At 36.1% G+C, this 127,721-nt stretch overlaps 5 protein-coding genes, 2 long non-coding RNA genes, 1 other non-coding gene and 2 pseudogenes across 8 annotated transcripts; 5 read left to right on the plus strand and 5 right to left on the minus strand.

Annotated features, from left to right (window-relative positions):
• Nucleotides 1–2,559: 2,559 nt before the first annotated feature.
• LOC142514334 (amino acid permease 3-like) lies at nucleotides 2,560–4,079 on the minus strand (annotated as a pseudogene).
• Nucleotides 4,080–22,384: 18,305 nt separating this feature from the next.
• Nucleotides 22,385–25,947, plus strand: LOC142553786 (delta-aminolevulinic acid dehydratase, chloroplastic-like; annotated as a pseudogene).
• A 68-nt stretch (nucleotides 25,948–26,015) lies between these two features.
• On the minus strand, nucleotides 26,016–27,294 carry LOC142553795 (photosystem II 22 kDa protein, chloroplastic-like). The gene is made up of 4 exons (XM_075664304.1): nucleotides 27,047–27,294; nucleotides 26,799–26,918; nucleotides 26,455–26,695; nucleotides 26,016–26,355 (listed from the first exon to the last, which is right to left on the minus strand). Exons 1-4 carry the CDS (start codon nucleotides 27,230–27,232, stop codon nucleotides 26,111–26,113), a joined length of 792 nt encoding a protein of 263 aa, XP_075520419.1. The 5' UTR covers nucleotides 27,233–27,294; the 3' UTR covers nucleotides 26,016–26,110.
• Nucleotides 27,295–28,322: 1,028 nt separating this feature from the next.
• LOC142553803 (filament-like plant protein) lies at nucleotides 28,323–32,823 on the plus strand. The gene is given in 8 exon segments (XM_075664313.1): nucleotides 28,323–28,586; nucleotides 29,060–29,211; nucleotides 29,870–30,062; nucleotides 30,760–30,868; nucleotides 30,870–32,028; nucleotides 32,030–32,194; nucleotides 32,309–32,621; nucleotides 32,624–32,823. Coding segments are annotated over 7 exon segments (2,178 nt in total). The 5' UTR covers nucleotides 28,323–28,586; nucleotides 29,060–29,100; the 3' UTR covers nucleotides 32,752–32,823.
• A 957-nt stretch (nucleotides 32,824–33,780) lies between these two features.
• Nucleotides 33,781–34,060, plus strand: LOC142553821 (uncharacterized). The gene is made up of 3 exons (XR_012822011.1): nucleotides 33,781–33,837; nucleotides 33,917–33,967; nucleotides 34,037–34,060. It is a non-coding gene; the product is annotated as an uncharacterized LOC142553821 (long non-coding RNA).
• Nucleotides 34,061–34,356: 296 nt separating this feature from the next.
• Nucleotides 34,357–34,732, plus strand: LOC142553814 (uncharacterized). The gene is made up of 2 exons (XR_012822008.1): nucleotides 34,357–34,415; nucleotides 34,488–34,732. It is a non-coding gene; the product is annotated as an uncharacterized LOC142553814 (long non-coding RNA).
• A 1,179-nt stretch (nucleotides 34,733–35,911) lies between these two features.
• On the plus strand, nucleotides 35,912–42,081 carry LOC142553835 (NAD kinase 2, chloroplastic-like). Its single transcript, XM_075664347.1, is given in 10 exon segments — nucleotides 35,912–36,251; nucleotides 36,606–38,310; nucleotides 38,313–38,522; nucleotides 39,349–39,470; nucleotides 39,608–39,749; nucleotides 39,839–40,063; nucleotides 40,301–40,345; nucleotides 40,347–40,376; nucleotides 40,881–40,982; nucleotides 41,539–42,081. Coding segments are annotated over 10 exon segments (3,072 nt in total). The 5' UTR covers nucleotides 35,912–35,964; the 3' UTR covers nucleotides 41,743–42,081.
• A 195-nt stretch (nucleotides 42,082–42,276) lies between these two features.
• Nucleotides 42,277–53,875, minus strand: LOC142553828 (ubinuclein-1-like). The gene is given in 14 exon segments (XM_075664334.1): nucleotides 42,277–42,818; nucleotides 42,820–42,894; nucleotides 43,396–43,497; nucleotides 44,196–44,243; nucleotides 44,351–44,485; nucleotides 44,688–44,813; nucleotides 45,491–45,577; nucleotides 45,718–45,827; nucleotides 45,935–46,034; nucleotides 46,604–46,920; nucleotides 46,991–47,184; nucleotides 52,659–52,735; nucleotides 52,848–52,946; nucleotides 53,312–53,875. Coding segments are annotated over 14 exon segments (2,229 nt in total). The 5' UTR covers nucleotides 53,675–53,875; the 3' UTR covers nucleotides 42,277–42,422.
• A 1,788-nt stretch (nucleotides 53,876–55,663) lies between these two features.
• On the minus strand, nucleotides 55,664–66,330 carry LOC142514350 (protein EMBRYO SAC DEVELOPMENT ARREST 30-like). The gene is given in 15 exon segments (XM_075619761.1): nucleotides 55,664–55,901; nucleotides 55,904–56,136; nucleotides 56,252–56,547; nucleotides 56,550–56,807; nucleotides 57,473–57,598; nucleotides 57,962–58,052; nucleotides 59,339–59,451; nucleotides 59,938–60,181; nucleotides 60,274–60,362; nucleotides 60,441–60,511; nucleotides 60,917–61,004; nucleotides 61,070–61,286; nucleotides 61,558–61,566; nucleotides 64,302–64,366; nucleotides 65,905–66,330. Coding segments are annotated over 15 exon segments (2,508 nt in total). The 3' UTR covers nucleotides 55,664–55,719.
• A 15,099-nt stretch (nucleotides 66,331–81,429) lies between these two features.
• On the minus strand, nucleotides 81,430–81,535 carry LOC142521240 (small nucleolar RNA R71). The gene has a single exon (XR_012814108.1). It is a non-coding gene; the product is annotated as a small nucleolar RNA R71 (small nucleolar RNA).
• Between the last annotated feature and the right edge of the window lie 46,186 nt (nucleotides 81,536–127,721).

Raw genomic sequence — 127,721 nt, forward strand, 5'->3', positions numbered from 1 at the left:
AGAATATATTTATAGGAATAAATAACTTTAGGAAACCAAGTATCCATTCCCTCTAGTGCACAAACAGCAATACTAAAAGGGCCAAAATATATTTAGATAAGAAAAAGGGACCCATCCCTCTTATCCACCAAACGAATCGAGAAAATCGAGCTTGAATAAAATGAAAAAGGGGGACACCTTTATTTTGCTTTCATTTTAAAGGTCTCCCATTGTCAAAAATACTTTAGAGAGCATATTTATATTGATTTGTCATTGCATGTAAAATGTGTTAGAGTAGATGTCCTGCAAGCCAACTGTTGGCTAGGGATTTTATTGACTCAGTTGTAAAGAATAATCTTTATTTTAATATAATTCATTATTTTATGTTTTGTTATCTCTTTATCTGTATACCCATGTTATCAAAATGAATCGTAATTCGATGTTGAAACTCGTTTGTAAACACTGTATAATCTAAATTCATTCCTAGTCGATTCAGCCGCCTAAAACATGGATAAAGGTCGCTTGAGCTTGAGACTAGCATCTGTGATGTTGTGTACTGCGTTTCTTGGTAAGGGCATAGAGATGTCCAAACATGCAGATGGGTAGTCATATGATGATTATACCGAACAACCCTCCCTCGGACTTTCCAAGTGGTTATCATTCATCGAGAGGATAAGTCTGTGGTTATGATTGTACACCATTAGTCCTTACGACCCGGGACAACACTGAGGCTCTATATGCGAGGGTTGTGCTTTGACTCGTTTACCGGCTCCAGGAGAGTCATCAGGTGGCGAGGTTGGGTACAATTACGACACATATAGGAGCCAGTGCATTGTAGTCGGGAATTCACCGCTCACTTACGGGTGTGAATATCCTATGTGACCTAATGTAATAATAGTGCATGGAATCTCTGGCCAGAGTATAACATGTACGTTTGAGAAGGAGTTCTCAAATAGTACACGCGATGCCACTATTATAGTTATCACATAGTTATCGAATTAATATGCAACCCTCGATGAACCAATGGTTGCTTATTCGATCGGGATATATGAGATGAAGGGACCGTACTGTACGTTAATCATAATTGACTGGTTCTTGCAGGCACTATCAGTGATACCTAGGGGATCATGGGGCGATGCTACTAGACGCTCTTACCATGATCCGATGGGTGCAATCAGAAATGAGTTCTGACATTCTTGATCAAGGTGTTGATGAAAAGAATGGGGCTAACTGGGGTAAGCCCGAATAAAGGATTATGTCCTGAATCACAAAGAGTTGTGAACCCACGGCTAGCTGTATCCCTGAACCATTGAGGGTCACACAAGAACTGGATTATTTGTTCCCGTTGAGATAATAAATTCAAGAAGTTGAATTTAAATTATGATGTAGTAAATTCAAAGAGTTGAATTTATGATAATTAAATTTTGAGAAAATAAATTCAAGGAATTGAATTTTATGATATAGTAAATTCAAGAAGTTGAATTTATGAAATTTGGAGAAAATAAATTCAAGGAGTTGAATTTGTAAAGTTTAAGAATTTAATTTATTAAACTCAAAAGTTGAGTTTATTAAATATTAAATTAAATATAGTGGGAAGTATGTTTAATAGGCTTGTAGGAGTACAAGTCCAACATACTAAATAATTAAAGTTCTTAATGGACTTTGATTAATTAATTAAACCAGTTGGACTAGTCCAATTAATTAATCAAGCACATTAATGTTAATTATGATTATTAGGTCATGGAATTTTAAATAAATAAAAATTCTTGACCTAAAATCACAGCCTCCACAAAATTGAGTTGTGCCAATTTCGAGAATCACCAATTTTGGAAATGCAATAAGAATCTTTCATTAACTTAATTAATCCAATTAATTAAGTAAAGGAATGATTATTATGGAAAAGGATTGATTAATTCTTAAAATTGATTGCATGTATTCGGTGGATTCTTTTCTTTTGAAGATTTGAGAAATAAGGCATCCGATAATTTTTCCTTGCTTTTTGGACAATAACTTTCGGCTCCTCCATAATTCTTCTTTGTGCTCTCAAAAATTGTGTTCTATCTCAAATACAAAATCTTCTACACTTCCTAGTGCGAGTTAGAAGAGGAACATATATTCCGGTCGTGGACCTGATTAGTAGATCGAAGACCGTTCGTAGGGGATTCACAAAGAGCTATCTCCGCTAACCTCGGAATAGTTGGAGCCCAGTGATTTATTATTCACCAAAGGTATAAGAATTTCTAACGCCCTATGAATGTTTATGTATTTGTTAAAACCATACGAGTGTCCAAAATTATTTTGAATTTCAAAATAAAATAAAAAAATTTAAACTTCCGCTGCGTTTTTGGGCACGTAGAAAACCGAGATCCAACCAAATGTACATAATTTAATATGCCCAGCAACCCTGTGAACGAATTGGTAGGCCTCTAAATAAGATAATGCAACAGTCCATGTGCTCTGCTTCTGCAACTTTGGAGTAATTACTTTTGTCTTGTAATATTGAATGCACGGTAGCCAATATTGTGTTTCTCTTTTCTTGAAATATATATTTGGGATCCTTCAAAACTCCCCAACGATTCTTGAAAATTCTTGAATCTTGTTGTTTAAAGTCAATAGACGGTACATACATGATACATGGCCACCTTTTACACGAACAAACTTATGAACACAAACTAAAATCAAGAGTTAAATGAACGCAAGCGCAGTTGTCAACTCCAGCAAGAGAACTTGCAGCAGCTACGATATTAGATACAACCAAACAAGCAACACTTAGAATATAAAAGCCAATCCATCTTGAACTCCATTTGGGAATCCTCTTTTGCACGATATATGTACATTTCCACTGGGAAGTAAGCCGTTAGTAGCCAGAATCCCAACAATGTCCGTAGCCATGGCAATGACAGTAGTGAAGACCACGACCTCCAAACAAGCCTAATGAGATTGAGCTTGTAAGGCTAGTATCCTGGGATTGGGATTTCTTTGGTGACGAATTCGCTTTCAGAAAACCATGCGCCATACGTTCTTTGGGCAAATGCAAAACGGGGTTGACAGAAAACTTGATATGCTCCCACAGGATGGATGATATTGCGGCATTCGCTATATCAATATGCCGAGAAGGATTGAAATAACCAAAACCCGGTGAGTAGGACGTTTCCCGGGGTTTGATCTCCGAATGCTGCATAGCCGAAACAGGCACATGACATGTAGAAAACTGTTGTTACTATTATACTTAGAGAAGATTCGGATGGTGGAGATTTGATTGTATCCTATCAATTGAAAACAAATAGACCAGAACAAATTTTAGTTCAACAGAGTATAAAAATAAGATGGAAACAACTTTCTCAAGAGTTCGAAATCCTCCAGATTTTTGTTGCTCGAGTTACTTCTCCAAGGGCGGTGCCACCGGTAACTTCGGTCAGACTTCCCTTGATTTTTCGGTTTTCTGTAACCAAAAATTTCATTTCAAATGTCCAAAGCAACATATTTGATCGATGAGAGGCTGTGCCTGTCACCATGCACCCTCAAAATAACTCAAATTTCATGCAGTGTCTGTCTCCAAAATAATGTAAGTCGCTCCATCGATTAAATTATGAAGTTTGCAGATGAATTCCCTTACCTGCAAGGTTTGAGATGCCTAGAACCAGAACAATGGTGGGATACGTGAAGGACATAGCAGCCGCAACAATAGAAAGCCGCAATATTTGATCGAAGTTTCCAAAGCACCAAATGCATTCATGAAAGGATTGCTTGAAATTATGCAGGGGCTATCCTTTCCTTCTGTGTTGAAGCAATAAGACCTCTTAATCGCCCTGTTACAGTAGAGTTCATCAAATTTCCAATCACACCGGATGCATTTCAAGCTACGCCAACACGGCAGGACCGACTCAAATGGGATCCTCTCCCACAAACAAAACAATCGAATTTTTTTTGTAATATTTTGAATAACATTTAAATCGTTGGTCTACCGGTTTACAGTTCCTAACGACAAACCAAAACTCCAAGAATTTTTTTTTACATTTTCAATCTTTAAACATGCAGCATCGTCGCATAAAATTGAATAAATATAGAGCACGCAGTACCCGTTCTTTCGAGTCGACCATCCTCGTCGAGAGAGCGAATCTCTATTGTCACGGGCCATTTCAACTCAAGATCCAATCCAATGCAGAAATGAAAATGACAGAGTTGTAGGTCAGTGAGATTCAAAAAGTTAGGCCACTACTCAGCTATTTGCATGCATCGCCAAAAATCCAAATTGATTTCAATAATTTTTCCCTGAACAAATTTAAACTTCCACGCAAGTCAAATTACACTCCGCCATGAAAAGGGACAATCGAAAAAAATAGTAGGCAATGTGATATATTAACGCTTCCGAAAAAAATGTATGAACTTGTGAAAAATTAGGAAGATATATGATTAAAAATTCAATTTTCCCATTTTAATATTTTGGGTTTTCTCCCATCATTATTGATTAGAGTAGGTCTATTGTAAGACGAGTCGGTCAAGTACATATTTAGAGTGAAAATTAATAATTTTTGCTTATAAAATAATACATTTCATATGTGGGGGCCTTTTTTCAACCTTAAATCTCCTATAATTGCCCACGTCTGTTGGAGAACTCGACATTTAATTAATTTCTTACCAATGCCATTTTATTGTTCATACATTTGTTCCAAGTCATGGCTAGATATTCCCGTCTTGCATGCCTTCAATCCACTTAGCAATATCTATTGCATATATTATTAGCATGCATCATTCATAAAGGAATAATTAATAAATAAGATATATATAACGATTTAATAAGAATATATTGATTTATTGTTTCAAAATTGTTTAAATTTTGCTACGTTCGATATTAAATTAACTTACCATCGCCTTAAAACATATGGACTTTTCGTATACAGCTAGCACTATTTGATAACGATAATCATGATGATATATATATGGTTACGAACGTTGATTATATAAATATATATTTGCTTTGGCCAAATCTTATTGCATGAAATTCAGACAACCGGCTTGTGCATAAATTTTAATTAATTAATTAGGTAATTAATTAATACGGCACCTGTAGATATTTATTTGCATATGTATTATATATACCGCCAACCACAATTTAAATTAATTAAAAAGGGAAAAAGTTGCAAATTTATTGTTAATATAAATATCTCAAACGATTTATATATATATAACATTTCTAATACTGATTAAATAGTGTTTATCATCAACGTTCGACTAATCTCGGAAATTACAAATACGATGGAATAAACTTGATTCGCGAAGAAAAAAAGCACACGGCTAGCCTACATTACAATTTTTGAAAAACTAATTTGGTCCAACACCGTTTACCAAACCAGCATCTGACCAAACTTTTTCAAAAGCACGCACTAAACTTGAATATACCAAAAAAGTTTTGTACTCACCCAACCACTTTAATTTATGAAACAAACCACCGAATCTTTCGTTCCCACTGATGAGCACACGAGCTATTTTTCGTCCATCAACAACTTTGTACTTCAAACCCATTATTTCGTTCATAAAACTCATCACGCCCTTATGACGGTCTGTTTAACAGGAAAATATTAAAATACGAAATAAAATTAACTAAAAATAATTAATAGAAACATATATACGTACTTGATCCGTAAAAAGTCATCCCGATGTGTAATCTCTTTATTCGAGCTAATATCTTTGGACTGAGGTTATTCACCCCATACCCAAAAATCAAAAATTTCCCTTGAATTTGAAGATTTTCTAGACCATGAAGTATTTGATCTAGAACTAAGGATACCTCCTCGTCTGTTTGAGGTGGACATGTCACCATGTCCCAGAAAATTGAAATTTTATGAGAACCCATGTAGAAAAGAAGGAAAGGAATCTGAGTATTATTTCGGGTGAAGAGATAATGAACAGTGGAAGAAGATTAGGGGTGGGGGAAGATAATTCATGCACGGTAATTTTAAATTTCCTGTAAACTTGTTTTTCGAGCTTCTGAGATTTCACGCCTCTCGAAGAGGCGTGTTCAGAAAATGATAAATGCAGGTCGAGAAGCGTGTTCAGAAAATGATAAATGTGCATTTGCTTTTGGACTGGCTTTTGGACTTCCACTACTGTAAGTGTTAGTCTCGGCGAAAATTTTGAGATTCACGCCTCTTAATTAGAGAGGCTACAAATGAGCCTAGGTATTTTTTTTAAATTTTATTTTTTTGCAGATTTAAAGTTCACAATCAGATCTCTCTTCTTTGTAAAATCAATGTATCAAGCCTACTAAATTACTTTTTTTAAAAAAAATCATCTTAGTCATGACTTGCTTAATTTTTTTTTTGAAAAAAATATTCAATTCATATCATGCCAATGAAATAAAAGTGACATGAAAATAATTTTTTTTATTAAAATTTAAAATCATATCACTAAATAGGCGTGAAATGAATCGATTTTTTTTTAAAAAAAAATATTAAATGTAAGTCACGACTTATTATTGCTATATTTTATTAAAAAAAAAAAACTTGAGATCTCGGGGAGTCTAATTAATCAAGAAATGTACACATATATATTAAAAGCTTAAAAAAATACAATATTAATAATTTTGAACGTATTTTTATATTATATATTTTTAATAGAATAAATAAAATTGAAACTGATGTATTATGTGTACTAAATTGGTTTAATTTTTTTTAAAAAAAGAAGGCAATGCAAAGTCACACTGACTTGATAGGCGTGACATGCATAACTTCAAATTCATTATAATATCATATATTTTTCTCTGTAAATTGAATACTTCATTTCCTCATTCATTCATCCCTTTCATGTTTTTTATCGGTAAGTTCTCATAAATGTTTGAATTTATTTTTTCACTTCTTGCAAATTTTTATTAATTTGTTTTATTATTATTTTTTTCTGGTAAATTTTTGTTCCAACATATATTAAGGTATATATACTAATATTAATTATTTATGCCAAATATTAAATTTATAAATAAAATTATTATTTATGTTAGACTAATTTTGTTGCTTTATTTAATTATTATGTAATTTTTTTAGCTATTATTAATTTTTGTAAAAAATTTCAAAATCATTTATTATGATAAATTTTCATTATCATTATTATTTTTTAAAAAAATGTTTAAAAAATTTATGTTATATAATATTTTTTTCAGTTATTATTATTATTTTATAATAATTATATAATTGTATATTTCGATAATAATAATTTTAAATTATTTTTTATGTATATTTTTGTTTCACATTTAATATAAAAAATTATTTTTAAAATAAAAAATACAAATCACGTTGTTTTTTGTTTAAAAATAAAATATCACGTTTTATAATTTGATTTTTCAAAATTTTGAAAAAAATACACTATCCCATTTAATAATGAGATACAATAAAAGTTTTTAACGGTTTATAATATTAATTGTGATAATTTGGTGTTGAAATGAAAATCTATCATGCTAAGTGAGTTGACTATAAAACAACAATTATGCTTAAAAAACACATTTCTTAATTGTATCTTATAAGTTAATATTAATACAAATTTAATTTAATCGTAATACTAAGTTTTTTTATGTACTACATATGTAAAACAACAATTATGATTAAAAATAAAAAAAATGTATTTCTTATTTGTATCTTATAAGTTAATAATAATACAAATAATAATAAAATAATCATTTTGATAACAATAAGTTTAGATACAATATATGTAAAATAAAATAATAATAAAATAAATTGATCATAATATATTGAAACGTAATTAACCATATTAATTTAAAAAGTAATATGTAGTATAATGATTAAATAATAATTTATATTCAAAAAAAAATTTACATAATTTAAATTAATATTTACCTCGAAGTTTAAAATCAAAATTTTATCTATAAAAATAATCACAAATAAATAATTTATCAATTACAATCAAAATACAAAATTTAATTTGGAATATAAGTACCTTGTATGTTGAAGTATAAACTGATATTGAGTAGCTCCTACAATTAAATATATTCAACATTTAATGAAAATATATCACTTCAATCGGCCGAAACAATTGGAGAATACTTCAAAAATTTTCAGACCAACGAAAAACGATGATATCAAATGTTCTCTATACGTTCACCAATTATATAAGCAAATTTTCAATATTCGGTCAAAAACATGCCATTTAATAGGGCGTGTTAATTGATTTGAACTGTGATGCATCCCATCACTATGTCACCACAAATTACTTCGAGCTACTCGTGACATCTCATCACTCTACCGCCACAATTCTAATTAATAATAATTAAAAAAAAATCAAGTCACACCATCGTGATTTGTGGCTACTCGCGACATCTCATCACTCTGACACCACAATTCTAATTATTAATAATAATAAAAAAACACCATCTTAAATTCACGTCACGCCATCTTGGATGGCAGGACTTTTGTAGATGGCGTCGTGACTCTAATTTCTAAAAAAATTCACGCCAGTTGGCGTGATACGATATATTATTTATTTATTTATTTTTATTTAATTTTTTTTTCTTTCACGGTAAACAATGTAAAAGCCCAATTTTTAGAAAGCAAATCACGCCATATAATTTGGCGTGACTTGATAATTTTTTTTTTAAACAAGAAAGTCACGTCAATTGAATAGGCCCAAAGGCTGTATTTCTTTATTGATAATTGGATGGCAGTCATGTGCTCTATCTGCTTTGGAAGCATCCGCATATTTTGCTTATATAATACGAAGAGTTGTGTTTTATGTTTTTTCTTATTGTTCAAATTACATGGGATACTCCGATTGCCCAAAAATATAGTATTTTCTAAGATCCCCTTATATTATATCTAACACTTAAAAAGTAAACTCCTAAATATGTTGACTTCTCAATTTACGATCACAAATCAACGACAATTCCTCAAGTAGTTTGTAATGCCCGAGATTTGATTATTGTAATCTGGAATTGATTAATTAACGAAATTGCGATTATGAAGGTTATAGAGCTCAAGTGACGAAGCCGGGCGTTGGTACATTTTTCACCAAGATGTTGGACCGAACATCTGACGCCCGAGCGGTAGAATATGACCGCCCGAGCGCCAGTGCATCATAAATTGAGATTTGGGGCCGAAGGTTCGGCGCGCGAGCGGTAGTTTTTGACCGCCCGAGCGCCAGGAGATGTTCAGTTGAACATCTGGACAGAACATGCCGCGCCCGAGCGGTAAATTACGACCGCCCGAGCACCGACAGAAATGTTTGAAAATGAGCCACATATCTTTTAGCATGCAATTTGATAGATATAAGCTTCTTTCCTTCATAATTCGATAGCAAGAATCGAGAAATTCCTCAGAAAAATCCTTACACCTTCTTGTTTAGAAATTTGAAGTTTACGAAAAATTCGCCCGTCTGAATTTCAATCTGACTTCAGTACCGTGTTTCTATCGACAAGAGCTTTAACTGGACGTAAGTTTTACTACGTTTTGATATGATTTCAAAATATGATATTACAAGAATTGGATGTAATTCATATATGGTGTTCTAGACATAGTAAACATCGTAGAATCGAAACCGGACTGAAGAATAAATACTGTATGGAATTATTATGATTTACGGAAGGAATTGATTGAGATGGGATATCAGATTTGTATCGTTACTGATTTTGAATTGAGACTTGGCTATTATTATATGTTCTGGATATACTGATCAGTATATAATTGAAGTCAGATCAAAGAACAGACTATTTATATAATTGTGATGATTTTCTGAAGTGATACGATCGAGATTATACAGATTTGAGATTATAATCAGTTAGTATGAAGATTATGAATTGTATTGATATCGAGTATGAGTTGTGGTATGATATCTGTGACATTGAGATTGACGGAGTTATCGAGATTGTATTGTTATACCGTTAGAACATCACTAGATTGGTATTGATCAGATTCAGTAGGGATTGAGATTGTATCATTATGACATTGGCATTGATCAGATTATGTCTTGATTTGAATATTGATCAGAACAGGTCTTGAATTGAGCTATATATTGACATGGTCTATCCGATATTGTCATTTCAGATTTGGATATGGACAGAGTTGATTTCGAGACTTCGTATTCGTCAGACCGAGAAGAGAAATGTATAAATTGATGTTGATGCGGGATTGCACAACTCGAGTCTGATTCGACTAGAGTTTCCCAAAAAAATCACATACTTTATTCTATTGCATTGATATTTGTAATTGATGTGATTATATCTTGGATTATTGATTTGTGTATTGAGTCATAGGCTGATGCGTCTAGTTGTAGACGATTGATTTCGTGACAGAGGTGCATGTTAGTTACCGAGTCATCACGGGCCCATTGCACATTGTCACAGAGGTTTGGCTGATTCGCCAGGGCCGATATGCCCAGTCTGTGGCTGATTCGCCAAGACACTAGATGTTTGGCAATATCGGAGTGGATAGAATTGGTGTTTCTTCTATTACTGATGTTCGATATGGAAAGAGCCAAAGTCCGCGAATAAGAACATACCACCACCTCGATCGAGAGTGTAGGTGGGTGTATGTTCTTATCCTGATCGGGATCCCTAGATTAGGATGAGTCGAGTCAGAGTCTTAAAATCACGGAGTGTGATTCAGAGTTTGTATTGAGTCATGTTTCTGATTTGATGCATAATCAGAGTATGCTTTACAGTTGATATTGATTCATGTTTCTGACTTTGAATACATGTTAGAAATATCTATTTCATACTTTTATAACTGTTTATATGAAATGCATGTATACATGATTTATACTGAGAATGTAATTCTCACCGGAGTTATCCGGCTGTTGTCTTGTTTGCATGTGTGCTTGACAACAGGTGGGACATGATCAGGGTCAGAAGAGGATGAGAGATCGAGATTAGAGTGGTGATTCCGGACTTTGATGTAGATAGGTTTCAGCATTGAATTGTAGTGGTTGAACCTTAGTTTTAGTTTAAATATTTGCTGTACTAGACTTGTACCTTAGATCTGGATACTGATCTTGTATATGAAATATGATTTATTTCATTGTTGCGCACTTATGTAATTTAGGAAAAAAAATTTATGACCCTATTTACTTGATTGGTATATTGATCCTAATCTCGATTAAGAAGATGATTAGCGTCCGGGTTCCCACATAGTTGGAGGTGGAAATTACAAGATGATTGAATTTGGGGCTCATTAATTTTATTCATATTCATTTCTCTTAAAAGGGTTATTCCAACGTATACACGACATGAAATCCAGTATGATTATAGAAATAGAATACGCGTCGTCCGTCCCAAATACATAGATTGTATTTCCTTTCTGATATATAGTTCGGTTTCTAAATTTAGCAGTACTTCTTATTTTTTTGTACTAATAAACTCCTATTTGGAAATATGTGTGACAATTTCTTGAATGGATTAAATAAAAATAAAATAATTTTTTTCCATTTATATTATTAAAACTAAACAAACCTATACTAGTTGAGACAAACGAGTAAGTAACTTATTTTATATAATCCTATTTCAAATCTCAAACTTGATCATTCGTGATTGAAAGAAGATAGAAATTTATGTGGGGTTCTGTAATGTACCATATATATATGCATTGTCCGAAATTTACTGCAGCAATTAATTAGAGAACGACCTACATAAAGTTTTACGTGTTTATAAACAAATAAATAAATAAAACAGCAACAATTTAACCAACATTTTTATGTTTCTTTCAATGTGTATTCATATATATACACGTCAACAACTAGAGTACTCAAGGATTTTAAAAAGGACTGAAAAGGGCATTATATTACAAAATTTTAGCCTAAAATCCATACATGTTAAACGTCCTGCCCTTTTTATTGCTTTAAAAGTATTAGAATTTTTTTTTTATAAACACTCAATTTCCGACCATGCACCTTTACCACAAGAAAATATTTTTATAAAATATTTTACCCTTTAAAATAAAATACCAACCAACTAGCATTTTAAAAATCAAATGCAATGGCCATAAAATGAAATCGTCACCTGTTTTACCAAACCTAAAAGAAATAAGTTTGAAAAGTATAGCCCATACTAAACCTCTCAAAAATCTCTCAAAAAACATAAATAAATAGTCTTAAAATCTTTAACGTAAATCATGAGTCATAGATCATAATGCGGAAAAAGTAGAAGCGTTGGTCCTCGGGTCATGTGCACCTTCAGTCCAGTTGGATCAACCATCAAGACCTCCATTAGCATTATCATGATAACCTGCATCCATCACACCTAGTGAGTCTAAAGACTCAACACACCATAATCTTTATAACGAGTAATACGTAATACAGTCAACATATAACGGTGAAAAATACTTTTACTTAAAATATCGTTTTCATGAAGATGCATAAATTTAAACATAACATTTTTATAAATATTTTCATGATGCATAAACTTTAAATAACAATATCTTCATAATGATGCATCAACTTTAAACATAAACATTTTCATGACATGCACATAAAATCTTGATCGTTTTCCTTATAATGACATAAAACGTTTTAACTTGATCATAATCATTTTCCTTTTCTTTTGTTGAATTCAGATCGTTAATTGTGACTTTCCTGATCATGCTCATGAGGGTCGATGGATCCATCTACATAAAACCACAGTATTGGGCGGCGAGGGACACCGACAACACTCTCACCGGTCAACCGGGCCCTGGCCTATCATGATTCGAATAGAAAGACGATCGTCGGGGCTCCCTCTGGGCCTTTTCCCATAAATGGGCTCCCTCTGGGGCCTTTTCCCCTCACGATATTCTCATTCTTCCGTTACCACAAAACCGTTACCACTTTAACCGTTACCACATATTCGCAATGATGGAAACACGATCGGATCATATCAGGTCCAATCTCAGGTACCTCAGAAATATCATCCCAATAAAGAGGAGATCTGCACTTCTTGCCATACAACGCTTCAAATGGAGCCATCTCTATACTCGGGCTCCCACTGAGACCATAACCCTCACGACGTCGCCAACACTAACGAATTAGTCACAATAACTTCACATCCTTCAACATTTTTCATTTGCATCACTTAGAAAAATCATGAACAATATTTACATTTTCCATTTTTGAAACCAAACATGCAACATGTATTTTAAATGTCTTCTTAAATCATAAAAACTCCTCCCCAGCCCTCTTGACTCGAGTCCTAGCGTGGCTAGGACTCTTCCCTGACCCCTCACGACTCTAGTCCAACCCTGGATGCAACCGGGCCAAGCTATGCACCATACATCATGAAACCCGATCACCTATGACTCAATCGTTCGAATTCGGTTCCAGCGTAATCGGTTCGTGTTTGCAGCGTGTGTGTGTTCTTAGGACTCTTGAAATCGTGTAAAAACAATCCTTGATCCTACCCTAATCATGGCAGCCCCTTTTTACATGAAAATAACAACTTTTGGATCACAAATCATGCCTTAAAATTTCATGTTCATGCAAAAAACGAAAATCTTTAAAAACGTCACTTGTTTTCATACAAAATGCGATTAAATAAATAATATGGTGCGATAGATGAGTGAAGAAAAGAATATGGCGTGTCTTTGCGTATAATACGCTCGAATGATCGTTGACGACGAAGAACGGAGGGACGACTATGGCTTGCTCTTGTTAATCCTTCGAAAATCCCTTCCTATTAGCTAGTGTGTGTTGTCGTGTGTGTGTGGGTGTGGGGAGGGAATTTTCAGATAAAACTTTAGGTGGCCGTGACTTGAGTTGCAAGGTAGAATAGGGTTTGATTTAATTAGCAATTTAAATACGAATTTATTTACTAAGTAGGCTTTAGGCCTATTAAGCCATAAAATTTAAGCCCATTAGTTAAATTAGGATTTAAATAAAATAATAACAAAGTTTTTCTTTTAATAGATATGTGAATTTATTAGCCGGGTTGCCAAAAAGCTCGTATTTTAGTTGAAAAACCAACACCGATAAAATTTACGTCCCGGCGTATAAATTTACCTCGAAACCCTTTATTTTCAAAAATACTAAAAAGCAACAACCCAATTTTAAATAATTAAAAACAATTATTTATTAAAAACATTTTCTATTTTCCAGCCCTCGGTCTCCGTTCCTCGATCGCAACTCGAATAACTTTTAAAAATATATTTTAATGCAACAATGAAGAAAAATATATTTTAAACATGTCAAAATGCACAACATAATTAATTCATGCAATTAAAACAATTAACTAAAATACAAAGGAATTTAGTAATTGCATGCACGTGGTTTGAGTGGACCTTAAAATTTTCGGGGCGTTACACATATGCTACACTGAAACTTTGAAGGACAAATTAAAGGGAAGGACAAATTAAAGGGTGAAAACTAATGTTTTTTTAATTATCAAACGTGAATTTGAACAATTTTGTTATATGTGAAGTTATATATATATATATATATATATATATATATATTATATCTCTCCTTTTTAGAGACCCAAAAAAAAAAAAATTAAAAAGGCGATCTACGAACATTGTGCCTCAAATTATGCTAATCCTTTTTACCTTTGACTGATAATGACTAGGTAGAATTAATATAGACACATTTATCAGCGAAATACGTATAATTCTTAATAAGTTTCCAAATTAAATTTAAGAATATATTAGTGTCAGATTAGTTCTGATATTAGATTATTACATTGTCTTAAGAGAATTAAAGTGATCAAGCTAGCTGTATATAACTTTTCCTAGCTCCTATATTCGATTCAAATTGAAAAGGAAGAAAGAAACTACAGTACCCCTCCAAAACAAGAACTTAAATTCATATCACATATACTTGTATAATCTAGGTTAATCTTAAAAGTAAAGAATGAAAATTAGAACATTCAAAAGGATTGAGTTTTCTCACCTCTCTGGCTTTGAAGCAGTACTACTTGACAATGTTGGTGTTTCATATTCCTTCTCTTCAATATCGAGTAACCCCAGATACTCCAGAGCCTTATCTCCAGATTCCACGAATGTCACTGCAACATCGATATATTATATATTACAGCTAGCTGATTCATATAAAATCCAATATCCATGCTTAATCGTAATCAGACAAACGTGTGTGTGCGTGTGTGTGTGTGTGCGCCTATATACCTTGGTAGAAGATACAGTGAGGAGCCTCTCCAAAAGCTTTCTATCTATCCGACTGTCATCAACAGCCAATACATGAAAACGATGCTCGATTTCTTGTTCATTTTTGAACTGAGCTTCTGAATTCTCCATTTGACGGTTTTTTCTTCTTTTTCGTTGTAATGATTAAGGTTAATTTCATGGAAGCCGCGGCAGCCCATATATACGATCAGCAGGTATGTAATGTATGTATATTTGAGAGGATGGATGGAGTATAGAAGCATGCGGATTTAAATGGAGGAAGCTAGCAAGCTGTGTTTGTGTAGTACTAAATATGAAGGAAACATCATCATGTTAACCTATGTGGATCGAGTTTATTACTCATACGTCACTTCAACCACAAAATATAATTCCAATTATTTTTCCTTTTATTTTGTTTTCCAGCTATTCATCTCATTTTCGAATTATGAAACTAAAAAGGGTTAATTGCATCATCGCTCCTGCTAAAAATTCTAAAAGGAATAAAAACAGATATTAATAGACTGACACATTTTTCATTTTCAATTTCACCACTTATTCTCCCTGGTAAGAGATTTCATGCCTGATTTTTGTAAAACATATGATCTAAAATTTTATTAACTTTACATATTATATTTTTTTTGCAGGGGTTCTGATGCAATTAGCACTCATTTTTATGATTTAAATTTAACACGACATACATACATATTACTTATTTATGATATAGGATCCGAAGTGGTTCAGAAGATAATTTTTTCTACAATTGTGCAAATATTTCAAACAATTCCTTTTTTTTTTTTTTTTACATTGTCGATGTTTATATGAACTATCTTGAACATGTATATATAGGGAAAATATTAATTTTTGGTCATGTATGGTTTTTTACGATTTCGCTTTTTTATTTTTTTAAATTTAAGTTTTAATAATGCTTATTTCAAATTTTGGAGTTTATAATATTTTTCCAACTACTTTTGTCACCATATCAGCATCAAATGGAAAAAAAAATTTAAAAAAAGATAACATGCTAAAACTTAAGTTTGAGGTTATAGTGGATTACATTAATAAAGATGTAAATATCCGATGCCAAAATTATAATTTTTTCATATATATATAACATTTTATAATATACAAAAAAAAAAGGTTTGGTGTTAAAAAGAAAAAGAAAAGAAAGAATTCATCGCGAGTGATCTTTTCACACTAGATTCTCTTCAGACATTCAAAATCATGATTCATCACCATCCCACTTTTGTGGGCCCACATCTTTCCTAATGTCTTTTAAATTTTACTCGTGACCTTAATCGATTAATTATAATCAACGTTCGTACAGCCAAATGTGTGTTAGGACTTAGGATTGATATTTTAAGCCCTCACTGCGTGCATCTACGTGAGCACATGAAAGAACTTTCATTTTCTAGATACGATGAAATTATATATAATATGTCGATATCATTTCAGCGGTACTCTCGTGAGTGTTCATGAAATCAATTATATAAATATATACATACATACATATATATATATGTATATATGTATATCTTGGGATTTACATTTAATATATGAAATTTTAAATTTGCATAAATGAGTAATGAGCGCAATTTTATAGGAAGGTTGGTTTTAATTTAATTAGTATCAAAACAAATATGTCAAATATTTGATATTTTATAGACACAAAATATATTTCGTTAGGTTAATGTTTGGTTGTTTTTGTTAGTTTACGACCTAATATCGATCCAATTACATATTTTATGTATTAAATCATATATACATACATATTATACATATATATATGTATATTATATATATATATATATATATATATATATATATATCTCTGTGTGTGTATATTATATATATTATATTATATATTATATATAATTGGGTCAACATCTTATTATCAACATTAAACGATATCAGCAAATAAACTATCTATATGTATACCAATGGATGTATAATAAATTGCATTTAACCAAAATAATTTTGGAAAATTGTCAATTTGAACGCGTAAGTTGTCAATTTTTCTATTTTTTTTAATAACTTGTCGAGGTTGAATTTTAGTCATATAATTTTGTTATTTATTGAAAATGCTAACATGGTCCCGATTTTCAAAACTTTAAAATATTTTGCCACACTAAATTCAAATCGCAACTCCAATAAAAAATATAAAAAAGCAATCATACATTGACAACAAGTTGGAATCAAGATTCTATGGTTGATTAAGTAAAAATCTATGTACCATAATCTTGTTGCCCCATTTAATTAATTTGATTACCTTCACACTTTACATACTATCCATTTGTATTAACATTTCTTATACTGATTAAATAGCGATTATCATCAACATTCGATTAAATCTCGGAAATTATAAATACAATAAAATCAGATTTTTTATTATTATCATGAACAGATAATTTCGTTGTGTATAATTATATTCGCAAAAGGAGAATTAAATGATACTGCCTATGCTATGATAATGCATCACATGAATTTGAACCGATGGGTGGACGCATTCAATTTGATTTGTACCGAAATAGTGAGACATCAATTAGTTGACAATATATTTGAGATATTGTCAATCCATCATGTCCACTTCAGTTCTCACTGATGAAATGTCACTCATATATTGTATAATAAAGCATAACCGATAGATGAATATCATTTCATTGGTGGACACGGTGGGTAAACAATGAACCAAAAATCTCTGTATATTAAAAAAGAGAATATTCATATTTAAAATATTATTTTAAAAATAAAAATAATAAGAAGAAGCCAAGAAACTGAACATATTATTTTTTTACCCGTGAGATGGCTTGTTAGCGTACGAAGAGGAGACATAGCGTGATAGAGGATTTGGATACGGAAGTTGAGAATCAAGACTTGAAAAGTTTGATATAGACAAGAAATAAATAAAGGTACATGTTCAGGGACCCACAGGTAATATTGGAAAATCTATGTGGGGCCTTTTCATAATACACAAATCTTTGGCAATAATAAAGTTCCAACGAACAAGCACCGATTGGTTTGGCAGTATCAGCTACAAAGCTCGATTTTTCTTTGATATGATTGACGCAACAGAAGTTTAAACTTTTCATAGTTTTGACAATCCACATATTCTAGTCATATCGGTACCGACATTTTAAGTATTTAAACTTGAAAGTCTCGTGAGTTCGAATGTTGAGAGAACGAAATTAAACGTTTTCAATGGGCAAGATATTCTATGAGTGATGTTGTATGAGTATGAGCTACGGTTCATGCTGGATCAACCTACGACACATAATCATAATTGTACATGGGTATGTGTTGAGGCTCAAGTTAGGTCAGCATAGGCCCATGTTCGTACAAAATTTGTCCTTATTCGGCCTTAACCTAATTAACTACATATTTTCATCAACTCTTTGATCAAGAATATCAAAACTCAAGTCTAATTACACCAATCAGATAATGGTAAAAGCGTTTAGTAGCATCGCCTCATAATCTCCTAGATACCACAGATAGTGTCTGCAAAAACTAGTAGGGCATAGTTAGCATACAATATGGTCCTTTCAACATATATATCCATGTTAAATTTGCAATCATTGGTATGTCAATAGTTGCAAATGAATTTGATAACGATGTGATGTACCTTTGAGTAATTATAGTTGTATCTGTGTGAAATAAAGAAAGCACATTTCTAAAATGAACATGTCTTACTAATCAGATCGCATATGATGTCAACACTCGTAGGTGAGAGGTGAATCTCCGACTACAATGTATCATATCCTATGTATGTCGAAACTACACCCAACCTCATCACCTAGCGACCCTCATGGAGTCGGCAAACTAATCAAAGTGCAGTGCTAGTATTTATAGAGACTTCATGTTGCGCTGATCAAAGAACAAATGATGTACCACTGTAACTACAGACTAATTAACTTATGAAGTGATAACCACTTGAAAATTTCGATGAAAGATTGTTTAGTACCTCATCCAATGAACCTTTACCAATAAAATATGATTTTACTTCACAAATTATAGTCTCGAGTTCGAATAACTTCTATCCTTGTTATAGGAGGCTGAATCAACTAAGAATGAATTTAGAATGTACAATATACTTTTTAATGAATTTTTGATTTACACTGATACTTAGACCTATTGTATTATAATATATTCAATTACTTTATCTATGCAATTTGCATTAATATACAGATAAACATAAAAGTCAATAAAACTTAAACCACAAGTTGGTTCGTTGACACCTACTCTAACAGTCTAATAGACGAGCTCACCTCAATGATAAATATAAATATGAACATGAACGGTGAACTATCATATCAAAATTTATATATATTCAAATTTGAATGATATCAATGTGTTAAAATGGAGATATATTAAAATTTTATTATGGCCTTTTTCATAATTGAATTGTGATACCTCACCTGCCAAATTTATGGAGAACAGAGCTATTTAATTTACTCAAAACCCCATATAAACACGCATACAAAAACTAGTTTTGAGATTTCACGCCTCTCGAAGAGGCGTTGTTAGAAAATTTTAAATGCAAGTCACGCTGGCAGCTGAGGTTTTGGAGTTTTCACCGTTGAGTGTATTATTAATCATAATCAAGCGTAACTTGCTTTTGGATCTTTCACTTTAGTGTATTAATTACAATCCACCATTGAGTGTATTAATGGTGACCATTGAGTGTATTCATCGTGACTTACTTTTGGACTTTTCCACTGTAGTGTATTAATTATAATCCACTGTTGAGTGTACTAGTTATAACGTATTTCTTAATAGACAAAACTTGTGTGAGACGGTGTCACAGATCGTATTTTGTGAGACGGATCTCTATTTGGATTATCCATGAAAACGTATTACTTTTTAAGCTAAAATACTATTTTTTATTGTGAATATAGGTAGGGTTGACCCGTCTCACATAAGACATACTCTTCTTAATATTGTAATACTAAATTTTTTTATGCACAACATATGTAAAACAACAATTATGATTAAAAATAAAACACGTAATTCTTATTTATATCTTATAACTTAATAATAATACAAATAATAATAAAATAATTATTTTTATAACAATAAGTTTAGATACAATGTATGTAAAAAAAAAAATAATAAAATAAATTAATCATAATATATTGAAACATAATTAACCATATTAATTTAAAATCTCAGCTGTCAAATTTACGGAGAATAGAACTATTTACAAACCTTAGCTGGCAAATTTATTGAGAACAGAGCTATTTAATTTACTCAGAACCCTGTATAAACATGCATACAGAAAGTATTTTCACATAAATTTGACTTTCTTTGAAAGTAATATTGTTTTCTTGGCCACCTATATAATTTAGAAATTTGCATGCTTGAGCTACGGGTCCCTTGCGACTTGCGAGGGGTATGCACACCCGATCCTCAATATATGAGCTCGAACCTAATTTGCATAAGAAAAGCAAGTAGTTCAAGCTCAATTCATGGCTAACTCAAATCCAAACATGAGTAATGAGATATTCAACTTTCATAAATATAACTATATCCTAAACGTAACAATATCATGTGATATATATATATATATATATTAGGCTAACAAATCTTATTCAATCTTTGATTTTATTGTAATCTTCTCTTTTTAAGATAGTTAGCTAAATTAGATTATTCACAGTATATTCTTGTAATCATTTCAATTAGGATAGCCACCTATTTTAGATTTCTATTGGTGTATATATTGTTGTATCCTTCCACTAATGAAATAAAAGAATATACAATTTCTTTCACAATATATATATATATATATATATGTGTGTGTGTGTGTGTGTGTTGTAATAAGAGAATCTGTAGTCTTTTTGTAAGTGTGTATCGAATAAATTATCGGATCCACGTCAACCAAGGAAATCATGCTAGACAAGTCTTGTTTGACATACTCACCTAAGAATGTATTGATAGATAATATAAGAGTGAGTCTCATGTGAGACCGTCTCACGGGTCATAATCCGTGAGACGGGTCAACCCTACCCATATTCACAATAAAAAGTAATACTTTTAGCATAAAAAGTAATACTTTTTCATGGGTAACCAAATAAGAGATCCGTCTCACAAATACGATCCGTGAGACCGTCTCACACAAGTTTTTGCCATAATATAACATGTGATCAATAAGTCACAAGTATACTTATTTAACAAACTTCGATACCCGTCGTGACATATCACGTCATATTTATTTGACTTCAAACCGAAAAGTTCAGATCTTGCTCACAGAACCCTGATTGTCGTCCTTCTCTAGACAATTGTGTGGAGGCTAATGGAAGAATTCAATCAAATGGTTTGACTGCCTATCGAAAATCAAATCCCAGCCTTTTTTTTATTTAAAAGAAATCAACTATTTAATGGCTTTATTTGGTATTTTTTGATATGTGTATTTATCTTTAAAAAAATTGAGTTTCGTGTTTGTAATATTTAATATTGGTTTTGCCTACAAGGAAGCATGATCAATAAAAGGAATCATTTTTTTCATAGCATTCCTTCTATTTTCTCATTTATATATGAATAACTATTTTGAGTACATGCATGAAACATAATACTACGCATTAATATTAGAAATAAATTTTTAAAAAATGTTAATTAAACTGCTGCAAAATATAGGTTGTTTGTAAATAAAGTAAAAATAATTCCCATTTCGCAAAATGGGATTTTTTTTTTCAATTTACGGCAACAAACTTGTCCACGAGTTCTCTCCAACATTCCACAACTGAACTGTAGTCGTGATACTCCTTCAAAAATAGACTCCATAATTTCACGACTTTAACCATTACGCATATACGCTTGAAAAGAACCGGAGGTAATTCCAAGCCACCGAAGCCGCCATGCTTGTCAGGATAATTTCACCTGGTAACATTACAAGAACTAAAATCCAATTGGATTTCTCTAGTGCTTCTTGGATAAGATTTCCAACGAGTTCTGCAGGTGGGGGTTTTTTTTTTCCATTTTATAATTTTTTTTTTCTGGGTTTCATTTTATCTCAGATCATCTCAAAGACTTGATCTTTTTTCTCCACCGGTAAATCTCTGATCTCCAAGTGAAATTGCTGAATCCTACAGAGGAATGGCTAGAAATTTGACATTATTTTTTTGTCCCAACTGATAATAATGTGTCCGATGCTATCTTTTATCGGATTTCCCGAATCCTTCACAAACTCTGTCATTTTGTTCCAAGGTTTCAGTGTTGCTCCTCTATGTTAGAACCCAAAATTTCCTCTGTTTATACTTAGTTTTTGGTAGAGACATAACCCGCGTTTTTTGCTTCTTTTTCTTGCATACGTTGCATAGGTGCTTTGTGCTCATCCGGTTATGGCTTCAACAATGCTCAAGTCAGCGAATTGTAGCGCTATTGGAGCTGTGAAGCTTGATTACCTGGATCTTGAGCCATTAAAATTGTCTTCGAATGTTCTGTGTGTGAGACCTGGTTCGATAAAAAATGTGCCCCGGAAGCTAGGCAATAGCGGCATGTGATAAAAGGGACAGTGTTCCCATCAAGATCGGAATGAGTGATCAGGAGTGCGAGGCTGCTGTCGTTGCAGGGAATATTCCAGTAGCACCTCCGATTCCACCAAAACCCGCTGCACCAGCTGGCACCCCGGTCGTGCCCTCACTTGTAGGTTCACATTTATGTTCATGGTCTTTGCAGTCGCTTAAATGATGGTTTGCCGATCCGAACATATGATTACAAATATCATCTTAGTGTTTGCTTGCCTTGGTTATTAACTCCTCGAACAGAATGCATTTTTCCCCGCTTTAGGTTCAAACATGCACATTTAATTATGATCTAATACATTACGAGTTTAATCTAGAAATAATTGTGCATTTTGTTTGATACTGAATAATTTGCCTATGAGTTGCTTGGAACTTATTATTTTTTAAATATGACAAATCTTGAGATCTAGTCATTTAGTTTGTGGTTCAGTAGTGAATTTGGTGGTATCTATATCAACAATTTAGCCATTCTATTCTTCATTTTCTAATTATTATGATCTCTCTGTGCCATCATGATGTTTGTCCAGCGACTTCATCGGAACCGGAGGTCCCCAGCACTGAGGGCTGCATTCCAAGAAACGAGTTTAAGTCCCGCAAATCTGGTTTATCCTCTTTTCATTCATCAGGGTATGTTTTGGCTGATGTACAATTTGAAAAAATGAAAAAAGAACTTTTGATTCCACTTTGTCATTTTCATATTTCATAGATGCTCTTGATATGTCCTTATTCTTACAAGATATGCAGGTGAGGAAGACACTCCAATCGGAGCAATGCCAGGATGTTATAGGCTTGGATGGCGACATGGACTTGTTGAAGAGGTAAACAACCATTATTTTGCTATTTAATTTCTGTGCATAATTTAAGGCTTAAAATAGCTAGGCTCTGATTAAGGTCATAATTTACAGGTAGCTAAGGCACAAGATGTCGGTGTTAACAGCATCATGCTCTTTCCAAAAGTTCCAGATGCTTTGAAGGTTCTTATTTGAAGTTTTGTCATATTGTGAATGTAGCTAAATTATAGTGGTTTATTTGATTTGATTGGATTCTACTGTAGTCCTCTTCAGGCGATGAAGCTTACAATGAAAATGGGCTAGTTCCACGGACAATACGGCTGCTCAAAGACAAGTATCCTGATCTTGTATGCTATTCTTCTCAATGGAGTCATATATGTGTTTCTAATTATGGTCTTTTTAAGTTAATTGAATCTTGATTCTTGTGTGTGATAATTTTGAGATGTATATTTGTAGGTTATCTACACTGATGTTGCTTTAGATCCATATTCTTCCGATGGGCATGATGGCATCGTTAGAGAAGATGGTAAGACATACTTATGTCACTTTGGTGCAACTAGAATAGGTGTTTCAGGAAAACAATTAAGAACCCAGATTACAAGTAGTATCAAAGATTGATTGATCATCAGAGACTTGAATATGATACTAATAACAGTTTTATGAATGTTACATTCTGTGTTGGCTATCATATTGATTACGGACAAGTAACATAATTTGAGCATTTGAACAAGATAGAATGTCTTGAGTTACTTTTGAATTACTGCCATATATTGCAGGAGTTATTATGAATGACGAAACTGTGCGTCAGCTGTGTAAGCAGGCAGTTGCCTAGGTAATTTCAATTAAATTTTGAATTCTTTTTCGATATGTTTCTGAGTGATATATATGCTCTTTCTCTCGATTTTGTTATTGTTTTTGCTAAGTTTATAAACTTATCACCCGGTGAACTTCCATAAGTAGGCCAGGGCTGGAGCGGATGTGGTGAGTCCCAGTGATATGATGGAAGGACGTGTTGGGGCGATTCGAGCGGCTCTTGATGCTGAAGGATTTCAGCATGTTTCCATTATGTCCTACACTGCCAAGTAATTACTCATTTAATCTACCTTCAGTCGTATTTATTGCTGGCCAACAACAAGTGCCACTATTGTTCCTTGTGGCTACTACCTATAGCCTTTGATGCAATTATTATATCTATTATGCGTACTTCTGCAGTTTTAACTTTCTTACATGACTTTTTGGAGGTGCTAAATCACATAAAATACCTTAAGTATTCGTTCCTCCTAGCGTTTTTTGAGTTGATCCCAATTCTACAATGTTGACTCATTTTCCAGATATGCAAGTTCATTTTACGGTCCTTTCAGAGAGGCTTTGGATTCGAATCCACGTTTTGGAGACAAGAAAACGTATGTATCTTCTCATCAAACTTAATTTTTAAATCTTGATTGCGCTTTTTCGTTTTGGAATTCACTAGCAATAACCTTACTTGCTTTTTACATGAATGCAAAAATAGCTATCAGATGAATCCTGCTAATTATAGAGAAGCAATGGTCGAAGCCGAGGAGGATGAAGCTGAAGGAGCTGACATTCTTCTGGTTAGTATGGCTTTGTCTTTAATTTCTTTGAGAGTTTGCCTTTGTCTAAATTGATGAGCCCGTTTTAAATTTTACTTGATTGCAGGTGAAGCCGGGTCAACCATACTTGGACATAATAAGGCTTTTAAGAAATTACTTTTCTTTGCCAGTCGCTGCATATCAGGTAATGGTTAAAAATGTTTTGAGTTCGCTAAAATTGGGGAAATGTATTTTGGCTGAAAAGTGGTGCCTTCGAGATGTTAGATGGCAAGTTAAAAAGGAAAAGAGAGGGAAAAAAGTATCATGATGACATATTATTGTGAGGCATGCATGTTTTGGCAAGGAGAAATTGGTTAAATAACCTCGTTAAATGACCTCCTCAAATGTATTTGAAATATACTTGAAGAGGTCATTTTCTTAAAAAAAGAGTTGACCGAGGTTAAAAATAAAATACCCCGTTTTTGGCAACATATTCCAAATCACAAGGAGTTCTTTTATATAGGCGAAGTTTGAATGGCACATGAAACTCAAATGAATTTCACCAATGTTTTGCTTCTAGTTGAGCATAAAATGAGATGAAAGGGTAATGGGGTGCTCCCAATTTGTGATGTTCGAGTAAAATGAGTGACTTAGTTACCTTTTTTTGTACATAGGTTTCTGGTGAATACTCGATGATCAAGGCTGGAGGGATTCTTAAAATGATTGATGAGGAGAAAGTGATGATGGAATCTCTGTTATGTCTTCGTCGAGCTGGAGCAGATATCATTCTCACCTATTTTGCTCTCCAAGCAGCTAAATGCCTGTGCGCGGAGAAGAGGTGACGTCTCGATACGGGCTGTGTGGTCATCTGACACAGAAACAATCGAATGCAATGCTCAAGTTATTCAAACGCTGCGTGGTCTATCAGGCTGAACTGAATTTAGTAGTATGCTTTTTATTCGATATCTAATGGTTGTTTTGGCAAATTAACTTTCATCAAACGGTTCGCGAAGAAATCGTATTGGTCTATGAATTATATCACTGCAAAACAGATACTTAGCAAAGAGTAGAAAAATAAAGATAGATCGACTTAGAAGTGAATCGGGGTTCTGATCACGGAACTTCATTAAAATAAAAATAAAGTACACAGGACATTCATCCAGTTATGAATTTTGCCTAAGCAGTAACGATGACAATGACATTCAATCATCTCCATCGTCAGTAAGAAATTTGCCAGTGCCAGGATTTATGGCTGCGAAGAAGAAGAAGGCCACGTTGAAGAGAATAAGGGGTTCGATCTCGGTGATGGGAACTCCGGTTTCGATGTTCAACTGAGCCAAAGCCCCTTTTCCAGTGACGATCTCTCCGATTATTGAGAATGCAATACCAAGTTGTGCCAGTCTCCCAACGAAAAGCTCGTTGGCTTTCGTGAAGCCGAATAAAGGACCTACACATAATTTCAAAACGTATACTCACTATTCAATACCAAAAGAGAGAACTGATTTTAAAACAATTTCGAGAGAGCGGTGAAATGATGGTTAGATACCTCCTCCACCAAGACCCAATGCAGACCTGAAGCCTTTCCCAGGAGCAATAACGGCCCTGTCAAGTCCGGCAGGTTCGTCGACAAATCGGCCGCGGTCGCCTAATGCTCCGATGGCTCCTAGCAAGTTGAACAGTATGAAAAATAGAAGAAGAGGCTCAGCTTCGTAGATTGGAATCCCTGTTTCCAAATTCAATTGTGCTAAGATTCCCTTTCCTGTAATAGCTTCTCCCAGAAGTGAAGCCTGCAAATTGAATCGCGTGACATTTGACACAAGTCAAAAATGCCACAATCTAGTAACCGACAGAGATCCAACAAATGAAGATGTGATTGTCAAGTAAACTCACAGCAAAGCCAATCATGGCAACACGACCAACAAATAGCTCATTTTGCTTGGTGAAACCAATTCCTCCAGAAGTTCCAAAGATCCCATCTTCCACCTTAACCTTATCTTTCACAGCTGAGGTCTGTGATGATCAAAAAACAAACCAATACATCAATTATAGCCCACAAGAAATTAATAAAATTGGAGACACCTGCAGTCTTTGCCCTTGAACATATACACTTTATGATCAATGCAATAAATACTACTAACCTTCTTGACAGGATCAGCCTTGGTTTTGGCCTTGAAAAGGGCAAGGATTCCAGCTGTTGAAAATGGAGGAGAACCAGCCTTCGGAGGCAACAAGAAATGAGAAAAGGGTTTTGGTTTCAGTCTTTTGATCAATGCCTCCCCGCCACTAATTGCATTAGCAGTAAGCAGCATTGTTTGAGCAGCCATTGTACTTTCTTCTTACTAAATGATGAGTGAGTGAGTGAGCGAGTGTGAAGTGTATAATATATATGAAAAGTTAGTAGAGTTACTTGAAAATACTGTGAGAGGAGGAGGTTTGTGTGTCACACAAATTGCAAGTGATGTGGATAGAGTCTTAGAATTGTGATGGTGGAGGAGCATCCACGTTCTTCTCGCTGATCTGTGTTTGAGGAAGAAATCAAAAGAGAAGATTGATTATGCTTTCTAGAGTGTTCGTTTACAAACTTTCTGAAAAGGATCCATCAAAGTTTGTCTTCTTTGTTGCATTTAATCACATTGCGTGTCCTCAGTATGTATATTCCATGAAAAAATTCAAGAAAATAAAATTATTTCATTATTTTACCTTTGAAGTTGATTAGCTAAAGCATACCATTATTGCGTATTTACACAATTTACTATATATATTTTCATTTTTTTTACAAATCTTTATACTGTTTCACTTTACTACACGGAATTTCAACTTTTAGATGAGATATATTAGCAGTTATGCACACAGACGTGTATTTAAATAAATAAATATCATGTATTGTATTGTGTATTTTTTTTTTTTTAAATAAAGGTCCGAGTATGTATTTTTTTTCATTGTGGTTAAATCAGTTAGTATATCTATTTTAATATTATAGAATGAATAAATAAATAATAAAAAATATCGACAGGTTTATAATTTATATATTAATGCAGACCCTACAATTTGATTTTATTTTTCCTTTAAAATTGAGAATATTAAATTTGGGTCAAGAATATGAAACAAAACCCAATAAATGCAAACATATGAGCGGAAACCACGCGAACAGATACCAAAAACATTGGGGACTGGAAAATGGAAACAGAGGAGAGGAGCGTACCTCTCCATTTTCCAACACTTGGGCGGGGATAGGACCGCTTAATTTCGAAATAAATTTGGCAAACGACTGATTAAACAAATGCCCAAAGATCGACAAATGTAAATATACAATTAAAAAAACCACTGAAATATGTTCATTCTTAGCTTTGAAAACATCGTGGACACTCACCATCACATGCTCTGGACTCTGCTTCTCTTGAAAAAGAATTAACTTTTACGTGCTTAAATCCCCCAAAAAAAATTCATTTTCTTCGATGGCAGAAATTAATGTGGGTTACTTTAAAAAGTTATTGCAGATAGCCACTAATGCACATATTCAAATTTTATCAAGAAACTCGAAAGCCCAGAACATAAATTTCAAATATGCACCTGTATAAGCTTCCCTGAGTAAAGAGAGTGAGGATTTTTGCAGATTATTTAAGATGGGTCGCTTCAAGATTGGATCATGAGTTGTTATCTCTTGATCTTTTGCCACAGGTGATGTTTATGTAGCTAGTGACCCCCTCTCTTAAAGCTTGGTCTTTGTCTGGTCATTTTATTGTTGATTTACTTCAAGTAGAACTGATTTGGCTATCAAGAATGACGTGATGTTTGAAGTTTGTAATGTTTAGCTGCTGTTTCATTTTTAGTTTGATTCTCTGCTATTTTTCCTGATTTTCTTGAATCTTCCCACTCTAGTAATTTCAACGAGGGCCACTTTATTATAACGGAGTGAGGAAGCTTACGATATTACAATACGACAAGACTTGATATTTTTCATTCAGACAAATGCAAATAAATTATTTACGAGTGTCTCATGCAATTAGTTCTATTTCTACGAATTGGAAGAGAATATCTTTTTCGGTTATAAGTGCGTGCGTCCGTGTGTGATCATCTAAAATTTTCTTTACCTCCTTTTTCTTTCCTGTTTCTATTATTATTATTATTTATCTCAAAACGGTGTTTTGCAGATAAACACTTCATTAGATTGTGAGCTTGTTTGACATTTGGAATGGAAAAGAGGAAGTGGTTGTGGAAGAGGAAATCCTCTGAGAGAAGTCCCAGTGAAAGTGAAAGCTCTGGATCAATTTCATCGTATTCTGACAGACACTCCGATGAACAGGTAAATCCAACAGGACATTTGCCTCCTCAAATTTAAAAAAAAATTTGAAATTTTATGCATAATTTTCAAAGGATATAAGCTTTTTCCCAAAAATTCATTTAGTCATCCCATATTCTAAACTTTTGTGCTTCCTCATGTTTATGTTGTGCTATCTTTTGCGCTGTCGATGAAGTGTCACTATTGAATATCTCCGCTTGGTTCATGGGATTATTAATCAACCCTGTTACGCATTTGAAACCTCAAATTTTTTATTCTTAATTGTTGTATTATGTGTTCTTGAAAGTTGTAGACATGCTGTAATATTAAAAAAGTTGTATACATGCATAAAATTCCTTTAATCTCAGTAATCCTGATCTTTTAATCTGAATCATTAACCTTGACATTGAAGCTTTGTTGTTGAAAACCTTTGATGAAGTAGTCCAATTAAGGTAAGGCAACCATACATGGTTGGTTTCTGCAGTCAATTGATTTGTGGACTGGGTGTCCTTCATTGTACTAATTTTTTTTGCTAATGCTAACATAACGATTCAAGTATTTTAAATCATGCAGCTGTCCATCCAAACTGCACATTTTGACAGTGGTCACATAAGAAATCATACGGGACATCAGGGGAATTATTGCTTTCTAGCAAACTTTGATTTGTTTCATTTTTTAGCAGGATGCATTGAGAGAATCTCCAAATAATTGCACGCAATCATCAGAAGTCACGTCTAGTTTGACAATCATTGATGATGAAGTGAAAGAACATTTGAGGAGTTTGACAGAAAAGTTATCAGCTGCTCTAGTGAATGTCGGTGCCAAAGAAGATCTAGTTAAGCAGCATGCAAAAGTCGCTGAAGAGGCTGTTGCTGGTAAGTCTTGCATTTAGTAACACAAATTGTTAATCTTCCTCCTGTCTGTGTATTGATTTTTCAGTATGTAGGTCTTGGATTAGAGCCACAATGGATGCATATGATGGAAACAAGAAAAATATGCTGGATGACTGACCTCCACCCCTCCTTCATATCTTCTATATTACTTTGTCAAATTTTATTGACTGTAATTTTCACAACGTATGAATCGCTGATAAGATGTTTGTAATGTATTTTATAAGTGTGGATGTGGAGAACTTCAATGCCCGCTGCCCTTCTTTTCTCCTACTCTTCAACAGAAAATGTTAGGAAAAACAGAAAACAACCTCCCTAGAGAAACAGCATTGTGTTATTCGGTAAATTTGAATACCTTGCGACTCGTAAGGAACAATATATGTCAACCTTACGGGGGAGTGAGAAAAGCTGTCGCCCATCCACTGAACCAAAATAAAAAAGGTCAAGTTTCATATTTATGTTTTCTAAATAATATTAGTTCCGTTCTCCTTAAATACAGTAGTAAGTGACCCCTTAACTGACATTCAAATAACCATGTCGAACAATATATGAACATTGCTGGCAACATAAGAAAATGGAAGTGAACTAGAAGTGGCCAGTTTTTCTGGCACAGAATTTTCTTCTTTTTACGTTATTAAATATGACGAATCCACTGTTTTTGAATGCTTATTTCACCTGTTAGGCTGGGAAAAGGCAGAAAATGAGGTGGCTGTATTAAAACAACAGCTTGAGGTTGCACTGCAGCAGAACTTGAAATTGGAAGTGAGAGTCAGCCATCTTGATGGTGCCCTGACAAGCAAGAGATGAGCAGGAGAAAAAAATCTCTGATGCCATGGTTGAGAAAACTGGCGAGTGGGAGTTGACAAAGGCTGAACTTGATAAGCGAATCCTTGAGCTCCAGGAACAAGTAGAAGCTGCCAGAGCTGAGATTTCTACTTCTATTCTTGAGATGATGCAGAAAGAAAACTCATCCCTCAAGCAAGAGCTTGAGGCTCGATGCAAGGATTTGGAAATTATATTGATGGAAAGGGATTTCAGCACCCAAGCAGCTGAAACTGCCAGCAAGCAGCAGCTGGAGAGCATAAAAAAGATTGCCAAGCTCGAGGCCGAGTGCCGGAAAATTAAAGCTGCAGCCAGAAAATCATTTCTGGCCAACAACCAGAAGCCTGTCCCGGCTTCTTCTTCTTATGTTGAATCTGAGACAGATAGCCATTCAGATGGTGGGAAGATAATGATCACATTAGACCTTGATGACTACAACAGGAAGAGAAATCGGCATAAGGCAAGTGGGTCGGACTCATGGTCATCTGTCTTAGTATCCGAGCTTGATAATTTCAAGAATGAAAAGCCCGAGTCTAAAACTCTAGCAACCTGCAGTGTTGAAATTGATGTGATGGATGATTTTCTGGAGATGGAACGTCTTGCAGCATTAGGTGACACCAAGGTTAGCACACTATCTGCTGAAACTGTAGCTGCTAATAGAGAATCCATCTCTGTGGATAATCCTCCTAAAGCCGAACTTGAAAGATCAATTAAACTTGTAACTGAGATGGAAAAGAAGTTAGAAAAGATTGGAGCAGAGAAATTAAAACTAGAGAGAGCTTTAGATGATAGTCATGTGGCTCTCAATGCATCGAAAGGAATGCTGGTGGAGTCCAAGATCCGGTTGGAGGAGCTGCAGAAGGAGTTGGCAGCGGTGACTGGAGCGAAAGAATCACTTGAATATCAGCTCGTAACTATGGAAGCTGAAGCAAGAACCATGTCTTCTTGTGTTGTTTCTTTAAAGGCAGAAAATGAAAAAGAAAGATCCGTAGCAGCAGAGTTCAAGGTCAAGTGCCAAGAATTGAAGACGGAACTTCAGCACGCTGAAACCGAGGTCCGGTTGGAAGAGCTGCAGAAGGAGTTGGCAGCAGTGAATGAAGCTAAAGAATCCCTTGAATATCAGCTCGTTAAGTATGGAAGTTGAAGCAAGAACCATGTCTTCTTGCGTTGATTCATTAAAGGTAGAAAATGAAAAAGAAAGATCCATAGCAGCAGAATTCAAGGTCAAGTGTCAAGAATTGGAGATGGAACTTCAGCAGACAACAACTTCTAATGGTGAACTAAAGCTCAAAAAGGTCAGTCATTATTTCCACCTAGATTTAATTATTCTAGTTCTTTCTTTTGATTTCAAGTTTGTAGAAGATACATATACATACATATATATGAAATAGCATACCTTTTTGGTGCAGGAGGATTTAGTTGTAGCTGCTGATAAGCTTGCAGAATGTCAGAAAACAATTGCATCCCTTGGAAAACAGCTTCAATCTCTAGCAACATTTGAAAATTTCTTGATAGACACTTCCAACATGCCAGGGCTCTCCTCAGAAGCACTGCTTTCAGGTAATGGAGAGGTATATTGGTCACCATATAATGATGTGAACGTGCCAACAGATGGTTCGTATCCATCAAGAATATCAATGGGGAGTTGTAGTCGCCCTGAAAATGGGAAAAATGAGGAATCACCGCCATTCTCGTCTTCATCAACATTAGCCAACATACGACATCATCTGCCAAGAATTGCAAAGGATTTGGGAAGTTTTTCTTGCGAAGCAAGAACGATATCGAAATCAACCATCTTCAACACTCGCCAATGAGATTTTTTATACATTTAGTTAAAGAAATGGAATTCTAAGATATTTAAATGTGTTAGAGTTGATAATTTATTAGGATGATAGCATCTGAATATAGGTTCGTTCCATACTAAGTCCTCATCGAATATCTTGTAAGAATTTAAAATATTTAACGACAATTATAAAAACAAAACAAACGATGTTTGGATGTTTTGTTTGCTTGAGAGATGTCTATAGGTGATATTTGAGGTTTGTGAGTTATTTTAGAGGACGAAACTCGGAAGTGTTTTGTATTTTTTTTATACATATAAAAAGTTTATAAGTTGTCGAAAAGAGCTGTTTGACCATGTTTTCAACATCTTATTCTAATATTATTTAAGGGCCAAAATATCCCTACTAATTTTATAATATCTGAAATTATTATTCTAATTCCATTTTTTTAAGCTTTCCAGATGAATCCAAGAAAATAAACTATAACTTTTACGTTCTCTAATTATTAATATTTTAATAGTAAATTATTATTTTCCTTTCCCCTTGATAGTTTTCTATTTTTTTATCGTTATTATTATACTTTATTTATTACTATTTTCCATCGTCCCACAAAATGTCTCCCCTGTATTATGTATTATCCAGAAAATTCACAACACATTTTCTCGGGATAATACCAATTTTCGTCCTTTTCGTTAACTGCTTTTCCCATTTCAGTTCCTCATGATTTTTGACGCGTAAATAATCCTTCATGTTTTCAAAATATTCCCGAATTGGTCCCTACCGTTTACCTGATGTTAAGATTAACGTTGACTCTTTTACCTTTTACTCCCAAACTCTACAAGAACCCTAACCCGCAAATTAGACGTATGAAGGAAAGGGAAAGGCGAACTCGAAGAAAGGGAAGGGCGAACTCGAAGAAACACCACCGATTTCTTTTTTGAAATTACAGTTTGGTATATTTGCTAAAGTGGAAGTCGGTAATGACTAAAAGAAGTATAATGTCTCTTGAATTCACTCCGAAACATTGCATTTTCAAGCTCCAAATTATTATGTTGCTTTACAAATAACTATTTTAGGTTTTTATAAGGTTTTTTTTATTTGCTGATTCATACGAGGAGCGCTTTCGAAATGGTCTCGAGCCCGAAAACATTGACAAGGTTCATGATGGTGACATGATTTGGAGCCACTACATGCTTGTGTCCTTTATAACTTTTTTTTCCCCTAAATCTTTGGTAGGAATTTTTGAGGCTGTGGTTCAGAGATCATTGCAACCCTTATGAAGATGAGGTAAATTACTCGATATATAAGAATGCTTATATCTTTCTGTGTTGAATCTAACTCTGAGGACGTTCTTAGGTCTTGCCCGAAGCACCCAAAGAGAAGGTTCGGTCGACCCTACCCCTGCTGGCACTGCCTGCAGGGATCGATCCAACGGCTCGGATTTTTTCGAGCCAATATTTTTTTTTTTTTTACAGGGAGGTGGGCCCGGATCACTCATGTGGAGTGATCCGGGCCGTTCATTGCCCGTGCAGGCACTGCCTGCACGGGTAGGTTGAAACAAACCCCCGAAGAGCTTGTTTCTGAATTGGCTTGGCGGTACTGTATTATAATGTCTATGTTTTGTCGAGCTTTGTTTTATACAACTCAAAATGAAAATGGCGCTTTTGATGACTACGGGTATATCCTCTTGTACGAGACTATAACAAAATCAAAATTCGAGATTCCCACCTCACAGGTAAGTGGAAATGTATGGTATCAATGCAACTTATTAAATACTTCTTAATGTAAAATTTTGGGTTCTGTGCAGGAATCCATACATGATCGAATATCTGCAAACGTTTCACGGGCACTTTTGTCTGCGCCGTAGAACAACAAGTGTGTGTTGTGGAATTACACTTGACGCATTCACGACTCCATCCGCGGTAAACTATATACATCATGGGCATATCTTTATCGAAAGTTAAATTTGGCTATTACAGAATACTACGTTATTGTGCATGATTCGTGGTTTTCCTTACTGTTTAAACTTTCAATAGTTCACGCACCTCCATACTTGATAACTTCATAGCATATATATATACATTAAGAAATATGAGACGCCAAAGATTTGAACGAAAATCTTCTGCAACAAATGCTCTTATGTGTCACAAAAGCTATTAAAATCCAGAAATGTGCAATGACATTCGTTCTATAAGCTGTTAATCTAAGATAATATGATGATGATACATTGCATTTTCAAGCTCCAAATTATTATGTTGCTTTACAAATAACTATTTTAGGTTTTTATAAGGTTTTTTTTATTTGCAATATTATATTAAAAGTTTTTTTTGAGTATTTATAACTATTGATTGAAGTTGTTTGATGATTTTTTAATTATTATTTTATGTGCAATATGATTAATAAATAATAATTAAATTGAATTTATAAATACAAATAATAGAGAAGAATTATTAATTTCTAAACTTCTTTGGGTTATTTATGTTTATATGATTTCTAAGGGTAGCTTAGTAAAATTTTAAAATTCTAAATTCGAATCCTTTTTTTCTACAAACAAGAAATGAATTTGTAAATATCATTTTTAAATTTTAAACCAAACACCAAATGGAATTTCAAATACTTGAATTTCCAAATCCAATTCCAAATCCCACGAAATCCTCTCAAATCTTGGTTGTCAAGCACACTGTTACTAATGTTTTAATTTTCAATATCATTACTTAATTTAATTTTTTTAAATAATATTATTATTCATAATTTCTCATATATTTTTATTTAAATATAGATATTGAAATAGTATCACTGAAAAATATATTAATATATTTATATGTGTAATTAAAGTAATATTTTACATTAAAAGATAAGAGTACTTATATTTATTATTTCATTAAATATAAATTTAATCGAAAAAATGTAAATATACAATGACATAAGTATGAACTATATAAGTATTTTTTTTTGTTATTCGTTAAATTAAATAAATAAATATTATAAATAAAAATAATTATTTGAATAAAAAATTATCTTACTCACTTACTGCTTTCATAAACAAATGATCACGTGAGTGACACGTGATATGAGTCACCGTTAATCTTAACGTCAGGTAAACGGTAGGGACCAATTCGTGAATATTTTGAAAACATGAAGGATTATTTACGCAGTCAAAAATCATGAGGGACTGAAATGAGAAAAAACGGTTAACGAAAAGGACGAAAACGAGTATTATCCCCGTTTTCTCACTGAAGTAATTGTTTTTAAATTTAGATCGTGATTATGCGAAGTCCCTTTATATGATTAAAAATATTAGAACATATTTGTTTCTTGATGGTGGCATGGCGTTTGCAGCTTCATTTATATCTTGTTTTAATAGTAGTTATAACTGCTTTTGCCGTTTCAATATGAGCCGCGCAGTTGGGTGGCGACCTTTTGGTTGCGGTTGTGCAAAGATTTCCGGACCCGGATTCGGGGTTTTGTTGCAGAAAACGAAGAAGGCTTGGTTGGACCGGCGTCGTATTAATCTTGTAGTTCGCTCTCAACTCTCCAGTTCCTTGTCTCTGAACATTGGTTTATCTTTTTAGTCTATTATTGATGGCAAAGTATAAAAAAACAATCTTTATATATATATGGGTGATGATTTTGGAATTTTGAGTTCGTAACTTGGATTTTGAGTTGAAAAATCTTCGTTGGCTTACAATGATTGGCTATATCATTTTGCAATCTAAATTTCATTAATGAATATTATTGTAATATATCACCACATCCTTCATCCTTGGTCGGCCTGTTGGGTCAGCATCTAAGTTTAGTTTAATTATGTTGATGTGGACTTCAAAAAATAGATGTTGAATTTGAATATCTGTTCTAAGGTGAAGCAGGATGATTTTATTATTCTGTACAATAATTGATTTATCCTTCTTACCAATTTGATGAAGAGTGTTGGTCCCCGTGATCGTGATTCTACACATCTGCCATGGGTTGGACCGCTCCCTGGAGATATTGCAGAAGTTGAGGCTTATTGCCGGATCTTTAGAGCTGCAGAAAGGTTTCATAATGCTTTAATGGATGCCTTATACAATCCACTGACTGGGGAATGCAGTGTTTCATATGACATGCCATTGGAGGATAAACCATTGTTGGAAGATAAAATTGTTTCGGTTCTTGGTTGCATGGTATGTCTCCTAAATAAAGGAAGGGAGGATGTTCTCTTGGGGCGTTCATCGATAATCAATTCATTTCGGGATGTGGATAAAGGTGTAATGGACGATAGCCTTCCTCCACTCGCTAATTTTCGGTCTGAGATGAAAAGTTATTGTGAGAGTTTGCATGTTGCCCTTGAAAATTATTTGACACCTGGTGATAGTCGGGGTTTAAATGTTTGGAGAAAACTACAAAGGCTGAAAAGTGTGTGTTACGATGTTGGATTTCCCCGAGAGGATGATCAACCTTGCCAGACATTGCTTGCGAATTGGGGACCCGTTTATTTGTCCACCTTGAAAGCAGAAATGCAACCAGAAAACTTTGAGGTTGCGTTTTGGAAGGGTAGCCAGGTGACGGAGGAAAGTTTAAAGTGGCTTCTAGATAATGGATTCAGAAAAATCATAGATCTTAGGGCAGAGATTGTGAAGGATAGTTTCTATGAAACAGTTTTGGAGGAAGCTATTTCCTCTGGGAAGCTTGAACTGGTTAAACTTCCAGTTGAAGTTGGTACTATACCTTCGCTGGAGCAAATTGTGCAGTTTGCTTTATTAGTTTCAGATTCAGGCAAAAAGCCCATACATGTCCATAGTAAGGAAGGGAGACGGAGGACGTCGTCTATGATTTCTAGATGGAGGCAGTACATGGATCGAATTACCTCTTATAATCAACAAGTCATTAGTACCGACGTTCCATTCCAAGATACTCGAGGTGTTGAAGATTCCAAGGTCTCATTGAGCTATGAAGAAGGTGAATCTTCTGATGAGGGAACAGGGTCATTTCCCGAAAAATCTGGGGAATATTTTTTCCCCTTGGAAGTATTGAATGGTAGAGACCCTCGTGCCTCAGAAAATAAATTAAAGAGAAATAAACGAGCCCATGATACCCCACCAAATAATCAGGACACATTAATACAAACTTTTAATGGTGAAACAGAATCATTGGTAAACTTCTGTGTGAGCCCGCTAGAGTCTCAATTACCTCCACATGATATATTCTCCAAAACAGAGATGTCCAAATTTTTCAGGAATTGTAAAATTTCACCTGGAATGTACTTTACTTATGAAAGGAAAAGATTGGATATGCTTTCTGCATTAAGATATAAATACAATGGGTCATTCTCAAAGACAGAAGCAAACTCTAGAACCAGTCTCAGTGAAGAAAACACTGTGAATGGGTCACTTGGAAGCATGACATCTTTGAACCAATTGATTGTACCTTTTAGTAATGGTTCATATAATGATGTCAGCATCTTCACCTCGGCACCTCCTCGTGATGGAGCCAACAGGGATAAAGTGCATAGCTTGAGTAAAGATTATGATTCTAGAACCCCTAGAACGGAACTAAATAAGTGTGTAAGCACTATGGTAAATACTGGAGAGCGTAGGGTTGAAAGTTACCTCTATTCAGATGATGACAACTTGGATATGCTTGAAGGAAATATGCGTGTGTCGTGAGATTGCAGTCAAGAAAGAAAGCAGAGATGTTTTTGGTCCGAACAGATGGATTTTCTTGCACGAGAGAGAAAGTAACAGAATCTTCATTAGCATTCACTCATCCTAGCACACAGCAGCAAATGCTTTTGTGGAAATCTACTCCAAAGACTGTATTATTATTAAAGAAACTTGGCCAAGAACTCATGGAAGAAGCTAAAGAGGTAGCTAATCTTTTTGGCACAGAAGCTTTGCGATCAGCACACGATCTTTTCTATTGATAAATATATAGCATGTGTTACATTCCATGAACAGGAGAAACATGCTCTTACTTTGACCTTTAATGGCCTCTAAAAGAACAAACTTAAGACTCTGATTCTAATTAAGAATGTTAAATAATTCTTCTACTTTAGAGAAAAATGACAGACTTGCATGTATATTGGAAAAAGGATCACATGTATGCACGATGATTATTTTAACTATGAGTTAGTGATGTGCAAATTAGAAGGAATGGGTTTAGAAAGTTACCAAGTTGCACCTCGAATAATGACCATATTTACATATAAAGAAAAGATCTGGTTATAAGCATCTGAATTTGATTGTGTTTTATCGGCTGGATTGTACAAAACTGGCGTACTATGGTTTTTTGTGGAGACATCATTGTATATTTTCATACACATCTTATTCTGATTCCATTTACCTTAGTTCTGTATTTAAAACATCTGGTAATATCTAGTTTTGTGTAAGCTTTTTCAATTTCATATAATGCAAAAGAACAAAATTTTTGTTTGAACCAAATATAATATTGTCAAAAAAGATTCAACCCATTTTTTATACAAAAAGCTAGAAAGATCTCATGTACTTTGATACAAGCCTTGTAAATGATCTTGTTTATATTGTTTTATTTCTCAGGGGTTTTGCAATTTTTATGGCTTACTTTCTTGAATATTAATGCTGCAACTTTTCATGTTCTCTTACTACGAAAGTCATTAATTTATCCATTTCCTTAGGTTTTCAAATTTACTTTGTATTCACGTGTTTTTACTCCAGGCTGCCTCTTTCTTGTATCACCAAGAGAAGATGAATGTTCTTGTTGAACCTGAAGTTCACGACGTTTTTGCCAGGATACCAGGTTTTGGCTTCGTTCAGACTTTTTACAGTCAAGATACGAGGTGCGCAAACTTTGGTCCATTTCTTTAATTCTGGTTCGCTCCTTTTTTCATTTAAAAATATTGTTGTCTGAAGAACATTATTCATTTTACTAGAGATGTGTAATGATTTTCTCCATTGTTCATATTGGCTACTGCAGTGACCTTCATGACAGGGTAGATTTAGTAGCTTGCTTGGGAGGCGATGGGGTCATACTACATGCATCGAACTTATTTAGAGGTCCTGTTCCTCCAGTTGTTTCATTTAATCTTGGATCCCTTGGGTTTCTAACTTCCCATACTGTATGTCCCTTTCCTCAACCTTCAATGATATGGTGCTAAACTACTTGCACAACCTTTTCTTTGACTGTTTTTGTAATTTGTATCCACAGTTTGATGATTTTAAGAATGATTTGAGACAAGTTATCCATGGGAACAACACAGTTGATGGGGTTTACATAACTCTTAGATTGCGGCTGCACTGTGAAATATTTCGAAATGGGAAAGCAATGCCCGGAAAGGTATTTGATGTCCTCAATGAAGTTGTGGTTGATCGTGGGTCTAATCCATACCTCTCAAAAATCGAGTGTTATGAACACGACCACCTCATAACTAAGGTAAAGTGGTTAGTAATTCCTAAGGTTTTGGTCCTGTTCACTGTTATACTATGCTATCTTTCTGCTGAGGTTGATACTGTTGTGATCGATAAATGTAAAGTTGGTGCATTAGGTCTTTAAGCAGTATCACTGCTATAGATATTATTTATTTAATAAAAAAGTACATTAACGAATTGTAAGACTTTGATTCATAGGAGGTACTTTTCAGCCTGACAGACTTCATCATTTCCTGGACAGGTACAAGGTGATGGAGTTATAGTGGCCACCCCTAATGGAAGTACCAGCTTATTCCACAGCTGCAGGAGGTTCCATGGTAAGTTTCCATGGGCATGATGCAATGATTGAGAGCTTCATGTGTGGCCGCTCGAACATCGAAGCAAACTATTTTGTATGGATAATTAAGTTACAATAGAAGATGGATCCTCCCACTTGCTTCACTTCAAGCATAAACTCAAATTTTAGAATATTGCTTGTGATTCTTAAATTTTGGTGAAAGAAAGTAAAAACTCTCAAGTATGAAGTTCCTCTGAGAATTTCACAGGACTAGGAAAATTACTAGTGTTACAAATCTATGGTTGTTAATTAGATTTTTATGATATAATATTGATGTTTAAGGAAATTCCTCTCTGACTGTGCTCTTTAAGAATGGAATCATATAAAATCAAGTGGTATTGAGAAAATTGGATATGAATTCCAATTTTTTGTTATATTTCCTTGATTGAAATTATCGAGGGAGTTAAATAGTGGTCTTAGTGCAGTTGATCTTGTGTCATGTATGAGGACAAATATTTGTAACGGTGACTATCCCTTCATGCAGGTACATCCAAATGTTCCGTGCATGCTTTTTACACCAATTTGCCCACATTCTCTCTCATTCAGACCCGTCATCCTTCCAGATTCTGCTCGTCTAGAGTTGAAGGTATCTGTTTCTTCAATTACCAGACATTCCTTAGTTTATGTTATTCATGTGTTCTACTACGGATTCTATATCATTTTCAGCAGTACGTTCATAGTTACCCAAGTTTTGGTCCAGCACACCATCTTGATTTTGTAGCACCAAAAGTCTAATGCATAAACATCATTTGCAACATGATTTGTCGAGTTTGTTTTCCCTACTTCACATTATGGTAAAGCGCATATCTAAAACTGGTCTGGTAATTGCTGCCTCGATATCATCTTTCTAAGAAGTGACAAGTGAAATGGAGGAGAGACTGGGAAAATCCCATATGATATGACCCAACGTCTTTACAAGTCACACTGCATGTTAAGGCAAAGTTTCGTGTTCCTCTCCAGGACTTCAGGGTCTCCTAGAAATGGGTTGATTTCGAACTCTGTTTGAACTTAATGGTTTGGAAGACCTGGATATTCAATGTTTCTATCAACAATTATCTAGAAATAATCTGCTCATTGATGTCTGGATGAGGCGTCTCATGTTATGATTCAATAATTATCATTTCTGTCTTTCACTGGTGCAGATTCCGGAGGATGCACGAAGCAATGCTTGGGTATCGATTGATGGGAAGAGAAGGCAACAACTATCAAGGGGAGATTCGGTTAGAATATCTATGAGCCAACATCCACTTCCTACCGTAAATAAGTCTGACCAAACAGGCGATTGGTTTCGAAGCTTAATTCGTTGCTTGAACTGGAACGAACGACTGGACCAAAAAGCCCTTTAAACAACATACGACACAATACACTCTACATTTCTTTACAGATCATAGTTGAAAAGGTTATAGATTGCTCTTCAGAAAGAGCATTATGATTATCATTATTTTTTTAATAGTTTGCCCGCGATGATTGACGTGGCTTAATAGAAACCTCAAGGTCTAGCCTGAACTTGCTAACCAGGAGTTAACCCAAAGCCCTGGGATCCATACTGAACTTGAAACCTTGGCTCTTATATACTTCCCGCTTTAGACATACTGTTCCAAAATAGTTGTCTGTCTCGCGTATCGGTTAATTGTGTATATTTTTATTTTTTTTATTAAAACTGGTTTTCAGCACCCTCAGTTTCTGGAATGCTTTCCAAACACAAACTCGGGATAATATAGCAGTCGGCCACATTTCCATTTTCATATAAAAAGTATCCCGCATGCTGGAAAAAACTAATGTTACTCCGCGCTATATATAGATGCAAGCATAACTAATACTGAGCCATAAAAACCTATTGCAATGGCAAAAAAAAAAAATTCATACAGATAAACCTGAAATGCCGCCGTAAAAACTTGCATTAGTGATTAATCACCAAAAATTATCATTCAAGAAACAGCACAGTACTAACAAAATGAAATCTAAGGTAGGGAAGACCAGCCTCCGGACTAACTCGGAACGCAGTATTCTATTTCAGTCAACCATGTCAATTCGGCTGCTCCAACTTTGAAGGTGCTAGTTGGAGGTTTGATTTAGTGACTGGGGCGGTCATTGGCTTGTGGTGTTTGTGCCTTTCCCCCGCCTGTGGAGGCACCTTCTCAGGGAGGAGCTCACATTCGACCACCTCTGAGTCGGGCTTTCTTTTTACTTTCTTTTTTGGTAATATATCAGTTGGCCCAGAATCAACAGAATTTCTGCTGGAGTTGCCCTTCGCTTTTTCTTGCCTTGCTTTGTTCACACCCTGTATGTTTCCAGAGGAAACTGGTGCACATGTAGCAGGCTGAGCTACAGCAGCATTAAGGTTTGACTTGCTTGTCGAAGTTGCAGAATGGTCACGAGAATCTATTGACATTTTTTCTTGAAGATGGGATATCTGAGTCATGATTGGTACCTTCTCCTCGAGTGACATCTTCTATTTTTGGTGTCAAGACCGTCGTCTTCTTGCTTTTCTCTTGATCCTAAGCAACAATGAAAGAAAGCGCAAGAAAGGTGAGGCAAAAGAAAATAAAACAAGTAATGACACTCCAGTAAAAAGTGATATGATGAAAAGAAATATGGGACTCTGGACTCTGAAGGCATTATGACATTTTAAACATCTATTAGTCACACCTTCAAGCACCACAAGCACATTACACTTGCATAAGATTATAAAATTCACAATGCAATATCTAGAAATGCCATGCATTGGAAACAAGGAACAGATTCAATCCCCTGGATATTACTTGTATTCAAAATATGAGATAGGTTTTCCTAGGTGCCAAATATTTAAGTAGAACTGTTTTCATGAGCTGCACTCATATTTTGCACAAGCTCAAAAGTGACGTGAGATGTTACAAGTATAGTTGACAATGCATTTAAGATAAACATGCAAAGAAACAACATGCACTGCAGCCACGTACAAAATAAGTAACAACTGCAAAGGCCATTCCTCATTATCTGACACCATATAAAATGCATACCTTTCTCCGGTGGTTCAGTGCCCTCCTCCTATCTTTTGCTCTAGATATTGCACGTTTAACTCCCTCGGTATTCATGACTCCACTAGGCCACAATGTTGCAAGCTACAGTACATATATAAATATTTGTTTTACTAACTTGGCATTTATGTTGGGAGATGAATGGTATTCTGATCAGCCAAGAAAACAAGTAACTCAACAAATAAATGGAAGAGAGCTAAAAGGATCACTTACAGGACCCAAAAGTAACTCAAAGAAAAAATGATAAGAGAGTGGAAGTTATCCATGTCAACTCTATCCAAGAGCTCTCACGAGCATAAAACAAAGCAAATTTTTATCATATAATGCATAAACTATCTACCTCACGCAAGGACCGTCATCTCATCTAAAAATAGATCCTCTACTAATTTCAAATAAAATAGTGTGAGAAGCAAAAGAATGAATTCAATGAAAAGGAAATATCAGTATCAATCAATACTCTCTTCTCTCTCCCTCTGGAACGGAGAAAAAAAACGAGAGAGTGGGTAGAACTTCCACGTCATGTTGGCATCCTCATATGCGAACCAAGCATACTCACACTCTAATTCTCACATGTAAGAAATTAGTACACCAAAGGAACAAATATGAAATTGCAGAGAACAGATCTACAATCATCTGGGGTACATTAATGGAGATCGTTTCCCGCATCACATAAAAATATTGTTCCAACATAAGGTCTTCAGCATAAATTCTAACACTAAATAGTTTGACTAGTTAAAACTAAGCTGATATAGTGAACAGCTAGATCAATAATGTCCTGTTACCTCTTCGTACAGCCTTCTGACTGGTGTACCTGATTCTTCTTCCAGTCTCTGAAATGAGGAAAAAATGGAAAACTAGTCACCCCACTCAAAACTCCATTGGATAGGGAAAACACACTTCAGTGGAAGTGTGGAACAAGGGAAATCAGATGCATTACCTCAGCATAAAGGTCATAAAGGTCACAAATCTTATTTTCCAATGCATTGTCCATGCTGTATTTCCGTTTCAAGGTTTCTCTATCTCCCCGACCAGTTTCCTGAAAATCATCTAAAGATGCATTTTGTTGCTCAACCTGTAATATAAGTCAAATACCAAGTTTAGAACTAAAAACATTCACCCACAAATTTCAGCACAAGCCTCACTGATGCTTGGAAGGTAAGAAAAATATGCAATGCATATCCAAAAGAAGTCATTTTGAAAGATAAAAATCAGTGGTACGATGATCAGTCTGAAAAGTTCAACACCAATTTGATCTCAACATAGTAAAAACATACTTTAGATTTCATATGCATAATCCGCAGCTTAACCATATCTGCAACTTCTTGTTTTATCTTCTGCAATTGATCATCCTTCTCTTGCTTCACTGACAATCCCATATTAGCCATAACTTTAAGATTTCTCTACCATAAAGACACAATTTCTCGATCAGCTATTAGCGACATATGTTACGTTCACATCATACAAACACGTTGCATAAGTAACCAAATGCCGAGACTAAAAAGATTGTCAACCTTTTAAATTAAAGCAAAACATAAGGTTCCATACGAATCTGCCATACTAAATCAAACTTTCAGAATAACTCATGAAGCTATTATAGAACCGCATTCATTTCCTCGAGTAGTCAATCAAATTTGACAATAGCTGCTCACTACTCTGGACGTTTACATTGATTTATAGGCATTTAAAAAATGATAAAAATCATTCATTTGTCTGAGGCATGAATCGAGCTAATACAATCAAATGCAATAAATTAGTTTTTAGGGAGTTTTGCCAACAAAAAATGATAATTGTCACTCATTTATGTAAAGTTATGGGTTGGGTTGATACTTTCTAGTGAGATTTTGCATGGAGATCTGCAAATGGTCACATTATTTTAAGATACTCGGTAAATACACTTTTTACACAAAAATCTCAAAAACATAACAAAATCAGCGTGGCTTTTGCTCTGATGGATTTTGCATAAAAGCGCTAGTGAGAAACCAGGAGACAAATGGAGTGAGTTATAAGCAGAAAAAAGAAAACACAGGTAAAAAATGTAATATTACAGGTGATTTCTCAATCCAAAATAGAAAAATACTTTTAGCGTCCGAAGTTGCATCAAGTGGCCGACAATGCTCATCAGTCTATTAATCACATCCTTTGGTATTTTTCCATAGTTGACCTGCTGTAGCCCAGATACAAAATACAAATTTTAAATTTATCCGGAGCAAAGATTAAAGAAAAAACATAATTGTAGGACCAAATATGACTAAATAACTAATAAAACAAAGATGAAATTAAATTCTTTAATTGCTCTCTAAATACCGTCAATCGAGCAACTTTAGCCAGCTTTTGCTTTATTTCCGGCGGCAGTCTCCGTTTGATAGTTTGTGATGAATTATCAGGATCTTGAACTTCTCTAGATGGTGGTCTAGCTGTTGTTTCATCAATGAGAACAGAATGAGATGCATGTTTAGAGCACAAGCTGTATGATAAGGAAGAGAAACCATAAAGTAGAGTGAAAACTTTATTAGTCATATACATTCTGCAACTATCTTCTCTAACTCTTTAATTGCCTTGTCAAGCATTGTACTCTTTGGTCTAACAGAAGAGCCTTCCTTTCTCTGCATGAGGGGAGCCTTCTGTACACAATATAAAAGGATAATTAATAACAATAAGAATTAATAGACATGTTGATTGTAAAAAAAGGGAGAAAAGATGGAATCATCAGAGATTAGGATAAATTTGAAACAAAGAATTAAATATTTTTGCCAGCTCAGTACAAGCAGTCAAGCACTGAGAGGAGGTGCACAATGGAAAATCAGAAATTTAAAGCAAATTTTAACATCAGTTACAATACCGTGGAACTTGTAAAAAATGGGTCAATTAACAGCGCCAACCCTTTAAATATTAGTACTATGGCAGATTCGTATGGAATCCCACATTTTCAATATAGAATGGTAATTTACTTAACTCTACAAAGCCACAAGATTTTATCTACAAGCATTTCAAATGCTATCTCATACTCTAAATCTTATCCATATGACAAAAATTGGAAGAAAAAGTAAGACAAAACTACAAGGTCATGGATGAATCCTAAAAGCATTATGGTCGTAAAATATTTCAGACAACTGGTTAGGGCCCAACTATGTTGGAAATTACATGATACATTTCAAGGATAACCAACTGTCGAAAATGTAAACATGCTCACATAGGGTTGCAAGGAATCCTTGCTTGCAGGAACATTCAGGTCAAATCTTTCAGCAAGTGCGGCTTTCTCTTTTTGTTGCATAGACTGATCTGACTCATCAGCATTAGTTAATGGTTTTCCGGATTGAGATTTGTTCTCACATGAACTTTTATCGATTGGCCTCCGAATTGCGGTGTCTTGAAGTTCACTACCCTCTTTCTGTTTGTTATTATAACTCTTTAATGGGAGAACTCCAGTTCTCTGCTGGTCAGCATCCTTGTCTGGACCCATGGGATCACCATTCGACATTCCTGAAGGATCCAAAGTATTTTTGGAACCTGCAATTTAGCCCTTCAATGAGACCTCAGGAACATTTTCTGGAGAAACCAGATATCATATATTATTTACCTTGTGCATTTGGTACAGCCACTCTATTTGACTGACTAACTAATTTTTTTTCACTTGACGATGCTTTTCTACCTTTGTCCCCTAACTTCACATGCTTACTTGGATTATGTCCATCATCAAGTCCACCTTGACCTTTATCTAAATCTTTGCGTCTTCTCTTTTTTGGCTGCTGGGTTGCTGGTATAGAAGGTTCTCTGAAATTGAAAATAAAGGTATATTAGCGTGCCACCAGTACCTTGCAAGCAATTGATCGGAAAAATAGGATAACAATGTATTGCCCCAGCACAGAAAAACTCACAAAGGAAAATTGCAAATAGGTTAAATTGGAGTGAATTGAATGCAATGGCTTATTCAACATAATACTGTAAGAAAATATGACACATATTAAAAGAGACGTGTCGTGTAGGAATTGGCGACCGCCAAGAAGCCTACCATTTCTGACGAACAGCACATGCACCCTCAAATTTTTGAAAAATTGAGACGTGCACGTATCTCCTCTTTGACAATTAAGCTCCCACAATAAACTCATTGATGATATGAGTTTGCCTATAAATACCGAAGGCATTGAGGTCCCTATATATACAATATCATACAGAATAATACACCATCTATAGAGAGATTGGAGTTTTTAGAAGACTTCAATTGGAGGAAATCAGAATACTTAAAGATGATTCAATGGCTGGAGGTAACGCTCGATTTAGATTCCGCATATATTTGTTTATCATGTTTATATACGTGCAGAAACATGATTTTTAGAAAGAAAATATCTAACATTTTGTATCAGAGCCGTGATACCTCTGCCTTGAAAATTTGTTTTCTGAAAATCCGATATCGTAAGATTTTGAAAAATTTCTTTCTGAAATTTACGTAAGAAGCTTGAAGATCGGATAAAATAACTTACCTGAGAATTTTGTTGGCGGCTGCGTTTTAAGTTCTACTTTTGAAGATGATAATTGTTTTCTAAATATTTTTTTTGATACGAGATGATCAAAAATTTTTGAGAGCAATTCTTTCGAAAAGAAAAATTGCAGAAGACAAAGAAATGAAATGCATGGAATTCATTCTGATTCAATCAATATGCATAACGTATACACATTTAATATATGGAGCCCACTAATTAAATGAATAACGTGTACATGGAGTTTTCACATGCAATTTGCGGTTGAATTCTCTTGGAGATAAACAAATGTCAAATAATGTGGGTCCCAAAACATTATTGTGGGTCTAGCACATTAAATAAAATTAATTATTTATTTTATTATTATTTTTAAAATAATAAGGCATAATTAATTAATTAATTAATGTGTAATTAAGTTATATGTATAATTCGGTATACATATAGCATTTGGTCAAATAATTTGTACACATTAAAATAATTCCAACTTCGACATAATTTCTAATACAAATTTAGAAATTATTTTTGCATGTTAGGTATAATGTAAATATTATGGATAAGTGTTTGATATGTACATGCAAATTTAATATTATGTTTGCATTTATTCTTGAAATTTAAAATGCAAATAATATTGAAAAATAATTTTGGTAAATCAATATTCACATTATGTTCATATTAAATTATATTAAGTTGTTAATAATTTGAAATAAACATATCAAGTAAGATGTGAATATAATATTATAAAATATTTCAGATGTTCACAAATGAACAAATAATCCTCACTTTATCATTACTCTGATAAAAGAGAAAAACTGATGAGGAGCCCACATTTTTACGTAAATGTGATCCTCACTTTATCACTACTCTGATTGAAGAGAAAAACTGATGGGGAACGTAGTTGTTCATATTAAGTAAAATTGTGAATATAAAGTTATTTAATGAAGAATTTTGGCTTATAAGATTCACATAAATGTTGATAATTAAGTTGAATAATAAAGGTGACATGAGAAAACATGATCTGGGGGAGTTCTTCATAGATCGGTTTTAAACTGCCTTGACTAGCCACTGGTCTCCCTAAAGAATGTTGCTCTGACTAGGAGTTAGGTATTTAAAGGGCCTAAGCACTACCTATCTTTCCTGGGAGCACTCTTGGAAAGTGTTGATTGTGCTACTAAATATTATTATATAAAGATTTAAGTAAAGCCAAAATTTTTGTCTAGTGATCAGTATAATTTTAAATAATTATGGTTTAGCCACAACACCCTTAATTATGAGAATTTATACATTAAGTCAGATTTGGATCACATTAAGGGCATTTATTAAGTATAAAAATTAAAAAAAAACAAATAAATAAAATTGTCCAGTGATCCGTATAATTTTAAATAATTAAGGTTTAGCCACAGCACCCTTAATTATGAGAAAGTATGCTTTAAGTCGATTAAGGATCACATAAAGGACATTTATATAGTGATTCGTATAATTTTAAATAATTAAGGTTTAGCCACAACACCCTTAATTATGAGAAATTATACATTAAGTCGGTTAAGGATCACATAAAGACATTTATAAAATCAAAATTTATGTCTAGTGAACCGTCTAATTTTAAATAATTAAGGTTTGGCCACGACACCCTTAATTATGCAAAATTATACATTAAGTGGGCTGAGGATCACATGAAAGACATTTATTAAGAGCATAAATATTTAAAAAATTTGTGATTTAATGTCTTAGTGATTCGTATAATTTTAATTTATTAAAGAATATCTATAGCATCTTTAATTGAATTAAAATTATACATTAAAATCACATTTAGTTATAACAGACATAAATTACATAAAATTATTCATCATTTTGATAATACTTTGAGATGAATAATTATGAAGAATAAATTTTTTATGCATAAAGAATTTAATATCCTAGTGAATAGTGATTCGTATGATTTTAATTAATTGAAGAGTAGCCACAACATCTTTGATTGAATTAAAATTATACATAAATTATGAGGATCACATTTGGTTATAAAGGATATAAATTGTAATTAATTATATTTGAACATTGAAATTTATCCCACAAGAAATTTCGTCATGTTAAATATAATTAATTAGGATACAATATTGAATTATTTTCTTAATTTATTCACATGGATTAAGAATTGAATATAATTCAATAGTTATATCATTAAGTTGTATGAATCTAATTGAATTAAAAATTCAGTCCACAGACAATTTTTATGTTAGTGATTCATATGTAGATCATGATTTGCATGGGTAAAACATGACATATGGTTTATTGCTTCATTTAATAACATTAGCATGTATTCATTAATTTTGCAGCATAGTGCTATTACTCTGATATTAATTTATTGAGAATGACTTGGTTAGTGGGAGCGATCAAATTAAGAATATTGATCATTATGATGCTCATTCATCCACACAAGTTATATGTATTGATTGCTATTCACAACATCCTCCATTTAAAAGGTGTATTGTGAAAACAATCATATAAATTCCATAGAAAGTTGGTTCAATTGTCATTCATTTTTAAGATGAGTCTTCAAAACAAATAAAGTCTCATTAGGCAATATCGAACAACATAAAGAATTCTTCTCTAGTGATGATGGATATTTAATATTTCAAGATTAAGAAAACGATATGGATTGAAACATGTCTCACATTAGTGGTATTTCAGGTTTTACAATGTTATCTCATCATTAAGTTTTGTTGAGAATATTGTGGGCCATTATGAATACCAGAAGGTTAGTGGGAGCCATAGTTGTGAAAAGCGCTCGCCTCGCTCGCTTAAGCGCGAAGCGAGGCGAGGCGACCTGTCTGCGCTTCGGATTGTCCAGAAGCGCAGCAGGTGGACCAAGCGCACGCTTCAGTGCGCTTGGCCTGAGAAATTTTAAGCGATGCTATTGTGCTTCAGCCCAATTCTGTTTTTTAAATTTTTTCCAAGTCAAAATTTAGCCCAAGTCCAGCTCCAAAGATAAGCCCAGCCCATTTATATGAAAATCCCTATCCTTAGTTACGTTGTCTGCCTCTGCTGAAGTCCCCTGTTGCATTTGTGCGTGAGTCTTCTCTGCCTCTACCTTGCCGCCGCCGCCGCTCCACCGCCACCGCCACCGCCGCCCCTTCTCATTTGCTACAGTTGGTAAACAACTAAAGGTCTAAACCCTAATTTTAGGAATTTTTGTTTAAAATTACAAATTGTGTTTTTTATTTTTAATAATATAATAGGTGATTTGTTTTTATATTTCAGTATTTAAACATTTTCAAAGACTCTTTATTTTATTTTGATTTTTTTGATAATATTTTGTTTATTGCGCTTTTTTCCGTAAAGCGTGCGCTTCGCTTTGCGCTTGAAGCCCCAAGACACTTGAGCGCTTTTTTGCGCCTCGCGCTTTTGACAACTATGGTGGGAGCTTAATTATTATCAGAGTAATATAAGTATTTGACCACTAAAAAGCTGCAAAATGTTTTGAGATACCTTTATGGTATTAAAGTTTTACATGCTTATGTGAGACGAATTGACAATTTGGAAAGTGATCTGCTATTTCTACTGTCGAGTCAAGATTCGTCATTGAAGCACTATTGTGTGGTGTATTTTAAGGAAGTTTCATTATGAGCTTAGAATTATGAATTCTATGTCTAAGCCATTAAGATTATATTACTGCAATTCAGTTATGGTCTTTGTGACTAAAGCGGTGGTCGAATTAAGTATATCGACATAATGTATTTTAAACCGTTGGATAACGTTAATAAAGTGGTCATTGAACACGTTAGCACTGAATTGATGATCTTTTAACCTAAAGGCATGCAAATTTCAGATGTTAAAGGATCATATGGTAAATACTGATGAATTTGATTCCATAATAAATTTATGTTATATACATTTGGTTTTGATAATGAAACGCATTCAGTTATGATATTTCTAATATTCAGTTATGTACATATTCAGTTATCTTGAGAAAAATATCAATAAAGTTGGACCTCGAATAAACATTGTTTATTCATTAAGTTATACAGATTTGAGAGACATAATGCATTGTAATACATGGAAGATAATATTCGTTTTAAGATGACCTATCGCCATGATTCATGTATTTTGTTTTCTCCTATGGTAAATGAGATATATGTGTCAAGTGGGGGAATGTAAGAAAATATGACACATATTAAAAGAGGCGTGTCGTGTAGGTATTGGCGACGACCAAGAGAAGCCTACCATTTCTGACGAACAGCACATGCAGCCTCAAATTTTTGAAAAATTGAGACGAGCATGTATCTCCTCTTTGACAATTAAGCTCCCACAATAAACTCATTGATGGTATGAGTTTGCCTATAAATACCTAAGGCATTGAGGTCCCTATATATACAATCTCATACAGAATAATACACCATCTATAGAGAAATTGGAGTGTTTAGAAGACTTCAATTGGAGGAAATCAGAATACTTAAAGATGATTCAATGACTGGAGTTAACGCTCGATTTAGATTCCGCATATTTGTTTATCATGTTTATATACGTGCAGAAACATGATTTTGAAAAAAATCTCTAACAAATACTTCCTTAGTTTCTAACCCAAATTCCAAGAAGTCCAAAAAGGGGGTAACTTCTCACCATGTCTTAACGAGAACAATGTTAACATGAATATTTGGTTACAGGAAACACATTGCATAAATCTTCCCATATGTGTGTTTCACATTCGGAAATGAGTGGAACGCTGCATCATAAATATTGTTTAATATTAATAAAAGAACATCAAAAATAACTCACATGCGCTCCAGCTTCCCACGATTAACAAAAAATCCATCATGTTTTATCGCGGAGTTATCGACCTGGAAATAGTCGTCCTGCATAGAAGTAATACTCATTTATTATCTAACCATGCAAAAGCTGCAAATCAAGACAGCCAACAAACACTGCACGTTTAGAGAACATAGAAAAATAAAAAGTAGCACCCACCAACTCGGCATCATCTATGAACGAGTCATCTGTATCATACTCATCATCATCAGGCACATCATCTAGGACAACATCCTCCTCGTCGCTACTTCCATTACCCTTTAAATTCCACAAAGAGAAAGCACGTAGAATCAAAAATCACCACATTTACAAGAGAGATGACAATTAATGATAAGCTATTTAAATTTAGTAAGTAACAACCATAGGAAGAATTATGGGGAGCCTATTCAAATGCAACGCTATCCATAAGCCTGACATTCTGAGGAACATATTCAAATGTTTAACCAAAAAATTCATGATAAAACTTAAGAAACGATCTAATTCTGTGAGATTAACATTAAAAAATTCAATTTAAATCCAAAACACAAAGTAACATAAAATAAAACACAAGCCGACGCGACAACTAGCACTAAAGAGGATTCAATGAAATTAATCAGCATTAATATAACCGAACTACAACATACCGCATACATGCGCTCAATTCTCTCTATCACATTGTTCAAACGGTTGGAGCCAGCCTGCGCTTGCGAATCTTTGGCTTCATTCTCAGCGACCGTACGCTTCGAAGAAGAAGCCTCTGAAGACGGCGGCAATGGTGCCTGTGAAGTGGGCTGCTGGGCCTCCGAAGACGGGCCCACGATTGACAGGTCCGTCCCATTGGGCTGATTGGAAGTAGCCTCTTTAAGGAGTTTTTTCCACGAAACTATCGTGGTTTCACCCGGCCTCAATTCCACCCGGAAACGGAGGCGGCCTCCGGCGGATTCGAATGAGGATGCGGGTTTGGACCTGGAACCCGATTCGGATCCGGCCCTACCGCCTTCCACCATTGAAATTAGGTTTTGTATGTTGTATGCGGAGGCTATAACGGGTATCTCTATCAGTGAACTAAAGAATTTCGTTTCACGAATTGGGAATTTGGAAGAACCCTAGAGTGGAGCTGATCCTTGAGGGGAGGGAAGGGAAAAAAGGGAACTTTGCTTTATTTTTGCGCTTCCCAGTAACGGTTGTACCTATTATTGTTACGAGGAACAGTTGGGGGACTGATATGGATATTTATATTTCTTTTATATATATATATATATATTGGAATTCATATTTTACACAAAAATTGCTTATAACTTCGATTTCCTCGTTACTTTCGTTGTATTACAATGTACAAAAGTCCAATTTTTTAGATATGCATTTTATTTATTGTAAGGAGATTAGTTTCACTTAACGTTTGCATTTGAATTGGGAGGACATTATTTTTTATTTAAATCCAACTTATTTTTTTGAATAAAACAAGGCATTATATTACTAAACCACCAAATCACACTTTACAAAGGTCTAAGAAATAAAGAACAATTTTTTTTAATTAATTTATACATTCTCCTTTCCACAATCCAAAAGAAGCAAGAATACGTGGTGTTTTGTTTTGCATATATTCTGTAATGTCTTATCGAAAGATATGGATGTCGCAAAAAAATTTATTGAATAAAAGCTACTAGTAAACTTTATTGGAGTCAAAGATTAAAATTGATTTATAGAATGAACAACATTGTTCGTATCTGTCTCGACAATGATTATACGTCACTGTTGCAAATCTGCGAGAACGAAACCTGCTCTAACAGTCATTAACTCGGCCACAAAAACCTTTAGGAACACTGCACTTGAGCGAACAAAATCATACCTATTTCATCATGGCGATGACTCTCATTCCATAGAAGTTTGAGACTCCAATGATCGCTGCATCAACGTTGATTTTAACAAAACCCGGTGGTGGAGCACACCAGCAAATCACTGGAGGAGGAGTTACAAAACCTGGCATGGCAAGCCATGAACTGTAATCAAAGAATACTTGCATGAGTCACCACATCTGCAGTTTGAACAAAATGACCTTCAAAAAACATTTGGTCTCTTGCCAACCAAATGCTCCAAGCAATCTTAGCAAAACGGCAGAAACATTCAAATTATTATTGTTAAATTTTTGAAATCCTAATATTTGAATACGATGTCATTGACATTTGATTTTTATGCTTGTTTGCTGTGTTATTATTAGCTGAATTCTAATGTGAGTATAATACAAATTGGTTTTAGTTTTCGTGAGTTCAACAATGGCATCAAATATTTAGATTGTCAGATATTTTAAAACATTTTTTCCTGAGTATTTCCTTCAATTCTAGATATAAGATTTTAAAAACTCGATTTGCAGTGAAGGTAGGTCGAGATTATCATTATATTTTTATCGGCAAATCAAAATCGTATTTGCTTAAACGAATACTATAGATATATTAGACATATACCTAGTTGCGACACAATCAACAAGTAACAAGTTTCTCGTACAACTGCATCTCCTTTGAATAGTTCATAACAACATGCAATTTGATTCTCAAATAAAGCCTATCAAGATTTGTGGATGTATTCTCCAACATCTTTGTGTTCCCAACCGAGCACACACTTTCATTATTCGAGAAATAATCGGATTACAATTTAAACTTCGTAAAATAAAATATGAAATGAGGTAACAGCCGATGCGATGTTCTTAATCCGCAGGTTTGGGTAATAGCGAGTTCTGAAACTAAATTAAAATTAAAGAATCATCGAAATGAATACATCTGCATTCCATGCTCAACTCGTTAGAACAGCTAAAAAAAATTGGGAAATTTTGATACAGCTTGAATTTTCTGTGGAAAAAAGGGGAAACGAGAAATATTTATCTTTCTATACGTTGAGATACCATTAACGAACCCTACAAAAATTGCAATGCGCCTGTAGAAAATATATGCATGCTGCTGCCCTCATGAGCTAAAAATCCCGAGAAAAAGTATTCATCTGGCAAGCTTGTGCTGGAAATCCATGGCTATGTATCAGGTGTATGTATCTATACACAATCCTAATCGTCAGGATCCATTTCCTCGTCCTGCTCCGATGTGAGGACAGTGACAGGTTGGCTATTTTGATCCGATTCCAGAGGTCCTAAATCCATGTCATCTTCTGGCATTTCAGACTCATCAGCACTGTCATCTTGTGATTCAATGCTGTTTAGACCTTGTTCCAATCCTTTGGGGCACTCGTCTGGAGATTACTGCCCTTTCTTGAATGAACAATCTCAGTATTCTTGAGAGTTGCACATGAGCATTCAGGGATGGGGTGAGAAAGGAAAGACGTTGGTCTTGATAGAAGAAACTCCCGCATGATGCCATCTTCTGCTGTGCTTTTGTTTAGGTGTTCTCTGATGGAGAGTGTCCAATTGAATCGGGGATGGTAAAGATTATCTCGAGTACTATTGATCAGTTCAGTGAGATACTTCCTGGGTAAATAAACAGAAATACGGAAAACGAAATTAGAGAGGGGAAAGAAAAAATTGTGTAAACTATTAGTGTGCAAGACTGCAAGTATAGCCTCTTGAAAACTTTACGGTTTACCTGTCAGGTCTGTACGTTCTACTTGAAGCCATCTTATACAGGCGGTGTCCCATTATCAAGCCAGAAAAATCTGGCCATCCACTGCCATCATTGTCAAAACCGGGAAAGAATGCATCAGCTTCCACGGAAACAATATAATCAACAGCATCCCACAGTAAACGATGTGCTTGGTTTCTTAAATCGTTTGATGAAGGCTCAGGCTCAGAATTCTTCTCAGCAATCCAACCATACCAGCCTTCTTTTTCGTGTCGATAAATAGATCGGTCAGGAGGCGGAGGAAGAGGCCTAGGACGAGGGGGCCAGCATTGTCCCATTCTTTTTTTAATTGTTTTGCACTCTGTGCTGGAGGAAATTCAAAAGAATCCAGAGGAACTGGGGTTTCTGGGCCAATGATTTTGGCCAATTCTTGTTTACTGCACAAAGAAGTACGATCCACTAAGTTGGTGTACAGGGCACGCAAAGGAATCAGAACTCTTTGACCACCAAACGTTTCAGAACCTGCCAAATATATTCTAGTTCTCGGAGGGTAACCCAAAGCTCGAAGGACAAGTCCAACCTACATTATCATAAACAAAACCCAAGCTTTCACCTCAAATCTAATAACCACGTATTTTTGGTACGATAAAACACAAAAAGCAATGGTATCAAATTTGATCGGTGAAGCAAATGGAAAGACCAAACTGACTAGAAACTGGTGGGACTATAAAGAACAAAAGTCACCATAAGTATTAGGAATTACGACCCTAAAAGGCTGTCATACCCCAACTCCAGACTAAAATTTTATATTGCAGAATAGAGTAACAAGATGACAAGAGTCCATGATTAACTACACACGCATAAAAACTAAAGATGAAGGTAACTAACTGCAGTTCCTAGAAAAACTTGAATGGAGTAAGCAAAAGTGCACACCCTAAAGGTTGCAAATTTTTTTCTATATAAGAAAAAATATTTTATTAATAATTTAATAAGCGTTAATTCAAAAGGTTGCAAATGATGCAAAACAAACGTTTTTCTTCGTATACATTAAAATCATAGCGAACACAGAATAGGTATAGGTCAATAAATATTTGGTCGACTCGAATTGAGTCCTATTATTCTGGAGATCACCTGCAAAATCATCAATCTTAAGTTTCCAAATAGTTCGGGTATTACCATTTTTACTCTGAACCAGAAAAGGAAATAATTTCAAAAATAAATGATTGGCACTTTGAACGCTGGTACCTCTTCAGGCATTAATGGGCATGAACCATTTGCTTTTAGGCTGTGTGAATCCACACTTTCTTCTTTTATTAAGCCTTGTTTGATCATCTGTTTTCGCCGGAATTGTATGAGTTCTGTGTGTACGTCCTATATAAAAATTTAGCATAGGTGGTTAGGGCAAAGTTACAAAATAGACTCGAATAGTACCGTTCACTCCTATGACTAAGTAATTACAAATAGCATTAAAAGAAGATCTAGAGGCATGCATAGCAGATGGGAAGTGTAAGACAATACAATAGATGACTCCCATTATTACAACATTAATCACCAGATAAAGTAAAACTGTTTCGTTTGCAAAAATAAATAATAGGCTCAGCAAAAAAAATTGGGTCAAAGACGTCAAATTCAGAACAACTTTTTATCTTTTGTAATCTAGAAATCAGAAATTAAGAATATAGCTGATGAAAACTGGAGATGGATGACAAAAACATGATTAAGACGAAAAGAGACCTGGAAAAGTTCAGCACAACCATGATACGCTAGGATATCCCTCCTCAAACCAGGATAATAAGCGAGATATGGTTGACCCGACCCTCGTAACCTATGGAAGAAAGAAAAACATTGTAAGATCATAGCCTTATCAAAATATCATTCTTAAAAGCATACGTCAAACATTTGCATGAAAACCATCAAAAATTGAACCCGAATTCCAATCTGAAAAATGGATGGAATTATGCTGAAATCAGCAAGTATAATAACACTCTCTACGACAGTAATTAATCCTAATTCATCATAATAAATACCTTATTTCACCAGCACCAAGTAATTTAACATGCAAGGTACACTAAGCACACCATTTCACATGGAGCCGTAAGCGCATGGCGAGGTTTGTGGTTACTGACATAAGCCACACCATGCATGATTTTCTAGAATGTGTATATATAAATTAATTTTACTACAATCATTTGCAAACTGCAAACACCTAGGAACTTGAAATTGAGTCCAAATTTAGACTTGCTAAAGTTGGTTGAAAAAAAACAAAATCACAGAGGAAGCATCTGTGAACAGAGAGGGGATGACCGCCGCGGGACTTGTGTTGCCATGATGGGAAAAAAAGAAGTAAGAAAACTGTTGAGCAATTGATTTGCAGTGAGAAGCAAAAGAAAGAAAAAAGATTGTGCTATGCGTTAATCGATTAAGAGTTGGGGGTTGTGGGTCATTGGCTTGGTTTATGAGGATGACCATGGTTTATTTTTTCAAGCAGAAACAACCATTTTGGGCTTCTATTTTCCTCACTGGGCCTTTTGTATGACTTAAGCCCATCAACAACACCTCCAGCAATTCCAGCCTACTTCGAAATGACTGCTAGTCTTCGATTTGAAAAATTACTAAGAAAAATTTTTCCAAATCCTTCTAATTAAAGATAACTTTTCTCACAGCCTCAATGAGCTTCCACATGTCGGCTCCTGCTATTTTCATGAGAGATTAATTGTGGTCTCACTGCTTTTGCGAGACAAGTAAAACAATGAAGAGTCAGTTTCCAAAATTTTGTTAGGCGCCGAACACGGAATTATCCAGTTTGATGCATTCTGCATAATTTGTTATAACTTATAAATTTATCGAAGTTCTAACTAGGGTGTGAAATCAAGTGATGTAACTCTCCATTCAGTATTAGTAGAATACATCCATATACAGTATTTCAACAGTTTTGTAATGTGTGTACCAACATTCTGCGCATTGTAGTTCATTAAATAAAACAAATGGAAACAGATTCCCTTAGTTTCTCGTAACTAATAAACCTTGATTTAATAAAAACAGACCTTTGCCACCATAAATCATGATCACAAAGTGAGGAAAAAAACCATGGAAAGCAATCACACAACTCACCTCTGCACAATCTGGTTCCCAACTTCAACAATTTCTTCACGGAAATGAAGTGCGTGATATGCAACTCGACATCTTAGCCTTTGATACTCAACCAAGCTTGAGGGAAGGATTAACTAGGAAGAAACAGAGAGAGAGAAAATTCCTATTGTAATCAGAGAGAAGGCAAGGTCATAGTGAATCATCAAAGAACAGGAAACCACCATTATCACCTCTACGAAATGCTGATGGTATCATTAACAGCATAACAATGATTGTACTGCCCTGGATATAAATGACAATTTTTTTAGGTATTTATTGTCACCGTCTCTTAATATAATGACCCAAAGTAGATAACATACTGTTTCTGGTTACATCAAACTGACCCTTTATCTAGGGTACTGAAGATAGCATCAGTTTTCCATAATTGTGCATCAAATAAATTTTGTAGTTACACTCTTTAGTCTTTTTATTAGCTCAGATTTAGCGAGTAGCTAAAATCTCAAGTCCAATAGCCAACATTCATTGGAAGAGCTTTAAAGTCTTGTCGATCTGTATATCAGTACCTACGAACGTGATCAAGGTCTCTAAAACCATATTTATCTATTAGAGAGGATGTGTACCTGTAGGCATCCTCCATCAGTTAGTATCAATCCAATGACCTTAGCACTCTTTAATTTTGGTAAAACATCCTGCAGATAATAATTGGGAGAAGACAACCTTTTGGGTTTAAAAATTGGATATTGCTTGCGCCTCCTGGTCTCCATCAAGTCATGAGGTAGGTTTCTTGCAATAATCACATCATTTGCTAGGACTGATATGAATTGTTCCTCATTGTAAAGATATGAAAAACTCCTGAACTTGGAACTGCCACCAATATATTTAATGCCACTTAGAATTCATACAAGCAAAATGTAGTGTTTTTATTCATCCACCTTCATTTCAAACTTAGTAAAAACCTGATTCCTTTTGATTGAGTACTTCCCGGAATCTCCGGGATGACAAGAGTAGCATTTAAAAGCCTGGAAATTGCGACCAGATCACAGATCTAGCAAATTACCAGCCCATTAAGAACTTCACATTGAAAAAGAGAGGAAGATTTTTTAGAAGAGAATGCGGAGATTACTGAGGCTTTAATCTTCTCAAAGTCACCGTGAACTTTAGCATATATGAAACCATTGTTCTGCTCATGTGGAACTGAAACAGGGAAGAAATCAGTTTCCACTAAGTGTCAGAGTAGGGTGGGATTAAGGCAAGTTTTAGAGGGGTCTAATTAAATCAACAAAGTGAAACAAATCCCCCCGGTACTTTCATTCTTTTAAAAGGTAATAAATTTTCATTATGAGCTCACATCAGTAGATGTAAACAATGCACCTTCGGATGAACAGTCATCGTGTGCAACATTATATCCACAAACAGTGATTTCAAGCCCAAAAAATTTGAAAATTAAACAAATTATCAAAATGGGAAAAAATGGATTACATTGAGAAACAAACGCAGAGAGAACATGGTTGTCCGTTAGTGGTGACATATTGGATATCAGGCTCTGAAATACTGTGAGAGAAGTGGCAATTCCCAATAGAAACATGTACGGGAGATTACCAGGATATGGCATACTTCTCGTATTTGCATAAGGCTGCAAGGCCTTCATAGCTTTCACCTTACCCCACAGCTTCCTATATCCAGCACCCTTGAGAAGCATCCAACAAAATTATCCACAATCTGAATCGGTAGCAAGCCAATTCATAAATTTACCTTTCTTCCAGGTTTTTCGGGGTAATTCAAATCCTCGGTAAAGGCCGCAATGGAGCTATACAGCAACATACTGGCGCTGGACTTGGCAAGAAATAAGTGCGCCAACAAGGACATAAATGATAATACTAGTCCACCCAGGGCCGCCCATTTTATTTTGGATTTCATTATAACCCTTAAAGGCAGCCAAATTTGATCTTTGCTTCCAGCTTCCGCTACCCTACAAATTCGTATTCAGGGGGAAAATTTATATAAACCATAAACCCACGGCATAAATGTTAAACCGAAGCTCCAAAGGTAATACGACTATTCAATTCACTCAACTCCTTCAACAATCGCACACACAAAACAGCCATTCCGCTAGTATCATCAGTTAGAATCGATTTTGAAGACAAATATAGTCGAAATAGTAACAGACAAATTCATAAAGCTTGAACCAACAGAAAAATGTAAACAAACTGCAGTAACAGGAAAGTGAGATTGTTACTGACAGAATGGATCAAACAACACCATGAGACTGGAACCTCCCCAACAAATTATCCACTGTGGCGCAAATTACTGGCGCTGGGTTCATCACCAGATCATGGATCGGATAATTGACTCGGCAATCGACGCACCTACGGATCGACTAGCGTGAGGTATTGAATATAAAAGCAAATTGGGTTTATCCGAAATCACGAACCCTTTTCTGTGTAAAATCAACTCTTTTGTTGGATCGATGCCAAAAAAATTCCCTCCCCCACAATTCTTTGTTATCACTTATTATAAAGTATCTTTGATTCATTTAAATCTATCACTATTTATTAAGAATCTTGATAATATAACTAAAGTAGTTTTTTATATGAATTTAGTTGTAATACGGTATCACGAATCTTTATCTGTGAGCAGGTCAACCACACTGATATTTACAATAAAAAAGTGATACTCTTAGTATAAAAAGGTTTTCATTGATGATCTAAATAAGAGATTCCGTGAGACCGTCTCACATAATTTTTGCCATGAATTTATTATTTCAAATCGTCTCTTTGTCTTTTTTTCTTTTTAAAAAACTAAAGTTTAGTCGTTCTTTAATTTTTACATTTAACATTTGATTTTATTTAAATATAATTATAAAAAAGACTATTGCATGTTTATGTACTAGTTTTTGCTATCCACGTAATACTGTTCACACCCAACCTTTTTATTGATATTTTTTTTAAAAAAAATATTCTGAATTTTTCTTTTTTCTTTTTTTCTTTTCTTTAAATTTGCTTTTCGTCCATATTCGAACCGCCATGTTATTGGGTTCTTCAGAGGCAATGATATTTATTACATAATGATTTTCTCGTGAAAAAAACAGTAGGTCCATGGAGTCATACGTGTTCTGATGTTACTGATGATGATTTATTTTCGAAGTTTTCTTTACGAAAAAAACAAAATCGGAAATTAATGTAGTGGATTGATTACGTTAAGAAAATTGATTGATATTTTCCAAATGTTCACAATGTTTGAAATCTTGATGATTATTCTAGATACAGTAGTAAGTGCAAAAGAAGCATCTAAAAGTTAAAGCTCGTCAAAACCTTTTATCCGATCAACTATGTCACAAGAAAATATTGAATATATTGACTATATTATCAATTGAGAAATAAATTACTGAAAAATTTGATTAGTATTTTTAGCTTTAAATTTGCAAGACGTTTTGTAATGATTATTTTGTTCATGTTTGATCTTAATACTCAATTATAATAGAAATATTTGGATTATTGTGCATGGTTTAGTTTTTATATTGTTTTTAGTATATTGATTTAATTCAAAAAAATTATTATGAGTTTAAAAGAATATGATTTTTTTTTTAGACAAGTTTAAAAGAATATGAATATGCACGGTGATTTAGAGATTTTTTTTAAAGTTAGACGGGAGCCCAAATATTGTTAGAATCTCTGTCTTAAACGAAATACTAGAACTATGTTTTGTGGTATATAAACTAATCAGTTACAGTGCTCATAATCTGACATTCCAGCTTTCGGATTTTGATCTTACATAAGGAAGATTAAGATTCACACTTACAGATGTATACCATGTGCTACTGATCTTTTTTCTTCACATTGATGTATACATGGTGGTGTACTGATTACTGATATTTGTATCTCCTGGGGATGCTCAGCGTATCTGTAGTATTAACTTTTTACATATTTTAATGAATTTTTCAATAAAAAAAAAGAATTTTGTCCAATAGAAACCCAAAGTTCTTTCCGATTTTGGAAATTGTTTTCAGGAAGCCATGTGTACCAAGATCACTCTCAGCACGAATAGTCAATCCCAAAGTGATGGACAAACTAAGAATAAAAATACAGGCTCTTGAAGATATTCTTAGGGCATGTGTCATAGACTTCAGAGGAAATTGAAGTAAACACCCCTCTTTTGATTGAATCTGCCGATAACAATAATTATCGTAGAAGTATTGAAATAAGAGAGAAATCTATCATGGTACCTGAAGTGTTCAAGTAACTATTGATAAATTATCTATTATCAAGGAAAAACTGAAGAAATCTCAAGATCGACAGAAGAGCTGGGCCGATTTAAAACGAAGACCGTTGGAGTTTGAAATCGGTGAGAAAGCTTATGTTAAAGTTTCCCCTATTAAAGGAGTTATTATTCGATTCAGCAAATATAGAAAGCTAAATACAAGGTATGTCGGACCCTTCGAAATACTGAGAAAAGTGGGAAACCTAGCCTATCGTTGGCTTTACCACCAGGCATGTCGAGGATTCACAACGTCTTCCACGTCTCATGGCTAAGGAAGTATGTCCCAGATCCAAGTCACATTCTTGAAGTTGCACTGCTACTAATCGAAAGAAATCTGAACGAGGAGCTGAAGTATTAAGAAGTCCCTATTCGAATAGTGGACACCAAAGACCAAATAATTCGGTGACGAACTATTCCATATGTCAAAGTATAATGGTCCAATCACACCAAAAAAGAAGCTACTTGGAAGTTGGAAGAAAAGATGCGAGAACAATATCCTCATCTCTTTGAAGATCGGGCATAGCCAAGTTTCGAGGACGAAACTCCTCATAAGGTGGGAAGGATGTGAGGACCCAAGAATTAGCTACACAAAGTCATGAATTAAAACTCATTCAAGCCATGAATTCAAAGAGGAATTTGAAGGGACATAACAACATTTTAATGGTGTTTAAAGCCATAAGGAGGCCATAAACATGGTGGTAATGGTATTGAATGGTAGCCTCTTCACCTCTTCTCCATAAACATGGTGGTAATGGCATTGAATGGTAGCCTCTTCACCTCCCCTCCATGAACCTATAAATACCCCCAAGAGCTAAAGGAAACCACACCAAAACAACATCAAAAGTTTCTTTTCAAAAGTTGTAATTTTCGAGTACAAAAATTCTGCCCAATTTTAGAAGGTTTTTCTCATTGTTTTACACGCCCAAATCCAATCTCCACCGTTCAGAATAAACCTACTTGTGTTTGGAGAAACATATCCAAATTTCAAATTGATCCAACGGTTCAATTAGGCGCAAACATTTTTGCAAAGTGACTGGTCGGTGTCAAACTACAACTTGTTCATTCCAAGATTTTGGAATAATCTTTCAAGTAAGTTGGCTTTTGCTATGTATTTTTTTGTAACTTAAAATTTGTATAAGTATGATATGCTTGTATGTGTGTCAAATCATTTTCGAAAAATGCTATATTATGTATTATAAAAATCTCAATCGATGTACGATATGTTCTTCTGGTCTCGACGTTCTTTGAATCTGCTGAGTCCCCTCATAATTATGATAAGTATTGTTTGATGAATCTGATTTTGTAATACACTGTTATGATTCGAGTTGAATATGGAAAGATGACTGTAAATTCTGTTATGGCCCCCATCAGTGGGTATAAAACTGTGTTATGGCCCCCATTAGTGGTATAAAACTGTGTTTTGGCCTCACCCCTTAGAGGACTAACATATGGGGGACAATTTGACCATGGAGGACAAGATGAATAACAGTGTTCCGTTTGTTCTGATCTGATCTGTTCTGATAAGTTATGTTTCGCCCTTCGAGTCTGATTCGATTAATGTTTGATATGATAAGTTTTAAAAGTCTGTTAAAAGATGTTTTAAAATTATCTTTATATGTATTTGTGGTAATCGATCGACCCCCACTTGCTGAGTGTTTCTCAAAGCACTCGCCCCTTACATCTCTCCCCAGATAAGAATGAAGAACAATTGAACGAGGAGGAACATGAGACGTTATGGGGCTGGTGATCGCACCAAAAGATCTAGACTCAAGACTTTGTATTTATTTCGCTTCCGCAATTCTGATGTAATTTTCGTTTTGTTGTCATTGTAAAGACAATATTTAATTATGAAAAAGACTGGTGTTTGGCTATTTGCTGCGAGGCTTAATTGTTTTCTTGTAAATTGATAAACAATGTCGGATGTCACCGACTCCTCGGTCTCGGGGCATGACAGTTTTCAACTTCACTTTTATATTGAAAAAATTTGTCAATAGCTTCATCCTTACTTTTGAGGAGATACACATAACAAAATTTGTGCTATCGTCAACAAAAGTAATGAAGTATTTATTTCCACAACGAGTTTGTATACCTTTTAAATCAAATATATCACAGTGAATTATATCAAGTGGTTCGATATTTCTTTCAATTGTTCGAAAAGATGATCTCGTTAGTTTTGCCTCAACACAAGTTTCACATTTTTGTTGTTTATCAATTTGGAATGCAAGAATGCTTTTCATATTAATTAGTCTACGAATTATATCGTAACTAACGTGTCCAAGTCTATCATGCCATAAACAAGAAGACTCAAGCAAATAAGCAAAAATACTAACTTTATTCATCACAGGCTTAATAGCCATTACATTGAGTTTGAATAAACCATTACAAACATACCATTTGCCAACAAACATTCCACTTTTCGACAAAACCACCTTATCTGACTCGAAGACAATACGGAAGCCATGCTTGTTAAGAAGCGACTCGGACACCAAGTTTTTACGGATGTTCGGTACATACATCACATTGTTCAAAGTCAGTTCTTTTCCAGATGTCATCTTTAGGACAACTTTTCCTTGACCTTTGATTTCAGAAGTGGCGGAATTTCCCATGAATAGTTTTTCCCCATTCTCATATTCTTCAAGAGTTGCAAACATCTCTTTGTCCGAGCAAACAAGACGAGTGGCACCAGTGTCAATCCACCACTCTTTTGGGTTAGAACCCACCAGATTAACTTCTGATATTACAGCACAAAGATTCATGTTCGAAACCTCTTAAGATATGTTCTCTACCACATTTACCTCTCGGTTTCTCTTTGGCTTCTTACATTCAGATGCCTTGTGACCCATACCATCACAGTTGTAGCATTTTCCAGAGAATTTCTTCTTTGAAACGCATCCTTTGGTCTGAGGTTCAAATTTTTGTTGGAGGGAGAGAAGTTTCTCTTTTTCGAGCCTTGACCATGCTCGACAACATTTGCCTTAGCGTCAACAGGAGAAAACAGTCGTCTTTCTGAACTCTTGTTGTCTTCCTCGATGCGAAGTCGAACAATGAGCTCTTCAACATTCAACTCCTTTCGCTTGTGCTTTAAGTAATTTTTGAAATCCTTCCAAGCTGGTGGTAGCTTCTCAACAATAGCAGCCACTTGGAATGATTCACTCAAAGTCATCCCCTAACCATGAATCTCGTGATGAATCACTTGGAGTTCTTGAACTTGGCTGATAACCGGCTTCCAGAAAGCGGTCAACAAGAAACTTCTTGGCCCCGGCATCTTCGGTTTTGTACTTTCTTTCAAGGTATTCCCAAAGCTCTTTAGCCGATTTCTTTTCGCAAAACACTTTGTAGAGCGAATCGGCCAATCCGTTTAGCACATAGTTTCGGCATAAGAAATCAGAATGATTCCATGCCTCCACAGCACTAACAGATTCAACATCTCTCTCACCCTCGTTGAGTTTAGGAGCATCTTCAGACATGAATCTGGCCAGGTTCAACATCGTCAAGTAAAACATCATCTTATGCTGCCACCTTTTGAAGTCCATACCAGTGAACTTTTCAAGCTTTTCACCATGACTGGCTGGGACAACAACCGCAGCAGCACGTGGGAAAACATGAGGGACAACTTGAGCCACAGCAGAGATAACATAACCAGTTTCCCTTTGCACGCTGGTTTCAGTAACTATATCTGAAACAAACCACGTAATGAGTAATCTGTTTTAAGTTTGTTGCACAATATATCGAATGGTACAGTACAGATAGGTTTTTATCAATAAAACCAGCGAGCAATATAGTGAAGAGAAAACAGTAGAGAAACAATATAAATGAAGTAAACCAAACCGAAGCCTGTACAAAGTACAGTATCCTTAAAACAGATTCGTCCCCTCCTGTATGTGCTTCGAGGATCGTCTTGGACGTCTGTTTCCCAGGACACAACGGAACAACTAGCAATGACTTAGCACGAGACAGTACTACGGCGAACTGAAAAACGTACATTTACTTTATCACCGAGATTTAACGGAGGCCAAATGAAAAGCTAACAATATGACATGCAAAAGAATACTTGAAAGAGAAAAGGTTTTCATGTACATGAAATGAGGAAATGAACACACTATTTATAAGCCCCAAAATGCACACCAAGAGTCATGGAAGATTAATTAACTCAATTAATATTCTCATTAACTCAAGAATATGAAGAGCCAAAACTCTTCAACTAACTCAAGAATGTGGAAAGTCAAATGACACTTCCATAATAATGAGCCACAACTAACTCAAGAATGTAGAGAGTCAGAAGACACTCTCACATTCATGAGACATAATATTTATTCAAACTCTAAATTTGATTAAAATTTCCAACAAAAAGAAACAAACAAGTCGAGGAAAAAGTTAAAAAGATACGTAAGGAGGATTTATAACATAAAGATAAAATTGTTCTTGAAAACACTCTAATATTTGAAGGTCTGCAAGGAAAAGATCAAAAGAAACTTATCATGGTCAAATTATGCCCATTTTTTAGGAAAAATAATAATATCTCATATTTAAAATTGAACTTCAGTTCGAAAGGTCAAGAAACCCGATATACTATATCAGGCTTTCATAGACAGTCATGAACATATATTCGGCATAAGGTGCAGAAATATCTTACTAACTTCCATTAGATATTGTTATACAATGGTATGATATTGTCCATTTCGATCTTAGGCTATTATGGATATGTTTTTTGTTTTTTTTACCCAAAAGATCTCATATCAATAGAGATATCATTTCATCTTATTAACTCATGGTCTTCCTCTTATTTTCAATGTGGAAATTTGGTTGCTACGACTCACTGTTCTGTTCATACGTCACAGATCCTGCTTGCTGTTACATACTGCCAGTTAATCTAAATGGATTAGGATCGAATGAATGGATGCTAGACGTTGGAGGCAGTTTCAACGATTGGAAGTTAGAAGTCCATTAGCCCTGTTTTAGTTAGCTGATTTGTACTCTATATAAAAAGAAAAAGACAAATACATTCAATTTTAATTCGATATACTTTCAAGATAGTGATTATCTCTTCTTCTTCATTGAGAATTCTCTTATTGAATTGAATTGGCTTTACATGGTACCTAGAGTCACAACACTTATATATTACATTGCCAGAAGCACCTTACGTGAACTCATGCGCTCATGAGAACAATATAACGTTTTCACCAACGAAATTATCGAGGAGAGAGCTCAAGGTATAGCCTCGATCGATCCATCCAGGTTTGTTCTGAATAACCAAATCAAGTTCTTGACAAGTTTTGGTCTTGTTGCTGATATAGAACAGTGAAAGGAATATTTTATTCCTAATTAAAATTGAGATTGTATTCCGATTTTGCACTCCTAGCCAAAACTGATAGATTTGCTTTCCTTGATATAGTGAATCCTTTTATTAGGATTTATTTAATTAATTTAGGAATCTATCTATAAGATATAGTGTAGTTACCTTTGGATTAGAGTTTGATTCCTATTAAACTCTTCTTTCCTTGTTTATAGGTGGGAAGGATCTATGAAGATCTAGGTCAAAGAAAGGGACTATATATAAGTGGGAAAATTATCAATAAAGTTCTCAGAGAAGCAGGAAGATACGCTGACGGCTACAGAGCTTTGCTGAGGGAGATTCAGGTTTCGAAGATTTGCAATAGGAGCAAGAGTGGTCTGCCGATCTTGTGACAAGTGTTGCCGATTGGTGTTGCCAACACTCGAAGAACAACACTGACACAGAGTATTGGACGAAGAGTGGTTTCGTTTGGTTTTAAGAAACACGCTTTTTGTTTCATGCATCTAGTTTTTATGTGTTTTATTTTGATGCATTTAAATTCCTTGGAGTGTCAAGGAATCTTGTTTTGGTATTCTCACTAGTATTGTTTTGGTGTAAACGATTTACATAATTTTTCTAGTGAATTTCTTTCCATGAGGCATCGCACAAGTATTTGTACTTGTGCATAATTTAAATCTTGTGTTTAGTTATTAAAATTATATCTAAGTTAAATTACAAATTTCCGCTGTTGTGTTGTGTGCTGGTGTTGTCAACACCGAGCACAACACCCATTTCTGATATATTAATATTAATATTTATTTCCTGTTAATTTATGTGTAACAATTCTTTCAAGTGGTATCAGAGCCGGCACTTGATACACTAAGTGATTGATTCTGTCGTTTCTGTTGTTCGTACAGGAAATAATCTGAAATATAAAAAAAAAAAACCGATGGATTCGCTAGCATCAAGTACTGCATTTAGACCACCTGTCTTGGATGGCTCAAACTACGCCCTCTGGAAAGTTAAGATGAGGATGTACATCAAATCCATCGAAGAAAGGGCTTGGCAACGAGTCTTAGATGGTTGGTCTCCACCAAGAATAGTTGACGTTGATGGTGACAGCAGAAGTAAACCAGAAAATTCTTGGACCGATGATGAAGTCCAAACCTCAAACTTTAATTCGAAGGCACTCAATGCCATATTCACCTCTATTGATGTCAACATGTTCAGCCTAATTACCAACTGTATCTCGGCCAAAGAAGCCTGGGATATATTTCAAAAGCACTGTGAAGGGTCTGACAGTGTTCGCAGAACCAAACTCAGAATGTTGACCTATAAATTTGAAAGTTTAAGGATGGAGGAAAACGAGACTATTGTGGAATATGATCGTAGATTACGCGATATTACAAATGAGGCGTTTAGTCTTGGTGATCCTATGTCAAATGAAAGACTGGTTAGCAAGGTCCTGAGATCTCTTCCTGAGCGTTTCAATATCAAAATCTGTGCTATTGACGAATTCAAGGACACCTCAACACTTAATCTGGAAGATCTTATTAGCTCCCTCAGAACATTTGAGATAAATCTGGACTTACAGAGAAGAAACACTGGGAAGGCTGTTGCTTTACAGACCACTGATGATTCTGTGAACAACCTAATTCAAGAGGCGAAGTATTCTGATCTTGACTGAAGAATCAATCTCCTTAATCACAAAGAAGTTCGGTGACTATCTAAAAAGAATGAGAGAAAAAAAAAAGATGGTATCCACATCAAGACCACATTTTGTTCCTTTTGAAAGAAATAAAATAACTGCATCAACTCAAGGAAGTTTCAGATCAAGAAATGATTCATCAGGTTGTACAGAAACAAATAAACTTGATTCAGTCCAATGTCGAGAATGCTCTGGATTCGGCCATTATACAAATGAATGTGCCAACTGACTCCGCAGAAATAAAAACATGATAGTCTCCTTGAGTGACGATGACACCGATGAAGAAAGGGACTTGAAGGAAGGAGATGATTGCACTTCACTATCTGCCGTTCAGAAAGATATATACAAACTACAGGTCAATCCTTCTGGTGTTGCAACACCTGGCCGTAACACTGTGACAAAATCACTGTGCCTTAATGCCAAATCAATTGAGAACTCTGATGTTGAAGAAATCCAGGATTCTGACCATGAAGAACTCACTGTTGAGATTGTGCAGATGATGTACGAAGAGCTATATGGTGATTGGCTCAAGAGGAATGAGACAAATACAATGCTTTCAAAATAAAACACTGATCTAAAAAATAGTTTGTCACGTCTTGAAGTCCTGCTGAGTAAAAAGGATCTTGAACTATGCAAAGTCAAAGATGATCTTGAGAAGGCTTCGAAGACCACTTGCCAAATTCAATTCAAGCTCGTCTAAGCTTGATACAATGCTCACAATGGGTAAGGACGGAAGAACCGGTCTTGGATATGTTGAAAGTATATTTGAACATGGTGAAACATCCAACGCTGGTTCAAAGACTCCAGTATTTGTGAAGGGTGTTAAAGACTACACTGTCCCCGTAATGTTGGATCCACCTACAAAAACTGTACCAATCAAAAAATTAGCCTCTGAACAGAAGCCGAATTCATCAAGTCAAACTTTCTTACCCTCAAAAGTTCTCCCTTCATCAAACAAGGCTCATGCCAAGAAGAAAGTATCAACTTCTCAATCACAACAAAGAAAGCGTCGTTTCGTATGTCACTACTGTCATAAGTCTGGACACATCAAACCATTCTGCTACAAATTACGAAATGATTACCTGAATTGGTACTCAAAACAGGTGTTGCATGAAGTGTTGCTCAACACCAAGCACAACACCACTGTCAAGAAAACTTCCACGAAGCAAATATGGGTACCTAAAACTAGAATTCAATGCAATGTCATTTATACTTCTCTGAAAACTAACATTGCAGGAATATGATACTTTGATAGTGGGTGTTCACGCCACATGACCGGAACCAAAGAATACCTCACTTATTATGTTGAAGTAAAAAGTGGGCGTGTAACTTACGGTGGAGGTGTTAAAGGAAAAATTTTAGGCAAAGGAACCCTGAAAGTTGAAGGACTTCCACAACTGCACAATGTTTTACATGTTGAATGACTAAACTCAAATCTAATCAGCATAAGTCAACTTTGTGATGATGATTTGCATGTTAAATTTAACAAAAATAGTTGTGAAGTTTTCAATAATGCTAATATATGTATAATGACAGGTGCTCGTTCTGCCGACAATTGTTACCAATTGGGAGAAGGTGATGACTGCCAAAGTGCCAAAACAAATGATCTGGATCTTTGGCATCAAAAGTTGGGTCATGTGACGTAAGGCTTGAGATTTATTAGTCTTCATTGATGTGAGCCTCGAAAGATATGAGTATGCATGATATAAGATGAGAAGCACTAAGTGAGATGGGACCGGAAGAGACGAGAAAAGAGATACAAAAGAGTGTGCGAGATGAACTCTCGCGCATATGCGCTACTTATAAGATGAGAAGCACTAAGTGAGATGGGACCGGAAGAGACGAGAAAAAAGATACAAAAGAGTGTGCGAGATGAACTCTCGCGCATATGCGCTACTTCGCCCGGCGCATATGCGCGAAATGTCCAGAGGGGTTGGCGCACATGCGCGAATAGATCCGCGCACATGCGCGAAGGGTCCAGAGGACTTCGCGCATATGCGCGAGATGAGGCGCGCATATGCGCGAGGGACAGATTTGCAAATTGCCGAGACAATATGTTTCGCGCATATGCGCGAGTTGAGGACGCGCATAAGCGCGAGAAATCCAGCATGCACACTAAGTTGACACATGGCATGAGCTATATAATGTGCAACACTTTCATTTCTTCATTTTATCAGCAAGAGACGAGAGAAGGAAATTCTGAAAAGTTCTTCATTCCATTGTATCCTAGAAATTGATTTATGCAAGATATATTTATCCGATTTTCGATCCAAGCTCATATCCGTGCTCCTTACGTTGAGGGCTACGAAAGGATGTAAGTATTTATATGTTTCAGCATGTTTTGAAAATTTCATGTTGGGGAAACCTTAATATGCTTGTAGATATATGTTATTATCGTTATAAGCAACAATTATTCGCAGTCGGATCGAAGAACCGATGTGTTGTGTGATTGTTATAGAATTTCAATATGTTTGGATAGAGATTATACAGATTTTGAAGTGTGGTGGATAGTTATTGAGAATTGGGAATTGTTGATATCATATATGTGCTATTTGAATTAAATTGGTATTACAAGATCACGTCGTTATGTCGTCGAAATATACCGAGAATGAATATTACTACATACTTGTATTGGTTGAGCGGAATGTTGATCTTGTACCTATTGAACATTGCCATTTCAGATTCATTGTACTTCACTTCGACTCCGAGACTTCTACATCGATAAAGGTTCAACAAGAAAGGTATAATTCATGTTTGATTGGGGAGACACATCTCAAATGAGATACAATTTGAGTTTCCCAACAAAATCACATACTAGATTGTGTTTATATTTTGAATGTTTATGCCTTGTTTATAGATTTATATTCAAGCCTTGAGATAGGAGTCATTGACAGATTTGTCAAACTAGATGTTCGGTAGTATCGTCGCATTGGAGCAGTTCGACTCCGTGTGTAGACACTCGATACAGACATGACCGAAATCTAGGAATAAGACGTACCGTTACCCCGATTGGGAGGTTATGTGACAGACAGCGACGTCTTATTCACACCGGGATCCCTAGAGTAGAGTCGAATTGAGTCAAGACATGATTTGATTGAGATTGCATGCTTATATTTATTTGGTTTCATATACTATGGAACCTATTGCTTTTGATGTTATTCATGATAGTTTGTTTCATTATTTATATTTTGTTTATGCATGCATACCATGTTTTATACTTGGATTTGTTCTCACCGGAGTTTCCGGCTGTTATTATGTCTGTATGTGTGCATAACAACAGGTGGGGCAGGATCAGGGTCACGACCGAGATGAGATCGAGATAGAGTGGTGACTTCGGGCGAAGAGGACTGCTAGTGGTTATTGTACTAGACTTGTACTACTTATGATTTGTAGATGGTATGGTATGGAACTTTAGTTTGTATGGATGTATTAGAACAAACCATGTATTTATGTTTGTTGTAATTAAATAAAGAGAGTTCTTATGCTTGGTTTATATACATTTGATTTAAGGTTAAAAGCAAAAATTTGACCCACGTTTTCTAAAAACGATCCGATTAATCCCGTAAAGAATTGAGTTAGAGCCCGGGTCCCCACAACAGGTGGTATCAGAGCAGTAGGTTCTGTAGACTGAGATAGAATAGAATGAGCGGGGTAGATCGAGTCATCTTCCTTGCTTTTGATATGCTAGCATGATTTATTGCTTTCCTTATTATATGTTGTATTGTATCTGAGTTGATTTACAGCATATAATTGTCAAGACTGAATCAGAACCGATTCTGGATCAGCGTATATGATCAGAGGAGGGCTGAGACAGATTATATAGATTGTATATTAATCTGTTTGATATTCAGATATGCCGCCTAGAAGAATACCGCAACCGGCTGCAGGTCAAGTGCCGGAACAAGGTAGTACGTCCGGTACTCAGATGGACGTGACTGCTACACCAATGGAGACTTTGTTGAAACGGTTCCAGTCTTTTCGACCACCGACTCTGAAAGGGACAGAAAATGCAGTGGATTGCGAGAGCTGGCTAGACGATATAGAGATGCTGTTTGAATCTCTTGCCTATACAGATGGACGGAGAGTGAAGTTAATTGGACATCAGTTGCAAGAAGTGGCCAAGAGCTGGTGGCTTACAACGAAACGAGCATTGGAGCATAGAGGTATCAATATTACTTGGAAAGTATTTAAAGATGAATTTTATCAACGTTTCTTTCCAGTGTCATATCGAAAGGATAAAGGGGCAGAATTTGCAAATCTACGACAAGGGCAATTGAACTTTGAAGAATATGTTGCCAACTTTTCTTCCTTGCTTCGATTTGCGCCACACGTGGAAGGAAATGATGAAGCGGCCGCAGATCAGTTCATTAATGTTTTGAACCCAGACATCTTTACTTTAGTGAACACGGGCCGACCCAATACTTTTTTTGATGCACTGAACAGAGCGAAGGGAGCAGAGGCTGGCTTGATTAGGCAGCGAGGGGCTTCTTATAGTGCTCAGAGTCAGAGACCGCCACAGCCCGCCATACAGTTTCCACCATCTCCTCCTCGATTTGATAGTGGAAGCAGTAGTAGCGGCAAGAAAGATTTTTTGAAGGCTAAAGGTAAACAGGTTAAGAAATCAGGTAGCAGTTCATCGAGCTCCAGTGGATCCCGACAGAGAGGTCAGGGTCAGAGTTCAGAGTATAGTGGTGTTTATTGCAGTTCGTGTGGAGGCAGGCATGTCACTGAGCAGTGTCAGGGAGTCATGGGACGCTGCAACATTTGTAGACAGCAAGGGCACTTCGCTAGGGTTTGTCCCCAGAGAGGTGCACAGCGATCCCAGAGTGTCGGGTCATCGGCATCAGTGCCTCAGATGGAGAGACAGACGTCCGTACATTCATTACAGCCGCCATCTGCACAGTCCCAGCAGAGATCAGGAGGTAGTCAGATCATGAATCAACCTCCTAGACAACATGCTAGGGTGTTTGCGCTGACAGAGGAGCAAGCCCAGGATGCGCCAGACGATGTCATTGCAGGTAACTGTTTTCTTTGCGGTTATCCTGCATATGTGTTGATAGACACAGGTGCATCGCATACATTCATCTATGAACATTTTGCATTATTGCATTAATTGCCTGTGGAGTCATTGTCTGCTGTAGTGTCTATTACTTCTCCATTGGGAAGTGGTCTTATATCTGTGACTTCAGTTAGACATTGCATGTTACAGTTTGAAGGACGCGAGATTGAGCTAGATTGTGTTGTACTTGGTCTATCTGATTTTGATTGTATTGTTGGAATTGACATGTTAACCAAGTACCGAGCCATCGTAGACTGTTTTCACAAAATTGTCAAATTCAGACCTGAGATGACAGAATAGTGGAAATTCTACGGTAAGGGTTTCAGATCACGGATTCCCTTAGTATCTGCTTTGACTATGAATAGATTGTTGCAACAAGGAGCAGAGTGGTCCCTTATTTATTCAGTAGATTTACTGAAGCCGAGCCTAACATTGGCAGATCTGCCAGTGGTTTGTGAATTTGCTGATGTATTCCCACAGGAAATTCCAGGGTTGCCTCCAGTTCGAGAGGTAGATTTTAGCATTGATCTTGTGCCAAGTACTGTCCCTATATCTAGAGCTCCGTATAGGATGACACCTATTGAATTGAAAGAATTGAAAGCATAGTTAGAAGATCTTCTGACCAAGGGATACATTAGACCGAGTGTGTCTCCTTGGGGCGCACCAGTGCTATTTGTGCGGAAGAAAGACGGTTCTATGCGATTATGTATTGATTACCGGTAACTGAACAAGGCGACGGTAAAGAACAAGTATCCATTGCCTCGCATTGATGACTTATTTGATCAGTTGCAGGGATCATCTGTTTATTCCAAGATCGATCTGAGATCTGGATATCACCAGCTGCGAATACGAGATGTTGATATACCGAAGACAGCATTCCGAACCAGGTATGGACATTACGAGTTTATTGTCATGTCTTTTGGTTTAACTAATGCTCCAGCGGTGTTTATGGGGTTAATGAACCGTGTATTTCAGAGATATCTAGATGAATTTGTGATTGTATTTATCGACGACATTCTGGTGTATTCTAAGAGTATGACTGAGCATGCCGATCATTTGAGGATTGTACTGCAGACATTGAGAAATGAGAGATTGTGTGCCAAACTGTCCAAGTGTGAATTCTGGTTGAGACATGTTGTCTTCTTGGGTCATATCATATCTGGAGACGGTATTTCTGTGGATCCGAGTAAAGTTGAAGCTGTGATCAGTTGGCCGAGACCGACTTCTGTGCCTGAGATACGCAGTTTCATGGGTCTAGCAGGGTACTATAGACGATTCATCAAATATTTCTTCAGTATTGCGAAGCCGATTACCCAGTTGACACAGAAGAATACGCCATTTTTGTGGTCTGAAGATTGTGATTCTATTTTTCTAGAGTTAAAGAAGAGGCTGACCAGTGCACCTGTCTTGATGATTCCTTCAGGTACGGGTGATTTCGTTGTATATTGTGATGCATCTCACAGAAGGCTAGGATGTATTCTTATGCAGCGAGGACATGTAATCGCATATGCCTCTAGACAGTTGAAGCCTCACGAGACTCGATACCCAATTCATGATCTTGAATTGGCGGCTATCGTTTTTGTACTGAAAATCTGGCGTCATTATTTGTATGGCGAAAAAATTGAGATTTATTCGGATCACAAGAGTCTGAAGTATCTGTTTTCTCAATCAGAATTGAATATGAGGCAGCGTAGATGGCTTGATCTATGATAGGTGTGGTTTTTACGTGCTTTATTGCATTAGTTTTAGTTGTGTTTGCATTGTGCATGCATGCATTTCATTTACATTTTGTTCATTTTAGAGTAATCATTTGCATATTATCATGTCTCACTGTTGGGTGATGAATTTGCAGGAAAAATGGTCGGAAAACCAAAAATGGAGCAAAGTGTACAAAATAGAAGGCAATGGACAGAATGAGCGGCGCCCGAGCGGTAATTTTCTACCGCCCGGGCGCCAGAGATGCCTTACAAAGGCCAAACTACGGAAGAGTCGGCGCTCGAGCGGTAGTTTTCTACCGCCCGAGCGCGAATGCTGCATATCCCAAACAAGTCTACAGAAGGTGTGGCGCTCGAGCGGTACTTTTCTACCGCTCGAGCGCCAATTATTTTTGGAAAAATATCATGCGCGATTCCTTGCCTTATTTCGGAGGGATGGCTGATATGGAAGGATGGTGGACGACTTTTTGAGAGTTTTTTAGACATTATTCAACAGCAGCACAAGCCTTGGAGAGCACTTTGCGCTTGGATTGAAGATTTGAAGTTTTCCGGGCGTCGTTCTTCGCGTTTTTCGTCAACTCTAGTTTTTCTTATTTAGTTTTTATCATTTGAACTTTGTTTTGTTGATTTTCAATCATGAACTTTAGTAGCTAAACTTTAATATTTGTTGGGATTTAAGGGGATCCTACCCCAACCTTTGATTTAGTTAATTTATATTTCAAATTGTGATATGTTCTTGGTTATACTATTGTTTTATTGTGTTGTTAGAGCGTAGCTAACTTTAACGACGTTTTCATATCACGAGTGAGTTCGAGAGAATAACTAGTGATAGGATCGAGTAGTATAATCCGCGGATCTACAATTTACATAGATATATGAAATTGGATACGTGCCGATAGTCATAGTTCTAAGGGTCGAAAATTAGGGGATTTCATAAATCGAAATGCGATTCACTCTTGATAAATAATTAAAGTGTAAGTCCCAAGAAATTTATCCGGTTAATCTAAAAAGATTTGGCGATGATTATTATAATCTATTGGTGATAATTGATACGATTATAGACGGAACGGATCGGATTGGGAAAGACGAAGGAAAATCAAAAAGAGGTGCAAAAAGAGTCCCCGCGCACATGCGCGAAAATTACAGAAGCATCGGCGCATATGCGTGACGTAGATGGCGCACATGCGCGGGAGGGGCAGAATGCTCGGTGCATATGCGCGGAATTGATTGGCGCATATGCGCGAGAAGACAAAATGCTGGTTCGAACAACCGGCGCATATGCGCGACTTCGTGCGCGCATATGTGCGCAACGTGCAGAACATGCACGACGCCACTTGCCTTGCTGCATGAATGGTATGTGTGTCTATATATATATATATATATATATATTAATTATCTTCAGAATTCAGAAGGAAATCGAGAGTTGGGGAGATAAGTTTCTTCGAAGATCGGAAATTGATTTACGAGAAATCCGTCTGTTCAATTTTGAATCCGACTTCAGTACTGAGTTCCTGGCAACAACAGCTACAACTGGACGTAAGTTTTGTTACGTTTAGACATGATTTGAATTTATGATATTGTCAGAATTGAATACGAATCCGATATAGTGTTTCTGCTACAGTAGGCATTGTATAATTGAAGTCAGATTAAAGAATAGACTGTTTATACAATTGTTATGATTTTCAGAGTAAATTTGATTGAGATTCGATATCAGATTGGTAGTATTATTCAGATTTTGGAGTTGTAATGATACTGATTATGAATTCTGGTATTATATCTGTGATGTTGAGATTGACGGGGTTATCGAGACCGTATTGTTATGCCGTCGAAACATCAGTTGATTGATATTGATCAGATTCAGTATTGAGTGGGATTGTATTGTTATGTCATTGACATTAATCAGATTGTGTTTGATTCGAGTGTTGATCAGAACAGGTTTTGAATCGAATTACATACTGATACAGTATCTATGCTATTGTCATTGTCAGATTTGGATATGGACAGATTGGGATACGAGACTTCGTCTTCATCAGATCGTGAAGAGAAAGGTATAAATTGATGTAATTGGGAGATCGACTTGAGTTAGATTTTACTCAAGTTTCCCTAAACCACATACTTGTATGGTATTGTTTTTATACCTTTGTGTTTTATTAATTATGTTTATTCTGTTGAATTAGAAGTAGAAAGCAGAGAGCTATTGAGTAAGAGTCACTGACAGAGGGGTTAGATTTGACAGTATAGTCACTGACCCATTGCACATTGTCAGACTAGGCTTAGTCTTGGTAGATACGCCAAGGCACTGGACGTTTGGTGTATCGATATGCTTAAGATACAGATATTGTTCTTATTGTAGATTATTCGATACAGCTAGACCAAAGTCCAGAAATAAGAACGTACCGCCACCGCGACTGGTAGTAGTAGGTGGGAGACTTGTTACGTTCTTATTCACCGAGATCCTTAGATTAGAATGAGAGATGAATCGAGTCTTAGATATTGAGACTAGAATTTGATTTACAGATCCGTATTGATTTACGTTCGTAGATTACGACTCATGTTTTATTTACATATTAATATTGATACATGTTGTTCGATTATGATACACGTGAGAAGATATAATTCATGCTTTTATGTTAATTCAGTTAATTGCATGTATACATTGTTTATACTGGGATTTATTCTCACCGGAGTTATCCGGCTGTTGTCTTGTTTGTATGTGTGCATGACAACAGGTGGGACAGGATCAGGGTCAAAAAGATGATAAGAGAAGACGAGTTTAGAGTGGTGATTCCGGACTTGGATATAGATAGGTTTTTATTACTGGATTGTAGTAGTTAAACCTTAGTTGAACTAGATGCATGTTGTACAGGATTTGTATTATTATACTGGTTTGTATAACAGCATGATTTCATTACCTTCCGCATTTAAAAAAAAAATTAAACCCTGTTTATCTTAATTGATAATTGAATCCCAAAGATGATTAAGAAGATGATTTGCGTCCGGGTCCCCACATAAAGACATTTAATTACTTCATTGAGTAGAATTAGTTTGGCATAGCTCGAGAGAGTGTGTTCAATTGAATAGGAGATCCTGTCGGAAGCATACAAACACGATCGAACGAATTAACAAATTAATAAGGGGTAGGTGAACCAGAATTCCCAACAAATTCATTTATCATTGAAATTTAATCAATTGATCTAGCATTCATATTTCATCTTTAAATTCTTGAACTTGTTTATTTAGTTTTATTAGTTATAAAACAATCACTCAACTTTCGTTGCTAAAGTTTTAATAACTGGAATAATAATTGTTAAACACAGTCTTCAATGGAACGATACTCGTACTCACGTACACTATTCTATTACTTGACATCGTGCACTTGCGATTAAATTTTGAGCATACAAAAACATATTTTTATTGAGGATATCACAGTGCAAGTTTTGCTCGATCAAGTTTTTGGCGCCGTTGCCGGGGACTGTTAATCTACAATTTTATTTTTAGTTATTTTCTTTAGTGTTATTTTATTTGTCTTGAGCTAACACTCCATATTTTATTCCAGATATCTTGTCTGGTGCATGCCAAAGTCACTTAACGTGGAGCTTGAGTTTGATCCTGAAATTGAAAGAACTTTCCGCAGGAGAAGACAGCAGCAGAGGCTAAAAGAACTGATGGAGAGGCAGTTGAATGATCAAGAGGAGGAACGTCGTGAAGATAGACATGTGGAGATACCGCGTCGCATACCAATGCTGGAGTATGCCCAACCTTCTTTGGAGGGTGCACGCCCTAGCATTGTGAGGCCTATTGTGCGGGCAAATCACTTTGAAATCAAGCCAGCCATAATCCAGATGATTCAGAACACAGTCCAATTTGGAGGAACTGCAATAGATGACCCAAACACGCACATCGCGGATTTTCTTGAAATTTGCGATACTTTTAAATTCAATGGAGTTTCTGATGATGCTGTTAGGTTGCGTTTATTTCCTTTCTCTTTACGTGATAAAGCTAAGGCATGGTTAAATTGTTTGCCTGTAGGGTCGATCGCTACATGGGACGACATGGCGAATGCCTTTCTCATCAAATACTTCCCTCCCTCCAAGACCATGAAGCTGCGGGCAGACATTACAACATTTTCTCAATTCGATCAGGAGTCTTTATATGAGGCATGTGAACGCTTCAAGGATCTACTACGAAGATGCCCACATCACGAGTTACCACTTGGGTTAGTCGTTCAAACATTTTATTATGGTTTGCTTACTCCTAACCGTACTATGATAGATGCGGCTGCTTGTGGAAACCTGTTGAGAAAGACCGCGGAGGAAGGATATGAATTGTTAGAGGAGATGGCTGCTAGCAGCTATCATCCTCAATCTGAAAGAAACAACCAGCGGAAGAGTGCAGGAGTTCACCAGGTAACTGATTTTTTTGCTATTACTGTACAACTTGATGCTTTAAACAGGAAACTAGACAGCTTGAATGTGGGTGGCACGGCGATGTGTCTTCAAGAGATATTCTTTGAAAAGTGTGGAGGGGAACACTATGCGAAGGACTGTCAAGATGACAATCCATTCTATGTGCAAAATGAGGCACCAGTGAATCAAGTGGGAGTCCAAAACCGCCCAAGGAATGACCCTTATTCGAACACATACAATCCTGGGTGGAAGCAACATCCCAACTTCTCATGGGGCGGTCAAAACAGCCAGAATCGACCGCAAGGAGGACAACAATATGGGAAACAACCGATGTACAGATCCGATCCTCTTAGAGAAGAAAAGTCCAACTTGGAGCAAATGATGTCTAAGTTTATTTCATCCACTGAAACTAGACTTCAAAACCAAGATGCATCGATAAAGGGGCTCGAGAATCAAATTGGACAGTTGGCAAAGATGATAGCAAGTAGAGAGCCGGGCACCTTGCCAAGTAATACCGAGACTAACCCAAAAGAGCAAGTGAAGGCCATTGAGTTGAAGAGTGGGAAAATTTTGGAGTCAAAGGGAAAAGAAAAAATTCAAATACCGGATGAACTGACTAAGACATCCAAAGGTAAGTCTTCTAACTCTACACCAGCACCCACTGCACAACCAAAAATTGTTATACCCCCTCCTTTTCCTGCAGCATTGAAAAAAGCAAAACTAGATGCACAATTCGGTAAGTTTCTTGAGGTATTCAAAAAATTACATATCAATATTCCCTTCGCCGATACTTTAATGCAAATGCCTAGTTATGCTAAATTTTTGAAGGACATTTTAGCTAATAAGAGGAAGTTGGAGGATCACATGATAGTGAACTTAACTGAAAATTGCTCCGCTTTGGTGCAAAACAAAATCCCACCGAAACTAAAAGACCCAGGGAGTTTCTCTATTCCTTGCATGATTGGTGATGTTGTTTTTCATAAAGCGTTATGTGATCTTGATGCAAGTATTAATCTTATGCCATTGTCTGTGTTTAGGAAACTTGGGTTGGGAGAGCCTAAGCCGACGAGGATGTCCTTGCATCTGGCTGACAGATCTGTCAAGTACCCCCGCGGAGTGATTGAGGATGTGCTAGTGAAAGTGGACAAATTCATTTTTCCTGCGGATTTCGTGGTTCTTGACATGGAGAAGGATACAGAGATGCCTCTAATTTTGGGGAGACCGTTCCTTGCAACTGGCAAGGCACTGATTGATGTGCAAGAAGGGAAGTTGAGATTGAGAGTGGGCGAGGAAGAGATTACCTTTGATGTTTTTAATGCACTTAAGCACACACTGCATTCTGATAGTTGTTTTAGAATTGATGCTTTTGACTCTCTTGTGTCTCACTATGTGCAGGATGCTCTTAGGGACCCTTTGGAGGCCACTATCACTACTGAATTGGGAGAAGAGGAATTGGATGAAGAAAAAGCTGAAATAGTGGCACACTTTAATGCCAACCATCCATGGAAAAAGCCAATGAGGATGCGACTGGAGGATCTAGGAGAACGAAGGGATTTGACCCCTCAAAGGTCAAGCATCGAGGAGCCACCAACACTTGAGCTAAAGCCGTTGCCTCCACACCTCAAGTACGTGTACTTAGGTGAGAATAAAACTTTACCTGTCATTATTTCTGCTGCTTTGACAGATGTGATGGAAGACAAACTGTTGGAGGTTCTGAAAGCGCACAAGGGTGCATTTGCGTGGAAGGTGGCGGATATCAAAGGGATCAATCCATCAATCTGCATGCACAAGATCTTGATGAAAGACAAGTACTCACCTCTTGTGCAACCTCAGAGAAGATTGAATCCACAGATGCAAGAGGTAGTAAAGGCAGAAACGATTAAGCTTCTCGATGCAGGTATTATCTATCCTATATCTGATAGTGCATGGGTAAGTCCGGTTCAGTGTGTGCCAAAAAAGGGTGGGATTACTGTGATTACAAATGATAATAATGAACTAATACCCACTAGGACTGTTACGGGATGGCGTGTGTGCATTGATTATAGGAAATTGAATGATGCCACCCGAAACGACCACTTTCCCCTTTCCTTTATTGATCAAATGCTTGAGAGGTTAGTGGGTCATGAGTTTTATTGTTTTCTAGATGAGTATTTGGGGTATAATCAAATCACCATTGCACCTGAGGACCAAGAGAAAACCACTTTCACTTGTCCTTATGGAACTTTTGCTTTTCGCCGCATGACGTTTGGTCTTTGTAATGCCCCTTCCACATTTCAACGTTGCATGACCTCTATATTCCATGATATGATAGAAACTTTTCTTGAAATTTTTATGGATAACTTCTCTATTTTCGGCCCTTCTTTTGATGACTGTTTGCAGAACTTGAAGGTGGTGTTGTTGAGATGTGAGGAGACGAATTTGGTGCTAAATTGGGAAAAGTGCCATTTCATGGTACAAGAGGGAACTGTCCTAGGGCACAAGATTTCGGAGCACGGAATAGAGGTGGATAAGGAGAAATTTGAAGTTATCAAGAACTTACCACCTCCGGCATCTATAAAGGGAGTTAGAAGTTTTCTAGGCCACGCCGGTTTTTATCGGCGTTTCATAAAAGATTTTTCAAAAATTGCCAAACCTCTATCTTCCTTACTTATGAAAGATGTGTCATTTGATTTCAATTCTTACTGTTTACAGGCATACGAGAATTTGAAGGAGCGCTTGGTGACGGCTCACGTCTTGGTAGCACCGGATTGGGATCTACCTTTCGAGATCATGTGCGACGCCAGTGACACTGCAGTGGGGGCCGTACTTGGCCAGCGGCAAAACAAGGTATTTCATACAATTTACTATGCAAGTAAGACCTTAGATGAGGCTCAATTGAATTATGCAACAACTGAAAAGGAATTACTTGCAGTAGTATTTGCACTTGACAAATTTCATTCATACCTTATTTTGTCCAAAGTAATTGTATTCACTGATCATTCTGCCCTTAAATACTTACTTGCTAAGAAAGATGCAAAGCCACGCTTACTTCGGTGGATTTTATTATTGCAAGAGTTTGACTTAGAAATCAAAGACAAGAAAGGTGTTGAGAATGTGGTAGCGGATCACTTGTCAAGATTAGAATTTATCTGTGATGATTCTGTCGAGCATGCTATCAATGATTGGTTCCCTGATGAGCAACTATTTGAGGTGAGAAATTGTCCTTGGTATGCAAATTTCGCTAACTTTCTTGTCACAGGCACACCTCCACCAAACCTATCGTTTCACCAATGAAAGAAATTCTTTTCTCACGTGAAATACTATTTTTGGGAGGAACCGTTTTTGTTTAAGATTTGTGCAGATTCCATGATAAGACGGTGTGTTGCGGAGGAAGAATTCGGTCAAATTCTCAATCATTGCCATGACCGTGAGGTAGGTGGTCACTTTGGACCAACGAGGACGACATCTAAGGTACTTGAATGTGGCTTTTATTGGCCAACCCTCTTTAAAGATGCTCGTTCTTATGTCCTAGCCTGCGATAAATGCCAGCGGTCAGGTAACATTTCTAACTGTCATGAAATGCCTTTAAATAATATCATTGAGTGTGAGGTTTTTGATGTATGGGGGATAGACTTCATGGGACCGTTTCTCAGTTCCTTCACGAAAAAATACATCTTGGTTGCGGTGGATTATGTGTCTAAGTGGGTAGAGGCGGAAGCATACGCCACTAATGATGCTCAAGTGGTCCTAAAATTTTTAAAGAAAAACATTTTAAACCGATTTGGAACACCACGAGCAATCATTAGTGATGGTGGCACTCATTTTTGCAACAAACTATTTGAAAAACTTTTGAGCAAATATGGTGTCACACATAAGATCTCTACCCCCTATCACCCCCAGACGAGTGGTCAAGTGGAAGTGTCTAACCGAGAGATTAAGCGGATTTTGGAGAAAGTGGTAGGTGTCAGTAGGAAAGATTGGTCGGTGAGATTAGATGATGCTCTTTGGGCATATAAGACTGCTTTTAAAACACCTATAGGCACTACACCGCATAGGCTTTTGTTTGGTAAAGCATGTTATCTACCTGTAGAGTTAGAGCATCGCGCATACTGGGCCACAAAAGCACTGAACTTTAATTTTACTGATGCAGGTGAACAGCGTTTGCTTCAATTGGATCAGTTAGAAGAGTTCCGAAATCTGGCCTATGATCTAGCCATGTCGTACAAAGAAAAGACGAAGAAAGCTCATGATAAGCGGATCATTGAAAGAGAATTCAAAGAGGGACAAAATGTTCTGCTCTACAACTCCCGGTTGCGACTGTTTCCCGGAAAATTGAAGTCGCGATGGTCTGGTCCGTTCATGATCTCGAAAGTTTATCCATCGGGAGCTGTAGAATTGAAAGATGGGAAAGATGGGACATTTACGGTCAATGCCCAGCGCCTGAAGCACTACATAGGTGGCACAATTGAGCCACAACTTGGAATCACCCGGTTCCAAGACATGCCGAACTGAGACGGACCGACAGTCAAGCTCTCGACTATAAATTGAGAACTACTTTTCTTCCCCTTCTCTTGCATTTGATTTAATTTCTCTTTCGTGTCAATTTATATATTGTCTTCTGCTGTTGTGTTGTTTTCATATATAAAAAAAAGAAACAATTTGAATTTAAGCAATTTTGGGCAAAGAGGTTCGCGCTCGAGCGGTAATTTTATACCGCCCGAGCACGAACGCTTACCTCGGGATAATGATTCCCGAGAGGTTGGCGCTCGAGCGGTAATTTTATACCGCCCGAGCGCGAGCGCTTACCTCTGGACACAAATTCCAGAGAGTTTCGCGCTGGAGCGGTAGTTTTCTACCGCTCGAGCGCGACTGCTTTATAAACGCGAAATCCCTTTCCCCTTTCTTCATTCTGCACGAAAATTTCCCAAAATCCCTCCCCAAATCCCTAACTCCTCTCAAACCCTTTTTCGATTTTGTGGTGCAGGTTGTCAATTCCTCCTCCAATCCTCGGCAAGGTGGAATTTCTTCGTAGAGACACACGCATATTCCATCAATCGGGTCTTCTTCTCCGGTCACCATCTCCATCTTCACACACCATGGCTCCCAAGAAACAAAGAGGTAACCCCGGCTCCTCTACTTCGTCTTCCGCCTTTGATAGACATCGTTTTGTCAGTATGGAGGCTAGGGCTAGATATGAGCATGCCAAAATTCACCGAAACCCCATAGCCGAGAGGGGAGTTCGGAGACAGTTTGAGGATAGACACTTGGGTATTCTTGTCGATTTGGAAAGGCGTGAATGGGAACAATTCGGTAATCTACCTAAGGCGGCGGTAGTCTCAGTGGTTCGCGAATTCTATGCCAATGCGGCGGAGGGGAGAGATGGTGTGGTTTTTGTTAGGGGTCGTCATGTACCGTATGACTCGGTTACGATCAACGCACTGTTAGAGACAGCGGAAGTGGACGACTCTCGCTTCCAGGCATTAGTCACCGACCCGAATTATGATACTATTCTCGCAACATTGTGCCATCCGGGCGCGATGTGGAAACCATTGGGCGGCTCGCCAAGCTGTTTTGACGAGAAATATTTGAAAGCTCGAGTTGCCCTTTGGTATCTATTTGTGGCTCGGAGGATGATGCCGGTCTCGCATAAGAGCGAGGTACAGAAATAGCGGGCGGTGTTGCTTTATGCTTTGACCGAGGGATACGACATCAATGTGGGCAAACTTATAAATTCGCAAATCACACTGAGCGCCCAAAACAGTCATGTCGGCTTGTTCTTTCCCACCATCATCTCTGAGTTATGTGCTAGAGCGGGAGTCATATTTCGCGATGATGAGGAGTGGTTGCAGCCTATGAAGCCTATTTGTGTGGACGACCTCCAGCGGAAACGTGCTAAACGAATCAGTGAATTCCCCCCTCAGGAGGAGGAAGCCGGTGGATCAAGCACTGCCGTCCCACGCCGCCTACCACCACAACCGCGCAGGCGAACTCAGAATGATAAGATGGATGAAAATCTCGCCTTCCAAGCGCATCAGAGTCAGTTCAACTCTTACGTCACGGACCATTTATCTCACCTTGATTCCATGATGCGCTCTTTGCTTGTGCATGGGGGCGTTGACCCAGGGACCATCCCACCGACTCCGCTACCTCCTCCCCCATTCCAATTCCAGTATGATTATTTCAGCATGGGGATGCCGCAGGAGTGCCACCGCTGGAGCATGATGAGGATGAGCCTTGATCAGGGGAGTTTACTGTTTCCCCTTCTCTTTCCCAATTTCTTTTCTAATGCATTATTTGTGTTTTCGTATTTTTGTTCATTTGGTTATTTATTTTGCATTGCTATCTTTGTTCTGCATCTCTATGTTCGTTTTTGTGTGTCCGTATGTTTGGTGCAATGGGGACATTGCACACCCTTAGTATGAGGGGGTCATCTAGTCAGTTGATGGTGACATTAGTAAATTGGTAGCCAGGGATGATTTTGGGTTAAACGAACTGCATATTACTTAGTCTTATCACTCGTTATGCATACCCCAGTGAATTGAAAATTTCCATATGCGCACATAGTGGGTGTTATTAGTAGTGTAAACGACAGTCGAGTTTAAGAATCTGTGGGAGAAACTGGAAAAACATGAGATGCAAGTCGAACTTGAGTGAATTTTTGTTGACAGTCGTGACCGACCAGTGACATGAAATAGAGTTGATCACTTGAGTCCACCGGAATAAATTTCGTCCCAATTGTGCATAATACCTCAAGAGTTATCCCTAAGCCAAATAAACAAACGTTCCATATACTCAAAACCTATGGAGTACACTTGAGAAAATTATGCACTAAAAAAAAGAAATAATAATTTTGTGAATGAAAAAAGGGGATGTAAGGTGTGGGGGGAGCCAAAAAGAGATGAAATCCTATCCCAAGGCTAAATAGATGGAGATGTAAGGCGTTGAGGAATGTCAGATAAAAAAATTCTGACAAGTGCATAATGAAAATGATCAGTGTACGTCCCATATTTTTGAGCCGTTTGAAACCCCATGATATTGACTCCCTAATTCCTGTTGTACAACCTTGAAATTTTGTCGCTTTGTGTTCACTTGTTGGTCACAACTAAAAACAGAACTCAGGATAGGGAAACTTGCATTGAACTATTGATTTGGTGACTCGCATGATTTTCGAATAAAACTGTCTGAAGCACGAGCTAGTGAGACCCACAGCACACACACGACCACACACGACCACACTTTTTGGTCAAATCAAAACGCTATAAGGTGCTTTAAAAGGGGTATTGATGACTGTTGTGATTTGACTAATTGGATGTGGTTCACAAACCCGCTGAGGCAGGAGATGTCAGTTTGCTACTTCACCATCAGTTTCGTTATTTTAATTCTTTCATTTTGTGTTTGTTTCGTATTTTGGTTATGGTTTGTAACCTATTTTGCTTGAGTGCAAGCAAAAGGTTAGTATGAGGGGGTTGATAGGTGTGGTTTTTACGTGCTTTATTGCATTAGTTTTAGTTGTGTTTGCATTGTGCATGCATGCATTTCATTTACATTTTGTTCATTTTAGAGTAATCATTTGCATATTATCATGTCTCACTGTTGGGTGATGAATTTGCAAGAAAAATGGTCGGAAAACCAAAAATGGAGCAAAGTGTACAAAATAGAAGGCAATGGACAGAATGAGCGACGCCCGAGCGGTAATTTTCTACCGCCCGGACGCCAGAGATGCCTTACGAAGGCCAAACTACAGAAGAGTCGGCGCTCGAGCGGTAGTTTTCTACCGCCCGAGCGCGAATGCCGCATATCCCAAACAAGTCTACAGAAGGTGTGGCGCTCGAGCGGTACTTTTCTACCGCCCGAGCGCCACCTATTTTTGGAAAAATATCATGCGCGATTCCTTGCCTTATTTCGGAGGGATGGCTGATATGGAAGGATGGTGGACGACTTTTTGAGAGTTTTTTAGACATTATTCAACAGCAACACAAGCCTTGGAGAGCACTTTGCGCTTGGATTGAAGATTTGAAGTTTTCCGGGCGTCGTTCTTCGCGTTTTTCGTCAGCTCTAGTATTTCTTATTTAGTTTTTATCATTTGAACTTTGTTTTGTTGATTTTCAATCATGAACTTTAGTAGCTAAACTTTAATATTTGTTGGGATTTAAGGGGATCCTACCCCAACCTTTGATTTAGTTAATTTATATTTCAATTTGTGATTTGTTCTTGGTTATACTATTGTTTTATTGTGTTGTTAGAGCGTAGCTAACTTTAACGACGTTTTCATATCACGAGTGAGTTCGAGAGAATAACTAGTGATATGATCGAGTAGTATAATCTGCGGATCTACAATTTACATAGATATATGAAATTGGATACGTGCCGATAGTCATAGTTCTAAGGGTCGAAAATTAGGGGATTTCATAAATCGAAATGCGATTCACTCTTGATAAATAATTAAAGACATTTAATTACTTCATTGAGTAGAATTAGTTTGGCATAGCTCGAGAGAGTGTGTTCAATTGAATAGGAGATCCTGTCGGAAGCATACAAACACGATCGAACGAATTAACAAATTAATAAGGGGTAGGTGAACCAGAATTCCCAACAAATTCATTTATCATTGAAATTTAATCAATTGATCTAGCATTCATATTTCATCATTAAATTCTTGAACTTGTTTATTTAGTTTTATTAGTTATAAAACAATCACTCAACTTTCGTTGCTAAAGTTTTAATAACTGGAATAATAATTGTTAAACACAGTCTTCAGTGGAACGATACTCGTACTCACGTACACTATTCTATTACTTGACATCGTGCACTTGCGATTAAATCTTGAGCATACAAAAACATATTTTTATTGAGGATATCACAATGCAAGTTTTGCTCGATCAATCTACTGAAAGATTTTGATTGCGAGATCAAGTACTATCCAGGAAAGTCAAATGCAGCAGCGGATGCATTGAGTCGAAAGGTATGTTCCTTATCCTTGTCGACAATAGGTGTTTCAAATTTAGTTGAAGATTGTTGTTTGTCTGGTTTAGTATTTGATACAGCTAGTAGACCTCTACGAGTTGCTTCGATTCAAGTTGAGCCAGATTTGATTATGCGAATCAAGGAAGCCCAAAGAACTGATCAGAATGTGCAGAAATCGATTCAGATGGTCAGATCAGGACATCAGTCAGAATATCAGGTATATGATCATGTTTTGTACGTAAATAACCGGCTTGTAGTGCCAGATGTTTTAGATTTGAAACAACAGATTATGTCTGAAGCGCACTGTAGTCGGTTTAGTATTCATCCTTGTGGCAGGAAGATGTACAACGATATGAAGACACAGTTCTGGTGGAAACAGATGAAGTCAGATATTGCCGAATATGTGTCTAAGTGCTTGAATTGCCAACAGGTGAAGGCCGAGAGAAAGAAGCCCGGAGGTTTACTTCAAAGTTTGTCTATTCCTGAATGGAAATGAGATCACATTTCCATGGATTTCGTGACGAAGTTACCTCGATCATCCCGGGGCTGTGATGCGATTTGGGTCATTATTGACAGATTGACCAAATCAGCGTGTTTTATTCCGTACAGAATGACGTACATACATGATCAGATGGCTGATATATATGTCAGAGAGGTTGTCAGATTGCATGGTGTGCCGAAGTCTATCGTATCAGATCGTGATCTGTAATAGCCGATCATTCATTTCTTTTATTATGAATTACAATATTTTATGGTGATGGTTTATGGCTTTACATTATGATATGAATGGTAATGAATGTTATAGAATGGAATAGATATGAATGGGTAGAATAGAAGGTTGAATTTGAGTTAAATAGGTAATGGAAGTGCTTTAACGGTATGAAAATGTGGCAGTAGTTGTGATTTTTAGCATAATGTTTCGTATATTGATCCAATTGATGTGAGGCTACTTTCATTAGAAAGATAAGACATAAGGCTATAACTTTGACGTTTTGCGTTTTGTTCAAATCATTGTGGAAGATAGGCCAAAAGCGCCCCGAAGTGTGTCGTGCGTTTCGTCGTTCCTCCAGTGACACATGTTGGGAGATTTAGCATAACGTTTTACTCAGACCTTCAAATGATCTGAAATTTGGAGAGATTCAAGAAAAGACATAGAGCTACAACTTTGTAGTTTACCATTTTTCCAAATTATGTCGGGACGAGGCGTTTCGGAGGCGATCTTTACGGCAGCTTGTGCGCAGAGCGGCGCCCGAGCGGTAATAAATGACCGCCCGAGCGCCACTGATTCTGAATTTTTCGTCTTGGACAGTATGGTCCGCGCTAGGGCGGTAATATATGACCGCCTGAGCGCACAGCAAGTTAGAAAAGCGTGTTTTGGTGTTTGGGAAGGCATAAAATCGAATGGGACACAATTTTTACTCATTTCCCTTCTCCTTCTCTTCTCTCCATCGACTTGGAAGATAGGGTTTCTCATTTTCTTCTTTGGATACCTTTGATTCAAGCTTGTAGTTGGATAATTGAAGTGAGAAGAAGTTTATTTTGGGTCCAATGGAGATAAAGTAAGCTTGTGGCTTTAGTTATTTTTGGATTTTAGTGTTGGGGAAATTATGGAACTTATACTTGTGTTGATTTTATGGGTTTATTGGTATGATTAGTTGATTATTGAGTTGTTAATGGTATTATTATTGATATTGTGTTGTAGGAATCCCTCAAGACTTAGCAAGCACTTGTGTATTGGGTTGTAAGTAGACTTTTCCTTTGAATGCATCTTATGAACTATGTATATGTTAAATGGTGTTTTAAATGATGTTAGCTCCTTTAAATCATTGATTATATATATGGTATGTATTGATATGTTCAAAAGAAATGGAATTGAAGCCAAAGGGCAAAATAAAGGAGCTAAGGTTTTAGCACGCACACCACGTGTTTGATTAAATGTTTCAATGAATGTTTTTATGGCTTGGTGGTTATATGGTATTGTGGTGTTACCTATGGTAATTCTAAACCCACTTGACTGAAGTTGATCAACATAATGACATGTACTGTGACTGATTTTGACTGAGACGTACATGTGTACCATTGATTGATGACCTATCAATGCCATACAAATGAAAATAAATTAATTGTGCTATAGATGCCATCTATAATTGTTATGTATGTATTTTATTGATTGATGGCATATCATGGTAAAGAAATGATACAGATTCTTCCATTGCACTATGGTATATGTATTTGTTATTTAAAGGTCTACTTGCTGAGTTTTATAACTCATTTCAGTTATGTTCATGAGATGCAGATGCAGGTAAACGGGATTGATACAGCGTGGTGTCAAGACAGAAGAAGGAAATGTGCCAAGCTTGGAGGAAGGGTGAAGGATTATTTTGGTTATGGATGGATAAGAAAGTATTTCGTTTTGTGATGGTTGAAGTTGGCTATTATATTTTGTTGTAAAGCATTTGGTATATTTTGGGAGTTTAACTTGTCTCAACTATTTTGGTAATCAAAGGTTCTACTTTTGAATGCGTATATTGTTATGTTTAGTTGTGATAATTCTTTTGTGTTTTGGTTTTATTTCTTGAGGCATGTTATAAGTTCTTTTTATGGGGAAACTTTATCAAAATTTTTAAAGATCATATATCCTCCAAGTTCATTTATTTTAAAGCTTCCGCATTTTAGAGTTTATTTTCTTTTAAAACGGGTCAGGGTGTCACATGATCCACGATTCACTTCACACTTCTGGCACAATTGCAGCAGGATTTAGGTACGACTTTACACCTAAGTACTGCTTATCATCCTCAGACAGACGGACAATCAGAGCGGACTATCCAGACTTTAGAGGATATGCTGAGAGCTGTAGTACTAGACTTTGGTACTGGTTGGCAAGATTCACTACCTTTGTGTGAATTCTCGTACAACAACAGCTATCATACGAGCATCGAGATGGCACCGTTTGAAGCTTTATATGGAAAGAAGTGCAGATATCCGTTGTACTGGGATGATATATCTGAGATACCAGAACTTGGGCCTGACATGATTCGTGAAATGACCGAGAAGGTGAAGGTTATTCAGAAGAGAATGAAGACGGCACAAGACAGGCAAGTCAAGTACGCCAATATCAGACGTAGACTGTTAGTATTTGAGCAGGGAGACAGAGTATTCTTGAAGATTTCTCCTTTCAGAGGCATTGTCAGATTTGGCAAACGTGGAAAGTTGTCTCCTAGATATATCGGTCCGTATGAAATTCTGGAGAAGATTGGCGATCGAGCTTATCGACTTGCTCTTCCTCCTTCTTTACATGGGATACACAACGTTTTTCATGTATCGATGTTGCGTAGATATATGCCAGATAGTTCTCATGTCATTCAGCCTGAAGAAGCCGAATTGGATCAGACTCTGAGTTATGTTGAGCAACCGATACGAATTCTTGATCGGAAAGAGAAACAACTCAGAACGAAGACTATTCCGCTTGTGAAAATTCAGTGGAATCATCATGGTATCGAGGAAGCGACTTGGGAAACAGAAACAGATATGAAACAGAGACATCCCGAGTTATTTACCTAATGTAAGTATTTCTTCAGTTTGAATTACATTGCTTTTCATATAGGATTGATATATAGCATGCGATTTCGAGGGCGAAATCATTTCTTAGAGGGGGAGAAATGTAAGGCTTGAGATTTATTAGTCTTCATTGATGTGAGACTCGGAAGATATGAGTATGCATGATATAAGATGAGAAGCACTAAGTGAGATGGGACCGGAAGAGACGAGAAAAGAGATACAAAAGAGTGTGCGAGATGAACTCTCGCGCATATGCGCTACTTCGCCCGGCGCATATGCGCGAAATGTCCAGAGGGGTTGGCGCACATGCGCGAATAGATCCACGCACATGCGCAAAGGGTCCAAAGGACTTCGCGCATATGCGCGAGATGAGGTGCGCTATGCGCGAGGGACAGATTTGCAAATTGCCGAGACAATATGTCTCGCGCATATGCGCGAGTTGAGGACGCGCATATGCGCGAGAAATCCAGCATGAACACTAAGTTGACACATGGCATGAGCTATATAATGTGCAACACTTTCATTTCTTCATTTTATCAGCAAGAGACGAGAGAAGGAAATTCAAAAAAGTTCTGCATTCCATTGTATCCTAGAAATTGATTTATGCAAGATATATTTATCCGATTTTCGATCCAAGCTCATATCCGTGCTCCTTACGTTGAGGGCTACGAAAGGATGTAAGTATTTATATGTTTCAGCATGTTTTGAAAATTTCATGTTGGGGAAACCTTAATATGCTTGTATATATATGTTCTTATCATTATAAGCAACAGTTATTCGCAGTCGGATCGAAGAACGGATGTGTTATGTGATTATTATAGAATTTCAATATGTTTGGATAGAGATTATACAGATTTTGAAGTGTGGTGGATGGTTATTGAGAATTGGGAATTGTTGATATCATATATGTGTTATTTGAATTAAATTGGTATTACAAGATCACGTCATTATGCCGTCGAAATATACCGAGAATGAATATTACTACGTACTTGTATTGGTTGAGCGGAATGTTGATCTTGTACCTAGTGAACATTGCCATTTCAGATTCATTGTACTTCACTTCGACTCCGAGACTTCGAAAGGTTCAACAAGAAAGGTATAATTCATGTTTGATTGGGGAGACAAAACTCAAATGAGATTCAATTTGAGTTTCCCAACAAAATCACATATTGTGTTTATATTTTGAATGTTTATGCCTTGTTTATAGATTTATATTCAAGCCTTGAGATGGGAGTCATTGACAGATTTGTCAAACTAGATGTTCGGTAGTATCATTGCATTGGAGCAGTTCGACTCCGTGTGTAGACACTCGATACAGACATGACCGAAATCTAGGAATAAGACGTACCTTTACCCCGATTGAGAGGGTAGGTGACAGACAGCGACGTCTTATTCACACCGGGGTCCCTAGAGTAGAGTCGAATTGAGTCAAGACATGATTTGATTGAGATTGCATGCTTATATTTATTTGGTTTCATAGACTATGGAACCTATTGCTTTTGATGTTATTCATGATAGTTTGTTTCATAATTTATATTTTGTTTATGCATGCATACCATGTTTTATACTGGGATTTGTTCTCACCGGAGTTTCCGGCTGTTGTTATGTATGTATGTGTGCATAACAACAGGTGGGACATGATCAGGGTCACGACCGAGATGAGATCGAGATAGAGTGGTGACTTCGGGCGAAGAGGACTGCTAGTGGTTATTGTACTAGACTTGTATTACTTATGATTTGTAGATGGTATGGTATGGAACTTTAGTTTGTATGGATGTATTAGAACAAACCATGTATTTATGTTTGTTGTAATTAAATAAAGAGAGTTCTTATGCTTGGTTTATATACATTTGATTTAAGGTTAAAAGCAAAAATTTGACCCACGTTTTCTAACAACGATCCGATTAATCCCGTAAAGAATTGAGTTAGAGCCCGGGTCCCCACATGTGAGCTTCAAAACCTTAAAGAAGTTGTGTAAGTTTGATGCCTGTGAGAGGTATGCCTAATTTAAGTTCTGGAAACACCTATGTTTGCGAGCCTTATCTGAAAGCTAAACAAACGCGTGTTGCCCACCCGATGTTACAACACTTCAGGACAACACGGTGCCTAGAACTTCTGCACATGGATCTAATGGGTCCAATGGACGTTGAAAGCCTTGGCGGTAAGAAATACTCGTTTTTATGTGTTGATGATTTCTCGCGTTTCACTTGGGTAAGTTTTATAAGAGAAAAATCTGACACCTTTGGTGTCTTCAAAAAATTGCATGCTAGACTCACGAATTTACATGATGAAAAAGTGATTAAAATCCGAACTAATCATGGAAAGGAGTTTGAAAATTCCTTGTTTACATCATTATATGAAAAGAAAGGTATAACTCATGAATTTTCAGCTTCTAAAACTCTTCAATAAAATGGAATAGCAGAAAGGAAGAATCAGACTCTTCAAGAGATGGCTCGGGTCATGCTAAGCTCTAAACATGTGTCAAAACATGTTTGGGCGGAAGCCTTAAATACTGCTTGTCATATTTCCAACCGGGTGTTTTTTGAGAAATGGATCTACCATGACATCCTATGAGATCTTAATGGGAAGAAAACCAAATCTTAAATATTTTCATATCTTTGGTTGTGTCTGTTACGTCCTAAATGAAAGTGATCACCTTGCGAAATTTGACTCCAAAAGTGATAAATGTCTGTTTCTCGGATATTCTATGAATAGTAGGGCTTACCGTGTTTTTAATCTGGGAACTAGAACTACTATTGAATCAATTAATGTAGTGTTTGATGATTGTGCTGACCTTACAGGAAAGTCTGAAGAAGATAGTACCGAAGGGATACTGGATACAAGTGAGACATTAACCAGTCTCGGTGTTGTGACTGGTGCTGAGACCAGTAAGACAACACCAGATACAACACCACCACCAAACAGAACATATATTGTGGAAAATGAAAATGAAGATGATGGACGACGTGATAATCAACCTTGAGAAAGATATTCCCAGCAAAATTCAGAAGAATCACCCATCATCACAAATCATTGGTGAAGTATATGAAGATGTGCAAACAAGGAAAAAGGATAAGGTTGACTATCGGAAAATGATTGGGATGGTGTGCATGAACTCCACGTATTCTCAAGTAGGTCACTCTTGCTTTATATCTTTGATTGAACCCAAAAATGTTAATGATGCACTAAAATATGAATTTTGGGTCAATGCCATGCATGAAGAACTAGAACAATTTGTCCGTAATGATGTGTGGGACTTAGTCCCCAGTGTGAGAACCCAAATTTTTGGGCATGTAATTAATTAAATATAGACATGTATAAGAATTTATTTTCGAGTTATAATAAATTCGAAAATATTAAATAATACATGGTATTGAAAATTACAAGCCAATAAATACATGAAATTCAAAATTCAGTACAAATCATGTATTAATTTCGAAATACGGCTAGATATCAATCAAATTGGAAGGAAATATTACATACAAGGCAGCTTATCTCAACAAGGAAGCATATCAATAAATATGGAATACATATCTCGATAATTAAGGAATAATTATCTCGCAATTATGGAAGAAAAATCAATCGGTTTATGGCAGGATTCTCACCAAGCACCTATAAATACCCCCTAAGCCTTCAAAAAAGTTCACCCATCATTCTAGCAAGCAATTTTCGAAATTTTCTCTCACAAGTGCTCCCAAGAATTTTCGAAATTTTTGTTCTCCGAAATTCTGCTGCAGTCATCAAAATTCTGTCGAAGTTCAGAAATTTGTTTCTCTCTCCCGGGTGCCTGGAATCCGATCTCTACCGTTCAGAATGCACTTTCATATGTTTTGAACAACATATCCAAATTTCAGTAAAATCCAACGGTTAGTTTTTTGTTTGTAGTCTTCGCAAGAAAACTGCTCATATTCTAGGCGAGAACTACATACCAACGGTTTTTCGTCCATGAACATGTTAAAACGACTTCCAAACCCGATCTCCACCGTTCATAATTTATTTGACGTATATATGAACGTACGGTCTAATTTGAGACCGATCCAACGGTTCAATAAGGTACAAGGAATTTTACAAGGCGACTGATTTTTCGGTAGATGTGCTGTTGCGGTTTCGAAGCATGATTCTTCTCTGGTTTCTGAGTTCTTCACGTTTTCTTCCTAGTCTAAGGTAAGTGGGCTGTTTTAAATATTTAAACTTCCAGAGTATGTATGTGATTCGTTTTGTTGTTTTAAAAATGCGGTCGAGCACCGTCGTTTTGCCTATACGTTTTTATGAAATTTTTGTACGATTATGTTTGGCACTGTGAGGATTCCCTGAAAATGAGTGGAATTCCAACATATGGCCTTTAACAGTGGGATAGAACCGTTTTATGGCCTCGTCCTCTTAGAGGATTAAAACTTAGGGACTGACGTCAGTAAACCATTAAAGGTGAAAAATCGCAGTGTTGTTATGATATGAGTATGATGTTACGATTATGAAAAGCATGTTGTATTTATATGTGGTTTTCGAAAATGTTGTAAAAATGTTATGTTGTGTTCGATATCCCCCCACTTACTGAGTATTTCCCAAAATACTCACCCCTTACTTCTCCCCACCCAGATAAGAACGAAGAGCAAATGGATGAAGATGAGTAAGAGCAGATCTTGGGATGGTAGAAGATCCCGAGTTATTTCAGAAGTTTAAAGCTTAGTTTATGTTTATCGCTTCCGCACTATTAAAACATTGTTAATCAGTTTATTTTGGTATCTAAGCTGTAAAGACGATTCTTTTGTTGATTATGAGAAATAAACTGGTTTTGGTATATACTGTACTGCAAGGCTTGTTGTTTGACGATTATGTGATTGTTGAGCAACGCCGATGTCGACTAACCCCGGTCTCGAGGCGTGACATTTAAGTGGTATCAGAGCCGCCAGGTTCATAATCCAGTTGGGAAGAAAAATTTATCAGATTATGGCGAAAGGTTGATGCAGTCCCCTTCGGAACGACCAACAAGTAATACTACAACTTTTATGTGAGGCGTGGTCAGAAAACGAGAAAATCCTTCGTTTAGACATCTGAACTCGCGTTTTTGCTATTTTAGGAAAGTTTCGTAGAATTCCTAACTTTTCATAGGAAACTCAGAATTTAATTCCGTCGACTGTTCTATAATCCTCTCGACGTATTTTTTCTATCCATGGGTCAAAGTCCAAACTTTCTACTTTTGAAAACTTTCTCGATAAATCTCGTTCAATGTGTTTCTTTAACTACTTGTCGATTTTTTTTGGAATTTTATGATGAGGAAAATTAGTATTTGTATTTATTTTGAGAAATATATCTATCAGAGATAAGTTGACTTAAGCTTCTGATTTAAGAAAAAATTTGACTTGAGAATGATAAGTTATTTATGAAAACTAATATAAGAAAAGTTGATATAAGGATTATATTATAAGTTTTGGGTACTTTACTATAGAAATTGATTTTGTGGTAACAGTTAACTGTGTGGGCATTATGTTTGGGTTATTAAAAATGTTAAGCACTAACTTTAAATATGTAGGACATTGTAATATCCTGTGAGAAAATATAATCAGGTTAAGGAATTTATATTATTTTGGGATAACAAGTAGGCTACGACCTTACGTAAATAAAATAAGTTATGAGATATTGATGGGTATCAAGGAAAGTATAGTACAATAAGTTTTGATTTTTATGGTACTAAGAATGACATTCAATGAACTCTTTTGTGTTAGAGCAGTGATAGGCTCATGGTCTTGATGAAAGTAAGATTTAGTAAATGAATAATTATTTGAGGTAACGACTAGGTTATAATTTTTGGGATTTAAGCTATAGATCGATATTGAGTTAAGTTTCAATATTCTATATGGGCTTTAAATTTTTGAGACAGTAATCAGGATAATTTCAAGATAGAATAAAATCAGTATCAGTTCGCATATATTTAGTGCTGACTTGATTCAATCTCACTTCGATAGATTTCAACGCCATCTTAGGGATGAACTGATTATCTAAGAGCCATGCAACAGTAGATGGCCAGAGTAAGAATGTCAAACTCTGAACCTCGAACCAAGAAGAAATCGGGTACTATGGCGAGGCCAAGGAACAGAAATACATTTTTCTGTTTCCCAGACTTGGAAATCCATAATATCGGGCGAAGAAATTTACCTAGCAATGGTAAACAAAGTGCAAGAAATAGATGAGCTGAAGTTGGAAGATATTCTAGTGATACGAAAATTTTCGGACGTTTTTCTAGAAATTTTTCTGGGGTCTCAGACTATGAAGTATATTTCAAGATAAATTTGGTACTTGATCCAGATGAACTCAAGGAGCTAAAAGAATAACTCCAAGAGTTGTTAGAAAAAAAAAAACGGATTAGGCCAAGTGCATCTCTTTGGGGAGCCTCGGTCCTATTTGTAAAGAAGAATTATGAAAGTATGAGATTGTATATAGATTATAGAAAACTCTATAAGACCACAATCAAGAATAAATATCTTCTTCCAATGATAAAAGATATTTTTGATCAACTTAAAGGAGCTACAGTCTTCTCCAAGCTTGACCTGAGGACATGCTAGCATCAGCTAAAGGTCAGAGCAGAAGACACCCCAATGTCAGCATTCAGAATAAGGTCACGTAAGATTGAAATCAGGAGTATCAGTGGACCCAAAGAAATTATAGGCAAATATAGATTAGCCGAGACATAAAAATGCAACCGAAATTAGAAGCTTCTTTGGATTACCAGGCTATTAGCAGAAATTCGTTGAGGACTTCTCTTCAGTAGTCATATCACTGATGAGACTCACACAAAAGAACTATGAATTCAACTGAAGAGAAATATGTGAAAAGAACTTTCAAACATTAAAAGAGAAGCTAGCATCTACACCAATGTTGGTATTATCTACGAGGACAAGGATTTTTCCATCTGTAGTGAAGCATCAAAGGAAGATCTCAGAGGCGTACTCATGGAAGACATGCTAGTCAACTAAAGCCGTATGAGCAAAACTATCCTACTCACGATCTCGAGTTGGCAGTAGTGATCTTTGCTTTGAAAATTTGGAGACGCTATCTCTACGATGCCAAGTGTGGAATATTCACAGACAACCTATTCAAAGACCACCAAGCCTCAAGTATTTTTTCATTCAAAAAGAATTAAAAATGAGGCAAGAAGGTGGATAGAGTTATTCAAGGACTGTGAGTTGACAATAAGCTACCACGCCAGCAAGGCAAATAAGGTTGTCGATGCTTTAAGTCAGAAAAACCATGGGTAAGATAACCATAGCATCACTATCCGTGCAACCATGTCTTCGAGAAATAGCCAAGTTAAATTATAGTCGAGACATAACACTAGAGAAGTTCAAAGAACAAGCCAAGGAAATAAATTCGTCAGAATTTCAAGTGGATCCAGACGGAATCCTAGGGATGAGAGGACGATTACGTGTGCCAGACATCAACAATCTTCGATAAGAAATGATGTAAGAGGCGCATAAGTCAACATTCCAGATCTATACCGTCAGTACAAGGATATATAAGGACTTGAAAGAAAGTTTCTGGCAAAGCAGAATGAAAAGAGATGTCGCCGAGTTTATATTTAAGTGACAAGTATGCCAACAAGTGAAAGTCGAGCATCAACGACTGAAAGACTACTGCAACTGTTATAATCCTAGAATGGAAATCAGAACATATTTCCATGGATTTCGTTGTAGAATTGCAAAAGTCAATACACAGTCACGACGGGGTACAGATAATCGTTGATAGACTCATAAAATCTGCGTACTTTCTACTCGTCCGAAGGAATTATAATATTGACAAGTTGGCTACTCTATACATGGATAACATTATATGGCTACGTAAAGTGCCTACAATCATAATGTCGGATAGAGATCCAAGATTTGTGTCACGTTCGTAGTAGAGCTTTCAAAAAGCCATGAAAACAAAAGTTATTCTTAGTACGGCTTATCACCCTCAAAATGATGGTCAAATAAAGAGAATAATTCAAACTCTAGAGTATTTTATAAGGGCATATGCCATAGACTTCAGTAGTAATTGAAATAAACATCTACCACCGATAGAGTTCTCTTACAATAATAGTTATCACAACAATATTGGAATGACTCTATTTGAAGTCTTTTACGGACGAAAGTATCGATCACCACTGTACTATGACAAAATAAAGAAGACAGCCATAACTGGGCCAGAACTAATCCAAGAGACAATGGAAAAGTGGTCACCATCAAAGACAGACTGAAGGCTGCATAATACCAGCAAAAGAGTTTGTATAATCTTAAAAGAAGACCAATGAAATTCACATTGGGTGAACACCTTATATAAGGGTCTCACTAATGAAAGAATCATTAGATCCAGTAAAGTTGAAAAAGTGAATTCTCGGTACATAGGACCATTCAAAATTCTAGACAGATTGGCACATTGACTTACAGAATAGCATTGCCACCGGATATGTGTAGAATCCGCAATGTATTCCACAAGTCCAAACTAAGGAAATACACCTGGAATCCAATCCATGTTATGGAAATTGAACCACTCATGATCAAAGTTAACATATGGGAAGAGCTGAAATATGAAGATGTCTCTCCTCATATTGTGGACACCAAGGAGGACCAAGTACAGAGAAGACATGTCATTCCCTACATCAAGGTGCAATGGTCAAACCACACATAACAAGAAAACTACTTGGGATTTTGAAGAGAAAATGCTCAAACAATATCCCTACCTTTTCCAAGGTCAAGCCGACTCAAGTTTCGAGACGAAACTTCCAATAAGGAGGGAGGGATGTGAGAACCCAAATTTTTGGGCATATAATTAATTAAATATAGACATGTATAAGAATTTATTTTCGAGTTATAATAAATTCGAAAATATTAAATAATACATGGTATTGGAAATTACAAGCCAATAAATACATGAAATTCAAAATTCAGTACAAATCATGTATTAATTTCGAAATAAGGCTGGATATAAATCAAATTGGAATGAAATATTACATACAAGGCAGCTTTTCTCAACAAAGAATCATATCAATAAATATGGAATACATATCTCGATAATTAAGGAATAATTATCTCGCAATTTTGGAAGGAAAATCAATTGGTTTATGGCAGGATTCTCACCAAGCACCTATAAATACCCCCTAAGCCTTCAAAAAAGTTCACCCATCATTCTAGCAAGCAATTTTCGAAATTTTCTCTCACAAGTGCTCCCAAGAATTTTCGAAATTTTTGTTCTCCAAAATTCTGCTGCAGTCATCAAAATTCTGTCGAAGTTCAGAAATTTGTTTCTCTCTCCCGGGTGCCTGGAATCCGATCTCTACCGTTCAGAATGCACTTTCATATGTTTTGAACAACATATCCAAATTTCAGTAAAATCCAACGGTTAGTTTTTTGTTTGTAGTCTTCGCAAGAAAACTGCTCATATTCTAGGCGAGAACTACATACCAACGGTTTTTCGTCCATGAACATGTTAAAACGACTTCCAAACCCGATCTCCACCGTTCATAATTTATTTGACGTATATATGAACGTACGGTCTAATTTGAGACCGATCCAACGGTTCAATAAGGTACAAGGAATTTTACAAGGTGACTGATTTTTCGGTAGATGTGCTGTTGCGGTTTCGAAGCATGATTCTTCTCTGGTTTCTGAGTTCTTCACGTTTTCTTCCAGTCTAAGGTAAGTGGGCTGTTTTAAATATTTAAACTTCCAGAGTATGTATGTGATTCGTTTTGTTGTTTTAAAAATACGGTCGAGCACCGTCGTTTTGCCTATACGTTTTTATGAAATTTTTGTACGATTATGTTTGGCACTGTGAGGATTCCCTGAAAATGGGTGGAATTCCAACATATGGCCTTTAACGGTGGGATAGAACCGTTTTATGGCCTCGTCCTCTTAGAGGATTAAAACTTAGGGACTGACGTCAGTAAACCATGAAAGGTGAAAAATCGCAGTGTTGTTATGATATGAGTATGATGTTACGATTATGAAAAGCATGCTTGTATTTATATGTGGTTTTCGAAAATGTTGTAAAAATGTTATGTTGTGTTCGATATCCCCCCACTTACTGAGTATTTCCCAAAATACTCACCCCTTACTTCCTCCCCACCCAGATAAGAACGAAGAGCAAATAGGATGAAGATGAGTAAGAGCAGATCTTGGGATGGTAGAAGATCCCGAGTTATTTCAGAAGTTTAAAGCTTAGTTTATGTTTATCGCTTCCGTACTATTAAAACATTGTTAATCAGTTTATTTTGGTATCTAAGCTGTAAAGACGATTCTTTTGTTGATTATGAGAAATAAACTGGTTTTGATATATACTGTACTGCAAGGCTTGTTGTTTGACGATTATGTGATTGTTGAGCAACGCCGGTGTCGACTAACCCCGGTCTCGGCACGTGACACCCAGACATTCGAATGTAAATGTTATTGGAACAAAATGGATATTTAAAAATAAAACAGATGAATCCGGTAACATTATTCGAAATAAGGCGTAGCTCAAGGGTATACACAGGTTGAGGGGGTGGATTTTGATGAAACCTTCGCACATGTGGCACGAATGGAGGCTGTACGATTGTTCCTTGCTGTTGCATGTCATATACGTATTAAATTGTATCAAATGGATGTGAAAGTGCTTTCTTGAATGACATTTTGAATGAGAAAGCCTATGTCTGTCAACCTAAGGGATTTGAAGATCCTCACCCCATGGACCATGTCTACAAACTGAAAAATGCCCTGTATGGATTGAAACAGGCTCCACGGGCTTGGTACGACAAGTTAGCTGACCATCTTATAAACTTGGGTTTCAAACGAGGTGAGGCTGACAAAACTCTTTTCATTCAAAAATTGAAATATGATATCTTGATCTGTCAAGTGTATGTAGATGATATTATTTTCGGTGGGTCATCTCAAATACTTGTGAAAAAATTTGTGGACTGCATGTCTTCTCAATTCGAAATGAGCATTGTAGGAGAACTAAATTTCTTTCTTGGATTACAAGTTAAGCAATTGCATAATGGTATATTCTTGTGTCAGTCCAAGTATGCAATAAATTTGATCAAGAAGTTCTCTACCGATAGCTCAAAACATGTGAGAACACCTATGGGGTCGAGTGAAAAACTGTCTAAGGATGGTGTTGCCGAAAGTGTTGACAACACCTTGTATCGCAGCATCATTGGTAGTCTCCTGTACTTAACTGGTACTCGGCCCGATATCATGTTCAGTGTGTGCTTATGTGCTAGGTACTAAGCCGATCCGAAGATTTCGCACTTAAAAGCTCTGAAACGTATATTAAGATACATTGCAGGTACAGTGGAATTTGGTTTGTGGTACACTCATGACACGAACACAAACTTGGTAGGATTCTCTGACTGGGCAGGTGATTTAGGTGATAGAAAAAGCACCTCGGGAGGGTGTTTTATTTAGGAAATAATCTTGTATCTTGGGCAAGCAAGAAACAAAACTGTGTCTCCTTATCCACGGCTGAATCTGAATATGTGGCAGCTGCCAGTTGCTGTTGAAAACTTATGTGGATGAATCAAATGATTAATAATTACGGATTCCATTGTTAAATAATGATTGTGTATTGTGACAACTCTAGTGCCATAGACATTTCTAAGAACCCTGTTCAACATTCTCGAACTAAACACATAAATATAAGACATCATTTTATTCGAGACTTGGTTGAAAAATGTATTATTCGACTGGAGTTTGTCAGGACTGAAACCAACTGGCCGATATCTTCACAAAACCTTTGGACTTTCAGAGATTTTCTAATCTTCGGAAGTCTCTCAGCATGTGCGTACAATAATCACACACACATGTTGTCATCGGTGTTGCCAACACCGATGACAACACCATTTTTGCATGTCTATTTTTAGGATGCTAGGAATACTGCATAATCATAATCATCCTATTTATTTGTGTAAAGTCTAAATAGTGAAGGCAATTTCTGAAAGACATCTTCTGAGTGATTCATACTTCCAATCAATTGTCAAGGAGTAAATAATGCTCAATCCAGGGCACCAAGTACAGAGGATATTCATGAAATTCGTGATCTTGTCTAATGTGAAAGGTGACTTTGAAAATGTGAGCATAAGGAGAAAAATAGAAAAGAGGTAAATAAAAAAAATAGTTTAGAAGAAAATGGAAAAAGCTACCTAGAGGAGTCCATTGAAGACCGTTCTTCTAGTGTGGGAGCTACCACTTCTAAGTAAAAATAGTAAGGAAAAAGCTACATAGGGGAGTCCTTTGAAGACCGTTCTTCTAGTGTGGGAGCTACCATTTCTAAATCAAAAATTTTTATGGAAGATTGAATGAAACTCAGTGGTGTTGCCAGGAGGTGTTGCCAACACCAAGTTTAGACACCGCACAAAGTTGTACTCTGCCTGACACTTTGAAAAATCATCATATTGGAGGCATATGTAGGTCATGCATATTTTTTTCTTTCGTGAAATCATCATACACAGTGACATATCAGTACTGACTCATGATGGTTGATAAAAACTTTAATTGGCCATTTTGAAAAGAAGTGACTTCTTATGGATATGGGATGAACTCGAAGTGGCGTTGATTTGGCTGTTCTTTAAAATTTTTGTGACTCGAATTGTCATTTATTGGTAAATTAAGGGATAAAATTGTGAACTAGTCGTGGTAAATTTTAAAATGTTACCGTTTGGGTTAGAAATGGCTATCATGAAATTGTTTTACAGTTACTGTGCGTCGGCCTGTATGAAATTGTTACCATTAGGGCGTAGGGTTTTATTTACCTTTAACAATTAAACTCATGATAATTACATTTTCTAGCCTTCTCTGAATTTTTAAAAATTACGCATTATTGTCCCTTCTGTTCTCCCTGAGTTATTCGCCATTGCTCTTGTAATTCACTTGTCTATCGTATCACATGGCTAATAATTCATTTGATCCCCAGGATATTCGCAATGAAATGGCGGCTAGTCACAGTGTTCCTCCTCCAGAAACAACACCGCCTACAACACCATTCTCTGAGACCCCGCCTGAAAATCCATTACAGATAGTGGTTGGTGCCCTCGAGCCGACTCCACTGGAGGAAATTGCTCCAAGAAAACTGGGAAATCCTTGGGATGCAGACAATCCTCCGGATCATGATGCGTATCGGTGGGCATTTCCCCCACAACCTCCAAGTTATCGACGGCGATCAAAACGGCAAGCAGGGTATAGCCCTAATTTTGATGAACCGAAGAACCCAGAATGGCCACATGCTTTACTCTCGATCCAGACTTTTCATCGGGAGATGACTCCAATGATGAAAATTTTGTGTTGGTCGCTCGAAAGCGGCCTACTCTCTCGAAGAGGTCATCTGCTTCCACCTCTACCTCTGCCACTCCGCATGCCAAATCTCCTGACCATCCTCCAGAGGTAAGTTTTACTTTGGATGAAGAACAATCGCTGGCTGATTTTCTTAACAGCTTACGCAAATCAAAGAAGAGACAAGAATCTGCTAATAAAGTTGGTAATATTGAACCTGAGACCCTCGAAAAGAGACTATCAGACTCCGAGACTGACTACAAAAAATCTGAGGATGTTTCTGATCAAGCATTTGGGGCTGAGGAAACTGTTGAAGGTGTTAAGCCCCGTGTTGAGCCAGGTGCTGACAACACGGATTTGGATGACTACAATATTACCTCTTCCTTCTCCTCGAAGTTCTATACTGAGACGGCTGTGGCTCAATGGTATCTATACGCAGATTGAGTTCCACTGTCAACTCAGTGCTGCCCTATGCACGAAGACCAGTCCTCGAATTCTACTGCAATTTGGTCAGCAGTGTTGGTAATAGAAGATCTGCTAAGTATGGAAGGGTATTTGTCCGTGACACCATATATGATTTCTCTCCCTACACCATAAACGAGTTCTACAACACTCTCACTCCTGAAAATGAGGATGCTCTCCCGCACATTGATGATATTACTTCTGAACCCACAGGGGGCCTCATCACTGAATTCCCTAGTCTCCCAAGCGCCTTGCTGCGGCCAATCTGACCTCGTTTTACTCTGTTCTACACAAAAATGCTATTCAAAATTGGACTCCCTCTTCCAACACCACTGTGGTCACTTGATGTGGGGGCCTGCGCTCCTGATTAATATTTAATGACCAAACAACCAGGATTTATTAATGTAAACAGCGAAAGCGATTAAAATTTTCCATTTTGGGCCTACAGAAATTTCGGCATGACCTATTCGTAAATAGGACATCCCAAAACTTCATTCAAAACATCACAACTAATATTTATATACTTGAAATAAAGTCACAACATCAATTCACAGCCTATAGCCGCACTGGCCAGGACTAAACACATATAGAGTCGACAAGGCTCGATCACACAGCTATCAATTCAAAACATCGTAAAAATAACAGTACAGCTACACGGGGCATCTCTCCGGTAAATGTATGACTCCATAATGTAGTATACATATATATCTGGGAACTCTCATCCATGACTTGACTACTGGACACCTCTACCTGACGTTCCACCAGAAGCGTCAAATCTTCCTGGATAACCTGCTATGGCATAAAAAACAACCACAACATAAAAAGAAACGAGGGGTCAGGCCCCAGTACGACGAACCAGTAATATTACGAAAAATATAACTGACATGAAATAAAATCAAGTAAAATGCCATGAATGCAATGCAATGCAATGCGTGTCGGTAACAACAAAATAATGGATATCAAGAGGAGTCCAAATGAAACGCATCAGCAACAAGAACAGTGGCCACCAGTGCCAGGACTGCAGCGACGTAATAGCATGCCGCCGCTCATCTATTCACGTAGCATCGAGGGTTCGGTAGCGACCCGGTCAGTCCTCGAGCAGTCATCAGGAGAGTGCTATCCTATCACTCGTTCCATCGATAAGATGTCAGGAGTGATCTATCCTATCACGTACTCCATAGATGACGCAACATCTCAACAGATCAGCAATGATAGCAATCAACGGAGTCAAGGCTCGAAATGCTATGTATCAACTCAAATAAATGCATGAATGCAATCACGTATTCACAGAAGCACATAAAGCAAACCACGACTCATTACAAAGTACTTAACTTCATTCCACATCATTATAGATGTCATAATAAAACGGTTCATACGTACCTCAACTGAACCCTTAATTTGCCACTGAAATTTCTTAAGGATTTCTCGAATAATCCAATCATGTGGCAAATAATACATTCCATATCAAGTTCAATTTATTTTTTCAATATTCACTAATTTAGCCTAAAAATTCCAAAAATTCATAATTTAGGCTTTCATATTTCTAAATTCATATACGACAATTCTATAGCATCGAAACACCTAAGTATTGAACACTAAAATTCGAAAATCCAATTACATAACTCTGAGTTTTCGAAATTAATCCAAATAAATTCCGAAACTCTGGTAGATACCTCTAATCGGCTCAATTCTTGTACCTACAATCAATAATATAACAATTATCAATATTGGTACCAAATTTAACCCAACAAAAATACAGCCACTTTGCTGGAATCATGATTTGTACCTCAATATATATACCAAAATGAAGCCTATGACATAGGGAACAAAACCCCTCAGTCAATTTCCGAATTCCAGTGACGTACGGGCGGCAATTCGACGGAGAAAGGGAAGACGGGTTTTCGAAAAGTGTCAAGAAACCCTTCAATATGGGTACCAAAACGTAGCTCTCGACGAGAGGATTCCGAATATGTATTTACTTAAATTTTTGGACGATTGGAACGGCTACAACCGAAGAATGAAAATCGAAATGGAAGAAGAAAGAGAAAGCTCGATGCTTCTTTTCATTTCTTTTTCTTTTTTTATATTAATTACTAAATGGGCTGGGCTTTAAGGCTAACGGGCTGGGCTTGGGGAATTTGGGCTCTCACATTCTCTCCTACTAATAAAAGATTTCGTCCTCGAAATCTAGCATACACAACATTTATACAAAAGTGATTTATAAATATTTACCACTGATAGTACATAGGGAAATCAGAATACATGGAATAATTTATTACATTTTCAAACAAGTGAGGCCATTTCTGACGCATCTTAGCCTCTAATTCCCATGTAGCTTCTTCTCTCCCATGTCTACTCCATTGCACCATAACCAGTGGAATCGTCTTATTCCTGAGTTTCTTTTCTTTACGATCAAGAATTTGCACTGGATGCTCAACGTAGCAAAAGGAACTATCCAACTCCACCTCATCAGTCCTCAAGACATGAGAAGGATCCGGCTCGTACTTTCGTAACATAGATATATGAAACACATCATGTATCGCAGAAAAACTCTGCGGCAAGTCTAAACGATAAGCCAACGTGCCAATCCTCTCAACAATCGCATATGGACCAATATAACACGGAGCTAGCTTCCCGTTGCGCCCAAATCGCATAGTACCACGAAACAGTGATACTTTCAAGAAAACCTGAATCGCCAACCTGAAATTCTAAAGGCCTACGCCTTTTATTAGCATAACTGGCTTGACGATCCTGAGCTGCTTTCATTCTTTTCCTGATCATTTCAACCTTCTCTTTCATTTCTAGTATAAATTCTGACATTGACATCTGTCTTTCTCCTACATCTTCCCAGCATATCGGAGATCTACACTTTCTACCGTACAAGGCTTCAAATGGTGCCATCCCGATGGTTGCTTGGAAGCTGTTATTGTAAGAGAATTCGACAAGTGACAATGACTCCTGCCAACCACCACTAAAATCCATCACGACTGCTCGCAACATATCCTCGGGTGTCTGAATGGTCCTCTCTGACTGACCATCTGTCTGTGGGTGATATGAAGTACTCATTGCCAACTTTGAACCCAAAGCTGATTGTAAACTACCCCAAAACTTCGAAGCAAACCTGGGATCACGATCTGATACTATGGTTACAGGCACACCATGCAATCTCACTAATGATCAATGTACATTTTTGCCATTTTCTTATAAGTACAAGTACGATCATAAGGAATAAAATGAGCTGATTTGGATAATCTATCCACAATCACCCAAATCGCATCGCAACCACGATTAGAACGAGGTAGGTGTGTCACAAAATCCATAGCAATGTGCTCCCAATTCCACTGTGGCACTTCCAGACTATGTAACATACCACCAGGTCTCATTCTCTCAGCTTTAATCTGTTGGCACATTAAACATTTAGCTACAAATTCAGAAATCTCTTTCCTCATACCTTCCCACCAGTAATGAGATTTCAAGATATGATACATCTTTCTGATTCCAAGATGAACACTGTGTCGACTACAATGAGCTTCACGAAGTATAGATTCTTTCAAATCTATCAAATTCGGAACCACAAGTCTACCATTATAACGCAGATATCCATCTGAAGCAACACTGAACTTTTCTGATTGACCTGTCTGAGTCAATTCTTTCAATCTATGAACATACGGATCAGTTCTCTGCGCTGCTTTGATTTTAGAAACAATCTGTGGTTCAACTTGAATAGATGAAACTATAAAGTAGTCGCCCTTAGACTGATAAGTCCATCCTGAAGTTCCCAAATGTTCATGAACCTTTGAAATAGTCAAAGATGCCAACATTTTAGGTTGAACTTTTCTGCTCAGAGCATCTGCAACTTGATTCATTCGCCCTGGCTGGTACTGAATCTCACAATCAAAGTCTTTTAGTAATTCCAACCATCGACGTTGTCTCATGTTCAAGTCAGACTGTGTGAAAAGATACTTCAGACTCTTGTGATCAGAATAAATCACAAATTGTTGTCCGTACAGATAATGACGCCATATCTTCAATGCAAACACAATGACAGCTAACTCCAAATCATGAACTGGATATCGAGTCTCATGTGACTTCAACTGACGAGAAGCATAAGCAATCACTCGTCCATGTTGCATCAAAACACAACCCAGTCTATTTAGAGAAGCATCTGTACAGAAAACAAATCCACCTGAGCCTAAAGGCAAAGCTAGCACTGGAGATGTGGTCAAATTTTCTTTCAAAGTTCGAAAACTAGACTCACATTCTGCAGTCCATACAAAACGTCGATCTTTCTGTGTCAACTAGGTCATAGGCCTAGCTATTCTAGAAAATCTTTCAATGAAACGCCTATAGTACCCAGCTAATCCCAAAAAGCTTCGAATTTCAGACACATTGGTTGGTTTAGAGGCCAATTGATAACAGCTTCAACTTTACTAGGATCAACAGATACTCCTTGTGCAGATATAACATGGCCTAAAAATAAAACTCTGTCCAACTAGAACTCACACTTAGAAAATTGGGCATACTGCGCTTCTCTGAGTTTTTGGAGAACTACTTTCAAATGTTTTTCGTGCTCTTTCTTTGACTTAGAGTAAATCAAGATGTCGTCAATAAAAACGATAACGAATTTATCTATGAATTCATTGAATACACGATTCATTAAATCCATAAACACCGCTGGAGCATTAGTCAAACCAAACGGCACAACTAGGAATTCATAGTGTCCATAACGTGTCCGAAACGCTGTCTTAGGAACATCTTCCTCTCGGACTCTGAGCTGATGATAGCCAGAACGAAGATCAATCTTGGAATACACAGATGTACCCTGCAACTGATCAAACAAGTCGTCAAAACGCGGCAGAGGATACTTATTCTTCATTGTAACCTGGTTCAACTGCCGATAATCGACGCACATTATCATTGTTCCGTCTTCTTTACAAACAATACTGGAGCTCCCCAAGGTGACATACTGGGTCTGATATAGCCTTTTTCTAGTAAATCCTGAAGCTGTTCTTTGATTTCTTTCAACTCTGACGGAGCTAATCGATATGGTGCTCTAGAGATAGGATTTGTCTCTGGCATCAATTCAATTCTAAGATCTATTTTCCTTTGAGGCGGAAAACCCGGAATCTCATCGGGAAATACATCAGGAAAATCTTTGACAACAGGAATGTCTGAAACTTTCAATAGTTCTTCCCGTGTTGTATCAAGAGCATAGATAAAAAATCCTTCATTGCCGATTGACAACAACCTAAACATTTCCATTGCAGATACTAATGGAATTCGAGAATGTGAATCATAACCAAAAAAATTCCATTTGCTGCCATAATACGGTCTAAATCTGACAACTCCATGGAAACAATCCACAGTAGCTCGATAATTCGTCAACACATCCATACCCAGAATACAGTCAAATCAGTCATGGTTAATTTGATTAGATTTGTTATCATAATATTACCCTCAAATCTAATCACACAGTTCAAAACTATCTCCCGGGACATCAAATATACACCGACAGGAGTAGCAATTGACACAGTATCCAACAAAGGAATAGTAGCAATCTCATGCTCATCAATAAATACAGCAGATAAAAATGAATGAGATGCTCCTGTGTCTATCAATATGCGTTCAGGATAGTCAAAAACATAATAAATTCCTGCAATCACTCCTCCTGGTGCATCCTGGGCCTGGTCCTGAGTCAAAGCATGGACTTGGGCTTGCTGTGGCCCTGGAAATGGCTGCTGAATAGGACCTTTAGGAGGTGGGTAGCTCGATTGCTGAAACGATTGGGTAGGAGCATATTGTCTAAAGACTGGTTCACGGAAAACTTGACCAAACAGTTGTGGCTAGGAACTGCTGTCTTTGGGCATTGGGGCACACTTTAGCAAAATGCCCAACTTGACCACATATATAGCAAGACCCCTGAACACCTATACACTGTGAACTAAAATGTCTCCCACCACAGCGATCACAATGCACAGTGCTAGACGACCCAACAGAACCTCCTCCTCGTGCACTTCCTGAACTGGAAGAGCTGGATTGAGACTTCTTTTAGAATTGCTTTTCTTTTGCCTTGTACCTCTGCTGTTTGGGTTGTTGGTATGACTGTACAGGCTGATATGGAGGTAGATCCATTGGCATTGACATAATACTCCCAGCTCCCTGAGAAACAGTTGATGGACCTGGCTGTGGCTCTCCTCTGAGCAAACTTGCTTCAATTTTCTTCGCCTTTTCCACTGCTTGAATATATGTATTAGGCGCTCCAGTAATTACCAAAGTATGAACAGTCCGCTGCAACCCGTGCAGAAAACGTGATAGTTTAGCCTGATCATTCCTGGCAACATGTGGAACATAGGGCAAAAGAGCAGAAAACTGTGAAGCATATTCCACCACTGATTTGTTTCCCTGCACCAACTGATTGAACTCTTCTTCTTTAGCAGCATAATATGATGGTGGTGCATATTCTTGGGTAAAGCGAGCATGAAAAGCATCCCAAGTAATAAGTTCACTAGAGTCCTTCATTGCTTCCTCTGTGGCTTCCCAACAGAGTTGTGCTCGGTCTTTCAGTTGGTAGATGGCAAGCTTCAATCTTATATCTTGGGAATACTCCAACAAATTAAATAGATGAGTTATACTTTTCAGCCAGCTTGCTGCTTTTTCTCTGCTCTCGTTGCCAAAGAATTTGAAGGACGTAATTCTTGGAACTGAGAAATTATTAACTGCATTCCTCCAACTTTCTGTGTCAGCTGTTCCACTTCTTGCTCAATCGCTACTTGTCTAGCTCCAGGTCTTTCAGGTCAAAGGGTTTCTTGGTTCACTTCTTCTTCAACATTTTGAGCGACTTGTTTTCGAGGTCGACCACGTCTACCTCTAATGATATCTGCAAGTCCTCGAACATTTTGTGCCTCAGATTTTTGCGCTATTTCTTTTCCTTTTCTACATCTTCCTCCAGGTGCCATTCTGCAAGACACGAGGATTAAATCCACAGGCAGATAACAGGTAAAAGAAAGTTATAGGCAATTTCTAAACTACATACCATGCTTAATCAGCTAGTCGTTCTAACGCAAGTAAAGAAAATCAAACCAATTAATTCAAATAAGAGCAAATAGTCAAACACAAGCAAAATCATGTTATTTGTGTCTAGACTCAAGTGTCCTAGACTCTAATTCGAGCATATCTCAGTTACGCTCTGATACCAACTGTGGGGGCCCGTGCTCCTAATTAATATTTAATGACCAAACAACCAGGATTTATTAATGTAAACAGCGAAAACGATTAAAATTTTCCATTTTGGGCCTACAGAAAATTCGGCATGACCTATTCGTAAATAGGACATCCCAAAATTTCATTCAAAACATCACAACTAATATTTATATACTCGAAATAAAGTCACAACATCAATTCACAGCCTATAGCCGCACTGGCCAGGACTAAACACATATAGAGTCGACAAGGCTCGATCACACAGCTATCAATTCAAAACATCGTAAAAATAACAGTACAGCTACACGGGGCATCTCCTCGGTAAATGTATGACTCCATAATGTAGTATACATATATATCTGGGAACTCTCAACCATGACTCGACTACTGGACACCTCTACCTGACGCTCCACCAGAAGCGTCAAATCCTCATGGATAACCTGCTATGGCATAAAAAACAACCACAACATAAAAAGAAACGAGGGGTCAGGCCCCAGTACGACGAACCAGTAATATTACGACAAATATAACTGACATGAAATAAAATCAAGTAAAATGTCATGAATGCAATGCAATGCAATGCGTGTCGGTAACAACAAAATAATATATACCAAGAGGATTCCAAATGAAACGCATCAGCAACAAGAACAGTGGCCACCCGTCCCAGGACTGCAGCAACATAATAGCATGCCGCCGCTCATCCATGCACGTAGCATCGAGGGTCCGGTAGCGACCCGGTCAGTCCTCGAGCAGTCATCAGGAGAGTGCTATCCTATCACTCGTTCCATCGATAAGATGTCAGGAGTGATCTATCCTATCACGCACTCCATAGATGACGCAACATCTCAACAGATCAGCAATGATAGCAATCAACGGAGTCAAGGATCGAAATGCTATGTATCAACTCAAATAAATGCATGAATGCAATCACATATTCACAGAAGCACATAAAGCAAACCACGACTCATTACAAAGTACTTAACGTCATTTCACATCATTATAGATGCCATAATAAAACGGTTCATACGTACCTCAACTGAACCCTTAATTTACCACTGAAATTTCTTAAGGATTTCTCGAATAATCCAATCCTGTGACAAATAATACATTTCATATCAAGTTCAATTTATTTTTTCAATATTCACTAATTTAGCCTAAAAATTCCAAAAATTCATAATCTAGGCTTTCATATTTCTAAATTCATATACGACAATTCTATAGCATCGAAACACCTAATTATTGAACACTAAAATTCGAAAATCCAATTACATAACTCTGATTTTTCGAAATTAATCCAAATAAATTCCGAAACTCTGGTAGATACCTCTAATCGGCTCAATTCTTGTACCTACAATCAATAATATAACAATTATCAATATTGGTACCAAATTTAACCCAACAAAAATACAGCCACTTTGCTGGAATCATGATTTGTACCTCAATATATGTACCAAAATGAAGCCTATGACATAGGGAACAAAACCCCTCAGTCAATTTCCGAATTCCGGTGACGTACGGGCGGCAATTCGACGGAGAAAGGGAAGACGGGTTTTCGAAAAGTGTCGAGAAACCCTTCAATATGGGTACCAAAACGTAGCTCTCGACTGAGAGGATTCCGAATATGTATTTACTTAAATTTTTGGACGATTGGAAGCGGCTACAACCGAAGAATGAAAATCGAAATGGAAGAAGAAAGAGAAAGCTCGGCTGATGGAGATTCACGATGCTTCTTTTCATTTCTTTTTTCTTTTTTTTATATTAATTACTAAATGGGCTGGGACTTTAAGGCTAACGGGCTGGGCTTGGGGAATTTGGGCTCTCACACTTGACCACAAGCAGTTACTCTCTTCACCATTGGAACAGGGCGTAACTTCAATTTTGGACAGCTGGTATTCACCACTGTTCTTCAATTTGCGGAAGGTGGATTGAAATCGACGAAGCTCCCATTTTCTTCCTTGATTTTTGGGATTCTGGAATCCCAGACTTTGTCTCTGATACTGAGGACCAGTTGATCGACATAGGAGAACCATTGAAAATTGCCACAGTATATTTTAAAGGGAAAAGAGTAGTTGATCTTCCTTGGTCTGCAACAGGTGCTCCACCACATACTACCCACACTGCTCCCTCCTCGGTTCCTCCGACCACTACCAGTGTTGCTCCTGATGTTGCACCTGGTGTTGGCAACACTGCATCTGAAGACTATGTCGTATTGATGGTTCCCGAGGTCCATGCCCAAATCGCCTTCGGTTTTCAACAGATTCAACAAGCTCGTGACACCATTGCATATGCCAACACACAGATAACCCAATCCAATGCCACAATCGCATATTATGAGAATCTGATTGCGGATTATCGATTGCTCCTCGAGGTGGGCGTGCATTCTGGTCAAAAAGGGGGAGTTGTTTCACCAGGACCCGAAGCTGGCCCCTCGACTGGTGATAATGGAGATGACACTGATGATTGAGCTGATTAGACTACTTAACGCTTACTTTTCTTATCCTTTGTTCGTGCTTTATGTTTGTTTTTATTGTTATTTCATATGTGCTAATGAAGTAATTAACTCGAGGTTAAGCATTGTAATCTTACAAGAATATTTAGATACGTGTTGTGGCAAGTGCTGACAACACGGTCCACAACATCCCACTGCACAAACTTGTCAAATTCAGGGGGAGATGAAATTTAGGGGGAGATGAGATTTACAACGCAGGGGGAGTCGTGTCACAGTCGTCATCGTTGGAAGTTTCGTCCAGAAATGCAAAAAAGGGAGAGATTGAAAGGAATATTTTATTCCTAATTAAAATTGAGATTGTATTTCGATTTTGCACTCCTAGCCAAAACTGATAGATTTGCTTTCCTTGATATAGTGAATCCTTTTATTAGGATTTACTTAATTAATTTAGGAATCTATCTATAAGATATAGTGTAGTTACCCTTGGATTAGAGTTTGATTCCTATTAAACTCTTCTTTCCTTGTTTATAGGTGGGAAGGATCTATGAAGATCTAGGTCAAAGAAAGGGACTATATATAAGTGGGAAAATTATCATTAAAGTTTTAGAGAAGCAGGAAGATACGCTGACGGCTACAGAGCTTTGCTGAGGGAGATTCAGGTTTCGAAGATTTGCAACAAGAGCAAGAGTGGTCTGCCGATCTTGTGACAGTGTTGCCGATTGGTGTTGCCAACACTCGAAGAACAACACTGACGCAGAGTGTTGGACGAAGAGTGGTTTCGTTTGGTTTTAAGCAACACGCTTTTGTTTCATGCATCTAGTTTTTATGTGTTTTATTTTGATGCATTTAAATTCCTTGGAGTGTCAAGGAATCTTGTTTTGGTATTCTCACTAGTATTGTTTTGGTGTAAACGATTTACATAATTTTTCTAGTGAATTTTTACCATGAGACATCGCACAAGTATTTGTACTTGTGCATAATTTAAATCTGGTGTTTAATTATTAAAATTATATCTAAGTTAAATTACAAATTTCCGCTGTTGTGTTGTGTGCTGGTGTTGTCAACATCGAGCACAACACCCAATTCTGATATATTAATTTTAATATTAATTTTTTGTTAATTTATGCGCAACAATTCTTTCAAACTGATTGTTATTATTCCAACATAGCAAGATGTCATCATCTTAAAGCTTTGATAGGGTAAACTGATTCAAAATATGAACCAACAAACTCCTCTGATTAATTAGAAACAACAAATTGTTTAGTCCAATATTCCTCCAGCCCCATATTCCTTCGTCACCCATATAACAATAATGTCCTCATCTTGTGAGCTAGTATCGAGAAAACACAAGCAGTCATCCGAAATTCCCAAGTTTCCAAAAGCTACTGGATCTAGTGGCGGTGGAGGTGGAGAAAAGGGCGTAAATGATTCAGCTTCAAGATCGAAACACGACATTAACATGTTGGCTGACTCGCAATAATCTTGTAAAGACCCGTGAAGATTTCCGTTCAGGAACAAGTCAAAGGAAAGGTGATAATGTCCGAATGGTGGGCCTGGTTCAATACTTCTCCATGACCTTGTCCCAACTGTATACCAAACACTCGTAGTTTTGAATACCCGAACATGGCCTGCTTGGTGATCTTCTGAATGCCTATGGACACTTCAAATTTGTATGTAATTTTGTTCAAATTTATTATACATAGGAACATGCAATCACGTCATTTGAAACTCGACATTTAATTACAGTAAATTCTAAATATAATACCACGTTCGTTGATATGAAATTTGATCTCATTTGATTTTATATATGCATGATTAATCGTGTTATACTATATTGTAGGTTTCGGCTTCACATATCATTTTGTGTCCATTTTTTGTTACATAATATTGCATGAATACCCTGTTAATTTAGTATGTTCTTAACAATAAATTTTAACTATTAAGTATATTATTTATTTCATCGTTATAAAACTAGAATACCATAATTAAACAAAATATTTTCAAATAAAATCATATATACGCACATTCTATACATAATATTCATTCGGTGACTAGTTTTTTAAAAGCATAACACAACGTCGTTGTCCAAAGAAAATAATTATGCTTTGTCGGAATTTTAAAAAAAAAATAGAAAGAAGAAAGAGAAGAACAAGGAGAAGTGCCCACAATTATGGAATTTTAAAGAAACGGATTTGAAGTCTTACATCACGTAAATATATCTATTGAGTGTTGGAGATTTAATAAAATAAATCTATAAATCATGTGATTAAATCCGTATATCACAACACGTCAAGAATTAATGTCGAATTATCATAAAATATAAATAACAGTAAACACGTACCAGAATTCATTGATTGATCTAACGTCAGAGTTATGGATCTTCCAAGTCAACATATAATCGACCACCTTATTCTTTTCTTTGATGAGAGAAGCTGGAGAGAGATCTAGAATATGTGCGTCGTATATATTTCGTGTTGTAAAGTTGAGAAGAACGTGATGAACGCCTTGAATCATGCTTTGAATTTGTTGATCTTCAATTTGATGAAGAACAAGATCTTTTTGAATTTGGATGAATTTGAGGAAGGACACGATGAACACCTTGAATCACGCCTTGAACTTCGTTAATCTTCTTGAGTTTGAAGAGCTTGAATTCTTCTCTAATTCTTTGCCTTATATGTTGTGTTTTTCTTGACCCTCCGCCTCCCTATTTATAGTCGAATGATGCAAATTCTTTCCATTTTCATTTGATGAAGTGTCATAATTTGATTGGTCTCTTATTATTTATTTGGTGATTTCTTTCCGTTAATCATAATATTTGATTTCAAATACTAAAAAAATTAGTATTCTTTTCCATCTTATGCAAGATTGGATTTTAATACTAAAATGTTAGTATTTTCTTCTATTTAGTACAAGATTGCAACCTTGATTTAAAATATTGATTTGCTCACAAAATATATTAAAATATCAATTAACTATTTATTTTTTGTAGGAATCTAATATCACAATAAATAGAATTTTTTTTAAATTTAATATTATTTTGTGTTTGCCATAGTTTCATGGTCAACAAATTTAATTGTCTACGTTATTGTAATTATATCATATTATTATAGGCAATAATACAAAAAAAAATTAGTTATCATATTGGATATCTTAATCTAGAGACTCAATTATATTTTATATTTGATCATAATTTTGATATCATCTGAAATTTAGTGGAAAAAATGGTAACGCCATACACGCATGCATGTCTGAACTCCAATGTAAAAAAAAAATTTGTTTAAAAAGATTATTGTAGATTTTTTTGAATTTTGTAAAGAAAAAATTCGCAATTATTTTTCATAAAAATTCGCAAATACTACTTAAATATCTTCGAATACGCAACCAAAGCTCATCACTAGGCCCGGGGAATAAAGATATATTCAGGTTATATAATCTTATCCAGAGGAGTGTACCTACATATTATCAAAGTTGACCAAAGATTTTGCCAAAGTCAAAAATGAGAAATTTTACATTGTTCAAGGTATTATAACTAGGAAATAGCAATATGGACACACACATTTTTTTTATATTTATATTTTATTGCGAATTTAATTAGGTCTTGATAATTAATTTATTCAAAGCCTAAATATTACGACACTACAAAAAAATAGTTGTTTTAGAACCGGTTATATTGAAGCGGTTAGTCAAGCACACCGAATGCACGGTGTTAGAAGCGGTTCTTCGTTATCCGATTCAATAGAGATTTTGTAGAAGCGGTTATATTTGACCGCTTCCATTTAGTGAATTAAGAAGCGGTTATTTGGATGTGGTTAATGAACCACAGCAAAATAGGAAGGGTTTAGAAGCGGTTAGATAATATCCGCTTTAATAGAATTTCATTCGAAGCGGCTTAGTTTAACCGTTTCTATTTAGTGCATTCAGAATCGGTTTATTCAATCGGTTTATTAATCGCACCTAATGCGTGTATGGTTTTAGAAGTGGTTATTTATTATCCGCTTCAATAGAATTTCATACGAAGCAGTTAACTAAATTATACCGTCTTTATTTAATTTAGTGAATTCCGAAGCGGTTCGTAATTAACGTTTGTAAAGCTTTATGTTGAAGCGGTTGCAACCGCTCTTAAAACTAATACATAAGCAGAATTTCATGCTAATTTAAACAAAACGTAAGTAGAATTTATTTTAAACAAAACGTAATCAGAGTTTTATTTTGAAGCGGTGGAGAAGCGATCAAATCATTTTAAAAAACATTAGCGAAATTTCATGCTAATTTAAACATTTACCTCACATATTTCATTGATTCGGTCGGCGGCCACCAAATCCACATTGGAATTGTGCTTGTCATTTTTAGGTAATTTCCCAACTTATTTAGAAAAATTAATCAATTTTGTTTTTCTTGAAATCCTTATTTTTTTAGATTATATTGTGTTCCATTGCTAGATTAATCAAGAGTGAGGTTGATAGATATATTGTCAGTTTTGGCCCATATTTTAATTTTTGATGTTTTAGATTATTAAATTTTTTATATAAATGATTTTTGAATACATTCAAAACAAGTTTAAACATATGTATTTAATATGTTTGTTGAAATGACTAAAAGAAAAGGTGTTCGAAATTTTATTTCCTCACATACCTATATGTTGAACTATTTTGTGTGTTAGGATTGTACAATAGTGAAATTGATTATGTTTGAGTTATATTATAGGTTCAAACAATGAAGTCATGGATGGATTATCCTCGTGGCAGTCTTGAGTATCAGGTGGGAATCCGAAATTTTTTACGTTATGCATTTGCTAACACGACTGATGAAGTCACGAAACCGTGTCCTTGTCGTAAATGCATCAACTCATTGAATCATGATCGTGAGACAGTATATGAACATTTGATGATAAATGATATTTTACAAGATTATCGAGTTTATCCTGGGAAAAAAAATTTATATCATTAATCTTTTGCAATCTTGAACAAAGTTTCGTGAATATTTTCATGCATAGGACGAAGATTTAAATCGAACGTAATGTTATTTTTTTTTGGATTTTACCTCTTATAGCTTTTTTTTCCTTAGTTGATTTTATTACATATTTGATGAAGAAACATAAATATCTCATGAATTGCTTGAAGTTTTAAGAAATAATATGCCACTGTCGTGGGAGCCGCCATCCTTGTCGTTTGCTTGTTGTATGATTGGGTTGCCTCATGACTTCTTTACAAATTTAGAAATATCAGTACATTTTTTATTCATCCAACCCTAAAGATGAAAGACAAAATTCCAACCAGATGGAAATCAAAATAAAAAAAGAAAATAGTCAGTCTAGTTCTTTACGTTATTATTTTTTTTCTTTATTACTCCTATAATCTATCAAAATTATGTTTTAGTCTTGTAACATTGTTTTTTATTGGTTCTTAATTTTATTTTTTTTTTTAAATCCCCCTCCCTTTTTTGGTCTACAGATAACACACACGTAAGCGTTTGATTAACTAAAGAGTATTGGTGTCCAACGGTATAGCTGAGTTGGTAAGATTTGTAGTGACATGAGAAGTTATTTTTCGACATCACATTATTGATCTTCGTGTAGAACATATTTTTCACTAAAATATTGTTAGGATATGCTATGTGGTCGATGTTTGCAGTCATCTCCCTTATATCCTTGCATACTCATACACATCTCTCGATTTATTATTCTATCTGGGTCAAGTAGTCTCTTATCCATATAAAGGGGTTTCTCATTCATGGTAAATGTGTGTATATATATATATATAGTTAAAGAAAAAACACAAGAGAGTATCGGGATATAATGAACATCAATCACGTTGGAAGGCCTTCCATGTGATTAAACTAAATCTCGTGAAAACCCAATTCTTTCACTGATCTCGCGGGCCCAAGTCAATAAAACGTTTGGCTCCTTATAGTAACAATATCGTTGGGCCATAATTAAAAAGGACTATCCAAACACTTGTACAAAGAAGCCCAGTTTCTCGGCCAACAGAAATCCGGTCCTCTTTAATCGACAGTTTTTCTTTCGAGGAAAAAAAATTACCCACCTCTACAGTTACGTCAACGACTAATACTATCTCGAATAGCATTATCGACCGCCGCCGCCACTGTCACCATTATATATACTATCATGACAAGGACGACATCTATTACTATTATCACTGTCCTACAAATGCCATTACTATCAATACTAATATCGGTTGTTTTATTAATCATCCGGGATACACTGGACCTTGCTTCTTGGTCCTTTCTAGATGTAAACACTTTGTCCACTAGCCACGTGTGCATGGCCAATTTCGTTCCATTTATTTATTCGCCTCGATCCATCTTATTTCATGTTATCGGAATAAAAAATAAAATTTTTTATTATACAGATAGGTTCTGCACTGCGTTATTAATTAATTAAATTAAACGTAGCGGGCCTTTAATGGGTTTTTTTTTAAAAAAATATTATAAATTAATAAAATAGTTATAAAAATATAGCAAATTGGGAGGATTTGTAAAAATATAACAATCCGGGACAGTTCATATTTTTTTATTTTTTTTTTAAAAAAAATAAGGAAAAGAAAGTGGGGCACGGATTTTTTTTTAAAAAAAATATAAGGGAGATCGGCGACGGTTTATGAAAAACCGTCGCTATTGGCGAAGATTTGGAAGACGCCGTCGCTATTCGCGTCGGTTTAAACAACAACCGTCGCTAAAGTAAATCATTGAATTACTGCCACGGATTCTGAGAAGACGTGTCCCATTTTCTTTCTTCAAGTAGAAATGCGGGTATTCTTTTTATCATCGTCAAAAATAATTGTTCCTCATATTCATTCTCGCAACTTATTTTTTTCATTCGATTTATATGTGCAAAATCAATCTTTTCTACTTCGATCATATATTAATATTATTTGTTGATTTTATCGTCCATTTCATTTGAAGAGATACGAATATGTAATGTTTAATTTCGTTGATAATATTATAATTATATATTAAGAAATAATTTTTTTGTGTAATTTTTTTTATAATACTTGTTTTTTATCTCATATATTAGCATCGTCCGTTGATATTATTACAAGTTTCGTATAATTACGTTTGAGAGAATAATTTAATTAATTTTCTAATATTTTGTTTGTATTATTTATATTATATTAATGTAATTATAATTTTGTTCACTAACATTATATGATTAGAGATAATTTAGTTAAATATCATATTTTTAATATTAATCGCGATGCTAAAAAATAGTTTGATATAATATTATATCTACAATAATTATATTTAATTTACGTGATATAATATTATATCTACAATAATTAAAAAATTTAATTAATATACTTATTTTAATTACAATAATTAAATTACTTGATATAATATTATATTTACAATAATTACAATAATTACAATAGTTATATTTAATTTACGTGATATAATATTATATCTACAACAATTACAATAAATACAATAATTATAATATTAATTGTTTTATTGGAATTAAAATATGTATATAAATTACGGATTTTATATTTACGTGAAATTTTATGTATATTATATGTATAATTATAGTATTAATTGCATTATAAATTACGGAGGTTAAAAATACGTGAAATTTTAAAACTTATTCTCAATATACTTTAAAAACGTAACAAAATACTTTATAATTTCATTAGTATTAATTACACTAATATTAACTCATTCTTATATTAAAATAAATTATTTATATTAAAATTACTTCTTAATATATAATTATAATATTATCAACGAAATTAAACATTACCTTTTCGTATATCTTCAAATTAAATGGACCATAAATTCAACAAATAATATTATTATATGATCGAAGTAAAAAAGATGGATTTTGCACATATAAATCGAATGAAAAAAATAAGTTACGAGAATGAATATGAGGAACAATTATTTTCGACGATGATGGAAAAAATACCCGCATTTCTACTTGAAGAAAGAAAACACACGGGAGTTAAACGTCTTCTCAGAATCAGTGGCAGGAATTCACGGATTTACTTTAGCGACGGTGGTTGCTTAAACCGTCGCATATAGCGACGGATGTTTCTTAACCGTCGCGAGTAGCGACGGTGTTATATAAACCGTCGCTGATTTACCTTATATATTTTTTAAAAGATCCGTGCCCCACTTTCTTTTTTTTCTAAAAAAAATAATAATAAATATGAATCCGGGACAGTAAGTCCGGATTGTTATATTTTTACAAATCTCCCCAATTTGGTATATTTTTACAAAAAAAAATAATAATAAATATGAATCCGGGACAGTAAGTCCCGGATTGTTATATTTTTACAAATCTCCCCAATTTGGTATATTTTTACAATTATTTTATTAATTTATAATATTTAAAAAAAAAACCCCCTCAATTAATTGACATATGATTGACCATGAGTTGCAACTGCAATGTCAACAAAATATATATTATTAAATATAGTGGACATATATGTCTGTGTGGTTTGTAAATTACTATGTATATACAAGGTTTTGTTCAATGTATATCTGAAATAATAATGGCAATGAGTGTTGGAAATTGGAATTAAATTTAAATTTTGAATGAAAATCATGCGTCATGAAAATCACGAATGTGAGAATATATTTTGACTCTCCACATTTTTGAGTTAGTCATGGTTCATAATTGTGGAAGTATGTTGCCTCTTTTTCGCTCGCAAGTGCACGGTTGTCGAGTTTTAATATATTTGAGTAAAGTATCGTTCTCACGAGGAGTGTGTATGTAAAAATATATCAGTGCTTGTAATTAAAATAGTCACGACTTTATTTAGAAAAATCAATCAACCGGTTGGTTTGCTGAAAATTAATTAATCGCAAATAAATATTAATATAATCACCGAATCGAGAAAATGTCAATGAGATAAAATATCTAGATGAGTAGATTTTCACGATAATTATTCCCGGTTGAATTATTATTCATGAATTCCAATTATTTAATGGCCAATAACACTTAATTATTTTATTCCTCTTTCCCAAGCCACGTATAAATTGTAACATTCAAACTTCGATCCAAATAACCCTAATAAGAATCTAAGTTTAATTGATATATGTAAACAATGTGTCTCTAATGATCTATAATCCTAGTACCTCTCCCGAGTTGACAGAAAACAAACAAAGTATTGGGTAATAATTCTTGTATATACTTCGTATAGTGCCTGTACATTAGCATATACTCTACTTTTCAACAAAACCGGAAACAAATCTTCCTAATAATGAAAGTAACAAATGAACTCCTAAAATCTCTCTAATACAATCCAGAAAAATATGTACACAAATATACAATATTCTAGGAAATCTTCCAACAATCCCCCTCGAGCTGCCTTGAATATATGACTCATAGCAAGCTTGCCAACCAAATTTTCAAACTGTGCTTTGGGGAAATATATCAGCCACTTGACTTGTAGTAGGCATATAAGGCATGCATAATACACCATTGTCAATTTTTTCCTTGATAAAATGCTTATCCACTTCTACATGTTTTATTTTGTCATGTAGAACTGGATTATGAGCTATAGAAATAGTCGCTTTGTTGTCATAATAGACTTCAATTGGTCTTAGTATGAGAATCTTCAGCTCTTCCAAAAACCTCTTTATCCATGCAGTTCGCAAAGATCATGTGTAACAGACCGAAATTCTGCTTCGGCACTACTTCTTTCAACGACATTCTGTTTTTTGCTTTTCTTACCTAGGATGCGTCCATCCAAAGTCTCCATGAACAAATTCCTTGATGAATGTTCCAGCCTGTTTGAGAAACAATCATCAATACAAATGGCAAGTCAAATTTTTTGGGAAGGTGGAAATTCATGATTGTTTTTCCCATATATTTTTATTTACGTGAGCTTTGAGCATACCTTAGAAATATTATCACTTTTTCACCAACCACATGTGCATCTATATCTGAAATCCAAATATTATGTAGTCTCTGGAGTCCGGACAAAGATCCCATTTCAGGTCTATTCTCTGCAACAATAAATCAGATTAAAGAAAAGGAGCACAGAGATTTTAGATTCATACTGCAGAAGACCAGAACATATTATTGGCATGGTCTTCACCAATTTGCATAACGTAGATCCAACAATTACTGAAACTTCC

The sequence above is a fragment of the Primulina tabacum genome, chromosome 1, assembly GCF_025594145.1.
Source record: "Primulina tabacum isolate GXHZ01 chromosome 1, ASM2559414v2, whole genome shotgun sequence".
Lineage (NCBI taxonomy): Eukaryota > Viridiplantae > Streptophyta > Magnoliopsida > Lamiales > Gesneriaceae > Primulina > Primulina tabacum.

What these genes read in the sequence shown, in the direction of transcription:
- LOC142553795 (XM_075664304.1), bottom strand. Translation starts at nt 27,232, where the DNA reads ATGGCTGCTCAAACAATGCTGCTTACTGCTAATGCAATTAGTGGCGGG. An exon ending in AGGCTGATCCTGTCAAGAAG is followed by an intron (nt 26,919 to 27,046) that starts GTTAGTAGTATT and finishes TGATCATCACAG; the next exon opens with ACCTCAGCTGTGAAAGATAA. An exon ending in TTGCCATGATTGGCTTTGCT is followed by an intron (nt 26,696 to 26,798) that starts GTGAGTTTACTT and finishes TTCAATTTGCAG; the next exon opens with GCTTCACTTCTGGGAGAAGC.